Source organism: Chanos chanos, chromosome 16, assembly GCF_902362185.1.
Source record: "Chanos chanos chromosome 16, fChaCha1.1, whole genome shotgun sequence".
NCBI classification, from domain to species: Eukaryota; Metazoa; Chordata; class Actinopteri; order Gonorynchiformes; family Chanidae; genus Chanos; species Chanos chanos.
In genome coordinates, this window is record NC_044510.1 from 10,881,485 (window position 1) to 11,025,033 (window position 143,549).

Consider the following 143,549-nt stretch of genomic DNA (forward strand, 5'->3'; position numbering starts at 1 on the left):
CAAAAAAAGGAAAGACTTGTAAATAAGACCATGGAAGAGGGGACTTAAGGTAAAATACAAACACTGTTTCAAAAAAAAAAAAAGAGAAAAACAAAACAAAAAAAAATCCATAATATTAAAAAAAAAAAAGAAAAAAAAGAAAAGAAAAGAAAACAAACAACAGAATTGTGAACTCTGAAACGTCAAACTGGTCCTCAAACTCTGATACTTCCCGGTGACGTATCCTGGTAAAAACTAGGATCGGATCTCGTCGGTCGGCTTCCCGCCCCGATCCTGGAGGACAGAGCACACAGAACAGTGAGAAAAGCTCGTTCATTTTTTTAATTCTATACTCTGCTGTTTAACGCTGCACGGCATCTGAGCGATATTGACATTTCAACTGAAATCACCCAAAGTCATTAAGTACATTTTCTTTATTCATTTCCAGCCCTCGCAGACGTATAATGAATTCAAAATGTCATTAAACATCCCACAGCTATACTTGATCTGAGGAACATTATAGATACTCATTAGTGCTTCGTATGTACTTTTACTGTTTTGTCTTTTTACACAATTAGAATCCGAAATCTCTCCAGCTGAGTATGTAAAGTGTCAAAACCCAGGTCCAGAGAGGCCACCCTGTTCCTCTAGCGATGTCACAGAAAACCAGACATTTCACGACCTTCGCTGACTGTCAGCTACTGATCACGGCGCAAAGTGAAAATGAACTGGGTAGGAGGAAGTCAGTTACAGTCTTGCAGGGGGGATTAGGAGCACTGTGTATGTGTGTGCGCGTGTGTGTGTGTGTATAAGAACGTTACCTCGGGGGGCGGCGGTTTGACTGTGACGGGCTGTGAGGAGCGGCGGGGGGGTGAAGGCTTTGGCTGAGCCTGCTGCTGCACCGTGTCAAAATACGTCACACCCCCATAAACCTGTGACTGTGCCTAGAGAAGACAGCAAACAAGAGTTTAAACTCACGCGGTCGGAACGCATACGTCCCCCGTCTTCCGGAGAGATCCCGTGACGCACGGGCCAGACACGCGTGCCACCAGCGTTCTGATTACGGAGAACACACACAGAAGATACTCCGTGCGCTTCCAGCTCAGTGAAAATTATACTGGTCACAACTAGGATCAGGCAGGAGACTCAAAACTTACAAAAATGTTTCAAGCCCTAACATGACCAACACTCTTTGACGTATTACAAATGAGAGATAGAGAGAGATAGAGTGAGAGACAGAGAGAGAGAGAGCGACAGATGTAGAGAGATAAAGAGAAAGAATGCAGGGACTCACCTGAGGGTTAGGGTACATCGGGGGCAGTGTTGCTCCGGTAGGGTAGGGGTAATTTGTGTTGCCGAAGGTCATGACCCCGGGCGGGGGGTAGAAAGGTGGGGGCAGGAGCTGCTGCGGTGGAGGCTGACCAGGGGACATGGAGACGGGTGGAGCAGCATAAAGAGCGGGGTTAGGCATGGGTCCTCCTGACTGATGGGGGTGCAAACCTAGAGAGAGAGACAGAGATGATAATATAAAAGTCATATGTGACAACAGAGAACAGAGGGCGTGTATTTCATAGCGACGAATCTGTCAAAGCCTAATTTGAGCGGGAAGAAGACAGAAAGAACAATAAGCATCGTTCTAACTCATAACTTAAACTTCTACGTCGTGATGTCAAACGCGCAGGTAAACACCGTCACACTTGCCTCTGACCGGAACGAAACGCAAGCTCCAAATATACTATGAGAAATGTCCCTTTATGAGAAGACTTTGGAGTTTTTGTTTTTGCCCCCCCTACCCCACCCCCCCCCCCCCCCCCCCGTGCAGGTTTTGAGAAGGGCGAGACTTACCCGGGTGTCCCGGGTGTCCTGGGTGCGGAAGGTGCATTTCGGGTTGGACCAGCATGCCCTGGGGCGGCAGAGGAGCCGGGCTATCACCGGGCGTGTAGATTGGTCCCTGGAAAGACACTGAAACGAAAGATAAAAGACAGACACATTTCATCCATCTGTTTCATTTCAGTTCAATTTAAAAAAAAAAAACTGTCACATCTATTGCAATTAGTATGGTCATAATAGTTTTATAGTTATACGACCTAAATTTAACTAAGTTGAAAAGAGAGAAAATGACATTGCCACAATTTCTTTTTTTTTTTTTTTACAACGGGCAATACACATGTGACAACTTTTTATTTGATAGCTGCACTTTGCTCATCAGCTTGGGTGTGGTTTTTAAACTGTGCACATGCCAGTAAAAACCGTCCTGATTCATTTTTATTTCACTTTACGATACGATTCCTCAGAATGCTGCAGAAAGTTCCACTGAACTGAATGGGCCATCCCAACGTTCAAAGGTGTGATATTGCTTGATAATGACCGTTGAAAAAATTAAATGACCGCTGTCATTGGCCACGGGTTTTGTGCTTCTGATTCACATCATTCATATCATTCGGCAAACAGTCCGTTCACTTATCGTAACGGAAATTTATGGTAACTTGCATCTGACAAGAACGGCCCTCGTTACAGTGGCGATTTGGCGACATCAACTTCAACTTCCCCCAAGATGTGCTATTGATTCTCTCAGACTGCACCATTAATGGAAACTTACATTCAATTTAATATCAACAAACAAAATGCTTAGCCTATTAGCCTGCAACAGAAAGCTGACGAGTCTGCATGTAGCCTAACACGTTGCTACGCAACACCTGCAACTTTACACTTGTATTTGCCGGAGGGACTATTTTTCTGAGCGGAAGCCACGAAACGGCAATAAAATCATTCGAATGAAATACTGCCTGAAGTTTCTTTTATCGTTTTGGTAAGTATAATAAGCGGGGATAATGTGTAGTCCGCCGGTCGTTATCGGAAAAATAAATCCCTTCAGGACGATACAAGACCTTTTCGTCCTGTCTGGATTTATTTTTCCATAATGACCGGCGGACTACACGTTATCGCTTACATAATTAATATCCAGGAGATGGTGCTGATTAAGTAAACCGGGGGTTACCTTGTGAACAATCCCTCTCACAGGCCAAACACAGAAACTTACACTACAGCACCCTCTAAAGTCCATTTGAGGTATTGCACTTACTAGGTTCATAATAGTGGCCCTCCATGACTCCTATGTGCATAGGTGCTGGTTCCGGCACTGGCCTTTGACGCTGAGAAGAGTACCGCTTTGCTCGTCCCCCACCAACACCCTGACACACACAGAGAGAGAGAGAGAGAGAGAGAGAGAGAGAGAGAGAAAGAGAGAGAGAGAGAGAGAGAGAGAGGAAGGACAGAAAAGAGAGAATTGTCACTCACAGAAAAATTGCAGATTTGAAAATGACACAAGCCATGTAGTGAAAACAGCTAACAGATTTATCAAACCTACCATATCCTCCATGTTGCTGTATTGGTGAGGACCACCACCTCCGATGTGCATGGAGCTCGGGATGCCTGACGGAAACACAGAGAGTTCACTTAAAGGACTAGAAAGACTTTAAAGTTTAAAGACAACTCCAACGAGAACTGCTGGACCACTCCTAACAGTGATGTGACAGAGTTTCTCATTGGAGCGGCTGCCTTGGCTAAAGTTAGTCATGTCAGTTTCTGCTGTTGTCATATGAAAAAAAAAAAAGGGTAGTTGCAATTCAGACCAGGGAAGGGAGCAAAAATAAGAAATAAAACAAAAAATAAACTGGCAAAAATACCGAAAGAATGGGCTCACCCCGCATTTCAGCACGTAAATAAGAGGCCGGGCTCTGGGCCCAGTTTTGGCCTGCCAGGCTGAGACGGGCCAAGTCCTGATCCAGTCCTGAGAGGCCGCCTTGCGAGCCAGTGTCGCCCTGGCCCTGCCACGGCTCGTTTTTCACAGCGGTCTGCATCGCCGGGGCCGAGTCCTCGAGAGACGCCTGTTTACCCATGTCCGAGGGGCGGGCGCGAGTCCTGCGGCCCAGCGAGTACGACTTCTTCTCCACCGGACGTTCTTGCGGAGGCGACGCGTCCCTGGCCGTCCCCGTCGCCGCCTCCGCCGAGCGGTCCCCGTCCTGTTGCCGTGGCGACGGGACCGCCTCCCTCTCCGTCTTGTAGTGGTGCCCGGTGTACGTGGTGGTCGACGTGGGGATCTCGCCCTCCTCGTCGTCCTCGTCGCTCCTGACCTCTTCCACCACCACCGGGGGGCTGCGCTCTACGTGTGGCCCCCGGGCCACCCTGAGCCGCGGGCCCCTCTCACCCTCGAGGGATTGCGGCCGGGAGTTTCGGGGTTGAGGGGCCTCTGTGCCAACCTTCACGTGACCTCTACCTTCACCCCTTTGCGGGACTTGAGGGGGTCGGCCGCCCTGGAAGCTACGGGATGGGGGCTGAGACGGGGGTCTGCCGGAGGGGCGGGGGGCCGCGGGGGGAGCGGACGAGGGACCCGAATGCAGGGACACGGACGGGGGGGCGCCGCGGCCGCTGGGAGGGCCTCCTTGCCGGGAGGTTCGAGAAGGCTTCTCGCTGTCTCTCCAACGCTTTGGTTCTTGGTTGGGAGAGTTGTTATGTCTGTAAAGAAAGAAAGAAAGATCTGGAAGTCAGCTCGATCCAGTCATTCAGACACTGGAAAGCATGACAGCCTAGGCTGATAAAGGCAGGGAAGACAGGCACAAAATCCTGAACAAATGAAAACCTAAGAGCTGCCAGCTGGAGAACAAGCAAGTTGTCATAGCAAAAATGTTCATTTTGAATCCAGGTTCAGCATAGAGTTGAACTTTACTGACTAAATTCAATTCCAAATTCAATTTTTAGCACATCAAAAAACAAGCATCAGATGTGTCACCTGTCTGTGATTCCAAACAAAATGCAAATCCATTGTGACTGATTTCCACCAATCAGAATTTGAGTACTGCTTTTTTAAAGAGCCTTCAAGAAAGCCGACTAAATGGTTACATAAATACGTCTAATGGTACATGAAAATAACTACCCCCCCCCCCCATCCCATTGAACAGTTTGCTTTGCCTGTGTTGTGAAGGAGCACTAACCTAGGTTTCCTGTTTCTATAGGGTCGACCTTCGCTGGGTCCGGTTCCATTCCGGATGTCGTAACCGTATATCGCGATCAGCTCCTCGCGTGACTTGGGCGCCTGCTCCTCCTCCCGAAACTTATCATGCTCCCAGCGACCTTCATCTTTCCACAACTTCCTGTGTCTCCCTTTAGGTCTGAAGAAGGACAGAAAAACCACACAAAGGAGAAGCAAGAAAAGACAACAGGTTTCAGAGAAGAGAAAGGAGGAAAAAATAAAACAAAACTTAAAACGAAACGCCCTCATAAATGCTTGTCTCGTTTTCAAAGAATAAAGTTTAGATCGACCAATGCTGACCAACTTGTGGACAATGAATACATACACATTCTAGAAACATCTCTCTTACCTTTCCTCTTCTTGAGCTTGTCCCCTCACATCATGCTCAAAGAACAGCCCTTTGCGGGGAATGTAGGCCGGATTCTTTCGGTCCTCGTCGTCATCAAGCTTCTGGCCCGTTTTGCCGCCCGATTTGTTTTCGGGATCATCTGTGCTCTCCTACGGGCCGTAAAATTAGTCTTTGTCAGGACTCCACAATATGTACCATACTTTTCCCTAGAGTAGGGCTGTGCGATGTGACGATATATTGTGCGAGAACAGAAAAACGTCTATCGTTTTGTTGTGTCGCAAATCACACTCTTTCCGGCAATATATTTCGTCATTTGGACAACATTTTGGATTCTTCCACACAGTATGGATGCAGGAAGGAAATTTGCTTGAGGGGAACTCAAACCAACTTGGAGGAGAGCGAACGTGACACAGAATCGGATAACACCAAACAGGAGAAGGACTCTGACCAGCCAAGACAAAACGAGGAGCTCGTACCTAAAAGAGGGGTGACTTCTGTCGCATGCACATGGTTTGGGTATGTAAAGTCCGACACGGACCAGAAAACCATACTTTGCAAATAATGCTGCAGACCGGTTCCCATAACAGACTCAAACACTACTACTCTCTTTTAACATCTATACCGCAATCATGTCAAACAGTACGGAAAGAGTCTACGGGTGAGGGCCATAAAAGTACAGTCGAGTGCTCAAAACAAACCTCATTTTCTATAAACTATTTATTCATTGCATTTACAAGAAAAATGCGATATCGTGATATGTATCGTTATCTGGATATGAAATGGCCTATATAGGGTTATGAGATTTGAGTCATATCGCACAGTCCTACCCCAGAACACACACACACACACTGCTTTTCAAGGCTCTGATTGGCTCTATAGCTTATCAGTCTAATTACATAGAACTACGCAGTCCAGAAAACAGGGATCTCAAAATCCAGCCTTGGAGGGCCAAGGTCCTGTCTCCCCTCAACCACCTGCATATGGTCTCTGATTGGCTGAAGGCCAAGCATGTAATTAAGAGGTGAAAACAAAAACCAGCAGGAACTTGCACACCCCCCGCCCCCCCCCCCTTTGGATTTCAACACTACTACCAAGTCCTTACCTGTCCATCTCCACTCTGTCTCTCTCCAGCCAGGTTCCCTTTGTCTTCTGACTTCGCTTCCTTCCCGCCCTCCTCCTCTTCCTCCAGGTCCTCCGCTGAGGCGTCCGTTGTCGGTTTGTTCTCAGCTGCAGCTCGAGACGCCTCTTCCTCGCTAAAGCGTTCTCCCTCTTCCTCCTCTTCTTCCTCATCTACTCCCTGGATTGGAGCCATACCAATACGCATAAATAATGGCCATTTAAAATGGTCACATTTAAACTGACTTTATAGGTCACAGTAACGGTCACAGTTAAATTGAACGTTGCAGTTGTTACAGCAAAACCGTAGGCCAAAAGATAAGGACCGCTGGTCTATGAAATTAATGATAATGAACATATTCCCCGAATTTTTAAATGAAAACGCAAACCGAAAAGCCTACACCACAGTGAAATTCAACTCTATATTCAGGACTAAAATGACATATAATAACTCAAGGTCACGCATATTTCAGCATCCCTGGGCCAGACGTGATTGTTTGGATTGGCTGTTGAAGGACGAGAATTTATACGTGGCGTTTTTTTAATCTCACATACGGCTCATCTCTATGCCGTCCACAATTTAAAACAAGCTCTTCCACTGGGACCGAGGGAAATGAATGCACAAAGTGTATCAGAAAGTGGACTACGAGCACAAAACAACCAGTCGATCCTGACAGAGCATTCGACTCCAACACACTATTCATATAAAAAAAAAAGTTATTAAATTGCTGTATTACATATGTCCTCTTTCCAAGCAAACTGTGAGAGACTTCTGTGACAGCAGAACTGAATTCATCCTCCCACATACAAGAAATGGGTTGCTAGGACACCGAATATAAAGGCAAACGCTGGCAGCACAGAGTGAGCAGATTTGACTGAGAGTTGCCAAAATGCTCGTGCTTTGATGCCGCGCAAGTCCTGGAAAGATGAAATTTGAGTGGATTTTGTAAAAAAAAAAAAAAGAAAAAAAAAAGAAGAAATGTTTTATTTCAATGAGAAAAGGGGACATGGTTATTAAGATGTTATTCATTGAACTGATTGCTAAAGAGAAAGGAAATAAATTACTTCTCCCCAATTTCCCATCAAATATTAAAACAGCTTGAGAGAACCCATACATACTGCCTGAGAACACAAAAAAAGGTATTAGTGAGCTGAAAGATATATCTATATGGGAGCTGCCCTTACAGATCCGGGTGTCAGCCGAGCAGAAAACCTATAGACTAAAAGCACAGTCTATATTGCTGTCACATTTTAAGTCGCCGGTTCATTTAAGTCGCCGACATAAAAGAGGATCTGAGCCAATGACAGAAGTATTACTTCATCCACAGTTTACATGACTTCAGAGATGGGACTGTATAGTCTGAGAGAAACGAATGCCAACCAAGTGTTGTCCGCGCTTAGCATCTCTGTGCAAGCCAAAGTTCTACGTAATCGACACAGTTCGACAGCGTTTCGTCACGTGACCTTGTATTACGGCGTTGACATACGACAACCGCCCCCCCCCCCCCCCCCCCGAAAAAGAGGTGAGCTGAAAGCAAATATGAAACGGAACGGAATCGCCCGATGAGCACCGTGGACTCGCTACGACCACAGACAGAACAAGCACAAGTTACAAAATGAGTAAGGTGAGTCAGCACTCTTTGTGAGGAGTCAATAGATTTGCCACAAGCCTCCTCCTCGGTGTTGCCATGGAGACTCACCTCCGAATGTGAACCATTCTCCTCAGGATCAGCACTATCATAGTCTGACAAGACAGCTGCAGAGGGGAAAAAAAATATTTTTTGATGAACTACAAAATACAAACCAGAACAAACCATTTTTATAGGCATTCTCCCACATCAACCCGAGAACATAAGGTTCGTATAGTTTCATCTTTTAGCAGTGTTTGCTCTCACCCTAATCCACACAAACATATGCTAAGTTGGAGCTTGTTCAGCTAAATCAGTTGTACTGTGGCTCCCAAAGAGAGTTTCATATCTTTTCATCATCATAAATGCACAAAGCAACAACTGAAAGTAGTACTCACCTTCTCCTACTCCGTCTTCACTTTCCTGAAATAGCAAGAAGGAAAAAGAATGCAACATATAAGCTCTTAAATACATCAAGTGCCAATCAAGACGTTCGAATATTATGCTTAAGCTTTCTGTATACAGCCTCATGACTCAAACAGGAAGACGTCAAACAGAAGTGAAATAAATGGCACAACTCAGTTACGAGCTGTTCCTCTTTGAAAACAGCAAACAACAGAGTAAGATCACGGCCAAATGACCACCTTAGAGGATTTCTGAGAGGCACAAAACATATAGTGCAGTTCACACCGGGGTTACATGAGTCTACAACTGTTTAGCAAAACATGGCATGAACCAATGAACAATATACATTCAAATAGTTTCCAGCAATTTCTAATCACCATAAGAACTGAAGTAGTTTGAATTAAAGACGACGGAGTTTATATCGCTGTCTTGAACCGAGTGATTTGACAATGAAATGCTAATTAAGTTTAAAATGACAGTAACTGTGGTATTTGCGAGCTCAAAATCACCGTCCGACATCGAGTGCCCGAAATCAAAGCAAGCGACAGGCGACTGGTTGCATCAACAAGGCAGTAAAAGTCCCTATTCTAACACACACACTAGACTGGACTTCAGGCGATACCCAACAGCTGTTCCTATTGAACTGCTAGCTTTTTTGTTCCAAGCTGGACAATTATAAGAATGAATCCTTGCGGAGAGGAGTGGTTTGCGAGTGAACAGATTTCGCGTTAGCCTAAAAGTCCAAATACAACCTCTGAAGAACAACGCGGGTAACATAACAAAGGCGGGTCTTTCGACGCTGACTAACTAAACATTAGCCTCTGACTGGCAAATGGATCACGTCTCGCATCCTGACACTGGCCGAAGCGGTGGCTTGAGAACTCACGTAATGAAGTGCGGCATTGTGATCTCCAAGGCGATGGACACAGCTATGAGGAGCAACATACAAATGCTGTTTAAGTGGCCTTGTGACCTGCAAACACTTTGCTGAACGCTATAACTCAATATTCAGACGATCAGAAAATACCTAATGTTGCTTCCTAGTTATCCAGCTTACAAAACCAAACAAGATTTATTTGCTAACACGATAGCAACAACGAGACACTCACACACTCAGATTCATCGTCGCTTTTGGATCGAACTCGGACCGCTGGCGACTCGACTGGTCCAGGATCCCTTACTCGGGTCTTCCCTCCTGGTGAACCCGATCTCCCGCTTTCGGATCCTGAAGCAGAATCATCGTCCTCCTCGCTGTCCTGAGACGCGCGCCTCCGTCTTCGCCGCCGGTCCGCCATCTTAACACTCAAGGAAGGGAATCCGGAATAATGCAAAGAATTGTGGGTGTTTGGAACATCGTCATTTCCGCCCTCGCTAAGCTGAAAGACGACGAGGTGGGTTGGAAGTAGTGACGTCTTGGCGAGGCAGGGGGCGTCTTGGAACAAAAAGGTGGAGACGTCTGCGTGTGTGCGTGTGCTGCATTAAGCTCTCATGAAACCAACCGTGTTCTCTCATCGCTGCTTGGTGGTGTACATGCTGTTAGAGCATTTAATGACATTTGGTTTTTTTTGTTCCATTTTGAAAGAGACTGATCACTTCTCGTTGTCAAGAAATTACCCCCCCCCCCATACAGGAACTCTGCAATCCAGTTTGGACCAGTATCCAAACCCAAAATAAACGCAACGATCTTAGTCACGGATTATGCTTTTAAGTGTAACAAAATGTTTCTCAACGTTTACATGCGTATATGTAATAGCATCATCGTAAAACACTACACCTAGAACGTCAAGAATGGCCTACTGGTGTTTGACTCATGCTGCCTCAATAGCTTCAAGGTTCCATTGCTATTTGTGTTAGGTAAAATATTGGCACAGGTCCCTACTTCCTGGAGTATTTTGTCCTAGTTGGAATTCAGTTTTCCCCAAACATGAATATTCACTGATACACAAAAGCTTTGCTCATGTATGTTCTAGGCTATGTGATTGGACATATACTGTTCTGGACAGGTTAAATGATAAAGTACCATGTAGTAATGTACTCTATAGGAGGCAACTGTATCTGAAATTCACACATTCAAATAAAACCACAACAGACACACGATCATAGTTAACTTGCTTAATATTTGAAATATTTTCTTTTGTTATCTTCAGAATATTTTACACATATTCTTTAGAGTCAGAACACTATGTTACAACAAATGCTTGATTATAACAGTATTTCACTGTTTCTTTCTTTGTTTATCTTTTAAAAAAAAAACAAAAAAAAAAACATTGATACGTCCCAATGACAATGAAATGAAAACGGAGCAAATACTGCATTATGACATGGTGTGACATGTTCATCCATCGTCGACGGGTTTCAATACGTAGTATTGACGTGAGTTTTGGTCCATATGCCCCACCTTAGTGCTCATCTTTGCTAAAGCGACCAGAACCAGAACCAGAACAGAACAAAGCAACCAGAACAGATCAAATGGTTACATTCTGTGCTGTGGAAAAAGAACCATGAACAACAAGGCATGTTTACTTTTTTTTTTTTTGTTCTTGTTTTTCTTAGCCATTTCAGAATAAGACTGCAGGACACTTTCTTCCAAGTTTGTCAAGCAGAGGTTTATGGGAAGTCCAAAATGGCCAGGCCTGTAACCCGCTTCAAAGACCAAGAAGTGCGATCCATGAAGTCAGATACGCGGTGCAACCACGGACATATGGAACAAATGGGGCAGTGGACCACGGCAGCGTGACGGCTCAACCCCTCCCCCCCCGCGCCGGAGAACGGGCGTGCGGCGCTCCTTCTTACAGCGCCTCCTGTGGACGGACTCACTTGCGGCACGTCCGATGGGGCGTCTTCTTCTTGGACGCTTCCGGCCGACAGCGGCTGCGTTCGTCCAGCCAAGGCAAGTCGAAACTCCTGCGCGACACAGAGCGAGAACGGTACAAGCTCAGCAATTACGAAAGGAAAGAAGATGATATCTTTGGTCACACTAAACTTGAATAGTCCTTTAAAAGAATTTTACACAGAGGTCTGCGAATCAAATGATACTGTACAACAAAACAAGTAATGAGAATAAAGGAGAAAAGGACCATGATAATTAGGAAAGTTTTCCCACTATTAACCATTAGTCCACAATAAACTCAATGTGCTAACCTTGAAATGACCTTCACCTCGACTACGACACAATACCTTAGATGTTCAGAACGTTAAATTTCACTCAATGCATTCCTAAACACAGACAACTCTATCAGGTGTGTATTGTCACATAAATGCATTCTGATACTGTGTTATTGTTGCTGGTATGACAAAGACATCAACATCTCTCATGTGTGGCCTATAAGCATATCCATAAGATTAACAAGCATAAGACTCACTGCTGGGTAAGGTTAGGCAGAGGTCTGCCAAAAGCCACCACCGGCAAGAAGGGAGTAATCATTATAGATTCAACTGTGGAGAGAGCAGAGAGAAAAGGGTCAAACATGAAAAATGACCCCAAGACTGTCCCTCATCATCACTCGGAACCACGCCTGAGTTTGCTGCTGCCGTTGGATGGATCGAGATTGTTCAAAGTTCTACGCTTGAAAAAAAAAAAAAACCCAAGTATGTACTTTTAAGTCCTTGAAATTTGGGCGCTACGTTTTCAGGCTCTGGTTCACTTCCAAAAACAAACAAACAAAAAAAAACAACCCCAAAACAAAAGCGAGCAAACAGAATACAGATTTAGAATTTTACACGAGCAAAGTAAGAGACGCTCACATACCATCCTCAGCCTCCGGGTAGAAGGAGAGCAACTCTGGTTCGCTCTCCTGGACGACTTTCCTCTTGTTCATGCGCTGCTGCAGACGCTGGAACATGCGCTGCTCGCGAATTCGCTGGATATCCCACCTTGTGTGTGTGTGTGTGTGATAGAGAGGGTGTGCAAGAGATTATGGTGAGGAGGAGTGGGATGTACAATATTGAAAGATTATGAATATTTCATGTTTTAAAAACCCAAAGATGAAGGAGTGTGGTGGCGATTGAGCACAAAGGAAGAGAGGGGAGACGGGAACAGGGTGGGAATTTAGAGAGTGAAGAGTGTGGAAAAGGAGATAGACAATGTCTTACTAATACATGCATGCTTAATAATAAATAAATAAAACACCCACACATCTGAAAAATACACAACTATTACCTTTTCCTCCTCTTCTCATCCTGCTCCAGCTTTGAATGCCGCTTCAAAAACACACCATCCTCCAAACTCTGAACAACAGGTTACGTATGTTAGAGCGCTAGTTTGTCATAATATCTGTTCACAGACATACATCACATCATGAACATATAAAACTAAATGCAGAAAGATTTCATAGGGTTGATTATTAACCAGGTCCTAAGTTTTGGGGGGCGGAGTAACTCGCCACGCAGCTCTTACCTCCGGGATGTCGGAAGCCTCCGCCTCTTTCAGGGGCTCTAAGCAGTTCTCTCTCCAGGAAGGGACTACACACATGGATGGAAAGGTACATGTCAATCGCTTAAGAGCCCGCCCCTTTCTGTTTCATTAAGTATCAGCTAAAGAACAGGGTTCTGATCACAGACACATTATTGATAAATTCGGTTGTTTTCCTCTGATGAAGGTAAATCAAGCCACCTTTTCCATTAAAATCTACAGAGGAGGCACACTACTTGACGTTTACCGTCCACTGTGTCCTCGTGCACAGGAGAGCAGTCTCGCCACGGCGACGTGGGGGGCTGATGCCAACAGCACAGGTACATTTCTGTGGTGGCCATGTAAGGCAGCTCCTCTGATTGGACGACAGGGGAACCAGGTGACCTTGAACCTGAGCCCACCGTTTCTTGCGTCTCCTCCTTCAGAGGCGCGCTTTCCCTCTGCGGGAGGGGCTTCTGAGGGCCTCTCCGAGACCGGGCCATTCTGGAGTCCTGGAAAAGGAACCTCCTACACGCAAGAAAAAGAACGCCCAATTTGTTCATTCCGAGAGATAAAAACCCTGGTAAAAATCCCACGCCCTTCCAGTGAATCATATTTACTTCGCGTTTTCATGTTAAACTCGAGCGTTTCTGGGGCCCATTGAACGGAAGAGACAGAGACGTTAAAAAAAAAAAGAAAAGGCAAAACAAAAAAAAACAAACAAAAAAAAAGACATTCACCTTTTCGGGCCTTTTCCGCCCCTTCCGATGTGCGCCGGCCTGGGTGTGTGGCTCCGCCCATCTGGGACACTCTCCCCTTCTGTACACTTCTGTTCAGCCTCCTGCTCCTTCTTGGGAGTCTGATGAGTCGGGCGTGGGTCTCTCCCGTCCTTTTTCACCATCTGCAGCCTTCGTTCCATGCGCTCGATGCGAGCCATCAGCTATGACACAGAAGCATCGTTACAGCACCGCCGGGTTGTGAGCTGACTGCCATCATTTTATACGTCTCTTTGACCGACCGTTCCAACGGTCAGGTCCAGCTAATAAATCTGTAGGGAGTGAAACTGTACACTTGCCTAATCACAACATGGCTCTTGACTTCACAGTCCATCTATAATACCTGAGTCGCAATCAACAGATATAAATCTCAAACTCAGATGTGACAGTATGGGAGGGAAAAACCATCCATTTCAAAACAATGACAGAAAAAACTCATTTGAAACGTACTAAGGATCCTCTGGGGTCTAAAACAGCAAAATTGATCTTAAGCAGCAGGTATCGAGAATTAAGGTAAGATTACCTTACATGTTGCTGCAAGAATCATCACATTACGATAACCTCCACTGTCTATGGGGATAATCTAAGATGACTTGTGTTTGCATGAAAGGAAATGAAGGAATACACTGTAAATTAATTGACAAATGAAATGCTCCATATATACCATCTCCTTCTCAGCTTTGAGGGCTTCGATCTCCTTGCTCTTGTTGTGGAGTTGTTGTTGTTGCTGCTCAATGAGCTCGAGCTGCAGGAGAAGGATTTGCCGGATGCAATTAGTCTGTGTGGCCGCGTGGCCCGGGCCTTTCCGCACGTTCCGGCGTTTTCCGTCGGGGCTGTGCTCCGGCGAGGACACGCCGGTCACCGCAACGCCTGCTGCGCCCGCCTCCCTGGGCTGCTTGTTGCCGTTGGACACTAAAGGGTCCATCTTACCCATGCTGTTGTTAGCCTGTCCAAAAAGTGACTTGCTCTTGACCGGGGTGCTGTCGCCCCCCATCTGTTTGCCCAGCGGGGGCGCTGAGGTTCCAAGGCTCCCCAAATTTTGCTCCTGCCCCACCCCCAATTCTGAGGGTTGGCCAGATTTACGCGCTAAACTCTGATGAGAGGCTGAAGTCTTGGTCTTGCCTTTAAAATGCTGATGACCACCACCACCAGTTTTTTTAATGGAGCCCAGCAGGCTGGGAATACTGCTGATGCCGTATTCACACGATTCCTTTTTCAGGCCGGCGAAGGAATCTGGAGCTCCAACTTGAGCTTTGCCAAGGTCAGCAATACCTGTGTCCAGCTTGTATGCTCCACTTGAGAACACAGTGGATCTCATAGTCATGGCGACCTGGCCCACCTGAACGGCTACTTGCTAACACCCGCTTCTATAGATGAGAGGGGTCAGCAGCAGAGTGAGGTTGACTTTGGATCCACGAAGATCTGTTTCCACGTCCATTTTTTCCCCCTATGAGGAAGATAGTGAAGGTTAAGCAGGGTAACTTGAAGCAAAAAAGGAAACGCATTCTAGTTCAATAAAATTCTAAAATTTGGCTAATTTGCCTGGACAAACGTAACGGAATGTGGAACGGTTCCTCTCTAGCGCCATGTCGCTAAACAGCATGAACAGATTTCAGGAATACATACAGTTACCCAGTTCGTATTGTCATATCATGTACTAAGCCAAAAGATTTCAAATAAATTCTGGTTACTCTAAAATAATGTGTCCAAAATCTCCAAAGAAACATTAGAGGCCGACACCTTCAGCGCCGCTTAAGAAATCCCTTCTTGCTTTATTTGGTTGCACTGCAACACTTCAAAACAAAGCAATTAGCAGCAAGCTGGCTAGGCTAACAAGCTCATTTTTGTGCATATCTGTTTTTGCAGAGGCGGAACAGCGCTTTATCGCATAAAACACGCTGTCTTCAGCTATCACGACTTCTGCACAGACATTCACTTGCAATACTGAGCTTGCATATCCAAAGCTCCGACCAGCAACAAGACACAGCTTAAACCAGCGTCATAGTAGGCAACAGCTAAGCAGCGGTGTCCTCCATTTTAGATCTCCAGCAAAAACAATGACAGTCACTTAAAGCGGCTCCTTCGTCTGCAAAGGAATCACGGTGACGCCATTTTAAACTCACACCGCATACAGCTCAGGGCATTTTAGGGCAGAGACACTGACGTACCGTTCAAAATTGGCAAGACCGGTATAACAAACCGCAATTTGAATTTCCCTGTACCCGCCCGAACTCACCTATAGCCTCCTGATCCCACTTTCAGGTTTTGTTTTAAATAATAAACACTGCGCATGCGTCGCTTACATGTATTTCCGATTTGCCTTGCGTCATTCCCACGCGACACAGTAATGCCCAGGCAAATTATAAAATAATTGCTTTTTATCTTTTATCTGAGCGGTAGTACGAGCCTGCCGATTTAAAATCACATTGTCTTAAATTTAACACATTTATTTTTAGATATGATCTTAAGGTAAATCTATCTGAACCACGATTAACTAGATTTGATAGGCTGCTCTAAAGAGATATTTCAAACCGTACACAGTGACGTCTGCGTCAATTTTCTATGCATAATGATAATACTTTTGTCCAAACGGTCAAAACATACTTGTTCTCTATTGCAAAAGTGCTGCTAAAATACTAACCTGTGAAAAAGAGGACTTTTTGTTGTGGCAGAAATAATCAAATCCAACAAGGAGGTGTTCACTTCTTTTTTCACTAATGTTGATTCACTGATTTTGTAAACAAGCTATATTACAGTCTGACCAGAGTCCGGATAAATTGTGTTGAGGACTATTACCAGTTCAGTTCAAACCTGTCTTGCAGACGTTGACCTAGAGCTGAATTGGAATTACATAACACAGAGATCAGTGAAATTTCAGGACATTCAACTACCAAGATCCAAATATATTTATTACCTTAAATAAAGAGTCATTAATAATATAATAAAAAGAAAACACTCAATATGTTAAATATTTAAATATGTCAATATTTCAGAACTACTTTTAAGCATTTTCATTTAACAATTACAGAAAAGTTGTTCTTCTGCAAAAACTGTAATGACTTATTCAGTGTGAATTTCTTGAGGTTGCTTTTAAAACGGTTCATTTTCAGAGTACTTGAACAGCACGGTTTTTTGTTTTGTTTTGTTTTGTTTTCCAGTTTCCAGTCAAACATTCAAAGCAGCCAAAGCGTACTCAAAGTGTGAGGCGTTGGCTCGCTTCCTAATAAGTGGAACCAAACTGAATGTCCAGGAATTCAATTTAAAATCCAGTAAATCCAATTCAAGTGCATGCTTTTGTCAAATGGGTTTTTTTTTTTTCCAGTTTCTATCATTAACTTGAAACGATTTAATGAGTTGATGAATTCATTCATGAAATGGCCAAAATACTGAAAACTGTGACAATTTTAAAGATCTAGACTGAATAGTCACCGAGCACTTACCACTGACATGCCAGCTGTTGGTAAATGATACACTGGAATCATAAGTGTCACTTCTTGGATTTTGAAAGCCTTTGAAATTTTCACAGCATCGATTTTTTTCAGTCTCGGAAGAATATCAGTATAAACTACAATATTCTAGAAAAAGGAATAGAAAAAGCTATCAAAAAATAAAAAATGGAACTAATATAACCAAAAAGCGAAAGAAACTCTGCTGTTCATGAGTTTGAAAAGTTGCCAATCAGATTATTTAATGTTTTCGTTTTTTTTTTAATTTGTTTGTTTTTACATTGTCGTCAAAATCCATTGTGCTAATATACATTTGGTTCTGTATGGATGAAAGACTTTAGCCCTTACATTTAAATAATTAATACAGTGAAAAAGTGTGTGTGTGTGGGGGTGTGTGTGTGTGGGGGGGGGGGGGGGGGGGGTGTCAGCAAAAACAAGGACACCCCACCATCACCACTAATACATTGACTTGTTGCTTTGCAGACATGAGCAGTAGTATTTCTACCTCAAGTTCTACTCTACTCTTGTTTTTACTCCCCTGCTAATGTGTAACATGTTTATCAAAATATGTGCTGATTTTACAAATTTATGGAGCAATATGGTTAGCCAAATAAAAGGAGAACTACGGATTTACTTTTCTTGCTTTTCTGTCCTTTTTTTTGGTGTGTAAATCTGTGTTGGGATTTTCATGTAAACCTCTCACAGTTAAAGAAATACATCAGCGTTAACATCTGTCCTGCTGACCACTTGACTTTATAAAGCTTCTCTTTATCACACATTGTATTTATCACATCTAGTTAATCACATCTATGAGTAATACGAATATCATGAATAGCATCTGTCTAGGGCAACGATAATGAGGTCTATACCACACAGATATGCTTTGGTATGCATTTTATTATTATTTGTGTTTATGTTCTATTCCCTCGTGTTTCACAGCTTCTCAACGTGTGACTGAACATACTTTATCAAACTTGAATAAAGGTTCATGTTTTTCAATGCAAGTGGTCTTCCCCTCCAGCTATAATTATATGCTGTTTAGTCTTCCTGGGATCCACTGATGTGTTTTCTACAACATTTCTCATTCATAGGTTTGTTGCTGAAATTAGGGCATTAAAGTTATTTTTAGTTGAAAATGATTTAACCTCAAGAGCTGTCACATTCGACAGTGTCTCTATGATCCTCACGGACTGGAAAGACTGTGGTGTGCAGAATCGTCCACTAGGGGCCACACTGTGTCAAATTTAGTTGCCGTTCGTGTTACAACGTGCATGCACGTTATCAGTTGATGATACAGCTAAAACAACTACACCACAACTTTATCAGCACCCCGTGTACGCTGCTGACTGCATTTCCTCCAAACTTCACGCAGTCTGAAAGAGTAAGCCTTCCAAATGTAAACATCCGTCCGATGTTAACGTGGATTTACACTCGTTTGTAAAAAATATAAAATGGACAATTTCACCTCTGTCTCTCACTGCAAGGCTCACTAAAAGAAAAATGTTACTTTTTTTTTTTTACCTTATGGGTCCACTGCATCATTACTGAAGTTGCCGATGGGCATCTAAGATAATGTTTTACTATGCATTTGAACAACTTAAGCTCGTACTTACAAAATGCTCTTGAAAACATTGATAACATACTGGATATCATCAAGTTTAGTGTGCACAAACACGTGGGCTTTCAATTTACACGCAGTGGCCTTGTAATATGTTAATGTTTAAGCGTCCATAAATATATGACCTTGATGCATATTCACCCTGCTTTACTGTTTTAATTGTCCCAAGATAATAAATATGTGGATCTAGCCATATGACTATGGATTTTGTTTATACACAATTTGTAATGTAGGCTATTTTGGAACATCATTAATTGATATGCATAGATATCTGTTTCGATAAGTGGTCACTTGACAACAAACACGCATACCTCTTTAGATGACAATATGTCCGCATTAAAATGAACCGATTTTTTTAAACGGTCGGTATTTGATGGTGTTCTCTACATTGGAAGTTGGGCTACTCGGGAACTGTTTTGTAAGTTGTCTCGCTATTCTATAAACTGGGCACGTCACTATACTCTTGAAAGGTATTTTATCAAAGGGGTTTTCGCCCATCCAATAAACTGCAGTACATGTTTAATAGAGGAAATACTCGTCGCCTGCAAGTCTCAGCACTCACATGTCACTGCCGCTCCTCGATGTGTTTACATTCGAGATTGACCCCGGTTACACGCTGACTTGCTTCTTTCCACGAAAATAGAGCGTCGCATCAACGCCCACTCTAGTGCTCCACATTGAGAGTTGCACTCCTAACAGCGCCCCCTCACGTGGACCGTCCTGGTGACCGAACACATTCGCTGCAGTGCTTCGTGACGACACTCCCATCTCACGCTCCTATACTTGCTGTGCTATCCACAGTGGCGTTGTGCTCACATGGCGCACGGGGACTATGCGACATAAACATAAACGACAAGGAAGAGGACATGTAAAGTACACATGCATCGAGGGCATGAAATTGGTGCTCAAGATAAAGCCTGGTCATGTTTTTCAAGTGAGCGTCGTTATGCGTGTACGTTGTTTGAGCTATTGACCATTCAAATGAACCAGTTGTTCAAACCCCCTGTTTAAAAGTTGTTCAATAATTCTGCACGTATGTACACTTCAGTTAATGTTTGCGTTTCTCGTTATAGTAGGAAATTGGGGATCAATCAGATTTTTCAAAAAGAAAAGATTCCCTCATCCGCTACAGTTAAAATGAAAGTGTAACGGAATATTAAAGTGTGGCGATTACGTGTTGTAAACGTGCCACAGTGCACAGTAGAACGACTTTCACAAAGCCAATGTCGACACACGTTGACAGTGAATTTTTGTACTAAATGCTCACAAGACGATCTCACCAAAGAGATAATCGGTTCAAATCAGCTCCCTTACCAGATCAGTCTATTTGGCTTGAGTGAACAAGAAAGCTGCAGTCGGTCTACTATGTCACGCGGACAGTAGGTTAGGAGGCGGCTTAGCTTGACAATGTGACCTAGATTTATTTTATACTTGAATATTTGTTTAAATTATTATGTTTTGAAAGGCAAAGGAGCAAGTGTTGTGTAAGACGTGTGCGTAAAGCCTCTGGAGAACGCATTCAAAGCGTTAGAAATTAGTCACGGAACTGCTCTGGGTGTGGTTACATAGAAACAAGCGAGCGCTGTGTGATGCGTTTGTTGTGTCTGCCCATTGCTTTCAACCGTTGCACGATAAACGGGTTATATGTATACGAAGCTGGAAACCTTTTGGCCTAGGTTACACCACCTACAGAAAACAACACTGGAAGTAAACAATTATTTTGCAGTCCGCAAATCACCAATCTGTTGCCTCGCTTTCGATGCAAAATTACAGTGTATGTCAAATGATTAACGCATATTTTAGGTCTTGTGGATTGGCAGAACCCTTGAAGTAAGACAATTTTAAGCAGTGTGAAACCACAGATATTCCTTTGGTAATAGCTGGAGCCTTTTTAAAGAGCCCAGTGGAACTTGGTGACAAGGCATGCTTCTGTAACGACTCTTGGGATACCTCACGAGGAATAGCACGGGCGTTGTTGCGCCTGACAACATGGAGAGATCAGCCTACTACATATCGTTTAACAGTATGTCTGTTGTGCTACCGCTGCAAAAGATCCGTGTCTCTGCCCGTTTGAGGTTTCGTCCATCTTCAATTAAATTTTCTGAGCGATCAGACAGTGATAACGTAAAATATACTAATTAATGAAATACTTCTAACTTAAAACCATGTATATGGAATCACGTTCACTTTCATTACAGCACGAAGATACGCACCACAGCAAAACTGTTAATTTCATCAGTTTATTCGCCGTCTCCCAACTAAAAGCTTGTTTGACCGGAGGAGGCGAAAGTTGTGCGTAAAAGATCATTTTATATGCCTACATCAGTCCAGAAGCAACCGTTTACGCCCTGTCTCATTTCAATCTACCCTCAGTTATATGCATTCGTTTGAAAACAGAGAGATGCACGTAGCTTTTATATGTGCGCTCTCACAAAACACCTAGATTTCTGAACGAGAAAGCACTTCGATAGCCTACATCGTAAATCCATTGTATATCGACATGCCTAAACTAGGGTTGTTATATTTTACGCATAAACCAGCCATGCATTATACGCGTGTATCATTTAGCTTGACACGTGCATCATGCCAGCCCAGTGCTTTTAAAGTAAATGATTATTTCTATATACACAGTAGGACGTCTTGGAAGCACGCAGTATCAAAACAGTATACAAAATCTTAGAAACCCGTTTGTGTGTTTAATACCAACGGTGCACGTAGTGCAGGTTATCAGTCACTGTATCACTGTGCGCGCCATAGCAGGTCTAAAAATAGGTACGTAATCTGCATAGGCGAAGTTTGCAACTTTTGCATATGATATTGTATGCACACTGGCGTCCCCTCCACATTCCAGTGGAGACATGGCCAGAATTAAATCATCACCGTCCTCTCGGAGTGATCCTTTCAAGCGCGGGCCTTGTCTCGTGGTGTTGACCAGGTAACGTGATGTTGAAACGTGACGAAAACCTAAGCCTCAGTGTTATCCACAGGAAACGTTTCTATCCTGTGCTCTCGATAACTCCCGTCTTAATGACTCCAGCATAAAGCACCAGGTCCCCAAACGTGTCAGAGTTTAAGAAGATGATTTGATGGCACCGCGCAACAGGTGTCCACTGCCATAATACATCCATGATAAGATTTAATCAAGTGTTGTTCTGGGTCATTTGGGGGGAAATCAAAGTTGTTGCAAACAAATTAGTCACCCAGACACACCTGTTCCCGTCACATAAGGAAGTTACACTGGTCAAAGTTGTCTGCTTAAAAACTATCAGTCCCCAGCAGACGGGATATACTCCTAGCTTAAATCGAAATAAGTGAAAGGTTCGATAGAACACCGCTTTCAGTAACCATGAAAGGAGTGTAAAATTGCATGTTATTATCCCTTGTATGAAACGTGAGACATACGAATTCCTATGGACCTCCGGTTTAAATTCATCGCCGTTTTTCTTACGTCTCTCAGCAGAAATTGCACGGTTTTAGGAACTCGATTTTAACGAGAATTAGCAAGCAGCGATACACTGCTTCTAGTACAACTCGATGGAGGGTGTATTTGGACTTGATGGTGATTTGAAATGGGTCAAATTTGAATGGAGACAGAAAAGACATTTGTCAAAATGTCATGAAAAGACACCACACCAACCCCAGAGTTGCTAATTGTCAAGTTGAGATTAAATTGTCAAGGGAATTAATGGTGAACGCTTAAGCATAAAATTTCAGGAACATGTGAGGCAATGTTTTTAAAGTTAATAGTTTCTGAAGAGAGTTTAGAACTTGGAGAGGCCATCTGTTCTCCCTCAGTCAAAATTAAACAGGTATCAAGTCTACTTTTGGGGAGAAAGGAGACCCCTACTGAGATAAAGATGTCTTGCATTTAGTCACCAAGACCAGACCTGCGGTCAGTTACATACTGTAAATATGGAAAAAGAAGTGAACATTTTCAGGGATTGTCAACTTATCTCCAAAACATGCAGCTGCCTGTGAGATGTTAAAAAAAAATTCCAACAGCAGTTCCACAAGGACATTGCATCTGCTCCAGTTATTTCCTGAATTGCATGACATTAGATTTAGGTATGCAAAATTCAGCGGGAAATCTAATGAAGGACAAGAGGTCCAAAAAAGGTAAAAATTAACATAACACTCTTCGGGTTTCAAAGAAATCAATCCGAGTAAATGGAGGATGAAATTAACTGTCAACACGTTGATTTCCCTCCCGTCTCACACACACACAAAAAAAACATCTTAGAGATTGCAGGCTATTCTAATATGTCCAATTACTAAAAACCATGCAGTGCAGTGAGGAACAATAATGCATTTCTTTATCAGAGTGGGGCATCTATTCAGATACCCATGTTTTTTTTTTTAATCAAAATATTCATATAATCACACATTATCCATTTCAATCACTGCTCAAGTTTGCATCGTGTAATTGTCATTTCAAAGTCAGGTCTTTGGCTACAATATCAATTAGATGTGGAGATCATGACACACATATTGTAAGTGTAGAATTGTTGTTTTTCGTAGAGCAGAACATTTTCAGATGATTTCCTACTGCATCTTCTAGGGCGAGCATTAGCATGCACAAATGTTATGACCTCTTTTTTATATTTAGAACTTTAAAAATTAACGTACACTGCCTGGCCAAAAAAAAAAAAAATCGCACACTCTAATATTTCATCGGATTGCCTTTAGCGTTGATTATGGAGCCCATTCGCCGTGGCATTGTTTTGACGGCCTCATGCAACGTCACAACATTTATTTCCGTCCAGAGTTGCATCAATTCTTGGTTGAGATCTTGCTGACGACGGGAGAGTCGAACCACTCTGTAAAGTCTTCCCCAGCACATCCCAAAGACTCTGAGCGGGGTTAAGGTCAGGACTCTGTGGAGGCCAATGCATGTGTGAAAATGATTTCTCATGCTCCCTAAACCACTCTTTCACAATGTGAGCCCTATGAATCTTGGCATTGTCCTCCTGGAATATGCCCATGCCATCAGAGAAGACAAAATCCATTAATGGGGAAAACCTGGTCATTCAGTACATTCAGGTACTCAGCTGACTTCATTTTATTGCCCCATAACATTGCTCAGCCTAGACCTGACCAACTGAAGCAACCCCAGATCATAACAATGCCTCCATAGGCTCCAAGTCCAAACAGCAACTTAGTTTTTGGCCAGGCAGTGTATCATTTAGCTCTTATTCTTGCCTTAGTCAAACAAGAACAGTGTTGATAAGTATGTAGTACACAGATAACAACGGGATTTATTTTGGCTTGGAAGCGCAATAAGTGACAAAATTGTAAAGACATTTATTTCAATAAACTGATTGTAAATAAACATGTGTTCCTAAAGGCACCATTGCCTGGAGTTTAGGGGAAACCACTGCCCTGAATGAACTTTGTATCTCCAAATGGCTGTTAACAAAACACTAAAAAAAGGCTGTCAGAGTCCTCTCATAGCATCAGTTTGTGGAACCACAAAAAGTCCCATTTTTATCCCAGAAGTTCGAGGATATTGGCCAGTCTGTGAGGACGTGAGCGTTCAACGGCTATGGCCAGAAATGAAGGATACCTTTTGGTCTGATTTTCAGTTGGAATGGATGTGCGCAAAGTCACGTCGCAGAAAAACCACTTATATAGTCATAGCCAAACAGTAATGTGAGTCAAACTTGTTCTTACATTATATTCGTGTATATTCTCTATTTAAATGAGGAGCGATTCTTTCAGGAACAGCTTAATTCATTCAGGCTCTGTCCATCAATACTATACGCCCTCCATATAACGCACTGCTAGCAGTTCTTAGGTTCACGAGCGTAGTTAAAATCCTAACGCGCAGCTGTGTCATTAGTTCCACTTTCAGTTTATGTTCAGTTTTGAGCAGTGAGACTCAAATAAAAAAAGTCCCATTGAAAGGCGCAGCGTATGACAGCCAGCCCCCATCACACCTCTCTCTGAACTTCCAAAGAGCTGCCTGTTGGCAATAAGAAGCAGCGGCAAAAAATGTCACTGTCTTGAACAAAAAATATATTTATTCTACTTTAACACTCGCAACAAAACAATTAATGTGTCGTGTGTCCCAAACAAGTAAGAATTTAAAAATAAGTTGAAATGTGTTTTCGAGAAACTGTGTCACTGGGGCACGAGGCTCTCCCCGGGGTCACATGGACCCGTTTTCAAGCCTCGTGCAGGAGCCAGTGGAATCGCCGCGCCTGCGCCTATGCGTCCTCTGACTGCTCCTAAGGATGAGGCAGTCAAAGCAAAACCGGGCCGATTTGAGAGAGTGGTTCAGAACGACAGCGATAGAGCGAGTGACAGTACAGGCGAATCGGGGTCTTTCAAACTTTCGATTACTCACTGAGAATGATACACATTTTGCAGGGAACTGCACACCAGCTGCACGCAGCAAGTGGCTTCCCTGCGTAGTGTTCATTATCTATCCGTAGAGTAGCCTATTTAATGTGGATTAGCAGAAAGCAATTGAAATAGAATCACTTCCATTTAAAAACGCCATGCGTATAGAATATAATTGATATTCAAGAAACAGGTGCCCAAAGAGGCAAGGAAACCTCCCACAGGTTTTACAAGTGTACTTTTTTTCCTTTGATTTCTGCATGACACTGTTGGAGCTCAAAATGACAACGGCGATGGACACGAACAACAACAATACAGGTAAAATATGCTGGACACTCCTAGAAGTTTGTTTGATAAGCGTGTACGTGTGATTTGGTTTTCTATTTTCACTTGTAGTCTTGTTACTTTGGATACTTCTTCCTGTTAAAATACAACCGGTGTGACACGCTAAACGTTTGTAATGAAATGAATCCGTTGAACTGACTAGACAGGACCCACAAGCGATGCCACACTGTCACCACTGAGGGCAGAAGTTAAATGGTTATTGCTGTACTCGATATCCTACCATTCATAACATTTGGCACCTAGATTATACGGTGATGTGCAGGAACGTTGGACAGGTCACTTACATCACCATACAGTCATACGTTCAGTTTGTCAGACAAGCTTTTATTGGACCAGTTCATTGAATCACGATCTACTATATAGTCTGTGTTAATTAGAAATCGTGATTTTTGTTCTTTAAGGAAATGTTTGCACCTCTCTTATTTGATTAATAATCGAGGTAGTTTGCTCTGTCTTATGCTGGATATACAGCCGGTCGGTGAAAATGAGGCAGTCGTATGAGAAATAGGCCATTTGTTCGCGATTTACCTTCGTTTTTTAATCTCTTTTTTTTAAGCGTTAAAAAAACGTGTTTAGATATTGTCCATGGCTGAGAACATCACGGGTTAAGACACACTGTTCTCATAAAGTTGGGGGAACTAGGTCATGACAGAAAAGTCAGGTGTACGGACATCCCTGTGATGCAGGCAGCGACTCATGTCCTCGCCCAGTTCACATGGACCGCCGAGCGTAGCCATGTGCGTTTTGTTTTCATTCTGCCTCTCCGCCTCCATCCATTGGTAAGCGTCCTCCTCATTACATAATACAGCCTCATACTTCTTCAGAAGTCGCAGTCAATCCATGTGTGACGCAGACTTTCGAGCCATGTGCGCGCAGCGATTGGTTAAAATTACGTCCAAATATTACGAGGCGGGCAAAACATTACGCTAACCAATGTTCCTCTCAAAACTGGGGCATGAAATCGATCCAAGACAATGCAACAGGCTTTCCCTTCCATAAATAAAGTATTTTAAATATTCAGTACTTACAGTTCACAGGCGGTCAATTACCAGTAGAGTGGGTAAAGCGACTATTGCCGACACTGTATTACCTGTATAAAGTGTGTTTAATGTATAACGCTATATACATATAAATAAATACCTCAAGTTCTGTGAACGAACGTAATAGGAACAGCGAGTCATAACGAGACCCCGATTGGGGTCACCATCAGGGGTAGGTCCGTATTTGATGCAAGTAGTATTTGGGACATCTTTCACATAAACAAGAGTTAAAAAACAGATATTTTATTAAGCTACTCCGCTGATTTTAGGGCAAGAGAGAGCGAACTAGCAGTGCCCATGTGTGTACGTGCAGCGACTAGAATGAGTGGGTGTGTTCAGAAGGCGTGTCTAGCGCGACCAGTCTCGTTGAAGAGCCGTATGTCAGCGGCGCACGTGGAATGGGGGCGTGATTCCTGATGATGTACTTGAACCAGCCCACACGAGTCGTTCTTAGCCTAACACGGGTTTCCGAGGAGTGCTGTTTTTTTTTGCATGTAGTTTATGTTGATTGACTGGGGCAGCGTGTATGTTGGTCAAAAACGTGATACAGCAAGCAGACAAAATGCTCTGTGTCGCCTAAGATCCACATTTACTTCTTACAGACATTAAAAATGAAACAATTTTGGGTTGTGTCCTTTGTAAAATGAGAAGGACTTTGTGGTTTACCCATTTTAGTCTTCCCCATTTTAGTTCTCAAGACAGGAAAACCTGAATGCGTCTGGAGAACAGTTAAAGGTCAATAAGATGTAGTCTGCATGGACCACAAGTATCTGCACGTGTTGTTGAGGTTACACCTGACACAGTGACCCTTTGACCTTTTGTGCTTGTACAGTATAGTTATATAATGTCCCCTGGGGATGGCTTGGCTCTGCAATTGGAATGCCCTTAAGAATACCATGGAACAGACAAAAATATCCTATTTGTTCTGTGGAAAAAGTATGGAAAACGTGGTCACAAATTTCCTTAATAAGAAAATACAAACATTTTTTTTCCTACATTTGTTTAAGGAGCAAAGCCAAATGTCTTTTTGTTTTCAAAACATACAAATGAAACTTACATCAAATATATTTATCAGTCGTGAAAATAATCAAGTTGGGGTTAACTCTCATGAGTTAATTAATATTAATATTAAAATCCATGTATAATAACATGGGAAGGTGTAGGTGTAGGTGTTGGTGTTGGTGTTGGGAGGGGGGGGGGGGTATATCAGTGTCAGTGCATATGACGTTTATACAGCAGCTGGACAGATAAACCAGCAGGGTCTGCGGATTTGTACCCAGCCACTCTTGGTGGTGGTAAACCATTGCTCTGTGGCACATTTCTAGGAAAATAACTATTTGTTTAAGCATGCGCAAAAGTTAAATTAAGAAACAGAGAAGTAGTTCAGAGTGGAAAAGAACAAGAACATCCAAACAGAACACATACTATTTAAAAAGGAAGGAATGCAAAAAAAAAAAAGAAGAAAAAAAAAACGTGAGGCAAAATAAGGTCTGACAGGACTAGGCCTCCTTACATGCACAAAGAGACTTGCCATCTATCTGCTGGACAGAAGATACTTCTTCATAGGAGTATATACGCTTCCTATGACAAAATGTAAAACAGTGTATATTAAAACATATATTATTATATGTGTTAGGATTTGTACATAAATAAGAGATGAGGATACGCGTCAGTACTGCATGCTAGAACTCTCATACACTGTTAACAGTCGACATAAGTACAACATGAGTAAAGCATGAGTTACGCTGAGCAGATGTGGCTTGCTCACATGTTACGTCATTCTTCCAAAAAAAAAAAACTGCAAATCAGTAAATAAATAAATATAAAACAACAAAAATCTAGAGCTCTTCTTAGGGGATAGAAATTAAGGTGCAGCTGTTTTAGCTTTTTTGGCCCCTTACAAACCACCAAACATTTTCCTGGACAGTTCTTGGAAGACAGCCCTGTTTTCCAAGTATTCAGATTCCCTGGATTTCCTCCAGCCACGCAGTTGCTATGCTCCTATTCATGTTGTTTAGGCCCCTTGTGTAACTACCTACTGTTATAGCGGGAAAAGTTTAAAGTAGATTCAGCCACTGCCTGTGTTGGGCAGTGTCCAATGCTGGGTGTACTTCCAAGTCTTGCTCATTGGGTAACTTTCCCTCAGTTCTTGGTAGTTTCCTTTGAGTAAAAATGATAGAGGTGAGCACTGACAAATACTTTTAAGGTCTTCCCATATTCCTGTTTAACTAAATAGTTGTGTGTTTGTTTGTTTTTTTTTGTCACCAGGTGGTGTGATCTCATACATTGGATCTTGCAGTGGCTCCCCGAACCGCACAAGCCCTGTGTCCATGTACAGTGAGAATTCCAATAGCAGCCTGCAGTCGCTGACACAGCCATGCTTTGGCTCATCCTTCCCACCGTCTCCCAATGGTTCCACGGACTCGGCGCGTATGTACACCAGCAGCAGCAGCAGCTCCAGCTCCGGGTCTGGAGAAGATGGAAGTTCCTCAAGCTCTGGAGGATCACCGAGAGGTCGCGATGAAGGAAGCAGCTCATGTTCCTCTCCAAACAAATCAGTTGTCAGCCTAACTAGTAAGTACAGTAATAAAACATACAGTAACACTTCTCTGGTTTTGTGCACCTTACGTGTCACGATTTTCCAAGTCTTACACACTGTGATTCCATAACATCCTTTGGTTATGTTTCTGTCCATGTCAGAGCTGAATGGGATGGTGCTGCTATGTAAAGTCTGTGGAGATGTCGCCTCAGGTTTTCACTATGGTGTCCATGCCTGTGAAGGCTGTAAGGTGAGATATGAACACCGCCATATCTGTGGTCAATTTTTTTAAATATTGACCACAAATTATTAACCCCGTGTCATAAGCTCACCTCACAATTTTTCTCTTCATTTTCCGTAGGGATTCTTCCGCCGAAGCATCCAACAGAACATCCAGTACAAAAAGTGCCTGAAGAATGAGACTTGCACCATTATGAGGATCAATCGCAACCGCTGCCAACAGTGCCGCTTCAAGAAGTGTCTGTCTGTGGGCATGTCCCGTGATGGTGAGCATTGAAAAACCCTACCAAAATGCAATACTAGAAATGCCCAGACAAAGCACGTTAGGTTGCAGGAGATTTGAACCTATACTAGCACAATTTGTAATTGCTTCCCCTTGCTTGTTTATTTTCTCAAAACAGCTGTGCGTTTTGGACGGATCCCAAAGCGTGAGAAGCAACGTATGCTGGCTGAAATGCAGAGTGCCATGAACAACATGGTCAACAATCAACTGCAGAGTGAATTCCAGCTAGCTAGCCTAAAATCCACTACCTCATCTTCGACTTCTTCCTCTTCCTCCTCCCCTTGTCCTGGCTTGACGGTGGCCCCTCAGCCTCAGCCTCCTGCTTTGCCCCTTGCCCCATCTCCTTCCCCACCCGCCCCTGCTTCCCCACCAACCCAATCAGTCCAGAGTCCACCTCTGATTGCCAGCTCTCCGCCACTGTGCTCTAGCCCTGGCACAGACCACACCATCACTGCCATAACCCGGGCACACCGTGAAACCTTTGTCTATGCTCATGACAAGCTGGTTCCAGCGTTGCGACCAGACAACGCCGCAGAGCTGGACAACTGGGGGAGCAACCATCGCTCGGCCGGCTACCATCTCAATCACCACAATACCGTCTACCATCATGACAACAACACAGCTCTGCAACGCAACAACTTTGAGTCCTCCCCAGACAACGCTCATAACGTTCCAACCCACGCTACAGCCAGCCAGCACCAACAGGGACTCCCGCATCAGAACAACTGCCCCCGGCTGCACAACAGCAACTTGATTGCTGGCCACCAGGGTCAAGAGATTACCGGTGCCCCTCAAGGTCAAAACTGTCCATGGAAGAGTCGTAAAGACATTTTGCTGGTGAGTCCATATCAATATAACATGTCTTGGTCGGTAATGGTATATTTTCAGTTGGTCTGCAAAACCCAGTCAAAGATTCTGCTCCATCTATTGGTAGTTGTAGGTCTGACTGTTAGATGACCAACTTTCTTTTCTTCCAGGCTTGCCCAATGAACATGTGCCCTCAAGCAGATCCCAACAAGTCACCACAAGAGATCTGGGAAGATTTCTCACTCAGCTTCACACCAGCAGTGCGTGAAGTGGTGGAGTTTGCCAAACACATACCAGGGTTCAGTGCATTATCCCAAAATGACCAAGTCACCTTGCTGAAAGCTGGAACCTTTGAGGTAAATGTTTCCACATTTGAAACGAATATATCTCAGTTTGCTGTACGTAGCATTTGAATTCATTTCAAAACAAGTTTTATCCTAATGACACAGATGCTGTTGTGTTGGTACTGTCCACTCACATTGTATTATCCTACAGGTCCTGATGGTGCGCTTTGCCTCTCTCTTCAATGTGAAGGAACAGACTGTCACCTTCATCTCTGGCACCACATACAGCCTTGAAGCCTTGCGCAGCATGGGCATGGGTGACCTGCTTGGTGCCATGTTTGACTTCAGTGAGAAACTCAGTATGCTTGAACTGTCAGCAGAGGAGCTGGGTCTCTTCACTGCAGTAGTGCTGGTGTCTGCAGGTGAGCATTTCACACCCTAATAAGGAATCCCCTAGTTGCTGCCGGTGGTGGCACGGCAATTTGTTGTTGTTGTTGTTGTTGTTTTTACTTTATCCCGAGTGGTCCTATAGATGTATACTTTGATGTCGGATTTAACTGTGGTCATTTGCTCTAATTGCTTTCCACTTTTGTCCCCATTGTTCCAGATCGCTCTGGAATTGAGAATGTGAATTCGGTGGAGATGCTCCAAGAGAACCTAATAAGGGCCCTGCGCACACTTGTCAGCAAGAGTGCCCCTGGAGATGCCTCCCGTTTCACCAAACTGCTGCTCAAACTGCCAGACCTGCGCACTCTTAACAACATGCACTCCGAGAAGCTGCTCTCATTCCGCATTGACGCGTGAGAGCTCTAGCTAAGCTGCCTAACATAATGAGTGCTGCCTATCTTTGTTATTCTGAAGCTAGAATGGGTTGCGTGGATGACACTGTGTGATTCGAACAAGGGTACCTTCCAAACGACACTCACCAAACATAATGGACATCTGATGCCTGGAAGGTCAAATGACATTAGCAAAAAGACTGGCACTGACCATGCATTTGTAGAGACACAACAGCATCAGATGGAACTGAGGAAGGCAAGAAAAAAAAAAAAAAAAGGCCAGTTATCCACAAGACTATGGGGATTGTTCAGTTGTTGGGGTGGCTAGCGCACTTACCTCTTATCAATTGCCGCTCAAGCTAACAGACCAGGTTCAATAACAAATTCCCAAAGGGGCAGCACACTGTACCTCTCTCCTTGTGCTAAAGGGACACATATACCCAACTGATGTGGGACGAAATACCTCCAATCATTTGGTGGTAAGCCATAGGGCACAGATGCAAACGGCCTCAATCACTGAAAAACATAGAGCAAAGGGGCCATAGGGCAGATCAAGGGGGAAAAGAGGAAGAAAAAAAAAAAGAGGCAGAGTTCAGAGTTCTTTCCAACCCAGTCACATCTGGGTCCCTCCAAGAGGCTGCTATACACACTCAGAGTTCATCTGGTCACTATTTGACAACCGACAAATGCAAATAAACATCACATTTTGTGGGGGTACTCCACATCTGTAAAACAACTTTCTTTGTTAAAAAAAAAAAAGTGTAAATATGCGTAAATCTATAAATACTTGAAATGTTTTAAAAATGTATAATATATCCATTTCTTTTTTTTTTTTGTAAAGATGAATGCTTGATGCAATGCTATATTATGGGCACAAATGTATAGGACGTTCAGATTGAGTGTATACATATAATAGAACAATATCCAGACATGTATTTCAGATGTGTTTTTGCAACATAAAGGCATTTTGCGGAATCTGTGTGTAAAACATTGCCTTATTTAGTAGTCAACATTAAAAAGTTTTACATCTCCCCGGGAGTGAATTTAGGGATGTCACCATTCAAAACATGAAAACGTCCAGCTGGTCACATCGGCCCACGATGATGGCCTTCTTCACCGCGGAGAGAGAAAAAGAAACGCACACACACATATCCCTTTCTCTAGGGTCCCCTGACATCCCAGAATTCCCTTCACAGGTTGACTAATTAAACCCTTCACTGTCATCTCATACAATAACAGAACAGTAAAGAATACCAGCATCTGTGCTTATAAAGAAACACACAAATCAAAAGAAAGACAGAGTGGAAAAGAGGTTCCAACGCAGGAAAACATCAGGTAGCAATGCATAACAAGAAAGGTTCTCTCTGGATCCAGAATGGCAGGTCTGTGGGTGGAAGAGGCCAAGATATGTTTTTCCATGAGCTACTGTATACTGAAGAAGAAACTGGTGGTGGTGGTGCTATTTCAAGGAGCATGCACTCAAATAAAAGTTATTCCTGTGTGATCTTCCAACCCAATATTATGTCAAACACATATTCAAAACATGTTGTCTTTGGTAGATGCCTGGATACACACTAAAATACAATCAATAAACAAAACAACTAAATGAGCTCAGTCTAAGTTTGAAACAAGATGCATTTTAATTCATCTTAATGGGGGTTATTATTTCAGCATCACATACTAGAAATTAATATAAACTAGCACCTGCCAATGAAATCAAACCAAACAGGTATATGGCGTCTCGAGTCATTGGATATTATCTAAACCTGTGTCAAATGTAATTCGGAAGCAAAGATGGTGTGTGATATCAAAACAGATTTTTTTTCTAAATATATGTAAATATAAATATATTACATATACATAAATATATGTGCTGTATATAACAAGCAGATTATGTCTGAAAAATGCATGTGTGCAATGTGAGTGTATTCAATAAAATATTCAAAAGCTGTGGTTTAACATTGTGGATATTAGGGACTGAATGATCAAACGGCAAGAGTTAAAGTGAAATGATACACCACAATACACAGACACACAGACATATATATATATATATATATATATATATATATATATATATATATATATATATATATATATTTTTTTTTTTTTTTTACAGAGAGACTTTTCCAACACAAGTCAACACAGAATGCTAAACATACTGAGGCACCTGGAGGCAGGTGAGCTGAAGCAAATGCACAGAGCATTTCATTAGACTCGATAACAACCCCTTTCCATACACTTCTCATATGTAGCCGCAGATGTGAAATCCGATCTGCAAAGAGGATTATTAAGTCGTGTGAATAGCCCCTCCCTCCATCCTTACCATGCACAGTGAAAGTCGGATGGAGGGACGGAATAACGAGCTCTCCTCACACATGGCCCCTAGAAGTGGGTCAAACTGCCCTCATAACCAACTTTTCACAGCTCCTCCATTGGCCCAGTCAAAAAAGGGCCCCACTTCCCCGTCAGCCAATGAGGAACGCGCATGTGCCAAACAGCGCAGGGAAGGAGTGTGCGACTTGGGGGAGAAACTAGAATCCTTTGGATGTGTCAAGTCACCTTGACCAACAATTGACCATAAGAAAAAAAATAGTAATAATAAAAATTACACTCAAAAAGTTTTGTAACCACAGATTTATAAGGAAAGGCAGCTAAATATACCCCTCCCCCCCCAAAAAAAAGCAAAAAAGGTGTGAAAGTGAAGAAAAACTAGCAATAACATGGCAGAAGAGGAAACGGCAGTATAATCATTGCATGTAAGACATGTTGGATAATGTCGCAATGAATTTCAAATCTAAAAAAAAAAAAATGTAAGAACGAGGGGACCTAACCAACATCTAACCAACAGACTACAATAAAATCTGTTATCTAACCTTATTGCGTCAGCGCCTTTGAAGTCCAAGGCATCGTGAGTGCACGATGTAGCATATGCTGCCACCTAGAGGCCAAAAACCTTAGTACATAAAACAGCAAAGGAAGTCCAAAGTTTTTATCACGCTGCCATTCAAGGCAACAGCTAATTCACAAAGTATTAAATTTATCACAAAATATATTTTATCGTTATACCACTAAACCACTTCAAAAAAAACAAAGCAATCCCCTTTCGAGACTTTATGTTTGATTTTCAGATTCAAATAACACCTAATAACGTCTAAACTTGCAAACAAAACCAATATCAACTGAAAGGTTTTGACTGTCAAAGTATCACCAGGACAAATCCTACTAAGTTTGTCAACAAGGCAGAAATTGCAAAGTCATGTGTTTTATCGGCAGTGTCTGAGATGAAGTGACTGTCACTGTACATTTACAGCGTTGCGTGCAGGGAGAAGCGGAAAGTCCAAAGGATTCTCTAGATGTATCGGTAAATGAAACTCGGGAGACAAAAACAGAGAAGAAGAAAAAAAAAAGTTAGAGAATCCTTCTAATATTCACAAAGAATCTGGTAACAACAGAGACAGGATCTTTGTGAGATTTCAGCGAATTTTTTCTTGTGCAAAGAGAAAGTGAGCCAAAGGAAAATCAGATGTTTAATACAACAACAGAAATTTTTTCCTCCCCCCCCCCCCCCCCCCCCCCCCCAACAACGCAGCAAAATCAGCCTGAGTGCTCTCATGAAAATGATCTGTTCTCTTATATTTACCCCAAAAGCTTGACAACAGAGAGACTGCTCCCTTTGTATATTCAGAGGACACTGAACCGTGCACACCCACAATGAATGTTAGAAAACGCTAACAGCACCGCTGACTTTGTCTGTATCGAAAATGTGTTTGATTTGTAGTTGATTTCTTCCGCAGAAAAAAAAAAAAAAAAGAAAAAGACAATTCCACACCATAAAAGAAAAGACAAGAAAGAACATCTACAAGCAAAACAAAATAAAAATCATTTAATATAAACTTAATACAAGGCATTTACATGGAGTCACTGCATAGACGCTTTTGTCCAAAGCGACTTACAAAAGGAACACAGAAACATTCACAACATAACATACACCAAAAAACACTGAAAACAAACAAAAATGATTCAGTATCATGTCCCAATATAAACATACATGTGTTTGAAAGCTCTTTTGTTATTTCCAAGTTTCAAAACAGAAGTACGCAGGACTGCATTTATCTACCTGAAAATATAAGGTATGTTTAAGACTCCTGGAGACTATCTACACAATTAAAAAGTGAATCACTGTCAAGCCAAATGCTCGTATCCTCTGCTTCATAAGATAAGGGAATGTTTCGGAGCTCAAACTTCAGGGCAAGTGGAGAGGAATTCCAGCCAGTCCGTAAGACGAGGATTCTGCACAGGGGACTGAACAGAGAAACGAATCAGTGTGTGCTGCTATACCACTCATACACAGAACCTTTTTAATCATACAGCTGGATGAAATCATCCTAGGCTGCTTTGCAGGATCTCACCTGAAGGGCGGCGCTCTCGAGCTGAGTGCCATCCTTGCGTATGGACAGCAGCTTGGTTCCTCCTCGGGAGGGGTAACCCTCATCCACGCCAAGGTAACACACGACCGAGGCTGATTTCAGGAAGATCAGCACTCTGTTGGCCGGACGCCAGTCAATGGCAAACCTGAAAGCATCTTCTGTTTCAAACGACCGCGCAATAACCGTACAGAAGGTACTAGAATATTAATGGTCGTTTCACAGATATTAAAACTGCTTTCTAAGGAGGTTTATCAGTACAGTAAATTGTAATATCCAGAAATTATTAGCACTCCCTGTGAGTGAAATACAAGACCCCATTCATTTCTCAGTTCACATGGATGACAATATAGAAATGTAGATCCATTTCCTGAACAGCATAACCTTCTAGGTTAATTTAACTGCTTTACTACAAAGTAATGTTAATCTATAGGCCGCCAGCATTACTGGTTATACTGTAAGGTGACTGACAGAGAACTATTAAAACATACAATTTAAACTTTACTTTACGGATACAGAATATTATTTCATACACCGGAGTCACATTTGGTCAAAGGCTGCCCAAAAAGGTGCGACCAATTTTGCTTTAGTACCTAAAGCTCACCATTTCTTCACAACTGCTGAAGTGAACCTCTTTGGTCATGCCACAGGCTGGACCAGTTGGGGAAGTTAAAAGTCCTGAACTTTGATGTGTGTATAGATTGGTGGACCACGTGGAGTGCGTACACTTACAACGTTTTTATGTAACGTGATAATACGAGGATCACTTACTGCAATGCTTGTCTTTCCCTGCCTGTTCTGCAATGCATTTTATGACAAAACAAACAGCAAATACTTGTTAAATGCGTCTGGAGGAGAGCATGTGTTTGAATGCGGAGACAGCTCGAGTCCTGGGAGACCGCCTGGGCCGGATCGGTTGAGTTTCTGATCTTTACGTTGTGGCGCGCGTGTGTACCTGGAGTGAAGGGACTGGATCTCGGCGAGCATCTCTCCCTGACTCAGGTAACGCTGCATGATCTCCAACAGGGCTGCGCTCAGATGCTGCTGGGGACAAGTCACTGATTCCTCCAGCAGGCCTGCCGTGCCCTGAAACACCTGCAGAGGAGTGACAGAGAGAGAGGGGGGGGGGGGGGGGGGGGGGGGGGGTTGACAGAGAGAGAATGAGAGGGGGAGAGACAGAGTGAGAGAGAGAGAGAGGAAGAGAGAGAGAGGGGGGGGGGGGAGAGAGAGAGAGAGAGAGGGAAAGGGAGAGAGGGAGGGGGGTAGAGAGAGAGAGAGTGAGAGAGGGAAAGGGAGAGAGAGAGGGGGACAGAGAGAGAGAGGGGGAGAGGGATGGAGGGAGGGGGAGGGAGAGAGACACAGTAGGCACTTTCGCACCGGAGGAACTTTTCATAGTTCTTAGAACTGTTGGACAAAGTACCCCCTTTTTGGCGTGTTCGCACCGCAGGAACTTAGAACGATTTTAGTTCTAAGAACGCCGTTTTGAGGGGCTTTTTTAGCCCCTACTCCAGGGTAGGTACTTTTGCAGCGCAATAGGAACCTTGTGACGTAGGTGTACAGCCATTGGTCCAGATGCAGGTATACGATGATTGCAACCGCCATATTTAAAGATCCGTGCAAAATATAAAGTCTTAGAACGTATTTCATTTAGCTTTTGATATTCATGTCTCAAAATGTCTGGAATTGTAGGAGGGGGCACATAGTTTTTATGTTTTATTTTACCGGTATTTTATATCCCCCAACAATGACCATTTTGCAATGTCCAATGTATATTTGTACATTGAAGAGGTAGCGTACACTCCGCTTCGGTAGGTGCTTGTGTGTCCGCTTGTGTGGCTGTGATCCGCATTTTAACCTAAAATAAGAATGTGTTTATCCAGCTTACGATTTTAGGGCTGCGGCGGGGAAAAAAAAACACGATGCCGCGAGCAAGGGTCAGGCACAAGCGCTATGCTAGCACCCGAAAAGTACTACGCCCATCAAGTCATTCACTGCTACTGCAGTGGTAAATGCATAAATGCATTGGGAAATTATTTTCTCCATTGGACTGGGTCTATCGCCATACAGTTTTATTTTCGTTAATGAGAAGGCAGTTATAGGTTATCTAATGTGCAATCAATATTTCTGTCATTCAAATTCAATAAAACTCATTGCGTATACTGTAGTGTAGTTTGTCGATTTCTTTTGCCGCAGTAATGGTTCTTTTTTTCCTTTTGGAGGTATTTAAAAGGTCTTAAAAGTCATTAAATTTGTACTTCAAAATGTGCAGCTATCCTGGTTAGTCGTAAACAACAGCTCTTAGCTGCTATACCGTCGGCCGGCTTACGTCACTTCAGCGTTCCTACTGGCGGTGCGAAAGCAAACAGAAAAAAGGCCCTTGAACGAATGTAGTTCTAGGGGAAGCTCCACAGGGGGTAGTTCCTATCGAATTAGACCCTAGAACTGTTCGGTGCGAAAGCGCCTAGTGACTTCCCTGAATATTCAGTATCTATAATATTGCGGCCGGGACTTTTCGATCATTATCAAATTACTATTGACATTATTATCATTTCATTTAACTTCTGATCTGTGGCAGAGCGGATAGAGACAAACTGGAATGGTGTAATTATCTAATTATATAAATACATATTGTAGCATCCAATAGATCAAAGACCTTAAAATATTCAAACCCTCTCCCAGCATACTACGTCGAGTATTTTGTGTAAGTGAGAGACAGAGAGAGAGAGAGAGAGGAGAACCTGCAGGTGGAAGTTGTCATCGGGCGTGGTTGTGACGGACAGCTGCAAGGGCTTTAGCTCGGTTCCAGAGTGCCAGCAGGAGCGAGGCTGAAGCTCCAGGCGCAGTTCTGACCGGCTCACGGACACCAGCTTATACTGCATGAAGCCTTGAGTGACATTAACACAGTCCTGCAAACTGAGAGACAGGCAGAGAGACAGGGAGACGGAGGGGGGAGAGAGAGAGAGAGAGAGAGAGAGAGAGAGAGAGAGAGAGAGAGAGAGAGAGAGAGAGATGGGGGGGATGAGTGAGAAGGAAAGCAAAGAAAAAAAAAAAAAAAAAAAGGCCTACGCTGCCAAACGTGGGGAGGGAGGGTCTCCTCAAAAAGCCTAAACCTGCTCAAACACGCCGCGCAACGTAAGAGCGCGGAGGCCAGAGCGTCTGGAGCGTCTGGCTGTCAACGTGTCTGTCCGCGGAGTTACCTCAAAAGGACGTACCTGGCTTTGAGCGATGACAAATCGTCAATCTGGGCCAGCTTCTCGTCGGCCTCGGCCCCGAGTCGAGCGATCTGCCCCTCGCACAGGCGTAAAGCGTTCTTCGCCGTTTGCAGGGAATCCTCCAGTTCCAGGCTAACGTGTCTCTGTATAATGTGAGAGAGAAGACAGAGAAAACAGAGAGCGCGACGGGGACAAGCACGGTGAGACCGTAAGACGGCAGTTTCATTATTCCGGGATTTCTTTTTAATCTGGTTCATTTTGAATTTCTCAGTCTCTCTCCTTCGGGTTTCTTTGGCAAGCTGAACACACCGAGAAGAGCTGAGCTGTTTGAACGAGACGCCTCCAAGATTCAGATCAGGCAACATAGAGAGAACGGTATTGTGAAACATCACAACTTCATTACGTGACGTTATGCACAACTGGTTTCAGATCAGTTGATTCCAGTCAGAGTTTAACACAAAACAGTCAATAAAAGGTGAATTGCCAACTCTGAACGAGTAATTATTGGCACAGATGGTATACCTCAGCTCTCTCATTCCTCTTCAAAGCTTTTCTTTCCTTTTCTCTGCATTCTTCCTCCTGGAAACAGGAATACAATCAGTTTCTCAATCTATTATCCAAAAAAAAAAAACCCCAAAAAGTGTGTAATTAGAGTCAGAGGTTTGACTGTGTTACGGCTTCACCAACTTATACATGTTTTATTTAGATGCTACTCGACAAAGGCTTATTAAGCAGGTTGTTTGGCATTGTTATTTCGCAGCGTTTCAAACCCAATGTTTTATTCTGGTTCGTACAAACACTCTCATACAACCTCAATGCTTCCAAAACTATCAAGCTTTGGGGACAAAACATTAAAGAACATGCTCTCAATAAAGGTGAAGAGATACGCAGGAAGTGTGTCCAGCTGTCTTCCCCTGACACTGTGCCGTTCCTGCTTTAAGAGGACGGCAGAAAAGAGATGATTTTTACCTTCCTCTCCAGGGCTGAAAGCAAAGCCTCCAGTTTCTGTCGTTTGTCGTGCAGCTGCTCCGTGCGCTCCATCAGAGACAAAATCTGTCGCTCCACCTCCTGCACGCCCTCCTGGTACGTCGTTTTCAGCGCCTTCCATCGAGCGCGTGCCTCACTGCCTGCGCACACACACACACACACACACACGCACACGCACACGCACACACAGACAGACAGAAAAGGAAATCTGGGGTATGGGAGAGCCACTCTTACTTGAATTCTGCAGAATTAGACATTTTTTCTCCAAGAATTCAGAGAAGAACATCCCCCACATTACAAAACACCAAGATGCGACATAAACATACACAGCATCCAAGTTCAACTGGTAACTTTCCCCATTCATTCAGTTCTTGTGATACTCTACCCAGCACCCATCCACAATTCCTGTTTTCACTCCACAGAGATTCCTTATATCAGTTGACTCTGATATCAGGTGACAGCTGACTCTTAAGTATTTTATCTAAATCTCATGATCTACATCCACCTTACCTGGGTTTTGGGGTACAGGTTCATTTATCAGCTGCGTTGGAGATCCCAGTTCTGTGAGTAGCGTCATCATATCGTCCAGCATGCAAAGTTGCTGGCACATGAGCTTCTGTTTCCGCCTACAGTCCTAAATCGAGAGAGAGAGAGAGAGAGAGAGAGAGAGTGAGAGAGAGAGAATGATACACCAACTTTCTCTCTCTTTCTCACACGCACTAAATCTCGACTTCATAAACCACGAAGACCGGCTCTCATTTAGAGCCATTTAGATTGTGGTTAAGACTGCAAGTATATGTTAAAACGTACCATTAAGTAAGGTGCCATCATCTCGCCTTCCCCACTCTCTTGGAGCTCTGTGGTGCAGCATGGTGACCAGCGAGAAGGGTCACTTCTCTCACGCAACCTGTAATCGGAAAAATCACTAACGGTAATCATCCCCGGAGAACATCTTCGATCTCAGCATTCAACACCGTCTAATGTATGGTGTATATTATCCATATTCTTTAATTGTATGGAAATTCACTTTATATGTGATTTGTCGTATTTAAGGAAACATGTTTCGCAAATTCGAAAGCTAAATCTACATAGCATTATGTCTTTGGTTACTCTGTGTTTATCTTTACGTCGCTATCTAGGTAACTAGTAATTAATGCAACCAGGTTCGTTGGTCGACTCAAAAACAAGCAAAAACAAACTTGTAAGCTATCTTACAACAAGTACTTGTGTTAAAAACCACGTTAACTGACTGTTTCGTTTAAAGTTATTCATATTGGACACTGTAAGTAAACGTTCTATTGCCGCATAAATGCCACGAACACTTACTGTTCAACTATCTCTGTCGCCATTTTCTTTTTGAAACTAGCCCGCACAATCCTCATTGGTTAGAATACAACCAATTAGCAGGAAGCGCATGCATGACATCAGGCCAACCAATATTCTCTGTGGAGTTCAGACAAAAGTGTAGTTTAACCCTCGCGCTGTAATTCTTTCACGCGACTTGTGTGTGCTTGTTCCTAAACTTTTTATTTTCATTGAAACTTCTTTCTAGGTATCTCACTTGTTCTTACTATATTAATTTGCTCTGATTTCATACTCATATGAGTCTCCGAGTAACCGAAAAATAAGAGAATGTATGATAAATATTTATGAATATATTATTTATCATTTCTTATTGAGAGAGAGAAAAAGAAAGTGAGAGAGCGAGACAGATAGATAGATAGATAGATATTATTATTATTATTATTATTATTATTACATGAGAAAAACAATGAATTTATTTGATATTCCAAACAAGTACATTTGTGGAGATGTGAACTAGTTGCAACAGAGATATTTGCAAACTCATAGAAACGTTAAACGTGATTTAATCTGATGGGAGTGCAGCGTGTCACCTGCTAATTATTCTGTTATTTCTCCACCTTGCTCCTGCTTTAACTGACGTGGTACTGTTGTTTTCTGTTCTCTTCTGTTCACATTACAACCAGCTCATATCTAGGTTAAGAACACCCTGCTTTCTCACTCTCTCTTATACACACACACACACAGGCTTATATGTTCAACTGCCTAAATCTTTCTCAGCGTGTCCTGTCCCTTGTCTCCTACACTAAACATATCTCAGTCACCCAGGTTGTACAGTAAACACAGAAATGTGGAGGTGGTGCTCACAGTCATTGTATCTTGGTGTACTTGGTGTTCTATTCTGACCAGAAAGCAAGAACTTTATGTATCTGTCTTATCTGTAATGTAGACTACTTAATCTTCGGACTGCGGGGCTGTTTCTCTGAGAATGTTGATGGTTTTAATCTGTTTCTCACTTGTGCATTGTATTATTTTGTAAATTTTGTGTCAGAGTGTAAGTGTTAAGTGTTGCACTTTATCATCCAGGACTGAATACACATAGCTGATCTCTACCATACAAACATATATAATGTTTGTGTGTGAAAAAAAAATATATATATATATATATACACACGTTTTTAATAACTACAGGTTATTAATTTAGAAGTATATATATTTTTTCCAGATATACAAAAATTGTGGCCATGTAGAAAACAGCTGTTGAAATATACATGCTTTCACAGCTTTAAATGTGATAAATGATATGCACAAATGCGTGTAGCGCATGAATTGATCAAATGTATCTTGCAGTTTTGTTTAACAGTCTCTGCTGTGAAATGTGTGTTTGCATGACCACGTACGTACATCGTCTGATTGTCAACTACATTTACATTTAATGATTCACCTTGGAATGTGAATAAATGCAAAACTGCTACGATTATGTGAAAGAGAAAAACTGAGATGGGACCCAGCGTTTTGGTCGAGTAATTAATTAGTCTTCATCTGGCAGTCGCTACCAAATAAAGCATATTTTCAAACCGCGAGACCCGTAGAAATCAAAACAATAAACGGACACCGGTTACCAGTTTTCTCTTCTTTAATAACACATTCATATCTATGCTCTGTATTGTTTTACAGGGAGTTCAAAACGAGTGTTGATGAAAACTAAAGAAATCAGACAGACAGAAGTTGAAAGTCCAGATAGCATCCATGGCACATGCCAAGTAAGAGGGAGGGAGGGAGGGGGGGGGGCGCTAGATATGACACAATTCCTTTTCCTCCACCCTCCTCCTCTTCCTCCTCCTCAACCGTGCGCCGGCCGGCTAAACGGACCCTTCCTTTTTCCACTGAAATCCTGGATGATAAAAGGAAATAGCTTCGGCATCATGCTTCTCTGAAAAATTCTCAGAGTGTTATGTTGCAATTCACAGAGAGAAAGAGAGAGAGAGAAAGAATTCTAATGCATCCAAACACAAGAAATACAATCCTATGTCATTCCTTAAAAAAAAAAAAAGGGGGTAAAATAAAATAAAATTTAAAAAAAAACAAACAAAAAAAAAACAAAACAAAAAGAGAAGGATGAAGAATTTTGAGATTAAAAAACATAAGTGTCTAATGAAAAAAAATGTAATTGAATAATGAAAAATCAATATTACCATTCATACACCCCCTCCCGTTTGTTATTTGTTTTCTATTTCAAAATCCTTGTAGAGCAATTTCTAAATGACAGAGAGAGAGAGAAAAAAAAAATCATTATCATTATCTTTGGAAGTAAAAGTGTTTTTAAATCATAGACTTTCCACTACAGTATATGGAGATGCTGCTATCCAGCGGTTTAATTCATTGTATTTACTTTCTTTTTCATTTGAGCATTTTCAATTTTTCAACTTTTTTTTTTTTTTATTAAATGTTCTTTTTTTTTTTTTTTTTTTTCCTTTTCCTTTTAGCATTGTCCTATTTTTTATTTATTTATTTTTTTCCTAAGAGGTAGATCAACAACGAAAACAAAAATGACGTGGATACAGGTGTCGTGCCCTTTGATTCAGGAGGTGAAATCAAAGGGGGGGGTTTTCTGTTGAGAAGGGGCAGAAAAGTCAGGGTAACTTTGGAAAGGAGAGAGGATGGGGGGGGTCAAAGAGGTGAAGGCTGCGAGGTAAGGAGGTAGAGCGGCGTGTGTGTGTGTGTGTGTGTGTTTTTTAGGGGAAGAGGAGACGGAGGATAAATGAACAGGCACAGGGCGCGTTTCGTCGAGGTTCTGGTGCATTTCCGCACGTCGAAAATCGTCTTAAGAAAAGAAAGAAACTAAAACAGACCAAACCAAAATGTCTCCACAAGCACTAAAAAAAGGTTTTATTGGGAAGTCTAAAGGTTGAAAAGGGCTCCTAATCTCTGGTGTACAATCTGTTTTGTCTCCTGGTACATAAAAAAAAACAAAAAAAAAAAACAACTCAAATAGGAGAGGGTGAATCTGAAAGAACAGTGTTCACAGACACCGTCTACATGAGGTGTGTGGCTACGGGGGAGCGCTGTGGTCGCCAAAAAATTAGGGCTTTCAGAAACTCTTCTTGTTCCAATTCCTCGACGTTCCCTTAAGATCCACCCCCCCCCCCCTCCCTCCCTCCTCCCGCCCCCTTCATCATGTACCATCCGCGACCCATCAAACAATAACCATGCGTCAGCCCCAACCCAAAGCAAATCTCCTTTTTTTTGCCCCCCCCCCCCACCTTAGCCCAACCCATAACCCTCCACCCACTTTGTATCTAACGGTCACAAACTCTACGGTGGAGAGGTAAATTCAAACCCAAAAAAAAAAAACAAAAAAAAAAATCATAAGAGAAGAGAAATAAATTAAAGTTTTGACAAAAACAGAGGAAGAAAAAAAAATTTTTAATGTGACATGCACTGTCGCTCTTGTCTGGTTGAATAAAACAAACTTATGGCTAAGTCTTGAGGTAGCGTTCCTAGTTATGTGAGGTTTGATACGTCTATGTAGCACCTAAATGTGTCCTTAAGAGTAAAGGCCAGAATCTAGCAGTATGAGATAACAGTGGTGTGCATTTGTAGATGGTCACACCTGACATGGCTGAGGTTGAATCTGTTGTCTATGTGCGAATCTATGCAATACATGGAGTCACCGATGGGTTTTTTTTTTGTTGTTTTTTTTTTTTTGACCCCAACACTACGGAGGGGCTTGCCAGGTGAACAATAAACAGTCAGTGTGACAAACATCAGTCCTTAATTTGACTTGTCACACAATTGCATATGTAAATGACTTTCACTGTTGAGTGAATGAAACTCAACATGAGCAGTTAAGCTACTATGTTCTTTACGTCCTTTTGACAGACGACGCATGTGGGAGGAGTCTTCGTATCTACAGGCTGAGCAGCATGTCACTCAGGGAACAAAAGAGACACTGACTATTCTCTATAATAACACTTTCCGTTACAGATAAGTCCTAATTTGTTGCTTTTGTACATTGTTTTGTGATTAAAAGAAAAGGTTTGGCACAGTTATTACTTGCAAGAATTCACGAATGATTTGTTAGTCGTTATTTAGTAGCTGTTGAAGAGATCTCTGTGCATTTAAAAAAAAAAAAAAAAAACATTATCGAGAAAACAAAACTATAGTCCAAACTAAAGCAATGGAAACAATTTGCAGAAAAAGTAAAAAAAAAAAAAATAATAATAATAATGGAGAAATATAAATCAGCGACGACTGAACCAAATTGAGAAAACAGACACAAGCAAGGCCAGCGTAAGAGAGGGTGAGGTTCTACTCCAAAATTGGAACAACAACAAAAAAAAATGTGTTCCGTACTGTGAGGTACAGACATTTTTTTTTTAAAAAACTGGGGTTTAAAGAAAATAGGGATGAGGAGAGCGTATGAATAACAAAATGGAAGAGAAGTGAAGGGGGGGGCGGGGGGGGGGTTCAACTGTAGTGACTAATAGTATAACCTCACTAAACCAACACGTTTGTTCTTTTAATTGATCAACTTTAAAAAAAAAAAAAAAAGAAAGAAAAGAAAAGAAAAGGGCAACTTCCAGAAAACAAAACTTAAAACATCTCTCCTCACAACCAGTTTTAAACGTCTTCTTATATCAACCGGTCCCAAAAACAAAAAAAAAACCTGGCCCATTTCCTTTTCTGTGTCTCTTTTACACTTCCCCTCTTTTTCCACCTTTTTTTTTTTTTTTTTTTGCATCAAAAGTTCCTGGAGATTCTCAGGCGTTCTTACTTCTTGTTCACGTAATTCTTTAAGTGGATGAAAAAAAAACAGTATGCAACCAGATTTGAATGTCCCAAAGAAAGCTTGCTGTTGTAAAGAAAAACAAAACAAAACAAAATTAAAAAAAAAAAAGAAAGAAAGAAAGAAAGAAAGAGAACTGCTGCAGTCTGAACAAAACAAAACAAATGAAAAAAAAACAAAAAAAACACAAGTGTGTGTGTGTGTCTTTGTGTCTGAGGACATAAGAAAGCAAAGACACAGAAACATTTCCCACTTGAGACAGGGGGGGGTGGAGGACAACTCCTTCGTCTCCGCGGAGACGGTCATCACTATGTGTCAGTAACAGAGCCCACAGTACTTCCAAGCAGAAAACAAGTTACTGTCAACCAACGAAAAGGGGAGGCATAAACAATTAATAGACTTTGACCTGTCTAACGATAACAAGCATTTGAAAAGCCGTTGGCTAAACCCTGTGCAGATGTCTGAACCACAGGTTAAAAGGATGAAATTTGGCAGTGTGAGTTGAAAAGTCGTTCTGTTTATATTCTCTGCATCTATTCCCATCCTTTTTCCATTGTTTTTTTTAGTTTTTTTTCCCAAAGTTATTTTAAAAATACAAAATCTTTTCAATTGCTTTTACATCTTATATACAGGTTAAATCTGTTAATGTCATCTTGTTTAATCGACGCTTTTTTTTTTTGCTCCCGTTTTTCAAAGGTTTTTTTTTTTTTTTTTTTTACTAATAATCTCGGCTGGTTTAAAAAAAGAAAAAAAAAAAAAAAAAGAAAGAGATTCAAACAAACCGAGGCCGTAGGATTCTCTACTTTTTTCTGTTTTTTTTTTTTTCTTTTTAAACACCCAAACCACTTCCCAACAACAAATTATACACTTAACCCCGATTTAAAAAAAAAAAAAAAGAAAAAAAAAAAAAAAGACTAGTCTCACACATACACCAAACAACATTCACTCTTTCACACATGCAAAACACACACTCATTGGACAATGATGAATGTTGAGGTTTGGCCATTGGGAGCCAAAAAAAAAATACACATTCAGTGTCTTGGAATTTGAGGGAAAGTTGAACATCCTTAGGTTTTTTCATCACTCAGTTCTCTTGCAAGGCTTGTAGTACTAAATGACAACAGCCTGCTGGCTAACATGTAAACAAGAAATCACAAACAGTGCACGTTATGGCACCGAGTTGGCACGGCAACACCTCGAACAGTGCATAAAGGCCAGTGTCAAATCATGGGACCAGAAAATGGTAACAAGGTGAAGCAGGTTAAGCGTCACTCAAATGAACTGACTGCCTGCTTTCCATGGTCGGTAGGTATGATAGCTGAGAACTTGTATGACAAACTTATAAAGTCATAAATATATCATTCTGACCTAATCAGAACTTCCTCATAAAACTGCAAATTGACAGTGACCATTACACACTGTGACCAGTGTCACATACTCAACCACTTCCCATTGTCCGCTAATTTCAGAGTTAGCTCACAGGACCCGTAAACAAGACTCAAAAGGCTGCCTCAGTAATTGCCTTGTCAAAAAAAAAAAGTCATCAAATTTAACTCAGCAAGCACCAAAACATGCGTGGGTCTTGACTCTGGGTCCTTGTGAAGTAAAAAAAAGAAAAAAAAAAAAAGAAAAAGAAAAAAACACTCCCATGTCAACTTCACACAAGCATACAAAAGGGAAAAAAAAAATCACGCACACACATGCACACAAAAAAACCCCAAAAAAACAGAAAATACTAAAGCAACCAGACAAGACCTAAAAAAAAAAAATACTTTTTCTTAAAAAAATAAAATATTCAGAACTATCAGCTCTTATATAAAACACCAGCAAGCGCCAAAAAAAGGAAAAAAAAAAAAGAAAAAAAAAGAAAAGAAAAAAAGTAGTAAGGAATACTGAGGTAACAATACCCTGAGGTAGGTTTTTCTTTTTTTTTCCTTAATTTCATTTTTATCTATTCTGCTCTAGAAACAGTAAGGAGAACCCAGGCTTCTGGGAACCTCACTGGCAGACATTGAGAGGAGTGAGAGAGAGGGGGTACCAAGAAACCATTTTGCTCTCACCTGTTCTTGACCTCTAATCTTAAGGCAAAGTGGGGATCTGCATCAAATTTTCCAACAAGAGGAACATTTCAAACCCTGACCAAACTCAACCCGTTTCCAAACCTGGTTTTCAGACACGCCCTTTTGATCCTGGTTTTCCGTCTAGTGGCCTACAAAAAAATTATACTTAGCCAAACCAGGTTTCTAAGGGCCTAGTAATAACCAGGGTTTAAGGAATGGTAGGACCGGTCTTATCAATTTACAGTAAATCAATGGTTAGAATATACAGAGGATGTTCAGGGCCCTCTTGCAAGTAATTTTGACAAATCCTGTTCTCAATCTTTCAGTGCCTTTTAACACATTCCCAGAGAGGCCGGGTTAACTCACATATCATATATATATAATATATATAAAATATGCCATTTGGGCGTGGGCCATTCACCAGCGAGAATCGCTGGTACGGTTTTCGGAACGTTGGTAATTCCATGTGTCGGAGCTAGACCACTGCAATAAAACTGCAAGGTCAGCCAAAGGCTCACACACTTACTGAACTCTCACTGCCCAGACCGTCAGCAGGACCGAGGTCAAACGAGATAAGGCAAGTTAAAAGTCTCAAAAACAAACAAACAAACAAACAAACAAACTAACAAACAAAACGAGACAGGCTCTCTGACTAACCCCATCAGGCTAACCTCAAGACTGCCGACGGCGGAGTGCAGTATATCAATACATATTCATGAAGATTATATTTACAACCTCATTTTTTTTTCTTCTTTGTTTTTGTTTTTTTTTTTTCTTTTCTTTTCTTCTTCACCCCCAGCAGTTTTCTGTGAAGGAATTCAAGAGCAGTGTTAACAACTGCGGCCCCTCCCCCTCGTCTCTCACGGGCTGACCCGAGTCACGAGGTCTGTGACTCCGCCTACCCTATGGTTTCTCAGCCCCTCTCCCCCGTCTCGGATCTCACTGCATTTCATTTAATAATACCTCTGAATAAACTTTTCTATACATATATCTCTATCTTTTTAAAAAAAAAAAAAAAAAACCACCCTTAAAATATTGGAGTGACTGGTGATAGCTCAGGAACCAAAGAGGCTTAGGACCGACTAAGGACTTCTGGTAAAGTGCAGTTCTGTGCACTCCTAAAGGCATGACCACATCCTCTATTCAAAAAGCATCCCACAAACACCCAAAGAGCTCTTTTACGACCGGCGCTCTTTGTAAGGGGGCATCGCTCACTCCGGGGGCCCAGCCCTATGTCTCAGGTACCCTAACCACCCTCAGTCACTCTACCTGGCCTGGCATCTGGTCTCTGTTTTTTTTTTAAGATCTCTCCTGTTCCTATATCTATTTTTTTTTAAGCTTTCGTCCTCTCTCAGGCATTTCGTTTTTTTTTTTTTGTTTTGTTTCTTTTTTAAACATCTCTCAATTTTGACGCTCGTTTCTCCCTGTCTACCGCTGGGTCCGTGTGTCGCTCTCTCAATCAGTCCATTCGTTCGTCCTCCTGTTCGTCCATCCGTCCGTCCGTCCGTCCGTCTGTCCATTAAAGGCCCTGGCCCCTCACTTCCTCCTGGTTTGGGGGTCCTGTGCCAGTCCATGTTGGGGCCCCAGCTCAGACATGGTATGTGCATGTGGTCCTGGAGTGCCCCCCATCCCACCTTTCTGTTGCTGTTTGACTTGTGTCAGAATGTCCCTAATCTTTCTCTGTGCCAGCTTTAGAGAGGGAGAGAGAGAGAGACAGACACACACACAAAACAAGAAAGAGTCAGTACAGCGGCTCATACCTGAAGGAGCGGTTTGTGAATTCCATGTATTAATGGAAGGACAAACATGGATGAACAATAATCCTTTAGTAGTGAGATTAACCAAGAGATAACAAATATGTTGAGAACGTATACACATATAGGGGTGGGGGATATGACAATATTATGCTGTGAACAGTTTTAATTTTCTCCACGATATGCTTTTTGGAGATATTGAGAGTATCGGGAGACAGAGCTGTTGTACACTGTATTATTATTAGGAGAGTAGCACTGACATCCTTCCCATGTTGCTCCTAAACACAAATACTTACACTGTAATTCTTCGTAATGCTCAGGATGACTGCAGAGAACATTAACTTTAATTTCATGATAAACATCGTGCATCGTGATACTGAATAAAAATATCATGATACGATATTTTGGCTGTATCGCCCACCCCTCAGTGTGTGCGTGTGTGTGCGTGTGTGTGTTCTAAGCGAGACTAACCTGACTTGCGTAGAAGTGGCCGATGATTTTGACGATGACCTGGTCCTGCTCATCCGGGGTCTGCTCGCGAGGGACCACGACTTCAGCCGCTGTCAGATTCTGCAGCTCGTTTACCTGTGACAGACAGTCGGAGCGGTTAGCAGTACCTACAAAACCGACCATGACAATCTACCAAAAAAGCACTGTTGTCACTTACACTTCATGTTCAAGGCTCGACAACTTATATTCTAACTGCTGATTCAACGAAAGCAGATTCTCGGCGGTGTTCGTTTTGACCCAAAGCATCTCGACTCACCGTTTTTCCGCCTTTACCGATGACTCTGCCTGCAGCGGCTGCAGCCACTTTGATGTGTGTTTCCAGCTTTACTTCCTCTTTAGGACCAAAGAAGTTCTCCTCCTTCAGTTTACCATAGATTCTCCCTTGAGCCTGCACAGTGTTCCATTGATTGAGGGTTGAGATGCATCGTAATTGGGAGATTAGAAGACAGAAGGGAAAACAGTCAGGGTAAAAAGCTCAGTCAAGACTCGAAAGCAAGATGAGAACCCGGAGAAACTGGAGCCCATTTGCATTAATTACTACGAAAGAAGAAAACACACGAGTGATGTCAGAAGAACGACATACCTTGAACTGCGCCTCGGGGGGTCCAGTGACAATGACCATGCGCATCTTCGAGTCGGGAGACTCAGCTGGCGCGATCTGAAACGACGGAGCGATCAAGTTTAAATTAGAGCCAATTAAGAGCAGATTACTCAGTCCTTCTGGATAACCCAGGTCAATCTTTCAAGCGTGAGGTAACATTTTTTAATAGAAATAAGCCGGTGCTATCATGTGCTCTCACATTCTGCTTTGTCTTTGCCACGTACGATTCATAAAGAACAGCGCTCTCATAAATATAATTTTTGCGCTGATTAAGAATGTAACAGTCCCTCTCGGGTCAACATGTAAATGGTTCAGTTTCTGGAGTTGTGATGTGGTTGTAACTTCTACAATGCATTTTTAAGAGATTTGGTCAAATCAATCAGGCCTACAATGAAAAGTTAGACTTGCGAACATGCCCAGTAAGGTCGTAATAGGCATTTAAAGCGGGAAAAATCTGTGAATTAAAACACTCTTCTCCTCATTTTCCAACCAACTATACTTGACTGAATTTTAAGTTATTTTCTTACAACCCATATCGCCCTGTTCACTAAAGTAACATGGGAACGGAGTATCTCCTCAAAACCGTGCGAGAAATTCCGTCTTTAGCCTTGCGTTTGTGTTTACGCGAGCACGAGGACGCCCCTCACCTTGATGGAGGCGCCGGCAAAGCGACTTAGCTGTTTGATATGCTGGCCCTTTTTGCCGATGATGGCCCCTACGGCCTGGGCGGGGATGTACACGTGGACAGTCTCCTGCTCAGGAGCCTGGAGAAAGAAGCAATTTTAAATCATCTCTCGCAATGCAACCATAAATCTCCCCTCGCTCCGTTTCGGGGCAGCCGCAGCTAAATAAGCATACGTTTTAGACGTGATTTATCGAAGCCTCTCGGGCCCTCGGACGCCCGTAGCTAGTACAGCTGCTGGATCGAGGCCAGCGATTGATCAAGACGTTTCTTTCTCTGCAAATCAATTGTTATATTACTGACCCCCCCCAACTTTGTTTTTTGGCTGGGGCAAAGAATGAACCTCAAAGCTGCTAAAGAAGGATAAAGATAGACAAAACAAAACTCATAGCCTCTGTCATGAAGTCACGCACAATTAACCATATTTTGAGGGAAGTCCAGAAACGTAAAATTAATTCGAATTGTTCTAGGCGACTAATGAGTCATTACCAATGATTTTGTCCTTGTTCATGTTAAATGTCAAGCTACAAGGCCAAAGCTAATTTAGCAAATATATTACCCACATCCTACTAATCAGCCAGAAACACTTACCCCAAATGTCCCATAGGGGGCAACACCTCCAGGGTTGCCAGGAGGTGGAGGGGGCATAGAAGAGGACGGAGGAAACAGTCCAAGTGCTCCTAAGTTAAGTCCAGGTATCAGATGAGTCTGTTGCTGAATGGAGAGAATGCAGTGGAAAGATTTATCAAATGAGAGAGGTCACAAGGTGAAAGGGCTTTATGATATAGGTCACGCCACCAAAGATAACCAAAGTAATGGTTTGTTGGGGGTTTTGGCGCACTTACCTCAGCAGTGCTGCATTATATTTATGGGCTGTAGCACCAATGCTATCTAAATCATGTTCTTTTCATGTTCATTAGTGTTACACAGGCTTGGACAATGCAAATATCGTGTGGATAAAATGGGGGGGGGGGGGGGGGGGGGGGCTGGACGTGCTCCAAAACTTTTCATGTTGGCCTGGATTTTTTATTTTATGCTTTTGTTTTACAGATTTCAAAGCGTTCTGAGAACTGCACTCTATTGTGTTTTCAAAAGACACTTGGACAAAATATTTCAGAGACAATATGTAAGAAACAAAAAAAAACTCACTTTTTTCTATAACTGCATTTTCTATTACAGTAAATTCATGGATTTAATTCATAACACATCAACATACGAAATGAATTTACCAACGCGCACACAAACACAAACACACACACACACAAAAACAAAAGCTAAGAGAAAACTCACATTCATTGCAGCAATGTCATTGTCATAGGCTTCCCGCACTTTCTTCATGATTTCCTGTTCAGCCAGACAGCAGGCCTCAATGGAACCCTTAACTGTAATGGTCCTCTCTGGATTGTACAGAGTCAGGTCCTGCAGTCTGCACAGGAAGGAAGGGAGGACGAGCAGAAGCGGGAAAAGAAACAAGAAAGGGGTCGAGGGAAATTCCATTTCGATATTTCCGGGATTTAGTTGTAAAAGTCTCACTTCAAAATAACAAGCTCAAAATCGCGTCCGAACCCCTCATATTCCGCAAGAGCCGTAATGAGTTCAGGCCCAAAACGACCCTTTTTTAACAAAGTTATTCCGACCACTAATTACCCGTCATCCGGCGGGAGTTCACGTGTGGCCGAGGAGTTCATCTGGGGTAACCCCAACAACACACAATGGACAACTTCTAATCATCTGAATCTTAATTGAAATTATGCTGTTCCATTGCTAATACTTTCGAAACAGGATTGTAAAATACGTTCCAGAACGGCGCGATAGCTTTCAGCCGTCGCGAGCGTGTGTGCGTGTACGTCTGTGTGTTTGGGGTGTGCGCCTGGCTTACGGTGAGATGGTGATCTTGGTATCCGTGTCCTGCTCCACTTTCTTGAGGTTGCGGCCCTCCTTGCCAATCAGTCGTCCAACAAAGTTGTTGTGGGCAAGAATTTTCAGAGGCACCTCGTCAGCACTGGCATAGAAAGAGAGAGAGAGAGTGAGAGAAGTTCAAAAGCATTTCAACATCAAAGGCTGGTCCGGTATCAGTTTTAATCTGCAGCTTAAGATAATAAAAATGACAGGTGAAAGCTAAGCCTAGACCGAGATCAGCTGTGCAGTCATTCGGTTCTACTTCATAGCCTGGGTCCCTAGCGTCTCTATAAATATCGGATCATTCTCCGTCACGCTGGCCGTTGCGCATGTTGGAACTGGACATTTTTAAAGGCAATGAAATGCCAAGAAAAAAAAGCAAAGAAAAAGCAAGGCAGGTCACACACTGCCATCTTCACTCGCGTTACGCTATTTGACCGGTCCTGCCCCGCGTTCATTAAACTCCCAGCCGTGGGTTTTCTGCACTCACGTCTTGGTATCCTTGGCCTCCTGGTGCATGATATCCAGGATCATGCGGCAGGCAGCTGAACAGCCCTCCGGCGTGGAGTGGATGCTGATTGGCTTTTCGGCTGCGCCGGCGTTCTCTTTACGGTGCACATCAATCCTGCAAGTGGGAGGAAAAGCAAAAAAAACAAAAAAAACAAAACAAAACAAAAGGGAAAGACTGCGTGTGAAACATGGAGTCAGAACTGCGCACGTCTTGATTGCGTGTTTGTTCTGTCAGTCATTCAGTGCGTACTCATCCCCTCACAAAAAAAAAGACATAAAATGTTCACAATATTCATATTCGGTCTCTACACAAAGCAAAACTTCACTATGTGCCGTTAACACGGTTGGAAAAACGTATGAAACCAAGCAGGGAAGGGTCCTGAGGAGCGCTGACACTCACTTGCTCTGAGTCTGTTTCGTGATGTTACGGATGGTGGCTCCCTCCTTGCCGATGATGGCTCCCACGTACTGGGTAGGCACCAAGAGCCTGAGGGGGATGTCGGCGTGCTGCTGCTTGGTGGGGAGTCCCGAGCTGGGGTAGCCCTGACGGGGACTGCCGCGGGAACCGTAACCTGGGCGACGGCCGTTGTCTGGGCCTCGCTGCGAGTCAACATCGGATGTCTCATCGGGGATGTAGGAGACACGCAGGGCGTTGTTCTCAAACTGGTAACCATTCAGCTTCTGGATAGCTCTGAGGGCGAACGTGAACAACCAATCAAAAACGGGAGGCACTACATGTGAACAGACTGCATCTGACTCATTGAGATACACAATTCTTCTAACTGAGAAATTGTAATTTTGACATGACAGAAACTGAAATCAACAATGAACAGTACAAAACATTTAGTGCTTACAGAAGCAGCAGGTAAGAAAACGCAGTCACTCCCTACATATTTTTCAATATAAGATGCTCTAACTATTTACAACACTGCACCTGAAAATGATTAGGACCATTTCTGAAATGAAAGAAAACTGAAATACATGACAATATGAATTTTTCCTCAACAATATTAGTTACCAATAATATTAACAAAGCTACTCTCAGACCGCTGCTTCTGACAAACAAACGAGCCATAAAATACATGATATGACACTGTATACAGTTTGTTATAACCAAAAGAAAAAAGTGTGACCATAAATAGAGATTTCATCTCTTCACAAAAGAGTTTCGACTGCAGTACAGGCATTTGACCACTAGGTGTCAGCTTGACTATGCATAAAATGAAGGAGCGATGCAAATTCGAGCATTGCTTTAAATTGAATCTACCGTCACTGGCAGTGGGACCAGAGAGGGTGCGATCTTAATAAGAGGCCTGACACAAACGTGTGGTGAGTTACAGTTCTGGACAGAGGCGCTTACTGTCTTGCTTGCTCCCGCGTCGCATACGTCACGTTCACCACTGCGGTCTCACTCTCTGTGTTGACTGTGCGAAAGGACGAGAAAGTGTGAGCAACTGACGCAAGTGTTTTTTGGGGGGTTTTTTTTGCACGTGGTGGAAACTAAAACCCCTTCGGATATCAATCTGAGAAATCAGTGCTAATAACTCAGTGCTATAAAAAAAAGCACGCGCACACACACACACACACACACACACACACACAGCGTTTTTAAACGTCCTGAACAATGAGCCACACCACGGATTAACCGCTGATTCTCTGAGTTAGTTTTACGTTGCAAGTTTAAAACATTAAGTTTTAAATACACATGAAATGCATGTCTAAAGATACGTTTGTGCCATATCTTTCATACACATATAAATCCACAGGATTAAACACAATACAGGTAAGGATGAACTAGTGACAGAAAGATTTTAGGTGGAAAATATGCTGTCCATGGACTATTTGTAATGTCTCACCCCCACCCACCCCCAATATTGAATAAACTCAACTTTGTTTTTTGATCCGTGTCTGACTAAGTGTCCCATCAGGTAAAGGAGACACTGAACATTATCATTATTATCAACGTACAACACTTCTTCATAAAGCTCTTTTCATGAAAATGATATTTTTATGAGGACTTAATTAGTGTTGGATGATGAGAATAATCAACCAATGATCCAATGATCATTAAGAGATGAAAAGCGTTTTGCATTTGTGCAAAAGCTCCATAGACTCTTCACTGATTAACAGAATCCATCCTTTCGGGTCCGCTTACTTAGCAACTGCTGTGGGGTTTTTTGACGCGTGGGTTCATGGACGCGCCTTGCAAACGACAGCTGGAAACGTGAGAAATGACATCAAAACTACTCGGCTGAGTTTCTAAACCCCCTTCAGATTCCGGTCAAAGTATGTTTCATTTACCTTGTTCACAGTTCTCCACGGTTCCGTACTGGGCAAGCAGACCGTCGAGGACCTGACGGGGGGGGGGGGGGGGGGAGGGGGCGAGACAGAAAAAAAAAATAAAAGGATTCACACGACGGACCGTGACCCTCAAGAGCCCTCGAGCGTTCGATTATTTCCCATCGAAGCACCTGAGACCTCAACAAAAAAAACGAGAGCTGAAGGGTCACTACCGCCCTCATATGGACAGCAGAGGAAGAGCAGTAAGCACTCCGGGCATAGCCAATGGCGACAGGGCAAGAGGGGAAAGCCCAGCCTTGGGGGAGAGCCGTAGCCAATGACCACGCAGCTGTCAGAGTCAGCATGCTCGGTGCCACGCCCAACACATGCCCTCATTCATGCCAACTTCGCAGAAACGCCCTGTGATCCCCATTCACTTTATAAAGGTTTGAAACACACGGATCTTCTTGCAAGAATTTTTAATTCATCCAATACATTTATTCACACAGTTCTTATTCTGTTTGTTCCAAAAGAATTACCATCTGTAACTGAAGTTTCATGATTTACAAGCGAATTTTTTTTTCCCCCCCCCCAGAAAGCTAAAAAATGAGTTGTTCAAAATTTTGTACAAATCTTAAGTTGTTTCCAGTAAAGAAAGAAAGAAAGAAAAACAGGAAAAAGAAAAAAAACATACACAGAAACAGAGACAGGCAGCAACAGAAAGATCTAATCAAGTAAAGGGGGAAAATATGATTCATCTTTAAGATAATTTATTGCACTGTTACTGGAGAGCTTTCAGCAGCAGCAGATCATCGAATGAAGCATTTTTAAAACGAACTTCTATGATAATACACCGGAAAGATCTAACGCACTGCCTAAACTCAAGTCAATTTGTTAATCTATCTTTGCTGTGTAGATCAGAGTAAAACTGAGGCAGTTATGTTGTATCTAACGCATTCTGAGAGAGCATTTGAGTGAGTAATACATTTTTCTTGATCATGTTTTGAGAGAAATTCAGAAATACATAAAAAAAAAAAAAGATGAATCAACTTACCTCCCATTGTAGGTGCGGTGGAATGTTTCTAATTTGTAGCTTCCTGGTCCTGCACAGAGAGGGAAAAGAGAGATTTTGAAATGAATCAATTTTACACATGTAAAATAAGAAAATGTGAAACAAAACCTTAGAGGAGTCCAAGTACATAACCATGAACACACACACACACACACACACACACACACGCGTAGCAAGTCTGATACCCATCAGTAAAATGCACAAAGCACAATACATTAAAACAGCCGCTTTATTTTTTCCAGGGTCACATTTATAGTTCTTATATATCGAAGAATTTTGAAAAAATGGTCCTTTATTTTACTAATACACAAACACTTAAAAAAAAAAAAAGAAAAGTGAAATTCTTAAGTTAGATATTTCGTTCAACATCACAAACAAACTTAGCAGTTTCCCTAATTTCATTTAAGTAGCAGGCTAACCATTTTAAACGAAAAATAGCTCAACTTAATAAAGAGATCCTACACTGAAAAAGGGAAGAGAGCTACCTAAAGCGTTTTGAAACAAAGAGAGTACTTGGCTCTTCAGCCACTCTGAAGTTTAAGAATAGGCAGCAAATGCATATTGTAAAAGTGGAATTTGCGGAAAAGGTAAACCCTGATTTTGTACGTGGTACGAAACCTTGCTAATAGGCTAAAGTTCAAAGTGAAAGAGCGCAGTAATGCTGAGAGGAAAAAAACAGTTCCCAACATACATTTGCTCTGTAATGAATAATGAACAGAAACTTCGATTAAAATTTACACCGCAGCCTACGCACTGAAACCGAAGAGAAGCAGAGGTCACTTTGAAACGCGAGTTAAATTCAAAGTCCGCCCTAAAAACAGAGCTGAAACATGGAAGAAGAGCGGCAGACTCTGACCGGCCTAAAACCCTACAAAGTTGGAGGTTCTACGCCGAAACGTTTGGTTCTATGTTTGACCGTTATGGGGACTTCAGTGAAACGCTGAGAAGCAGCGGACCGCTCCATCAGCGACTGCCTGTGTAGGTCCTGCTGCCTGTTGCTAGCATGAATGCAGTGGGAGGGGCAATGGATATTCAATGGGTACATTGAAACCGGACACTGAAGACCGCTGTAGCACACTGCCAGCTGCTCTGGAACCTTCCCAACACATGGGCATAGCGAGAGAGAGTGAGGGGGAGAGAGAGAGAGAGAGAGAGAGAGAGACAGACAGACAGACAGACATATATAGAGAGAGAGACAGCTATGGAGTGGGTGGAAAGAGGAGGAAAGTCCAGTGGAAAAATGGAGAGCCATGGACTACAAGGTCCGTAACCGAACAGAACTGCAAGAACGTCGCAAGAACATTGCAATTTACCAATAGGTGCCATGACAATAGCGTGCTGATGGAATACTGGTTCTTTAAAGGTATGATCATGGAAAGATGAGAATGAATGGAGCAATGCTCCATACCATGCTGCCAGTGCACACTTGGAGCTCTAGGGGGAGCACTTGAGATTTGCTGGTGCAGAAAAGGGTCGTGTGCAAAAAAAAAAAAAAAAAGAAGGGAAAAAAAAAAATAAAAAAAAACAAGGAAGGAAGCAGGCACCAGGGGTCACGAGGGAGGGGCCCCAACTCGCTTGGCGAGGCTTGGGCTCTGTTGTCTGGGAAAGGGTTAAAAGCAGAATCCCCTTGCAACCTTTGAACCCCGGCGGGTCACAACCATTGGTCGAAGACCAAAGAGAATGGGCGATCCCCACCCACTGTCTTTCTTGTTGTCTGTATGCTAATGGTAAAGACAGAGCCAATCAAGATCCCGACGGCCCCCTCGGTTGGCATTTCTCACCAAGGAGATTAGCTCCATGAGAGTAGCTCGGTCAAAACTTACCATATCAATGCGTCGTACTTCAAAAAAAAAAAAAAAAAAAAGGGGTTTGCCCACAGTAGCAATCTGGGATCAGGTAGCACTCATCCTGACCTTATTGTTCTCCTTTTAAATCATAAAAACCTCCCCTGACCATAGATCAGCATTTCTACCAACATGTTGGAGATCAATTCCACTGGCCTTTTAACGGCTTCCCAGATAACCATGAATGGCTCAACCACGTCAGTGGGAAAACAATTTTACATCCCAGTACTTCACGGATTTAGGAGTGAGGCATGAAGGTGAACTTTGAATAACATCAGGAATAAGAGTTGGATGTGAAATCGGTGTGAAATGTCTCAACCAGCCAACATCTACTTTAACAAGACCATCTCCGGGTTGCTGAAGCCCTAAAACCCATTCGTTAAACCTCTTTCATTGATCAGTCTCTCCAGGCTTCTTCCACCCAGCCCCCCCCCCCCCAAACTCCACAATATACCACATACACAACTAACTCATTGGGGAATTTTTGTTGTTTTGTTTTACCCCCCACAACCACCAAACATCAAACCACCCCCACCCTGAAAGAACCCAAACGACCCCTCTACATCACGGCCCGCCAACCCGCCGGGACTCTCACTGGTCGGCACTGAGGCGGTGGTGGGTGGAGTGGAAGATGGATTGGAAAGGGGAGGACAGCGGAGGTGAAGTCCTTTTGTCACTGTTTTTATTGTCAATACAAAGTGGGCCCGACCACCATGCCAAAGTTGGAATTTCAAAGCACAAATCGTACGCTTCTTTTCGCGTTGGCCAACAAACAAAAAATATATATATATATATATATATATATATTTTGGAAACGCAGCAACTCAGAGGAACAACAGGTTAAGAGGGAAAAGGAAAAGGAAAGAACTTGCCGATCATTTCTGCACCTTTGAAATCCGGCAAAAAAAAAAAGAAGAAAAAAGGACCAGAATATGGGTAATTGATCATAAATGCCTTTGTTTTTTAGATATGAGTTTATGGCATGGCGGGAGGGAGGGAAAAACCAATGAAAGAAAGAGTCGTGAAAAAAAGAGAGAAGAGAAGAGAAGAGAAGAGAAGCAAATGGAGAAACAAGAGCAGATAAGCACTTCACCCGGGAAAGGTCAAAGGTGAAAATCTTTTAGGCAAGCCAGCAGAGGGGTATGCAGTCTTGGGGTTGGGCGTGTGTGTGTGTGTGTGTGTGTGTGTAGGGGGAGGGACATCAGTGAATGCTATTGTCTGAGGGGGATGGAGTAAGGTCAGTTAGTGCATTTGAAAAGTTTATCCTTTCACGAACAGAGTGGCCATTGCCTTAAGGGACGGGGGGGGGGGGGGGTACTGGGCAAAAGTACTGAGGGGCTTTTTACCAAAAAGAGCGGAAAATACTAAATACATTCCCAACATTAGGTCTGCTAACATGTGTCTTTCCTACAACGCCGCTGTGGCACCAAAAAGAAAAAAAAGAAAAAAGCATCTATAATTAGGATTGACTTTCAACAAATCATCTTGGATCTTATCTGCTTCAAGCGTTTACCCACATAGCATAAATGAACAGACCTCTCCCTTAAACTCAAAGAACACGCAGTTCCTTTGCCAAAGTACACATACACACGTAGAGTGACTTTTTGCACACTTCACATATAGACGCGACAGATGTTATCTTCACCTCACATGCAAAATTACATGCAAACACACATGCAAGCGCACACACGCGCGCATACACACACATACACACACGCACGCATACACACACATACACACACACACGCACGCACACACACAAGCAGGTGCATTTCTCAAGAAGTAGTTGTTTGGTCACCACCCCCGCTCCCTGATCTTTACAAAGAGAGAGCAAGCTCTAGAGCGCCCCCTACAGGCTTTTAAATGATGTACGACAGGCCGTTCTCAGCAGGGCGCGAGGACTCTGCCGGCCTCCCACAGGTATCAGAGACAATGAGCTACATTCCACTGTTCATAATTATAAACACCATTTCAAACGTCACACAGTATGAAACACACACACACCCTTTCATTCATGTTTTGATGCCTCTGCTATTAAAGCATGCACACACACACACACACACACACATTTTGATGTCTATGCCATTAACACACACACACACACACTATATGCAATATATTTACAAGTATTCAAAATATTTCCAGTAAAATGGAAAGGACATACATCCTGTTTTGTAAATACGCTAAAGAGGATTTGTTGATGCTACAGAGGTTTAAGATACTTATTTGAAGCAAGGCCAGACATCCACAAATATACACATTGTGTACTACAAAAACAAAACATATTCACCGAGAACATCAAGAATGTGAGACAATGTTCAGTGTGTAACACACAAATAAATCCTTGTATAACTGTCAAAATTCAAAACATGCTTCTATGTCTTTCTGTGAAATCACAAAACCGCCATGACTTTCAGTGATGAGATTTGTATCAGTGAGTCTGATGAAAATCATTCAAGAGTTGCAAATTAATCTCTCCCTCTCTTTCTCTCTCTCTCTCTTTTTTTTTTTTTTTTACTGTAAGTAATACTCAGTTTGGTCAAGGCTTTGCAGAGATTTATCGGAAATGGGTAGAAACTAAGTTATTAGTTTACAATGCATAAATGTCTTGCGGGCCAAAATGACGAGATTTGGTAATAGGGCATATGGGTAAACGTAATCAATTTCAAAGCATTCTTCTACAGTATTTTTAGAGACATTAGGTGCCAAAGAACAAATTCTCTCTGACAACAGGGGTAAAAGATAAACATACATAAAAGACCTGCATGTTAATTATTCTTTTTTTCAGATGAAAACAGCCATTAACTGAATCACATTTGTTTCTGCAAATAATTCAGACGCCTTAATAAAATGTATGTAATAAACTGAAGTTACCACAGGTCTACTGGAATGTATTCTTGACCGTGCAAAAATAAGCAGTCTAAAACAAACTCCCAAAAAAAACTCAACCCCAACAATAAGAAAAAAACAAACAAAAAAAACCCACAGCCAGAAGAATGGTCACCCGTGGAAACCCTCAGGATGTGACACAGACGGTCCTGACACTCACCAACTAGGTCTAAATGGTAGAACTAACTACTGGTCTTCCCCTCTGCCCCCCCCCTCCCCCCCCCCCCCCCCCCCCCCCCCCCCCCCCCCCCCCCCCCCCCCACACACACACACACACACACACACACACATCTGAGTAATTCTAAGATCATACACTCCTTATCGCTCCGTTTCTTACATTTTCGAAAGAAGAAAAAAATAAAAAATCCAAAACATTTTAACAGATCAGTGATCAGAAGAAGTGGGTGTCATTGGGCTACCGTGCTTTCAGTTGACGGTTGTCGGATAAAAACGTCTTGGACTTTCGTGGGAGTACTAGTCTAGTCTCGGATCCTCAACCACTTACGAAACGCGGGCAATTACGAATGCAGCGGAAGCTACAGAACACCGTATACAACCCAATTAACCAAGTGAGGCCCAAAAGCAAGGGTTAAGAGGTCAAACAGGAAATGAAACACACAGGAAGTCCTGGTCGTGCATCGCCATTTACCCTCACTTTTCTTTTTTTTTATCCTCCCTTCCCCCCATATGAAGAGCAACTTCCTGTCTCTTTTTTTTTTTTTTTGCTTGTTCGCCTTCCAGCCAATCAGCAACTGAGTTGAATGGGCGAGGGTGGGGGTGGAAAAAAAAAATGTGGAGAACAAGAAGAGGGAGGGAGGGAGGGAGGGAGGGAAAAAAAGAGAGAGAAAACAATAGGCTTCCAAGACAGCAAAGAGCTCCCTCACTCAGCGCTCTAGCTGCCCCTCCCCCCAAACACACACACCCCAACTCCCAGCTAACTTCCTCTCAATGCCTGAGGTTCTTCAGAGAGAGAGAGCGAGATAGAGAGAGAGAGCACGAGAGAGAGAGAGAGAGAGAGAGAGAGAAGAAAGAAACTTTCAAATAGGTGCTTCCCATTCTGTGTGCAGAACCCTAGTTCAACAGAACCTGCCGATCAAGAGATTCTATCATGACCTCAGCTATTGAGCCTTAATGTGGACAACACCCGTCAACATGGCGGCAAAGTGTGAATAAGCCTAACAGGGTTGAGGAAGGAGAAACTGGCCTCAAATCAGAGAAAAAGAGGGGGAAAAAAACAAAAAAAAAAAACAGAACAATTGCAAACATTTCTTCTCTCAACGTTCTGACCACCTTCTTTTTTTCTTTGTTTTCTTTCAACTTAAACAATAAAGAAATCATGCCAATCAGTGTTACAGCTGTATATGATGGACATCTTAAGTTCCTTTTTGTTGTGCGCATGTTTGTGTGGAAAGAGATGATTTGGGTCAGTCCCGTCTTCAAAAACGTCACGTTTCTCCAAAAGCAAGCGGGCGATAAGTTCCTAAATCTACAGAAGCGTATTAAATGGAAATGAACAAACTCATAAAGATCGCAACATCTTTCAAAATTCTGAAGGACACAAAAATATTCAGGAAGCACTGAATTTGAAGCTAGAGAGGCTATCATATAAAATATATAATTTTTTATACCAGTCCCGAAAAAAAACCAAACAAACCTTAAATTGCATTCAAATGAAACCTGTGGATAAAAATAATTAGCAATCAAGGCTTTAAAGGTCAACGTATAGTGACCCTCTGGCTGCATTACATAGGTTTAAATGTTCCAGAACATTCTAAAAAGAGCTAGCCCTGGCTATCTTAATCAAACTCAATTTAGTAATACATGATTCTGACCAAAAATGTAAAGTTACAACAGATTTTCTTCATCAGTCCTGTTGGTCGTTCTTTATAACGCAGTCCGAAACTGTACGACTTTAAAATATTTGGTTGGAATAAGAGTGACAGAAAGCTACATGTTAAAAATGTATGAACTGCAACTGGGTCCAAAACAATCCCCCAAAAACAAAGAACACCAAAAATCAGACACAAAAAAAAAGCTTTTCAGCTCATTTATCACTGCATTTTCAAAAATACGTTATTTTTAACCTGACATTTATAATAATGTTTTAACTGGACATTTAAGCAAAACATAAGCCTCAAATAATATTTTTTAGGCTGCTCATACATACTTCGATCAACAACAACAACAATAATAACGATAATAATAATAACGAGAATAATAATAATACCACCTAAATGATCTAGTATTTGTTAAAATCTAATCTAACTTTAATCCAGCTGTTGCTAACAAAGCATGAAGTTAGTCTTTTTAAAAACTGTGAGGGTCAGCTCGATCACTGCAACCCTGGGTCCACTGCAGAGACAGGCATGGGCAGTGGAGGGTGGAGCTTTCAGAAAACAAACAGTTGAACAGATTTAAGCTGATTAAGTCTTGAAGGAGAAGGGCATGCTTACATGAAGGTTCAAGTGAATCTAAACACAGTCCTCAAAAACCTAGGTTAAGCAAACTGATAAATCACCATTGAGGGGGGGGGGGGGGGGGCAGTTGCATTTTGCACTGAGAAAACGTTATACAGTTACCGTAACACGTGACGTTGATTCTAGATGTTAAAACAGAGCAGGAAAACTGTAACTAATCGATCAAAAACACAAAAACAAAAAGTGACTGGAGAAAGACACTTTTACCAGTGCCCCCCCCCCCCTTTTCATGTCTTGTTTTCTCTTCTTTGGAATATGTGATAGGGAAACTCCCTCCCTCCCACCCTTCTGCACTCCCAGCTATACCATGAGGTCAGAGGTCATTCCACAAGCTTGAGTTATCAGGAGAGACTGAGGCAACATTAACCCTTAACGTCTCGGAGAAGTGTCCAGCGGTGGCACTGTTGAAAGTCGGCCAAAAATGAACGAAAAATCCTGAAACGATAACATATAATGAAATATTTCATGGAATAAAAAAAAAAAAAAAACTACTCCAGACTTCTGTTCCATTATTCCAAACATCACTCGATGTTAGGTTTTAACGTGACGCCCTGAAAAACCAAACATGTCTGTATATTTGAACGTCCTTTTCTTAAATTACAACCATACAGAGAGAAACGTATTTAACAGTAAGAGAGGGGATTTTATATGCAAAAGAGAATGTTACAAATCCAGACGCAAACACGCTGGTGGCATGAAAGTATCCTTCGGTTGCTTAATGTAAAAACAAACTTCTTGCTCTTTTTTTTTAGTGTTCACAAATGTTGTTACTCACAGAGCAATGCAGGGGAGAAGTCAGTTTGGACATAAAGCTTGGACATTACTGGAACATAAATAAGCAAAATTACCCAACCCTACACAGTGAAAAATGAATTAGGAGAGAAATACTGAAGAGGCTTTGCACTTAGGTACAAATGGTGCTAACTGGTTCGAGAGGCAGTAATTTTTCAGACTGCAAAAACCTACACCATTGTGGTATCGTGGTACTCGTACATCAACTCGTAAGGGTAAGTATTTATTTAGCCTTAAGCTGCGTTTTAACCTAACTGGACGCGAAATTTTACGAGCGACGCGAACGCGTGAAAAGTCAACGTCGGGGGTGGGGGGGGGGGGGGGGGTGGGGGGATGGGCAGAGTTAATAGCGGCGAAACTGAGAAATGGGCGAAACGAGAGTTCGCTTGAGTTAAAAAAAAAAAAATGTTCAAATCGAAAATTTCACCTGGCGAAAGCCAATCACCTTCAAGTAGGGCTAGAGGCCACGTCCCCTTCCCAGATATCTCCTCAGTCAAGATGGAGAACAAGCTGATCGCATGTAATTTGACCAGTGTAGTAAAAAATGCTTGCTACGAAATTTGGTCGCTCAGTTTTCAAGCAAGCAAGCAATCAAACCCGTGTGAGGAAAGAGGTTAAAGTGCAGCTTTACCCGCAACAGCAATTAAAAAAAAAAAAAAAACACAAAAAGTAGTCTCAAAGATTCTCTGACCAGGAGTGTGAGATTTTGTGATCTAAAAACTGATCACAATTAACAATTTTGGAGCTATCCAGTGAAGTTCAAAAACAAGAAGATACCAGGGAAAACATGATGGTAATTCTCATTGGAGAGGGGACAAAAAAAAAAATAAACAGAATTGTTCTTCATATTTTCACATTTCCAACTTGTTTGAAGCACGCAAAGTCACAGATTGCAAGGATGACTGTAAAAACACCACAAACTGGCCCCCAAAACACAAAACCCCCCCTCATCTCGACCCATTCTTATTCATTATGAGGATGGCAGGTCACAGCTGAGAGAAGAAAAAAAAAAAAGAGCCAGTATGTGTATGTTGATAAATTGACCTGGGCTAAAAAGTTAGATCTGCATTGCTTGCACGAGCCGAAAGTGCTACAGAAACATGAGGCTAAATATTTAATGGGAACTATCTAGGCACCAGCAAGCATAAAATCAAAATAAATATTTTATAGTCAGTACAAAAGTGCAAAGGCAGTTTGAGATGGTAACACTTTCTTAACTGCGATTCCCTTGGTGGAAACCAATCGTGCCTTGTTTTTCGATACCGCACGAACTTGTCAATGGATGACCTACAGAACTTAATGCTTTTAATAGCCACACAGAGAGAGAGAGAGAGAGAGGGAGAAATATATGAACGTTGGAGAGAGAGAGAGAGGGAGAGAGAGGGGAGGGGATGGGGGGAGCTGGGAGAAATCTTTTTATCGAGGCTCTGGATAACAACCGTGTGACATTCTCGACACATGCAAAGTCATGAATCTCTGCTTTAGAGGTACTTATCAAAATGTTACCACAATGAGCCAAACATTTCAAAGAGTGAGAAGCAGACATCAAAAATAATAATAAATAAAAAAAACCACCACATACTTGCATCCGGGGGGTTTAGCCAGATAAACAGATGAGAACAATTCACAATTACTATCCACCAATTACAAAGCATGTAAGTGACTATTCTGACAGTCAGCCCAAATGAAAGGCTCCTTTACTCCCAGATGTTATGATTTAAAACAAAGCAAGCAAATGAATTCTTGATATAGGTTCATTCTGAGATTACCAGGAAAAAAAAAAGAAAAAAAAAAGTCCTGAAATACCTGAGCAAGACTAAATCACGTTCACCATCATTTGGTTTCAGCAGGTGTTAAATTCCTCTGTGCTCATCTCGCTTGACTAAAGCATACAGCTGAGACAAAGCATGAGAGCGACATTTTACTCGCTTTGGTACATACCAGATGACTTTACTTTAAAACATGCGACAAGGTCACGTGGTTGTACTCGTCAGGCGGAAAAGTGCACAAGGAGAAGGCGACGTTTATGCGTCGTCTCTGATGCAATGTGATGCAGTAAATAGCTCTGCAAAAGCTAAAGAAGTCAACGAACAAACAAAATCAATTCACCGCCGCAAAGTCAATTTATTTTGAGTTTCTCTGATCAGCTGAAGGGAAAAAAAAAAAAGAAGACAGAGAGCAAAGCCTTTAGCTTGAAGACATTTGAGAAAAATATCTGAACCATATGACAGAATAGTGGACAGTCCATCTGAAGTTCAGTTCACCTGCCATAGTTGTGGCGCTAAAATTAGACATTTCTACATACAAGAAAGCCATGTCTGTGGCGGACGTCCCCCTCCAGTGTTATGATGGAAACTCCCCCCCTCGCTCTCATTTTTGTCTTTTTTTTCTTCTTTTTTTTTTTTTTTGGTCTTGGGAGCTGTGGAATTTGGCATGAGACAGAGACGGCGAGCCAGAGAGAGAGAGAGAGAGAGAGAGAGAGAGCGAGAGAGAGAGAGGGAGGGAGAGAGAGAGAGAGAGAGAGAGAGAGAGAGAGAGAGAGAGAGAGAGGGAGGGAGAGAGAGAGAGAGATTCCCCCCTCCCCGATTCGGACGCAAAGATTTCCCAACCTTGCAGCTCGACCCCTGACCCCTTGGTGGATTGTGAATGCTCTAGTTAAGGAGTTGAAAAAGAGCCAGAGGGCAGGCAAGGGCAGGGGTTTAGGATAGCAAACAATTGAACTTTTCAAAGGGGCCGCAACTTAAACTGAGGTAAGGTCGCCATGTTTGGGATGGGGGTTGGGCACAGAGGAACATAAAATTGGCTGCAAGTATGTTGCACACACCAGGCAAACTGCTCATGCTCTGTGTTCACAGACAATGCTTCCACTTCCATATGTTGTATAACACTACATAACACACTTTTGGGGGGTGTGGTTTGCTGCAAACGGCTCCACCAAAAAAAAAAGGGCAACCAAAAAACTTTAGACATCGATTATCTACAACATTGCGACAGAATAACCTATTTCACGGTCGTGTGAAACGGGGCTGAATGAGCAATCTTCTCATGAACTGCAAAGACGAATATGAACCATAACGGTCCTATGTAACGTCGAGGCTGTCGTATAGGTTCACCTTTCCTGGATGCGCCTTCTTTTACTTGCGGAAAAATATGCTGAGTGGAATGCGAGGCTCTATTCTGCGTGGACTATTTTTGTCACGCCTGTTTTGCGCAAGCGCACATGGGTCCTCTCCGAATTTTCGTCTGCTTTTCGCAGGGTGGGTCTATTTGGTGGGTGGTAGGGTAGGCCTATCGTGAACAACAACTCTGGAATCCATTTAGTGGTATAGAAGGGATGTGCCCTCTGTCTGGGTCAAAGTTCATACTCTGCGCCACTATGATCCGCTCAGGAACGAGAAGATGGAGGCCAAGTAAGTCTCCATTTTGTGAGTCACGTCTAAAGCACAGGACTGTGGCGAGACACTAAAACAAGTCATGAGGCCCAAATGCACAACACAGAGCAAACTAAATCCTGATTTTAGGGCATGAATAAAGCTGATAAAATTTAAAGCATACTTGGAAAGCATACTTCGTTTCCAGAGTTTGGCGTGAACAATACAAATGTGTCAAGCGATAAGCTGTTGCGGCGCCTAAATAACTGAAATGTACACCAACATTTCGAATTAATTCCAAATTTGCTGATCACACATCATTCTAAACTAAATATATACAAACCACTTTCTTTTCTCATTTATTCCCGTATTCACCTTAATATTACTTCAGTGTCAAAAGTTTTCATAATCAATATCCTTCTCGTCATTTAAAGCGCCATCGGAATACAGAGACAGAAAAATTACTTTCGACTACAACACACACGCACATTTTCGGTTCATGCGTGTCTTTATATACCGTTCTGCTTCTGTAACCTACCTGTATGAATCGGCGAAAGTCTCATGCCACGGTTGATGGGTTACATTAAAATTCGTTATCTTAAATCAGCAAGAGCTGTTCTTTTCTCTCTCTCTCTCTCTCTCTCTTTTTTTACTTTAATGGCTTTCTTTCATTATTTCTTCAATATTGGTCCCAATTTGTGAATGTCAATTTACAGCCCAGGTGAGTCGTTTAGAAACTCGTAAGATTAATTTAGGACAACGCATGTACAATGATTTTATAATTAAATATATTTATTGATTGCGTGTTTTCAAATACTAAAACGTGTCACGCTGCTGTCTTCCGTCCATAAATCCTTTGGTCGTTTAAAATTCAGCAATACGATTTAATGAAGATCGTATCATTCGTTTTCTTATTTGAAGATTACCCCTTCACTATATTATTTCTAATCAAATTCATAACGTGGATCAGTATGGGGGTCTATATATTGGTTTTGGTTAAATTCCACATAAGGAAACACTTCAAGCAGACTACTATTTCTGAAAGAAAACAGTCTGGAAACCTGTGTAAATTCATATGCAGTAGTTATTTCAATACAATGCAGTCCACAGTAAGGAAAAACACTTTATTTCTGCAGACTACTATTTCTGAAAGACAACGGTCTGGAAACCTGTGCAAATTCACATTCAATAGTCATTTTAATACAATGAAGCGCACAGATCATTTCTATCGTAGACGAGCATGGTGATGTTGAGAAATTTTTGGTTTATGAAGGGATCATTAGAAAATAGTGTATAATGCTAGCTATAAATGCTTAAACGGCTTCTTTTTCCAGCCGAAAGAAAGTCTTCTTTCAATAGTTGCGATGGTCTTACTACCATGGCACTAATTAAATATTGGTCTTTACATATACGGCACCACCAGTTTATCCATAAATTTGTTCGATTCCTAGTTTCAATTTCATGTGAATGGCAAAGAACACAAAGATATGGGGGGATTTTGGCTTTAACACATACATGGGCCCTGTACCACTGTTCTCAGTAGCCAGCAAAGCCGGATTTTCTAGTTCAGTGCGAGTGACATGGCTATGAGTAAGTCTCAGCCATGTGAGCACGCGTATAGGCCGCCATCTTTCTTTGACAACGCCCAATTACCACAATGAATCAGTCACACGTAGCGCAGAATGTACTGGAAACTATGCAACGTATAGGGGGCTGATGAGGAGCCATTTTCGTTCGTATAGAGCAAACTGACCCATTTCATCGTGCATTAAGACCACATTCTAATCTCTATAACTATTATTTCCCAAAGTAATCAATCATAGGAGTACTATGTCCTTTTATTGCCTTGTATAATCTTTAACATAACCCAGTGGCATTATATTCGGTGACGCGCACATTATTTTGATGTATTCGATCTATAAGATGTGAATTTAAATAACAGTTAACGCTAATCACAACTTATAGTGAACATAGTGTTTAAAACATTCGATAAACTTTATCCCGTCTCCTCCATCAAGCCATAATGGCAGTATGGGAGAGACATGAGCTGGCAAAATGCAGAAGAATGTTCAGAGAGAGCGATGGGAGAATATTCTCGAGGTACATAACGTGTTTTTTTTCCGCAACACTCCCCTCTGCTCTGCTGCGCTCTATCTAGCCTCGTCCAGGCAGCGAGAGGGGAGACCTGCCTTCATTCATAAAGTCAGTAAACTACTCGAGAGTACTACAGCATCGTGAAAGAGGCGGTGCGCACAGTGGCTGCACCGCCCACCCCCTCTGCATCTCTGAGGTGGGCGGTACAGCAAGAAGAAGAGCTACGCAACCACACAGGGATGAAGGATAAGACCAAAACCGAGTTAACTCGAAATTACCAAAGAAACCCAGCAGTTATTGTTCTGGAATTCAGAACAGATTTCTGGCCACCTCGACATCTATCTGATTACATGGTTTACGGTTTGTGTCTTCATTAAACGATTTCGATAAGACATTTCGATTAAAGCACCACTGCCTCGCCTGCCCTAGGGAAGTCAAGGACTGCCATCGTTCGTGGTAGAAAATAATCATGATATCGCAACGTTTTACTTAAAGAAACGTGTGCAAAATTTGCTTGATCACCTTTGCCTTAGACTCTTAATAATTTGTGAGCCTTTAGACAAGACTGTGCAAATGAGCATCAACAAATCTAATTTAACGAACGCTGGATGCCGTTTCATAATGCTAACCATAGCGCTCTATTCTGTGCACATGAAAGTCTGTAATAATATGTCACACTGAAGTATCGTCTTAAACTGGGACCATTTGCAAACCTGTCTTGTCCTCGCTATAGTCTACCACTCTAGAGGAAGCCAATGCACAATCCTGATGTCACACCCTCCCTCAAGTGAACGAAGAAAACTCTGCTGCATGATTCTCTCGACTACTTCCTTAAGATCAGCGACTAAAACATTACACGTTTCAAAAATGCCTTGTGTTTCCGAAGTCAACATAAACAAACGTTACCTTTGTGCCCTATGACTCGAAAATGAACACTAAAAAATACACTGCTGTTCTTTGAGAATCATAGCAGGTCTAATGTTTAATCACCCGTAGGAATGATACTACGATTTTGAAAATGAACATTCACTTTTGCAACTTTGAAGGAAGGCTCAATGTGTAGCAAAGGTCGAACGGCAAATGGAACTGATATCAACGTATCTTTGTCAAGATGTAGATCCAGATTGTATATGTTCGAGGAAAAAAACACACACACACAAAGCAACTTCGATTTCTCTCAGGTAAAGCCCTCTAAAAAAATGTGATTCTGTTGATTAAGCAAGCCTCCCAAAGCTACAGAGTACTGTTGAGCATTTCTTATTAGGTTCATTTTTTAACCAGATAGAAAGAGCAACAATTTCATAATACTCAATATAGCTGCCTTCATTTTCAGTAACTGTGGAGTTCTGTAATTACTTTTCAGTTCAATGTTTACACCAGAACAAAAGAAGGAAAACGTTTCTAGTGGCTTATGATCCTTGTTCTCAAAACTGAAACAACTACATAATGCTCAAAGCAATACAGTTTCACTAAATGACATTTTCTCTTTAATGAAACACATATACACAGTTTATTAATGTACAACAAACAACATCAAAAATAATTCAGTGTCTTCAAATTCAATTGACACAGCGTGCCAACAGACAATTAACAATGCACATCTGAGGCATAACTATGTAGGGTTTTCTAAGCTAAAACATACCGAAGGTAAATAAAACGTATTTAAGAAGAAATCAAAGTTAAATCTATTGAACAATTTTTAAGTAATAAAGAGTTTTAAAGACTTGTTCATTCCTAACATTTGCTTTATTTATTTTGTTTTGTACTACTTTTAAAAAGGTTCTGCGGACTGAACTACTGACAAATCTTAAAGATTTTAAAAAGTATATTTTTAATTTTGCCTAAAATTTCTATTAGTTATTCTGTCTTTCATGTTTGAAACGTTAACATTAAAAGAAGAGCAAGGCTGCACAACCTACAACCAGCTACAGGATCACAGTAAAGTTTTACAGTCTATCCTGATAATGCCAGAAAGCACACATGGATAAAAGACAAATATATGGGTCATTTGAGTGTAAAAGAAAACAACTTAATAAAAATGACTTACCTAAGTACCAAAAAAAAAAAAGTTTTCAGCAAAAAAAAAAAAAAAACAACTTTTAGGACCTATAGTTCCCATTTTCTGCTGAAATCAAACTGAAAAAGTCACTTTACTCAACTGATTATTCATTTTTGATCTTACACAATCTTATAACCCCAAATGATTGATCTGTTGTCAATCCAATGCTTTTAAGCAATTCTATGCTATTGTTGTTGCTTTTTTTTTTTTAACATCTATGGATGATTTTGAGTGATTGAAAAAAAAAAAATCAATGACCAGAAGTCTAACATTGTACCATCGATGTTTTGAAGCATAAAAAGTTCTGACGTTCTCACAAAAATCAAGGAATTAAGGGGAAAAAGGGTAAATGACAGAATATTTTAAGAGATGGCATTGCTTCATTTACAAAAGTGATTTTTTTTTTTTTTTTTTTATTTAAAGTACTTTACAGAAGTATTTTTGTATGGATACATCTTATGTTTGCTTTGGGAAGATCTCAAGCATTTCAACATCTGAAAAAGACCTTCAGTTCACTCTACACTACCGAGGAACGCCATTGGAAAATGGTATCAAGCCATATAGCCTTCCAGTGCAAGGGGGAGGGGAAAAAAAAAAAAAAAAAACAGGGAGTTTCTTCCTCCCAGGGTGTGACGTCAGTCCCTGACTTTGTTTTGAATCAATGAACCCCGGGGACCTATAGAACGTCCAGAATGTAGGGCTCCAACAACGCTATGTGCAGCTGATGGCTAGAAACTGCCCTATACCACTGCTCCCTCCTCCTTTTCACTCCTCTGTTTTTCCCCCTCCTCTCTCTCTCTCTTTTTCATATCTGCCTGCTCGTAAGACTCATCATTCCTTCAGAGACCACGTTCATGACAGATAATAGCCGTTATCAATAAAATTATTACGACACATAAGTAACAATAAATTCTAAGGAAAATAAGGATTGAGCCAGATCACGAGTGAATACTGACAAACAGCAGAGGCCGCGTGCAAATCTGAAATTCAAATCTGTGAAACAGTATTTAGGTATCTTTAGGTATCTGCCACCCTTAAAACGACGCTGCTCACAGCCAGTCCGGAAAGATGTTTTAACAAATGACATTCAGTATTGGAATTGCCATTTTGTGATTAACTGGTACTTTAATAAATCAGCGAAGGGTCATTAACTCTTGCCCAATTTAAAAATAAATTTAAAAAAAACAAAACAAAACAAAAAAAAAAAAACAGAAACAATAAATATGTAACGCAAAACACTTAGCTTTGACCGGTGCGTAACATTCCAGGCGAGAGTAATGTCAGAGTGAAGAAGTGCATGTGATAATGTCATGGCTTACATAATCTTGCATTGTCAAATGTACACAAATCTTTTACTGTCAAGATATGAAGAACCTGTTTTGCCCCCCCAAAAAATTTAAAAAAATCCAATCATACTTTGTTTTGTGAGGGGTTTTTTTTTTGTTTTTTTTTAAACTAGCTCACGTAGAGGAAAATGTACATTGTCATGTCCAAATATAACCTTCAGTCCTCCACAAATTGATTTGGTCAATGGCTTGATCCCAGAAAATGGCGCATGCACACGTACACATACACATACATACACACGCCAAGTCACATGCATATGTACGCCAATCCCATGCGTGATATGGCTCCTCCGTTTAAGAGCGTGATGAAGAACCAGAACAGAGAGGTATGACTCCATGTGGGTTAAGGGGTAGGAAAGGGGGTGGGGGGGCTTTCAAACAGGGGGTGGAGGTTTGCCAGCCCCTCCCCCCTCCAGCTATATACTATGTCTGTGTGTGTCTGTCTCTCTCTCTCTCTCTTGCTTTCTCTCTCTGAGCATGTGTGTATGTGGTGGGGGATAGCATGACCATACCAGCACATGCCTGTTTGGTGGACATGTGACTTAGAGGCTCCATTTTATGTGATTGGGAGAGAGAGGGAGGGAGGGAGCGAGCGAGCGAGAGGGAGGGGTGGAATGGGGGTGGGGGTGTAGGGGGGGGGGTGGGGTTAAAGTATAACATGGAGGAGAGGAAGGTCTTCGCCGAGCACTATTCGGGTTACATGGCCTCATAAGAGGGAAGTGGCAGCATATACTTCAACACACAACTGCCATCATTTAGATTCTTAAGATACAGTCTCAAGTCATTCACAGTCATTGTAAGCATTGAATTCTTAGATCCACGCAATTAAATGTTTTAGCAAAGAAGAGAGAGAGAGAGAGAGAGAAAAAAAAAAAAAAGACACTTAGCACACCATGTTCCACAACAATGAATGCACATGACATTGCAAACTTTGAAGGCTAGAAAATATAGATTAAAAAAAATAATACATTACAGACTGAAGCACGATAAACGCAATCAAGCAAATGAACAGTGTTCACACTTCACCTCTGTGATACTGTAGCCAAAATCCATGACTGAACCCATACAGAATCACATGTCTCTCTATCTAAGGTCAGATCTATTAACTCCAAAAGCAGAAGACACAGCAGACAAAGTGCATCAACAGAAACAGAAGATTCATCATAAATAAAGTGCAATACAGTGTAATCTAAATGAAGAATATATATATATATATTTAAAAAAAATGTATATTACATTTAGGTAAGTATGAAGAGTAAAAAAAAAAAATGCTATTTGTAGGGGGGGAGGGCTGGTAAACTGTGGTCCTCAACTGGTGTCAATCAACTAAAATTATTTTAAGAAAACCAACTCTTGTTGTCAAACCACACATTGTAATATTTCAACAGCTGTAACACTTTAACATAATTCTGCTTGGTGTGATTTATTGAGGAAATTGCTAATGTTGCAATAAATCCAGTTGTTTTGGGGGGGGTTTTTATGCACGGAGATATATAAGATATATCATTGGTATGTTCTCAGTAGTTCGGAAAACTGTTTTTATGAGGAGTGTACTACTTAAAATATGGTTTATACCACATTTTTACTTTTCCAATCAATTATTTTGGAATGCGAGATAAAATTAGCAAGTTTCTTATTTAAAAAAAAACAAACAAACTCTGAAACTGGTATGGTTATTTAAGCAAAGTGTTTGGAATTAACACAAGGTTTTAACTTGTTCTCTTTTATTTATTTTTTTTATTTGAGGATTTGTTACGTATTCATTAAGTTTATAGAAATTAGCTCCAGAACTAACAAACTTAGTTCAGTAACTCATTCTAAGTTGTGAACAGAGCCTTTCCATCGACTAACTTCTTTAACAGAATCAAATAATGTGAGCAGTTGTCAGACTTACTAAACCCATTAGAGTGTTTTGAAATTCTTACAGTTTAAAACAGTGCGCCAGTTTTATTTATGCAATATTTGTTTAAACAAAAGTCACATCAACGAAGCAGCTTTTACATTACCCCTACTTAAAACTGCTTCATATGAACACTGGCACGCAATATGCTATCAGTTTGCAGGATTTACATATAGACTACAAATCCCTGCTTTAGCTGAAGGAAGTCCAAATAACTAGTCAGTACTGAGAAGCACCGTTCAACAATTTCTTAAGTTTGTTAAACTATGTAAAATCTCCTATTTTCTGTGACAAATTTCACGTGTCAAGACAACAAAGTATGGTTAAACATGTAAACTCAACCCCATCCAGGGTAAGTGACTCATTTCATTTACATTTACATTTAACATACCATTAAACCAAAAAATAAATAAATAGTAGCGACCTGTCATGCATGGAACCTAATGATGCAGGTTACAGATTAACAGAGGGGGGCAAAAGTGTGCACAGCAAAACATGTGCCTAGAAAAATGATTATTTTAGTGTTCTAACCTGTTCCTCCTGCACTGAACTACTGGAGGCAAGTGAACATGAAGTTATACTTAACAACTGAACTAAGAGCATCAGACTGATCAATAATTACCTCTTCACCAACCGACATAAATTAAACTTTTACATGCAAGTCTTGCTAGAGCACCACACTTCTAAATACAATGAATTAAATGTGCTGAAAACCAAGCCTCTTTTAAGAAAAGAAAAAAAATCGAGTAAGTCATTATCAGGGATCAATTTCATGTTTAAATCTTTTCTCAGAGGGGGGTGTATCAGAAGAGGCTACTTCCAAGACAAAAAAGGGGTCCTTGGGTCTCCCTGGACCAGTTAAACTGTGAAATCCTGAGAACTTTGGCATTTAGTGAAAGGGCTTGCTATGAAACAATTATTTACACTGCATGAAAGCGGCAGATGAGCCAACCCAAGGCGCACAGAAGTACAACACACACACACACAAAAAAAAACTGAAGAACAATATTTCACTGATGGTGCTTTGGATTGGAGTATAAAAATTAGCATGTGGCTATCAGAGCATTGCGCAGGAATAAGCTATACATTTGCAGTTCTGGTGGTTAAAAGGAGAAGCAACCATTTAAAAAACAAATCAGCAATTTTCAACCAGGAAGTCTTGACTGAAAACTCAGGGGATTGAAACATATTGGCTTTTTTTTAAAAAAAAAAACTCTGCTTAGATAACATCTGAACAGTAAACGGTCGCGATAAAATATTGCGCACTTTGGCTAAAATAACAGCAAAAAAGGGGAAAAAAAAAAAAAGAGACACACATCTAAACTATACATCCAGCACAAAGTTGGCAACTTCCTGTCACCAACCCCAACACTAGACTCCAGGCACACCGTGTACCTCCTTCAGCTTTCGTCTCATTTGAAAAATGTATGAAAAATGTAAAGAATGTAGGTTCAAGGGGCCACCTCCCAGCTTTCTGAGCAACCCCAACCCCCCCACCACCTCCCCTCCCCCCTTCTCCCTCCTTCGAAATGTTTATGGTGGCCTTTGCCTGAGCCATACCTCCAATAAGACCAGTTCACCATACGTACAAAGAGTTACGGGGAGGAAGGGGGGTGGGGTGGGGTGGGGTGGGAGAGGCCCATTAATCAGAGAAGCAAAACACTTCTTCCACCCCCCACCCTATGTCCACCACCCCAACCCCCCCCCCCCCCCCCCCCGTCCAACAGGGGAGAGAGAACAGTCTAAATCTACACTGTCCAAACAGCAACATACGCCATTCACATTAAGTTCATTCATTTTGTCTTTAGGCTACCTGTTCAACCAGGAAGAGGCATTGACAAGGCCAGTCAACGACCCTAAAAAAAAAAAAAAAAAAAATCACCCCTTTTTTTTTTTTTCCCCTCCTCTCTGTCCTCCTTGTTAAACGTAACCATTTCCAAGCAAATACACGGATATTGTCTTCATCTGAATGACTTAACATGAAAAATCTCTCGATCTTTCAATCAGAGCCTACTAAAAAAAAAAAAAAAAAAAGACTGTGTACATCTTAGCATTTTTCCCCACATCGAGTAATTTAAATGTGGATAAAACAACATGATTGACCAACGACATAAAGCCACGCAGGAGGTATTACCGAGCGGAAAAAGTTTCCGCCCCTGCACCTTTCCAACCTTCTTAAATTTGTTTGCACAAATGTCACCTCTGGACACATGTGAGCCTCAGGGTGCTTTGCAAAGTTGACGCTTCCCCTCCATTAGTGGGTGGAGCGTGGATGCTTCAAAATGGACTCCCACTCCGCTTAGCTTGTGATTTCAAACCGTCCGCCTCAAACTGCCGTCTCTCGTCAATTCTAGAACAGTTCACCAGCGTTAGCAGGGCCAGATGACGCAGCCACGAATTTAATTTGATGGAAATTGAAATATTCATATGCATGTACATGGTGGGGTGGGGGTGGGGGGTAGGGGGCGTTGGTGTATAACTGTGTTTGTCCAGGTGGAGGAAGACTGTTTCCTTCTCTGTTTTCACACTGGCTTCTAGTCAAGGAAACATTTGTAAGTGTGAGAACCAGTAAGCTCACTGGCACTAAGATCTCAGGAGATCCTATTCCACCCACTCTGAGGGAGAATCTCTTTTTAAGATTCAGCTGAGAGCACACACACACACACACACACACACACACACACACCATATCACCACCACCCTCCTTTTTTTTTCCATCCTTTTTTTTTCTACCCACCACTGCCTTCTCTCAGGTCAATGCTTCACCAGATTCCATTAGACATAATACAAATCCCACTGTTTTTTGTTGGGGGGGGGGGCTTCTTTTTTCTTTTTTTTCCCCCCATAGAACAGAGCTAGCGGTTTACGTGCCCTTGTGGACGGGCTTGGCGGTGGTCGGGGCAATCCAAGACTGCAAGCTCAGAGCCGTGAGGCAAGCAGAGGTAGAGGGAGTCAGCCCCTTTAAAAAAAAAGCAGGACAGATGGTTTAAAACAGAGAAGGGTGGGGGTGGTGGTGTGGGGAACATTGGCAAAGGGTTAAAAAAAAGGGAGGGGGGGGGGGCAGGGGGGTCTTAAAGAGACAGAGCACATTCTTCACCCGCCGTTTATTTCTTCTCCTCGCTTGCTCACCGTGGACGTGAACGTCTATAGAAGATACTGTTCTTTCTTTACAATTTTTTTTCCCCTTCTGTCTCTTCCTCGCTACGACCCTCTTAACTCCCCCCAAAAGCTACAGACCTGACACTTGGATATTCTACCACCATGATGGCAGCCAAGGGAAGCCCACAAGGAAGTGTTGCCGAGCGACGCCTCTCGTCCCCGCCCATCTCTTTCGAAAACCCTGCACAAGCAGTCGAGCCCTCGGAGAGGGAGGCTCGTCATACGACCAAACGAAACGGAGCATGCACGCGCAAGCGTCACTTTCCATACAGTGCGAGCCTGGCAGCATACGGTATCGGATCATAAAGGTTACGGACTAGCAGGATAAGCATCACGTTATGCGCGGGTTTCGGACCGCCGCAAGCCCGTTTGTAAAAAAAAAAGAAGCGATTTTTTTTTTTTTTTTTTTGGCATGGCAGCATTGTCAGAGCGCCTCTACGAAACGGCATACAGGTGCTCCAGCCTTCTGATTGGTCGCACCCCCCTCTCCATGCCATCCCTCCCCCTACCTATAGTACTACAACTGGGAGTGGAGAGAGAGAGAGAGAGAGAGGGAGAGGGAGAGAGAGAGAGAGGGAGAGAAGGAGAGAGGGGGGGAAAGTGCGAGCAAGTGTTTGCAGCTTCAGAACAACCAACAAACACCATGGCAGTACCCACATCTATTTATACAACAGAACAGTTTTATCAAATTCGCAACCAGTCATTTTCCTCAATCACACGTTCATGTTCATCAAACCGACTACAACCAGTGGAGATCTTACTTCTCACAGTAAAGTTATTTAAAAACAAAAACACAAAAAACATTCTAACCTGACACTGAAGTGCTTTAGCCAAAAGAACATAATTAGGTATACCACTTATCTCTATGGGGGTACCAAAAAAAAAAAAAAAAAGTAAATAAATCACCAAAATCCAATCCAAGACAGTCTGCATTTTTTTTAAAATCACATCCTCTTACACACTGATCATTTGAATCTCTGCCACTCAGTAGATACAGGATATTTTCTTTGAACCTTTGAAGGGGTTTCCTGCCAAACAAATCAAAATGACAAATATCTGAATGATGATGATTGTTAATGATCTTTCGTTCTACCAGAGCTGGACCTCTGTGTAAGCCCCCCCCCCCCCCCACCTCCTTCTCCAAATGTACAAGCTAGTCATAATGGACAGTTAAGGAGGAAAGTGGTCATAATTACACAACAGTTTTACAAAACAAACAATTACAGTAATGAATGTAATCAGGGACAAGGGGGGGTACAGCTTGGTTTTCGCCAAGAGGTATGGAAACCCGTCCACTCGACACCCAACTAAATCGTCTTTGGGAGATTCTGCGCTGTCCTGATGTCCCGACACAATGCAAGCGCCTTAAGCAGCCAAACAAACAACAAGCATGTCCACAGAGCAGTAAACTGTTGTCACATGTGTTACATTTGTGTTTAGGTGCTGTTGGGAGTTGATTAGTCTGGGAAGGGAATGAGTGGATGGGTGGGGGGTAGGGGAAGTGGATGGGTGATTATTGTTGCTGTTTGACACCTGGTGGATTTTAACAGAGGTGTAGAAACTTCCTTTTGTTCGATGAATTTCTCTCAAATACTCTACACTTCAAGAAAAAGAGTTAGAAAGAGACTGACCCAACAGGGAAGCGCAGTCAGTCTACTCCTACATAACAATCACGCCTCATCAAGCCTGAAGTGCATGCAAGATATATGTGGGCGTAGGTTTACCCAAATACACTAAACATACACATTTCATACAATCCACTTAAATATACAACAGCAAGATGCTCTTGTCTACCATTAAAATCTCCCCTTTTCGATAGGCTACTACACATACTTGTTTCACTTTCATTTCAACTACATTGTGTCAAGCTCTGGTTGATAGTGCATGAGAACCATTTTAAGTCACATAAATAAAATAATATTTTAAGTCTGGCAAAATACATGCCCTGAGAGGTTATGTATACGGAGGATCAGGGTGAGAACACACAATTGGGGTCCAAACAACAATTAAATACTTTTCCTCTAGAACTGCCCCATCCCGTTCCCTCCCTTTCCCTTAAAATACTACTGACTCTCAATCATTAACGTATTAACAGGCACTAAAAAAAAAAAATCATTAAAAACTTTAAAGTTTACCAAGTTTCTTTTACACACAGAGACTGCTGCTGCTGTTTTACCACAGAAAACTGAAAACTATATGGTATGGAAAAAAAAAGCCATACTCCATAGTCAAATGTACACGAGTTATTGCTAGGTATTTTTTTTAACACTGATATAAATGCTCACCCAAAATAAATAAAACAATGGTATGTGTTTCTTACAGCCCTACCATAAAAGTTTCAGTTAATTAACATTTTGAACACATTATCCCCAATGCAAACTGCCTTAAATGTTAGTTCAACGGGAAATTTAAAAGTAAATAAATAAATACACCACGAACTACACGAAAAGTACACTCCTTTGGCAGAAATTGGTTACATTTCGTTCATGCAGATGGATTTTCATGACAACATGTAAAGATGATTACGGAGAAAATAAATGTGCGGTGTTAAACGTGTAAAATGTGACTGAGAGTGACTACATGGAATGTTACAGCGAGAAGCACACGTCTTTGACTTCTGTGGCTTGATTTCACTTAGTACGTTCGACACAGAACTACAAAATACGCCATTTTCTGTAACTGGTGACGTTGGACTTTTTTCCTTGCAATAAGGGCGACCACGTGTCGTATTTTCTTATGAACTAGGCCTTGCTTCATGACACAACTGCTATGATTGTAGCTGGGATATAAATAAAATAATTAATATTCAGAAACAATACTGATCTACGTTATTAGAGGACAAATGTTTCTGACTTATAGTTTCAGGGCCTAGGTTGTAAAAAAAAAAAAAAAAAAAGAGCGAATTGAATGTTCAAAGAATCAAGGGTTAAAAAAAAACGTCTGCTCATTTGATAAAACAGAAATATGTTATATGTTTATTAACAGACAAATCCACTTGGCACTCTCGTTATCAAGGTCAGCGCCAGTCATGTTTTGCGCTTCGCCACAAAGAACCACCCTTACCCGAATGAAACAGTGGCAAAAACCAACATGATACAAATTACATCCCATGCATGAATTTAACTCCAACATTCGCTAAATTGGCTAAAAAGAATTTGTAAATCAACTTTTGTGACTTTTTTCGCAATATACCCATGCTCCCTGTTTCCCGTTTGTAGACTACTAAAAATGGGTATGACGAAGTTATGGCTATGAGGTACTGATTTAAATATGTAAAATTAACATTGGAATTAAATAATGGCCTGTGCTAATTGCCACTTTCATAATAGCCCGCGCAGATTAAGAAAGGTGGGTAGGTGGGGCGATTGTAAAGGTAGCACTGAAATATATATTTATTTAATTTGAATATTCCGGTATCGACACGAATCAGTTACACCACTTTTCAATGCACACACCTTCAGTCAGTGTGTTAACGTTACGTCTTTATCCAGAAACGTTTAAGGACAGACAGGCCCTAAATATTTACCAAACTCATCTCCATTATTCCGTCGCCTGACAGGCTACGTTGTTGGCTACTGTAAACCTATGATATACACAAAAGATCCAAATACTACGACCATCTCTTGAATATTTACGATAATAACACTGAAGTTACTTGTGAATTTGCGATAACTTTATCCTCTGACATTTTCTTGAATGCAAGTAAATTTCAACGCTAGTACAACTCCAAAACCTAGGCCTTTTGTGCCATTTACATTTAGCAAACACATAGCGTCATAAAACATACTTTTTCAGCATACAGTGCATACATTTATGACTACATTTGTAGTCAACAGCTTACTACCAAACAGTATCTGAAAATATCGGTACAGAAAGCTGAAAATTACAACCAGTTCCATTAACAAGCACCAGGGCCTACATAAAGACGAGGCCTTGACTGCGTGTGAGGAGCATGTGCCGAAGTAGTGATGACGTTGCAACCAACATTCTTCTAACCATGACAAATAAGTGTGAATAAGACCATAATAATACACGAGATAAACCAAAGCACGGGCTTCTTCGACATACCATCATAGGTATAGCACAGACAGCTATAATCAAACTATACTTGACAAGCATCACTCCATTCTTATTCAAGATTTCACACAACAAAGGCATCAAAGATCATATCAGCATGACGAGAAATAACAATTGTTAAATGCAATTTAATCAGATACGATATATAGCCAACTATTCGATATCCAGCGACAAGTTACAAAACACAGCCTGCTTCACTCAGTCATACGTCCATTTTGATATTCAGCAATTAAACTACTATTCCAAGAAAAAGTCAAATACCTTTGCTTCTTGGGCACAGAATGTTCGACCTCAATTCGTTTGCCGTGGAGTTCCACTTTACCTGGGAAAAAACAGAAATGTTTTTGCAAAAAATTAGGGCACGTAGTCCATTCATTTGCAATGTGCCTAAAATGTGCTTTACGTTGGGCCTCATGAGAAACACAAACATTTGTTTCTTTAAAGCAATAGTTTTGAACATTGTTAGGGGCATGTTATATTTCTGCTCAACTGAATTGTGTAAAATCTGACCAGTAAAAAGAAAAAAAAAATCGGGCAATGATCAGCCCTCTATCTTGGGGGTTAGAGAAGGCAGTGGGGATAACAGAAGTTGGAAGTTTAAGAAGTTAAACACTAACAAACTGCAAAAAGTCATCATACAATTAGCATTCATGTGCCCTTACAAATGTAACACTTATTGCAGTTTCAGGGTTCACCGAGCAGATAGGCTACACCACATTTCTCATAAAGACAAGTCACTTTATGAAGTGCTTATCCTACGTAAAACTAAAAAGACTTTGTGAAAGCGTAAATCAACATACAATGATAAACCGTTTAGATTCTGAGTTCTCGCTGTGTTCTACTTCAAGTGGAACACACGAACAGAATGGCGACCTTCGAGCTATATAGAGCACACATCACATGCAACATATGTAGAGAATCGTGGAGTACAACAAGAGCGCATATCCACATAGTGCACACATTTAAAAATGTCACATTTGAGAATAAATTGTATCAACACATAAATCAAAACAAACGAGAGTCTGATTCTTATTGGCGTTCGCAAAATATACATGAAACGCGTTTTATCTTAGCTATAGTGGCCTAATAGCCAAAAGGGGGAGGGGTGTGATTTGATTCTATAGCTGAACCGAGTATAGTGAACCTAGACATGAAAGGCTTCGAGGTGGCATCAGTACTCTAAGTACAATGCGGTGGACATGAGGCCGTATTTGCAATAATTTAGCGGTTTGTACGAGCTCCAACAGTACGTAACATATGCAGGTCTTTCAGAAAGAAGCTCTTGTCAAACATTGTTTCCTATTAGAAAGTCTTGATTCATTTGTAACCATTCATGTAGCTTATACTCAATTTACACAACCCCCCTCCTGTTTAAAAGTTAAGTATCTTTCACTACGTAAAACTCGATCTGTAACCAGAATTAACGTCAATAGGTTATGGAAATATTTAATCTTGTAGTTCCCCCACACTCCATCATCTTTTGAAAATGGAATTTGAAGTCAGGACGCGAGGGTGCCAGGGGACAACACCACAGTCATTCACTTGATTATCAAGTGGCACCTCCGCTGTAAGAAACTAAAGGTACACGGTTACGAAGAGCTCATTACTTACCAGAAAATGTTTCAATTGCTTTCATAGCCCACTGGTCGTCCGGGCAATCAACAAACGCGTAGCCAGTTTTCATGAGAAACTGCCCAGAGTACGGAATCTTGTAGTCATCAAAGGTTTTAACCAAGTCCTCTGCAGTCACGTTTTCGTTCAGATTTCCAATATACAGCTTGTTCATGGTGAAAAATTATGCTGCTCCGAAAGAAATGAAAAAATCAAAGCAACAAAACTTTTGTCAAAAAGCACAAAAATATAGAACGGGGTTAAGACAACTGAAGGCTAAAAAGCACTTGTAGATGTCAATAGGTTGTAGACTAAATAAAAACGGAAGAAATTAAATTTCAAAGTGATATCCAAAATGAAAGAGGAAAAAGTTAGACAAAATTGTAATGCTGTAGCCTGATGAAGTTCAGTGGAGAAGTGGAGAAACCTTGTCTGAAGCAACCTTCGCGAAGTCCTCGCACAGTGTAGAAAACGGTATCAGTTTGAATTAATTTGATGGTGGTTATGGTGGAATAGTGGTAGAAGTATGGCGGGATCGGGAGAATTTTTTTCCTCTCTCTGCCCCTCAACCTCGAGCTGTACCCTGCACTGTCACAAATCCTTCTGCTGGCGATGGCACCGCCTCTAAACCGACTCGAATTTACTAATTTTTTGTTTGCAAAGAGGAAACCACGTGGTCACGGAGTAGCAAGAGAAAGGGCCGGCCCTCCTAGATATGTAGCACAGCAGCGGATGGGTGTGATAGGGAAGCGAATCTCCCTGTGCAATGCGCTTTATCGTATCATGAGCGTACGGGTTATATGCATACGTAGCCCACACATGCGCGAGTCAGGCTGTGAGTGGTGTAGAACCTTGTCAGCGAGATAAAAAATTTCGTAACATATGAGAAATCAGGATACATCTTAGTGTTTGCATTGCTGAATTACATTAAGACGTGAACATGTAGCCTACTGGGCAATATTGGTCATAAGGGAAAGCGTGCTGAAATATTCTGTGCCTTTATACGTCTCAAAAACTGTAAGTTGCCTATGCCTACCAGTGAGGCCGACTAGGCGTACTGTTCTCTCCACCCCCTTCGAATTCACCTATGAATATGCATTATGGTAAGGATTTTGAGAGGGTTGCGTAAATGACCTCACTTTCAAACAGCCCGAGTGTTCCCTAGCTACGGAAAGAGACAATGAGACGTATTTATGAGGCCCATGGTATTACGGCAATGGTCATCACAGACATCCGCCATACAAGCAGACAAGGAAATATTAGGCCAAGTTAGGTTGCGTATACTATCGAAGATCATTGTTTAACAGTACTGTGAAATTCCTGACTTACAGATCCGGCCTTTGGACCGTCCTGAAACGTAGTCTTTCTTTCGTGATTGTCTGGTAACTCTCATAAGTCTGATGTACAGTGACACAACTGTAACACTCAGACCCCTGAGTGATTCGTGGGTCTTACTAAAGCAGCGACGACGGTGGGGGAGGGTATAAGCGAAACTAACAAGCCTAGTTTCTTCCTTCTTTATTCTGCAGTTTTATGAGGCGTTCTTCTAAAGCCTTCTACTTTGCTGTGTGGTGCCAACAGAGGGTAGCCTCAGCCATTCACTCACCATCTGACAACTGGCTTTCAAAATGGTGGACTTGCAAACACTAGGCCCTAAAATGCAATATGGAGCATTCTGTTTACTACCAGGAAGTGAGTGATTGAGATGTTGAACATGCTCTTTAAAATGAGAGAGAGATTCTTGAGTGGATCTCATATCGTTTTTTGTTTTTAATAACTGTACTCGCTGTGATATGTAATATATTACAACAAACAACGTAATTCCTGCAAACAATCTGGAACCCAACTTTAAGTAACCAAAACTACGCGGTGTTTGTAAATGTAGGCTACACTGCCTACGTGGCGGTATTACAGCTTTCAATTGTTTCACACAAAATGGCCTCCACAGAGAAACCAGGCAGTATTTGACATAACAGATTTGTCCCACAGAGAGGCGTTCAATTGACATACCCGTAATCTATACTGTTTAACAATAGTTGGACATTTCATGTCACTTTTTTTAGTACGGTTGACCCTTTGTCCTATTGGAGCGTAACAGTATAGCAACAGTTAAATAAATTGAACCTCACTTAGACCCGATCAAAGTGATGGTCCAAATAAATTGCGCTATTGTATTCATACTTGCATTGACTTGTTGAATGATTTACTGTGGATATGTGTCATCCTGGAACGTACTTAGTCTGTCCGCTTATTAGCTGTAGTTCTTAAAACAGAACATTTATCACGGGTAGTAATTTAATCTCATTACTTCATGGCATACGTTCTATTTTCGCTATACGTTTAATCTAAAATCACTTTCAGGCAAAGATTGTCTGCAGGAGGTACAAGTGACTCTTCCCAAAGGTTTTAAAATAATCTTATTGTGGGTTATGTTGAATACACAATATGTAAAAGTGGAATGGCGGATTATAGACTACCGGACCAGCAAAACTTCATTGCATTTAGCAATACAGCCAATCAATATCACGTCACAGCTGTACAGCTTTAGCGTATTTATGTTTTTTTTTGGTTTGTTTTTTTCTTGTTTTCCCCAGTGTTTCTTAACGGGACACGAGAAAGAAACTCCTCTGCATTTATGGGGCCCAGTGATTTTACGGTTGTCTACCATTACCAATCGAATATTGGTTGTGTACAGACTGCAATTAACAACATCGTACCAGGCTTTGAATGGTGCAAAGTCATATCACAAGATCACGTAGGCTACATATGGTAAAACTGCACATAGAGTGGTCGAGCACATGGACGAAACCCAACAAGCTGTTTAAATATTGAATAACAATTGCAACTGATATCACTTAGTTCTTTAAATGTCCGTAGGGCCCATACAGTTGGACTGTCCGAAACCCCGAGGCATGGCATTTCGAAGAGCGACCAATGCCTTTGATGACTCGTTTTATTTACTGTCAAAAGCACCATGATGCACTTTGTCGATGACATTGCGTACCCTTCCTGTGAGATTTCCGTTAATCTCAGAAGGATGCTGACTGATGCATGTTGTTCGTATATTCTGTCCCTACACGCTGTGTATTTATACGAGCAAATGACTGTCTGTATCATTTACCACTCAACAAGTGGCTCTGGTTTGATTTTTTTTTTTTTATCAAAGATTAATGTGAGTCAAAGTAAAGTATATATACCTACTGACATATTAACAAGTATATGGATTACAAGTGTTTCCTTAGTTTTGCTCTTGAGAAAGTAAGAGTCTAAATCAGTAGAAAATATTTTGGGAGGAAAAAAAACTCTACTGATGAGTGAAATTCTTTGCTTTCTCACTCTATGTGGTCCTGAGAAGGCAAAGGCATGTTCAAATAGCCCCCCAAATGTGCACAGCCAGGGTGCTTAGCACCAGGATTGTAGCTGGCCACACACTGTGGAGGGGGGGGGGGGGGTTGGGAATGGCAGGAGCTGAGGGATAGGGAGTCTGTTTTTACTGGGTGAGAGAAGGACACATAACAGAGACTTTTCCAGAATAAGCTGGAATTTGTTGGCAAGGGGGTTGGGGAGCGGGGGTGGGGTGTGGTGGGGGTTGGGGGGGATGGGGGCTACCAACCAAAAAGCAAACTTTGTAATTTACTCTTGTACCTACGGTACAGTGCTACACTTCATGAGCCCCTGAATAATAATAATAATAAAACAACAACAACAACAACAACAAAAAAACCCCAGTGCTGGATACTGCTAGTCCAAGCAGTATCTCATTGTTCAGTACTAGAGGGGTTTAGAGGAATGTTCCATTGCAATGGGTTACCATGAACAGCACTGGTTTCTTTTAAATATATCAACAAACCTGTTGCCCCAATATGCAGCCTCACATGCATCATACGATTGGGAGACAACCCTGAGAGTAATTTACACTTAGGCAGATGAAAGCATCTTTGCATTGGTATGTGTACATTGCTAATTCGTTAACACAGTTATTTGTGCAAGAAGTATGGACAGCCATCACAAACCAGTTGGCTTGTCTGCTGGTACGGGTTTAAAGACATGCGCTAATGTCTCACACATATATTATGATTCTTATGTTTCAGTCGACAGTGAAAGTGACTTGTGCTTGGTCAAGTTGAATATGCACCACACATATTGTAAGGCAAACAGCCCATTTAATCGTTTATAAAAACATGTAACTTTTACGGCACGTGTGTGAGTAGTCGTAGTTAGCACTGAAATTGAACGTGCAGATGAGCCAAATTATCACCCATTAGGAGCAAAACTGCAGATGGACGAGATTCCTGTTAACTGAAGCAAGAGAGCTTGCATTAATGAAAAGATTCTCTTCTGTATGTCAGAAACTCCATGTGATCATTCTTTTTCTTTTAAATGACTTTAGTTATTGTTTGCTTTGGTATATAGACATGATGGTTTCTGAATATGCATCAGAACCAACACTGGTGGCATAACCTTTTTATTTATTTATTTTTTTCCATTTTTTTTTTTTTTAATTTTTTTTTTAGGATTTTATTTACTGATTTGTTTATTTGTAAGACCTGGCTAAGCAACTCCAGGAGTTTAATCAACTGTTGCATGCGTACAAGTTTTGGTTTATGTACCTGCTTTATTAACAGAAAATTAACTTCAGTGAACTTCAGTTGTGCAGTGAAACAGACAGGACAAAGACAATGAATGTTTGAAATATAGCTCATGGTCTGAACAGACCCCATCAACCTCTTATAAAACATCAGTTATACCCCATATGAGCAAAGTTTAAACGCATTACCTTGTTATTTCACAGGAAACAGTCATATGCCTTTTATGTACCTGCATGCTATCTGTGATCAAGTTTTGATCCACATGAAATGTCATAAATAATAATAATAATAAAAAAAGAAAAAAACATAATATGTCACTTTTAGTGAAAAGGTGAGGTATGGTTCCTAGCCTGTGAAAAGTTGCATGTATCCTTACTAATGTATTCTAAATTAATTGTGTGATTAAAAGTGTTGCCATGTGAGTTGCCATTTACACATAGGGTTTGTTATGCCCGTGCTGTATATTCAGTGACACATTTGTAGTAAGCTTAAAGGCAAAGAGCTTTCTTCTTCCTGTATTCATTTGCAATCAAAATGGCAAATTTGCATGTGGATGAATGAACTATATGTGTTCAAATATGCCATCATTTCTCTCCCTTATATTCTGTCAATGTGCGTATGTTTTCCTAATTCGTCCTACACCTGTTGCCTTTAAATTAGTTTGGTTAGGTTAAGCTTACTTTATTGTTGCACAGGAAGGGAAATTAATTTTTTTTTCCTCTGATCTTCCATATACGGTTTAAATCGGACTTAAACGTGAATTTACTGAGTTTAAATGAGTTCAATCAGTTGTCATTAATCAATAACAAAGGAAAAAAAAAAAACAAGAACTGTGTGATGAGGTCGTTACGAGATGCATATTTGTTTCATGAATGACGAAAGTATGGTTTCAATGCCTATTAGAGCAAAAACAAGATTGCTCAGATAAAAATTAAAACAGCAAAACTTTGCATTGCTAAATTATAAAAATACCCTGATGTACATTTTTGTCCTTCCTGTGGTGTACCAACAGTCATACAAGAACCTTGATGAATTCTTTGGTTTAATTAAAAAGAAAAAAAAAATAGCTGATGCAGATGGAACATTTTTCATATTATATTTGTATTTATCAGCACACCCTATTCACTGCTGTTTACTTTATCTGATATGATTTATTTTATTTTATTACCATTGTCTTCAGTGTTCCACCAAGAATACTGACTAAAAATCACACCATGTACTTACTGGCTGTTGTCTAATGTATGATCTAGGTATAAAACAATGCTGAATCTGTCTGTCATTGCCTTGAAGTACTGCAGTTATACCTTAGATATTAGGAATGAAACTCCTTAGTGCTGTCCTTCTGTTAACCTTTGTTTCAACTTGTTTAGAACAGTTGAGTTGTTTAGACACAGGATGACTGACAGCTTCTTGATTTCCCACAATGCTGTGCAAGTGCTACGAGCCACAATGTGCTGTCTTTGCAGAAATATTATATAATCTGTACTTGAGGAGACCTCCTACCTCCCTCTCTGTCCCCTACACCTAATCCAGATTATTTAGTCATCTATAGAGACCCTAGAGAATAAATGAATCTTAAATAGCATTGTATGTTGAGCTGCTATATCTGAAAATCTCCACATTATTTGCTTTAGAGATGCTGATTTCATTAAGGTGGAACTGACAAGCATTCATTATAAGATATTTCTGAGAGTTTACTCAGAGTTAAATGTGCTAAGGTGCAAAGTATTTAATCAAGACCATAGGTCATGTGACCAGATGATAATATCACAAAGAACATTAGAATAACCTCACAAGAGATTTGCAATTCTTTATTAACACTAGAAGAATCCTAGTGCTAGCCTCATATCAGGAAGAAACTGCAAAAAAAAAAAAAAGGTAATTTAAAAACAAAAATTGGTGAGAACACACACACATATATTTCACATGAATATTTAGTTATTAAAGTTTAAAGCAATTGTCAGTTTAGATTAAAGTTTAGAGTTTTATATTAAATAGTTAAATAGTTACTGAAAGTGGTAAAACATTCAGTTCACTAAGTTTTTATTGCTGTTTCAAATTGGTTTCTGTCTTTTGTCTTAATGTCTACTGTATAATGTATTAGAAAGTCCATGTTTTATCCTAATAAATCATTTCAGCTGTGGGGAATAATTGAACATTGTTAATTCTTACACATCAAAAGCATGTTTGTTTAGGTGAGATATGAAAAACTGTAGCATGTTCACCATTTTATCCCTGTAACTGGTTATGCTCATACCAAAAAACCTGTACTGAACATTCTCTCTTAGCACAAGTGAGGATAGGTCAATCACCAACCAGCCTATTTACGACCAGAGAGGGGAGGAACATAAGAGTATTGATCGAAATATTTGAATGAAAGAAAGAACACGTTACAGAACAAATGCATAAAAATCTGACCAGAAACTTTTACCTATTTTGGTTAAGTGTCCTTCATTGAAATATGTTTGTGTAAAATGGAAGTTCTAACGGCGTTATTCGTCTTGTAAACTGAGAATGTTACAAAGAAATTCAAAGACGATATCGACCGACTTACACTACATTTTCGTTTTGTCTTCAAAATGGAGAGAGAGAGGGAGAGAGAGAGAGAGGGAGAGAGAGAGAAAGAGAGAGAAAGAGGGGGAGGGTGCGGGATAACCTCCAATCAGAAGAACGCAAAGCACTATGTAAATGACGCGCGCTACACACCCCAACACACGTAGTAATTATTGTCATTTTTTCGTTTTTCAGTTAACTCTGAATCTAGTTAAAGGAACTCAACAGATATATCTTTGTATTAGATGGTTTTGCCCAAATCTGTCCCAATATTCTCCTCTTCAGCGGTCAAATTCTTACATGTGGTTTGGAGAAGGCATTGGTTTAAAGCGAACATTTTTTCACCGCAGTTCCACATGGGTGACCACCAATTTATTTACGCGTTTTTAAATATGAAGTCATGTTGTGTAATTTAGAGCGTTAATGTGCTCGGTAATTGGTTTGACGCACGGTTTCTACTCAAGTTACACTATCAGTGTGCCCTCAGTGTATATATTCACTTATTAGCACCACTTTAATTCTTAAATTAACCATTTTCACTGTCTTTACAACTGGATACCTGAAACGTTTTCCTCTCTCAAGGCAATAGCCTATACTGCACGAGGTTGCTTCCACCATGCGGACATTTTGAGATAATGCATTCTCTAAGGGCTCGAACCCACATAAAGCTGAATTTCATGTGTAAAAAAAGCATATTGACAACAATGTATTTTAAGTCAAATGTCCACACATTTTCTGTTCAAACGTGTGTCTGTGAATTCATGTGCATTACCTGTGAGTCTAATCTACAGGTTGATTACTCTCAGAGCACCTTCATAGTGCTGTTGGATACAAATGTCTTTTTTGTTGCATTGATAAACAACCCTTAAGCCGGTTCAAAGAATTTCTAGTGTGAGTCGTATGATGTATTGTCATGTAAAATTTCCGAAACTGAGTGTCTTAGTTCGGGAGACACCAAAGGCTTTACTTTCGAACAATTTTCTCACGTGATACGATGATAAAAATCTTTCAGAAACACTGGACTGTGATTAGTATAAAGAATGCTACAGCCGACGCTGAATATTTGCCCATACATACACACAAATATTCTCTTAACAATGCTTTATAGAGAACACTCATTCACTTTTTTATTTTAATCGACTTTAACGCTGAACACGACTTTCAAATCATACTCTGTTTTACCACCGAAATATATATCTTTTAAGTTTGTCCCGGTTTCTACGTTTTGATCTTGATCGAATTAATCGAATTCGTTCTTCGTTTCGGTCCTAGAGCAGGTCAGAAAGTTGCTTTGCAAAAGCTCCCTGAATTTTTTATCCTTCCTTACATACAGCACCTGAATTCGATTTTAAATACAATATGCGATTGAAATGTCTTCGGTTACATTGTCTGTACGTCTAATATTAATTAAATCTTGACGTTTTCTTTGACTGCTCATCGGAATAAGTGTTAAATTGTGCAGAGGCAACAATTTAGTAACATATGCACGTGACTATTTTACAAGTGTGATAGCAATGGAATACATGCTAACCATTTCAACCACCGTTATTTTGTAAATTATTATTTTGAACGCGAACAGTTTGTGACTTCCTTATAAGAACTTACTATAACATTTCTGAACGATTTGTTGAAACAAACAGAGCCCTTGCGAAGCAATCAAAACAACCAAACCAATCACCGTTATAGTGAGAAAAAACAAGGGGATTTTATTAGCATGATGAACGACAGGCGTATACTTCTGAGTTTGGATTTCAGCAAACATAAGTGGCACGTTAAAAATCACAGCTGGATATTGCAATTATTACGTTTTTTCACCTGTTACTTGTACATGGTCCCATTTGAAAAACACAACTTGTGTGTTGTGGTAGGCTATGTCTTTCTCTTCAATGTTGATTTGTGCACAGTTTAATTATCAGTTTATAATTGATCAGAAATCGTTTAACCGAAACTTTGTAGAAACGTTTCGAAGTGCCCAAACACGATGAAACTATTTAAACGGATTCAATCCGAAGCAAAAGTGATCGGATGATCGAATTCGTGTTAATTTACATTCCTAAATCCTGTCTATATATGACAAACTACAGAAGTGACGTCACTCGACGGTGACTCCCGTCGTCCATGATGTCAAGAGATCTATATAACCAATCATGCGGTCACAACGTTTCACGTCAGATCGTTTATACACTGTCTTTAATTTATCTGATGTCAATAGAAATGCTAAAATGGCTCTTTATACAGGAGTTCCAAGTGTTTCCCACATTGTAACATTTTTACCAAAGTAACCTTTTAGAGCATTAGGTTAAATGAGCTGTGAAGAGTAGCTTTGTTTTTGGAATGCTTTTCTCCTTTTGGACTCATTAGGCACTGAGAGTGATTTCAGTCTCCTTTACTTTCATCTGATATGGCCATCACATAATTAAAAAAGAAAAAACAAAAACACTACCCAAAGTTATACTCTCTTCTTCGGCTGAATTACAGGATTGCACTGAAATCCAGGACTGCAAGGAAGGGGTTACTCCAATATAACACAGGCGGATAGAAGATAAAAGCTATAGTGGATTAGACATACTCTTTCTTTAATTTAGTATGATCAAGGTACATTTCACAGAAAATTCCTTTTAAAATCATCTTGTTAAACTTAAACGTTTGGTGACTGCATGAAAACACATCAGTATCTTGAGTTGCTGATAAAAATCCACAAGGAATAACTTGTTTTAGAGAACATAAGTTAGTCTGAATTTGAGACTAGCAGAGATGAGAAGAGTTCATTCATTTCCACTTTTAAAGGGGTTAATAGCTTCTCATATAATCCCAGGGAGTCAGAAAGATAACATATGGCAAATCCATTCATTAGGGAAGCCACCTCATCCTAAATTAGTCCTAAATAAGCTCCACTACACAGGAGCCTTGAAACCCCTTCTGTTAACAGTTTGGATTGTAAATGAAACTTTAATGATTGTGGTTTGAGGTAGTCCCGTGCCCACAGTGAAGCTAGACGTAACCATAAAAAGCTTTATATAAACCGTATAAAGTTATTTATTTAACCACATAAAGTTATCTAATGGGCCACAAAACTCTTCCCCTTTCACTTTTTTGATTTCACATGTGCAATGACTTTTATTCTGCAATCTCTGAGTTGATTTCTTTTCGTGTTGACGTTCAGAGGAAGAAGAAGAAGAAGAAGAAGGAAAAAAAAAAAAAGTATTGTGGGAAGAAAGCTGCTGATTGCGACTTATTTCATGGAACGATTTTTGACATCTTTCAGTTGTAGCATTCAAAGTTGTCACCATTAGTCTCTCATATGATCCCAATCGCTCACTCAGACTGAATCCTCACAGCCACAACACGACGTAAGAGGGCTTTGATAACGTTTCAAAATAAAACTCAAACGGCTGAGGTTACGACAGGACAAACCAGTGTGGCATATTAATCCTTTGTGGCTGACCCACTGTAAATGTGTACAGTAGTTACAGAATATTGTCACGTTTTGGTAGCTTACTCTGTCTGTAGAAATACTGCTCCTCTTTCGGATGTACACAAACCATTTGTACTTGTGCTCTGATGTCACATACAACTGCAGTTAGTTAATCAAAAGATTCATCTTTACATTTAGAATGATTGCAATCTATATTGTCAAACAAGATTTTTAAGTGAGACGCTTAGATATGAGGTTACTTACCTGTTTGATAGCGGCTAAGCCCTCAAAAACTATCCAGCATGTTTTCCAGAACTTTTAACTGTCCAGAACTTTAAATAAATTTGGTGTGTTGCTGCCCCCTGCTGGTTCCTGTACTCATAAAGCCAATTATACTCTACATCAGAGGTGCCCATAATCCTGTCTTGGAGGGCCAAGGTCCTGCTGCTCTTCTTTGAAACTAACTACACATGGTCTGTCGTTTTTTCCAGCTAAAAATCAGCCTCTAATTAAGAGGTAAGAACGAAAAGCAGCAGAACTGGATTTGGGCACCTCTGCTCTACATGATGGTGTTAATGATGACCAGGTGTGGAGGGTTTTCTCTCTCTCTCTCTCTCTCTCTCTGAATCAAAACCCCTGTCACATTCAAGGCTAAGCTCTTCTTCCATGCATGTTCACGAAATCAGAAAGAACTTAATATCATTCACGTCACCTCCCCCCCCCAAAAAAAACTGCTTCTCGGTCATTTTGTTCCATGAAGAAGCAGAAGGAAAAGAATAAACTTTTTTTTTTAAACCAAAACAGATGCCTGTTTCAAGAAGGGAGAGACACAGACTAAATGAATGCGATAGCCTGATCATTTACGGCTACAGCTGGCACTGCTGATGTAAAAACAACCCCGCTCTCTCAGAGCCTTCGTGAATGAAACGTTTTGAACGAACTTCCGTTTCGGACCTTGACGTGGTCCAAGCCGCTGAAGCGGCCCCTAGATCAAAATCTCTCACTACTCCGATGTGAGAAATGAAAGATGAGGTGCACTAAAATTTAGCAAATCATAATCACAATCATATATAACAGCTTTCTAAATGATTGCAGAAATTCATTCTCTCTGAGGAAAAAGGAACTTCCCTTATTCATCACGGAGGGTTCACACGTGAATCACTTTTTCACCTAATGTAATACAAGACAAATGTGGAAAACCTTTTGTATGAAGGTAGCTGAGATATTTTAGTTAATGAAAGGCTGCTTTTGGTGTAAAAATAGAGGAGTCTTTTGAGACAAGTGAGGGATATAGACTTTGGACTCCCGCTTATCGATTAGAAGGCTTTTACCACCTTGTAAAAGTAAAATGTGTTTTTTCACAACGATAGCTTGGCAAAGAGTACCGACCCCCCCCCCCCCCACACACACACACACACACACGCGCACGCGCTGTTTTAACCGTTAAAAGACACTTCCACCTGTCAAAGACTTCAGTGTCTTCACAGAGGTCCTCAGGGGGACTTGTCTCCCAATTGTCTATTAACAAAGACAATGCTTAACAGGACTCTTAACCAGATCTGACAAAACAAATGACCTATTTCATCTCCACCTTGCATGGGGAGCATCTATGACGGATCCTTTATATCGATATACCAATTTTTTAATTCCTGATAACTTAAAAATGAGTCCTCAATGTATCTCTCATTATGGATTCAGAGACACTGATGACTGCATTTGGCTGTTCTATTTTCAGAATGACAATCAGAACAGGCACCGAGAGGAAAGGTTCCATTCCTAGTGTTCCAGAAACAGTTGGTTTCATAGACATTCTACATTAACGGTAGGATCTTACTCTACATACGCTGAGAGTTACCTCAGGTTTAATTTGATCTCTGTACCTGCTTTCATAAAAGACATGAACACAGTCGAAATATTCATTGACGTGGTGTAATAGTCTGACAAGTCAATGATGCTAAACTGATACAAGAGACTGAAAACGACTCAAAAAAAAGAATTTCACCAAATGAGGGACAAACATTGAGTTGATACAGAGCAAAAAAAACGTTTGATGTCAGAATAGATCTATTTTTTTTTTTTTTTGTGTCCTTACAGATCCAATGGATTGGTATACGTATTGTTATATTTAGACAGTTTGTTTTCACGTTGCAAAGAGAGCATATTTACATCACAACAGGATCAAAATACAACCAGCAACTTTTTTCCTCTCTGACAATACCCCCCCCGCCCCCCCAAACCACAGACACATGAATTTCAAGACTTTTTTTTTTTTTCTGAACATTGAAGAAAGAAATACAATAAAAAAAAAAGAAACAAAAAACAAAAAAAACGCAAAGACAAACGTCCATTCGGAAAACCAACAGTGTTGCGCTGGTCGTAAACGAATGCTCTTAGCGCTACTATCTTGTCTTACATGAGATGGGTAAAAAAAAAACAAAAACAAAAACAAAAAAAACCTGCTTTGTGACATTTTGCACGCGTGTGCAAAAGTCACAAAGCCGTCCACAGACACGACGCGGGCTGAGACGTCCGGGAAAGAAACTTTGCCGTTTCTTAAGCAAAGACGATTTCGAGACAACGGAGGCTCCCCCCAGAGCTTCGTGCGTGCGCTCGTCGCGCCTCCACGCGGGCCGACGGACGCCGGAGCCGCGTGTCCTTAAGGTAACTCGCCGCGTCACGTGCTGTCTTTCCTGTGCTGAGACATCTTGTCAAGTCAGAAGATGACCTGGGTGCATTTGTCCTGTACATCAAAAGGAGCAACCAAAGTTTCAGAGAGTCAAACTCATCCATGCATTTAATGAACAGAAGCCTTCGAAGTTGAAGCCAGACTCTGAAGTCATGAACTCAATAAACCAGTGTAGGCGAAACACCCCCCCCCCCCTCCAGAAAACTGCCATTTGATTTCTTATATCCAACGCACTTGGTCGTTAATATGACTACTGGGAACTCGTGGGGGCAGCAGAAAAATCTTTAGTTTAAATCTAAATCTTGCTTCAGTGTTCCCTCGTCTCACGCCATTAAAATGGGGAGAAGGAGAAAAAAAAAAAAAGCCTTATCCTGACCAATCCCGATCCAGATCCTGAGAGAGCAGTTGAACGTTTTGAGGCAAATTGTGTGCCAAACAAAAGATCATGATCTTCTATTGTGTGTGTGTTCATTTTTATTGTGAGCTCATGTTCATTAATATCCAGTAAAGACCTAATGCGTGTGTCCTGAGGGTACGACATTAATATACCCATTTCACTAAAAGAGAAGAAAAGCAAACCAGATCGTTCTCTTTGTGTGTGTGTGTGTGTGTGTGTGTGTGTTTTTTTTTTTCTCAGACTTGGCAGAAGAACAGGACTGGGGTCATACACCCTGGCGTAGCTGGATGCACTGTCGCCAGTGTTGCGGACAACTTTGTGACGGGGCGATCTGGGGGTTTCATTAAAAGACACGGGCGCAGCCTTTTAGGTGCTCCGTCACTGGACAACAGGGGTCAGGACTAGAGAAAAAAAAAACCCACTGTAAGAACTAATCCCAACTAAATTCGGACAAGCCTAATTCAGAACTCTTGCAGGCTAACCTTCCCCGGCCTTTCCTGTAGGTCATTTTCTACTAAACGCTAAACAGTACAAACGGTCTTAAAAGATTCTCATTTAACCGACAGATTCAACGATTAGCACAGACCATACACAAGACGAAGACCTGTAGTCTCCTTTGCACGAAACAAACGGGAAAGACCAGAGACAACTCCTAAGCTCGTTTAGATTGATTTGATTGGTCAGTGAGCAGGGTTACTGATGTTCACCTTTGACGCGAGGACGTCAGATGCCGAATTGAAAGCTTTTCAAAATCTGTCGAAACTTAAAATAAAACTTCTCTATTCACAATATATATGAGTATATACAATTTTCATACCTGGATGCCATTTGCTTTGATCGTGTAATGCAATTCATTATGAATTCAAGTTGTAATTATGACTCCATTCATAATTTTTATGCTATACATATATATATCTCTTAAAGTTAATCAAGTGGATTTATTAATGTTTCGGTTATTGTCAAGACATTAAATTTGTCAAAATAATGCACACACACAAATCTGTGTGTGGATACCCTATAGTTATGGACCGGGGTCATAAGTTGTGTGTGATGCAGGTTATTGCCTTTGCTGTAGATGCATTCACATGAACTGAAAGGCAAATGTCAAGTCAAATTTACAAAAGAATCCTTGTGCATGTCTACATACACATCTTCAGATCTGTCCTCCAATTTACACCAAATTCACTCATATATATATATATATAACTGTGGGGGGTGGGGCTGGTGGGCGGGAGCAGGGTGAAAACAAAGGCGCTCATTGGCTGAGAGTTGGGCCGGGGAGGTAAACAAACAGGAAGCAGTTGAAAGTGACAAGGGCTGTTAGCGAACCCCCACCCCCAACCACGGTTGCTTTAAGAACATACCCAAGAACTCTGCTCAGTGTGCCCTTCCCCTGCACTGCGCTTATACGGAAGCGTCCAGAGCCCATAGAAAAAGAAACAGAAATAGTTGGTGACGGGGTGGGGGGCCCCGGCCCCGGCCCCGGCCCTGGCCCCGGCCCTGGCCCCGGTGACAGTCGGCTAAGGCTGGGAACTGCCCTGGCTGTCCGGGTCCGTTCCAGAGGAGCTGGTGTCAGAGTCCGAGTCGCCGTCGTTGTCCTCGGGTGGGCATTTTTCCCGCAATCGCCTCTGGGTGGCGCCGAGACGCGCCAGCAGGCCCTGGTAGTCGAATCGGCCCCTCTTTTCCCCGAACGGATCCTAGACACAGACAAGCGACCATTGTTAATACAGCAACAAATAACTGACTGACATCCTGACTCAAAAGCAAGCTTATGCTTCCCCTATGCATATTAGGACTTCCCCCCTATTTTAATTGGTTGTACACGCCATCTCCTCCGACGCCTTCTCTCTTTTTTGTGTTGCAGTAATTTCAGTAAAAGTAACCGTTGTTCAACATTTATCAGCTCTAACTCCAACACGATCCGCTCAGCTTCAGTCGCCTTTGAAAATATTCGGCAAAACGGCGAACTGAGCGCTCGTTGTTCTGAGAGCTCCGTTTGTTTGTCCGCCAAACTTTAGAAACTAGTCCTTCTTTTGAACGCAAAACTTGTTTTACAGATATTGCTGTGCAAGGACTTAATTCTGACTTTTTATTTAACATTATTCCATCGTTTGTAATGCAGAAAGAAATCAACAAAGTGGCACAGAAATCCCGCCGCAAACCAGCGTTTTGGTGATGTAATTACAGAGCAACGCAGACACACCAACGCAGAAGTATAAATGCTCACAACAGCGTAGGCCACTCGCTTAGGCTTCGGCGTAGAGCCTACACGGAAGTCTAAAATCAGCCTTAAGGCTCTGAACTCCACACTGCTGTAGAGGTGGAGTAACACAGTAGGCTGTTCCCTCTCCTCCAGGACTGGAGCCTTGGAGAAAAAAAAAAAAAAAAAAAAAAAAAACACACCTCCAGCATGGCCCTCGTGGATGAACGAAAGTCAAAAGAAAAGCTCTCCTTACACCGAGCGAGAACGACCCAATGAAAAGCTCCTACAAGCAAAACGATGCAAGCACTAACCCAAATGTAAAATAGCAAAACAATTCCAAAAATCTCTTTGCGAAAGCAGATTTACAGTCTTCTGTTTGCTGGAAAAGAAGAAACTAGATATGTATCTGGCTGTAATCTAGTTGTTCCTGGGAGAGAGGATATTTTACATATGGGCAGAATTCAGACATAAGACAACGACCGTTTCAGTGCATTTCAGAAGTTGACAATGTTACTGAAGACCGGGGAAGAACTGAACTGAAGCGAATTCCTTAGGGAATTTACACCATGTGTTCCGACTGCCAACTACTCCATTCCTCATCCCATAATCTGTCGCAATATGCGATGGCCGAGCCAGCCAATCAGAGAGAGAGAATCTCTTCCCAAAGGAGAGCCTACCTTTAACAAGCTCTCCTACATCTAAATATAGACCTACCATTCTCTAACTAATATCTAAATAATGAATGATAAAACCTTTGTATAAAACAGAGCCACGGTGCGTGAAGAGTTTTGGCGATTTCTACATTCATGCTCCTCTTCCTTTGCCTCTTCAACATCCCTCAGTGTCTGAGTCTTAACACTTCTGCTATCTCCTTCCTAAGTCACGGCGATGCTCCCGGCGCGATTTAAAACATGCCAAGCACATTGGAGGCGTGGCACGTTTCCTTTGTATCACGTAACATGTATGAACCGTCTTTATTTCCATAGTGCTCCTGAGGGAGAGGCATGATGTGTTTTAATAGGCCAGGTCTCATGTCCTCTTCTTTTTGCCAGGTTTTGCGTTTGTTTCATTCCGCGAAGTTCAAGTCAAACTTCCGGCTCATCCTTTCGTTTACGTGAACTAACCTCAACTCGTTCTTGACTCCGCCCACTATGATCAAAACACGGCAATTAGCGCTAATGTACCTTAGCATTTAAGCCTCGAAAGTTCGCTACCGTGTCCCGCTGGTGTATTCCTCCAAAGACTGGCAAGAAAACTTAATATTTATTTTAAAAAAATGGCCATAAAAAGGCTATAAAAAAAGAAAAGCAAAAAAAGCAAAAGCACGTCACTGAGTGCTGAATAAAACAAAACAAAAAACACAAAACTGGTTATAGCACAAACAAGTCACTATGCTCAGTTTTTACCAAAAGTGTTTAGAAATGTTCAGTAGTTAATGGTCCTGATTCGTTCAAACACCGTTACAAAAGTTGCCCGTGTGTCATCAGAGACACGGCGCTAATGGCTGTGTCTGTTCAAATAACTACTGTATAACTAAACCCACTCCCGCTCTCCAGTTTATTGTGAATGCTGGGCTGAGTCATAGGTTAGTAAACAATCTTTCTCGTTGCGCTTACTGGCATGGAGACCGTGAGTAGTGACCTATGTGCGCAATGTCTCCATGAGACAGATCAAGATGGAAAGAGCTGAATACAATTCTGTATTGCGCTTGAAATGTTTTCTCTGTGAGAAATATTTGACTGTCACCGAGTTTACTCTGTGTCCTTACGGCAACGCTTCCCCAAATTTGGCGACGTTTCGAGTTTGGTTTGTAAACAATGCCACGTGCTTTGTGAACAGGCTGACATTATGAAACAATGGAATGTAACATTACAAGAATTTTGATGAACTAAAAATGCATAATGCGGAACCTCCTTGTTGACAGACAACACATGTTTTGTTTGTTTGGTGGTGGTGGTGGGGGGGGGGGGTGTGATTTGTGATAATGCCGTGTTGCTGAGTCTAACTTTAAAGACGGTGATTATTAATCAAGATCATTCTGCTTTGGTTCAGAGACTCGTCTATGTTTTTGGGTAATTCTCTAAAAAGGAATCAGTTATAATTCTCCTTATTTCACACGTTTAAATCATACGTTTGCGCCAGTAACCTTTCCTCGCATGAGGATGTTAATAGAAGGACACGTATGCAAAAAATTGCACACAAAAAAACCCCCCAGAAAACAAAAAACAGGGAGGGTATAAATTCAGTTACCTGCATGTTTTGTCCTTGAAGATGAAGTCGTTCTTTGCAGACTCCTTCATAGAAGTCATAGTATTCCAAAAATGATTTTTCCATAACGCTCCTGCGAGATGATAAAAACAAAACAAAACAAAAAAAACAAACAGAAAAAACATATGTTCAAGTCCGTTTAGTTGCCTGGCGACAGTAGCCATGTTAACAAACACAAGCCAGCACCACAGGGCACAGATGAACGTGGTGTGTAACAGTCAGCTACTCTGTTTGTGCTGTGCTCTCCTGCCATTTGCATACAGTGTGTGATTATAAAGTGAGACCAACCGCTTCCTTCTCTTCACAGCCTGAACTGAAGATACCATCTCTAATGTCTAGACCTAGTAACAGCTCAAAACCCATAAGTCATATTTTTTTTTTTTTTTACTAAAGCAAAATGCAGGTTAGACGCATTATCCGCCCACAGAGTTAAATGGTCATTATTTTGGAGTATGGGTCTTGCTTGACGGATTTTCAGGACATGAGTTGAAAAAAAACAAAACAAAACAAAAAAATCGTGTATGAGTAAATCAATGTAAAGATGATTCGAGGGCCCTTCCATTATGAGTGTGCAAAACTGAAGCCCTCGAGTCCGGGGGGGGGGGGCGGTGTCGATCTGACATTTGCGAGGCGAAACTGAGAGATCTGATGGCCAGACCAGAGCGTCTCTGTAACAAGACCAGTTATGGGCACGTTGCTGCTTCAAACGATTCACATCCAAATTCTTCAAAAGTGCACTTTGCTACGTAATATAACGCGCTTCTTAAAACTGATGTGACCAGGATGAACTCTGAACCTCTGAAATACCAGAGCCGACAGTACAGTAAACGCTTAAACATCATTTTAGGCTCACAGGATGTGAATATATATGCAAAAAAAAAACCAACTAAAAAAAAAAAAAAACACCTTACCACAGTGCCTCCGGACAGGGGACCTTGCCCTCCAACATGTCACACACGGCCACCCGCATGGTTTCATGACGAATGCACTCGTTGTAGTTTTTGCTGTCCCCCGGGTGTCTCTCCTAGCAAACAAACAACCAGGTGCTTAAAAGGTCAAGTATGAGAGAAACGCTGCAGCTTCAGTGGAAGGGGGTCACATACTTGAAACAGTGAGTCAGCATTAGCGTAAAAAGGACTGTCATACTTTGACTCCAGTGATAGAGTTTCCAACAGTGACTCAACCAATGTTTTTTTTTGTTTTTTTTTTTAATTAGGCTGGTAATTCCCCTGAAGTAACCAACAGGCTTCCTGGGAATAGTTGTTATCTCAGTTTACGCAGAGTGGTAACGTACTTGCTCAAAGCCTGGTTCGTTGTGATAGGGGTTTTCCGTCATTAGGGACTGGATGGAAATCAGGACAGAGGAGATGCTTTGAGCTGGGCTCCATGCTGGTCCGGTCCAGGTGCTAACGCAAAAATCAACGGGGGAGAGAGAGAGAAAGAGAGAGAAGAGGGTCCATTTTCATTTATTTGTTTAACAGACCCTTTCACCCAAAGCAATTTCCAATGCAAGGCACAACACAAACCAAACACATGGCAAAACCAAACGTTAAGGAGCTGTTTGTCGCATCGCCGTCACAGCTAAGTTCAGTGTTAGGCCAGATACAAATGCAAGAATACAGACGGTAAGCTGACTTGAAATGTTGGTTTGTGAGTCAACAGGTCCCGTGGAAGAAAACTGGCTCCCCGCACACAAAGTACCTTTTAAAAACGGTCTTCGGTCACTCAGACCACTTCAGTAAAAACGCTTTGGCTTCTCTAGAATATGTTCTCTCCCATTCAACCTCAAGCAGTTTTAGAAATAGAATATAGCCCTGGCACTAAGCTTGTGGTTTGAACAAAGCCTTGCAGAGGTGTGATTTTGGCAGTCGGCCTTTACAGTAATACTACAGCTAAAAACAACGCAGTGAATATTCTCACTGTTGGATTTTTACTCTTTCTTGACTTCACCTCATTGTTTTTCATCCAAATTTAGAATATTCTGGAGCACGCAAGTCCTCTTGCACAACAGACGCTAAAATCCAGGTTATTAAGGCGAGATCACGCTCTCTCTAAAAGGACCGATGCCAGAGAATGCTTTTCTTTTTTTCTTTTTTTTTTTCCATAATTGCAATGAGTTGTGATGTATCCTAACACGATAATACGTGTTGGAATGAGAGGCTTATTTTTTAATCCACAACTATATTTTCGTCCGGGTGGCAATGACAGCTATGAGGAGTAAGAGGAAAACAAACCCTTGTTGACACATTCATCCATGAGACCATGGGAAATTACATTAGCTAAGTACACGGCCTCAAATCTGACCACTAAGTTCATTGATTTAATTCGGTCGTTTATCAATGTTCAGGTCTGTAAGCTTTTTACTGATAAAATTCAGATATTTTAACTTTGGCGCAAACTGCTGCCATCCGTGAATCAGGGGTAAAATTCAGGGGTAACGGGTGATGTTGCCAACTTTACTGGCAAAGTAGTCAGGCGGTCAATTGAAATGTTGCTGTTTTATAAAGACAAAGGAAAGAGGCATTTTATAAATCTGATCACTCTAGAACTACTTGCTTATGAGCTGAAATCATGTTTTAGCCGTGTGTGTGTGTGTGTGTGTGTGTGTGTGTGTGTAATCATGGCATACCACAGGTAAGGCTTAAACCTCCCGTGAATAGCGCTGGGCATATGATCAAAAAAGAAGGGAAAAAAACAAAAAAACATAAACAGACCTACCACCACGATATAACATAATGTTTTGTAATCACTGCTTTTCCTCTGAGCCAGTATAGGAACTGACTGATGTGGGGGGGGGGGGGATTGGGAAATGGGAAAATTATGTCCATGAGTGGGAGTAAATCACAGAGACCGCTAATCATTTCCTTGCCTTCATTTTCGGTATGTTCCACACAAGCCATAAGGCACTTGAGACCATGGGGTATTAGGAATATGTGTTTCTGGAGGGAACTGGCGTTAAACCTCTCGGCTGAGCGCCCCAGGAAACCCATCCCAGAACCTCTGAGCCTTTTCTAAAAACAAGTCCGCGCGCTGACATAGTTGAAAACGTATTTTCCCCCTGTATCGTTAGGTAACGACTTCTACCGGAAACAACCCAAAGACAACACTTACCCAAGAATGCTAAGGCACACTTTGCCGTTGCGGTAGAAGTTGGGGTTGAAGCGAACCGTGTTGTGTCCGGTGGTGATGAGCTTGACGCGCGGTGGGTGGATGGGATAGTCCGGAGGGCAGCGGAACAGGAATAAGAAGAAGCCGCCCTCGTAAGGCGTGTCGAAGGGCCCTGTGATGAGGGCGTGGATCTGAAGAGGAGGACGAAGAGGAGGGGGGTGGGGGGGGGGGGGGGAGATGTATCAGGACCGAAAAATATCCCCGCCCTTCAAAAATGTTCTCAGAATGACCCCCGTGGGTTAAAACAGTCTGTTCTCATCATAATTGTTTTTTAAAGCTACATGCAATATGAATTCTGATGCTTTAACGTTGTCATAACAATCCTTCCCATCAGGGAACAACTGACACTAAGCAGATTCTTGTAATGTGGACCTTTTTTTTATTTTGTTTGACTTAACTGTTTCATCCTTTAGGCTTATGTAAAACAAAACTGATAAAAATCGTTAGCTGTCACAACACCGATGCAAATGACTTTGTCGTCTCTCTTGTGTGCTCTTTCCTCTATTCTGTATTTTCTGATTTTTGTTTCCATTGTATCCTTCATCCGCTGCGTTTCCATTGTATCCTTCATCTCCCCCCACCCCCCCCCCCCCCCCCCCCCCCCCCCCAAAAAAATTGGTTCCGTAATTGTAATCCCACACATAGAGTGGTTTCCCTTGATGACCTAAACTTCCATAAATAGCTGGAATGTAACCATGCAACAGTGCTAGCATTACGAGAAGTAAATTGGAATGTGTCAAGTGGCACAATTTGTCCAATCTGGGGCACTATTCAAGAAAAAAATGCTTTGTCATTTAGCCTGTTTTTGTCCTGTCAGCATGTTTTCTCCCCAGTCTGTCTTGGGAGGCGCTTCGGCGGCTCTTTTGGGACCAGGCTATTCCTGTTTCGGTGACTCCCTAGTGATTTCTGAACACAGTGTCTATTCTGTATAAACTCAACTGTTCCTTTAGCTTCGGGGACGGTCGGCGAAGCTGCTCGCTCTAACGCTGCGTTCAAACAATTTTCCCGCAAAATATCAATCAGTCCTGAGAGAGCCAACCTCATCCCTCTCTCTTCCTCCACCTCTCCCTGAAGGCTGACGTAAGTATTTCCACTGTAACCGTCTCAAACGGTTATGTGTGGCTAAGCTTGCCTTTACAAAAAAAAAAAAAAACTCTCAGTTGTTCTACACTTCTGCTGTAATTACAAATTAGACCGGTTGACAAGGTTTTCCGTTTTTAGTCAACATGTTAGCTTGTCATGTGTTGTCAGTGATACACAGATACAGTGTTTTATTTGAGTGAATATCTATCATTCATTCATTCATTCATTCGTTCAATCTCTTTTCAATACTTTTCAGATAACAGAAACGTTCGTCTAATCTATGGCCTCACTTTGTTTAACTTGTACTGTACTACCCCAATAAACTTGACACTCTTCTGTTTGTGTATCACTGACTTACCAATACTAAATATTAAATATTAAATCGTTTCCTTGGATACTGAAGACAGTGACACCAATTTAGTCGCAAAATCTATATTACCTTAATATACATAGAACCTATTAACATACTGTTTATTCTTTATTAAGGAGGATAATGAATTTGGGACATTTGGAACATTTCTAGGCCTATCTTCTAGAGCAAAACCATTACGAAGATTGTTTAAAATAACTATAACTGCTCTCTGACGAATCATTTAAATACATTTTTTTTATTATAAAACCTGATTGAGTCATTTTAAGTGACACTCCCTAGCAGCTACTTAAATTGTAATTTAACTGTCACTCTCAAAATCATTGTTTAATCATTTTATAGTTATTCTGAATACATGCTTAAAAACTTGTCAGAGTCCATTCTGTTTATATGCTCTAATATGAAAGCTGGTTAGAGACCATTTCATGACCGCATATTAACCTCCCTAAATCACAGTACTGAGAAAAACATTCACCTACAGTTAGAAAGCTTTAGAGTGAAATAATCCAAAGACCTAAGCTATGTACATTTTGTCCTTCACTAATCAAACAAAAAAAATACATATATTTTGAGACAGACAAGTCAACTGATCAGTTAGATTGACTTTTGTAGCCAAAAAAACCCCCCAAAACAAAACACTTTAAGAAGACCTGTCTGGGAGGTGTTTCCCTATTTAGTGTTTCCCTGCGCTTGCTAGTTCATTACATGAAGTAGTCTTAACTTATTGTAAGTAAACTCTGACAATGTATAATGTGAAATGCACACAGTATGAAACTGACTGAAGCTGGATTTACAGAAAACATGTTGCTGTCAGTGAGTCATTAGTGTCTTTATGTGGGTTTACCTTAGTCATATCATGAGGGTCGGGAACCACAAACATACCGGGAGGCGGCTCCTTATAGATAGACATTATGTCCCTATAGGGCAAAAAGGGAAAGAGGTTGATGATTGTTAAACACCAAAATTCTAACGTGTCGCAAAGCTAACAACAGGCAAATTCGCTAACAATATATCAAGAAAGCATTTCTCATCAACCACACAGAAGGGATCCTCTTAGAGCTTGGTTTTATGACATTATGCTAAGGTCTTTCACAGTCTACGTAACATGCAAAATGGGTTTAGGTGATACAAATACTGATAATGTCGCACGCTGTCTCACTGAGACAGCAGCACTGACACTCCGTCGTCTCGGTGTCTCACTATAAACCAGGGCGGCAAACTGACAAAACTTTCACCTTCCCTTTTCAGTCATTGATATTTCATCAGGGTTATGACAACATAAAACTAGGGAAATTTTCGGTGGGACGTCATACGAGAATAAATTCTCAAAACTCACGAACTGCTTGGGTAAGGAGATGGAAACTAGCCAATCTACATGCTAGGGGCATTAGAGGGTGAAAATTCCAGCTAACTCACGGCTTTCTTGGGTTTTACTAATGCTGATATTCACCTGGCTTCGGTGGGAAACTCAGATGTGACTTTACGTGTGTCCATTAGTTAAGAGATTGATCTCGTTTGATAGCATCATCACCCACATCTACGCGACGTGAATGTAGACAAACCTTGTGCGCCACATTTTGTTTTCCAAAGGAACTAGTTACGTCATTCGCCCCTCTTCTAAATAATTCACTGTCTTCAAAGAGAAAGAAAAACTATACCAGGAACTAAAGCTAACTCAGCCTTGGATCGCAAATCCCCACGCAAACTTGAACCACGGCAACCCGTTCCATATGTTTCAAGTATATTTAGCATGGCAGCTATCGGACTAGCTGCGATTCTCAAGTAAGTTATTCCTCACTATCGATGTCGCAACAACTACGTACATATTGCGTGTTATCTAAGTTACATTAGCAAAACAGAGCGTCAAACAAGTTACCTTTTTATTCGGAGAATACATTGCTGTGACGGCTTTTCGTTGTCCCAGTCAGTACTTAATGTGGGGTCCCAAGATGTGGCATGTATCTGGGACAGAAGGCCCGCTCCGGCCAGGTTCGGAGCTCCAGTGGTAACCCCCAAACTGATGCTGGGCGGCAAAGAGGGAGCCCCGGTCGCAGGTGCCGAAATGGAGGAGTTCACCGCTGTGCCAAGAACTCCAAACCCGCTTTCTACGGTTGAAGTGATAGTGTCAGCAATGCTAGGAACCATTACGGCTAGGCCGGTCTCTGCGGCCGCTGCGGGAGACGGTGAGGCCGGGTTAGCACCGCTTGTCGAGTGCCCCGGCAAAGAATTCCCTAAAGTCGATAACAACTGACCTCCATTTCCCTGACTTGTCCCGACGATGGACCCAATGGCACCGTTGGATTCTTCCCCAACGCTGTCCGCCATTGTCGTTTGGATTGGAAGTGTTGTTATTGAGTTGTCAGCGCAATTGTAGTTTCTTTTCGAGTTCGTCTTCACTCGATGAGCATACAGGAAAGGGAGGCGAAGAAAAACGAGGAAAAATATTCTCTACGGCATATTATCAAACCATCTCGGTCTCTTCCTCGCCCTGTAAAAACAGATAAGCTCGTTACAAGATAACTTTTAAATTAGAAATCACTAACCTGTTTAGTACGTTAATTCAGCAAAACAGGACCGAAAAGTAAACCACGGAGCTACAAACACACCTTTAATTCCTCTTTTACTTCTATGTTCTTCATTGCCGTTAGTGGACCATCATTAGTTGCATTACCGCCACCAACTGGACTGGAGTCTCAAGCATCTTTTACTTCTTCGTGTGAGCAGCGCTGTGTAGGTTTAGCATATTTATACGAAACCTTCCGGTGATTTCCTTTCTCTTTTTTGATGCAAAAAGGACGCTCTACTGCCTCCTCTAGGCAAACGTCCACTGTATATGTAATGTAACACGTGCAGTTCGTCTCTTGGCTGCAAAGTTAAACTTACTTGTTCGACACTGTAGCACGATGGAGTGGTTAGACTTTCTTTCTTATATAACTGTCGCTTCCATGTTATGGGACACTCCAAAAACATTTCTCAGCTGGCTAGATACTTGAACCCAATGTTATAATGTCATGACTCTCAACTACTCAGGAACTTTCCCACTGAACAAAACTGATTTTTATTCTGAGAACTGAGAAATCCTGCTTCACGAAATATCTGCTCCGGAAAGAAATATTGGAGTTACCCTAACACTGACTGTGCAATCAGAAAGACATTTTAGTTTTCACTTTTATATCACCATTTGCACTGGTTAATATCACATCCACCACATCAATCCAGAAAATCAACCACATAAGTGATGTTAGTTATGGGCTGTTATTGGAGAATATACTCATCTCACACACCAACCTCATACACTCACATGATGCTCTGTGTTTTGATACATTTTGTTAAGTTTGCATATATAAAAAGACGACATGCTGTAAAAATGGTCTATCAGAGGGTTTCCAGCATAAACATGGACAAGGAATGGGGGTTTATTCCTGCAAATTTTCAACATGTATTTGGCATTTAAATTTGGTCACTGGAAACGTTTATTTGAATGTTGCCACTTGTTCTCAGTCACATTACTGCATGTTTTCTTTCCTCTTGTATGATGCAGAAAAGTTGAAGATTTAAGTGAAAAAAACCTTTTGCTTATGATGAGGATTGGACTGCAGCAGGTCTCCAATTGATAGAGGGGTACCTGGAGTTTGACATCCGCCAAAAATTGTTTACAGCTTACAGTTGTTTACACAAAGATGGCCAAAAGACAATTTATCAAGAGCGGTGTCGTTTTGGGTGGATCATGTACCACACAGAATAAAGTAGAGTGACTCAGACACTTTACCGTTATTATGCTAAAGGATCAATACTGATTTGGGGATTTTTCATGTTTTCAGTGTTTGCTGACTGAATCTTCAATCAGCTAACAGTAGGAAAAATAAGATTTTTTTTTTTTTGGTATCTTATACCTTCACTCTGACAAGGGCTTGTTTCAAGATGCCCTATGTATGAACAATCTGAGAACTACAGTTTTTTTTTTTTAATAGAGAACCAAACAAATCTAACTGCTTCTTCTCTGGGAACACAGGTCATGCCTGTGTTTACATCCTAGTGGCTCAAAAAAGTGGAATTAAACATGCTTCTCTATCAGTTACATTAAAAGGCAACTGGACAAATTGGCTCATACCCTGGGTCAGTCAAAATGAAGTCTATCCTTTGGCAACAGAGGGTAAAAAAAAAAAATCAGCAAGCAGTCACAAACTATACCCACATTTGACTGCAGCTAGCTATTTAATGGTGTCTAAGCCTTTTATGTTAACCTTAAACCTGCTTTGACGTCTGGTTTGAATGAATCCTTACTGACCTAAAAAAAAAAACAAAAACAAACAAACTGTAATACCCTGTCCAATCAAAGCAGAGCAGTCCGTTCTGTGTGGACACAGACAGGCGCCCCATATCAGTAAACCTGCCTAGAAATGACCAATATTTCAAAATCCTTGTCTTTAACTGCAAAAGGCCTCACAAAGTTTGTGATGGTTAATCCCTGACTTCAGAAACATCTTCCTCTACAACAGGAAGACTAAAAAAAACAACAACAACCAAACAAAAAAAGGCACAGTATTAAAGTTATCCCAACCATTTATTCAGACAGACTGTCTAAACCGAAGTGAGATTTTACATAAAACTTCTGAAAAACATTTACATAGTGGAACATAAAAAGGTAGGATTTGTATTCGTTTTTGATGGAATGCCGTTGCCACGGTCTTGTGAGCTGCGCGACGGAGATACAGTCGCTGGGCAGAGGGAGCTCTTGAACTGGGGGCAGAAAAAAAAAAAAAAAGAAAGAAAAAAAAAAGAAAAAAAAAAAAGGGTGGAGGGGCAAGGTGTCCAGGTTACATGGCAAACAGGATAAGGAAAGCCACCATCAGACAGAAGAGCCCCATAGCCTCAGATAAGGCAAAGCCCAGGATAGCGTAGGAGAAGAGCTGCTGCTTCAGGGAGGGGTTCCTGAGAGAGAGAGAGAGAGAGAGAACATTTGACTGTTTGACAGTAATGACTCTGTCAATACACGGCGACTAAGGTGCTTTCATTTGCAGTTGTACGTCTGATGATCAATCGTAGATATAAATACACATTTTTTTAAACCGATAAAGATGCCCGTCATAAGATTGTCGCAGATTTTTTTTTTTTTCTGCCGGATCGCGCGTACCTGGCATAGCCAATGATGAGGCTGCCGAAGACGGTTCCGATTCCGGCTCCTGATCCGGCCACTCCCACTGTGGCGGCACCGGCACCGATGAACTTGGCTGCGGTGTCGATGTCTCTGGACACAGCGCTGGTCTGGAAGGCCCGTGCTACGGTCAGTGCGGAGGCTTCGCTAACGGGCAAAAGGGCCTGGAGTGGTAGAAGGTACAAGATTCAGTGACATTTACGGATAAATTCATAACGATTCCTAACTGCTCTACCAAACAAACCATGAACACCGCATACAGATTTTAGAGTATTGATCTATGCATCATATTTTAGGATACAAATCTGATGCACCAATACTGCCTTCCGAGTGCATGGCACCAAGTTGCTATTCAGAGAAAACTAAAACACTTATGGTACATGCTACATATATATCTGTTCTGTGCCTCTGAGAAGATTTTTGAACAGCTGAAGTTTAGACATTTCTGACAGCACAAGGAGTGTTTAAGAAGGTGGATTCACCTGTTCAGGTCTGGCTTCAGGCCGGTTGAAGATGGACGCGGACACAGGCCGGGCCAGGACTCTGGATCCTCCACGTAGCTGTGACATTTTAAGACAAAGACATTACCTTAGACAAGACAAAACCTTAGAACCAGATAATCTAACTTGTATTTTCACTCCTGGATATGAACAACGTGTGGTGATCATTACAGTATTATTACAGCTACATTGGGATGTAACATCATATTATCAGATAATAGGCAAAAAAAGGTAGACAAATCATTCAAGGCAATTGCCACCACACACACTATAAACATGGGACAACAGAGATTCCTCAGAACCCCCCCCCCCCCCCAACAAACAAACAAAACAAAAACAGAGACCTAACTGCAAGTGTCATGCATAACTTTTTAACTGAAAGAGCCGAGGCCCAGTTTTGAACATTAATAATTGTAATATTGGTGCCTGTCAAGTGTATGGAGCATACATACCACAGCAGGAGAGGTGACAAACTTAGCACAGGCATACATGTCTGAAGCCTGGGGAAGAGGAGAAAGAGGTTGAACAGGTTACATAAAAGCCAGCATGCTGATAAATACTGTATCCATGAGTTAGGGGAGGGCGGGGGCAGCTTTGATATTGGCTGGATAAAACTGGGGTGAGAGGGCAACTGAACACACAAAACAAGGATAAACTTTGGGGAGCACAGGTGAGGTGTCCGCAACATTATATCATCAATAAAATTAAACGCAATACAGAAGGGAGGTTTCCATTGATATCCATGAATAACCTTGAGGGTTTCAGTCAAAGCCAATACCAAGGCGCTACATGCTACACAGTGGCGAAATGGGTGACACTGTGTTGGTCAATCAATGTCAGCTACCATTTTCGGGGTCCAAAACCTGATTTCAATGAAAGAGGTCATCTCATTGGTTTTAGGCATCCAGTAACTCACCCTCTGAAGTGCAATGCTAAGTATTATCCCAAGAGACAAACAGTATGCTACCACTCAAATGACCCTTATTTTAAGTTTAGACAAAGGAGTCGTCCACACGTAATTTGCGATTATAATAGTTCCACCAATAAATTAGAGTGTAGACATAGGTCCAGGAACTGTGGCTGCTTCACATGAAAAAGGAATGGTCAACAAAACACACGTGCATATCAACATCGACAAAATAAACAGCCACTTACTGATTTCAGTAAAATCACGCGCATCTGACTGAAATTATTTTAAGAGTTGATGACTGCTCTAACTTAACAACAAAGTCTAGTCTATAGGAACTTAACAAGACGGTGACTGGTGACAGGAACTGGGCATTCCGTCGGGTCTGCAAGACGGTAGAGGAACTCGCCCCGTTAGGTGTTTTTCAGAAGGTCTTCAGAACTAAGCGAGAGAGTCGTGAACTGCGTTTCCAATGTGTCCGAGGCATAAAAAAACTCTTTCAGGAAACAAGCAACTAGGGTTACTAATGTCCTAGTGCGCACGGTAACGTACCGTTATAAAAACTTTGGGACGAGTGTTTCTCCTCTGTCACGTCGCCATTTGCACAACCTTTTAAACAGGTGACAAGTACACCACGAAACCTTGCTAAGACCAAAACGACAAAGAGGTGAAGTTCTGCATATTGCAAATTACGAATGGAAGCTGAAAAGGAATAACGTATAAACCAAAGCAGTGCAATGAAATAACATTAAAACCGTTGCATATCTACGGCACCAATGAAACACCTCCGGGACCGCTAGTGAAGGTCATCTATACGTTGATATTTGCCCTAGAGCGACATACAACCAGATGTTGAAAAATAAAATCTTCTATTCAATATAGCGATATAAAGGGATACAATTAGTTGTTGCTGCATGTCCTTGACAATGCACATATTCACTTGTCTGCAACTGGCTGCTGGAGCGTCCGTGTTCGCTAGGCCCTGACTTAAACCCATGTCAGACATTTTGCAAAGTGTCAAACCGGGCAGTCGCAGGCTGTCTCCTAAATCAAGAGTTTAATTCGGTCCAGCATGCTACATCTATTCATAAACTGTGCATGTCCCATTCATTTGTGACAAAGGGTTAAGTGAATGTCCTAGGACATTGACGGAGCCTCAATAATTCATTCATTTAAAAGTGCCTTTGGTAGCTAGTTAGCTTGTCGGCCACTGAATGGCCGCTGAGAGTGCACGAAGCGCGATAGCTGACATTCCAGTCTTCGGCTTTCCTGGAGATTAGCAATGTTCATCTATGTCAGGATGAAGACGCAAGCTTTAGTCATAATAATACATAGAACCACAACGAATGAGTATGAGCCAGACTCACCTTCTAATTAAACACACAGGCCCAGCGAATATTGTACAGGGTGCAACGGCAGTCAGTGAGTACACCGTGTAAAACTGTCACCTTGTCATTTATAAGTTTAGAAATTACGTCCTAAATCACGATTGGCTGGACTGGCAAGATCTCGTGTTTTTATTGGCTTCTCACAATGTCAAAAAAATAACTGAGCCCATGAGAAACGGTTTGAAAAAAGTTTATAGATTTTGATTGGATTAAGAGGTTATCAGAGGCGGGATTTTCTAAAATCCAAATTTCTACTGGATAATATTACCGGGAATCTTCGGATGAACCGTGCAAACTGTTTCCAGTGTCCCCTTACCCCATTGGAGGTTGTGATGGAAGTCCCTCCTATTCTCCATAGATTTTGGAAATAAGGCAAAGGCTGTACTAGACTAAAAGTAATTTTCGATAAGAAGGCCACATAGTTAAATATTCAGAGGAAGCACCTGCACAACGATAGTTGCTTAACTGTCTGAGAGAGTTGTCAATGCTTAAACTACGGCTTTGTCGCTGTTTGCTCTAGTTTCACCTTCAAGGCGCGCTAGTGGTAGATTCAGTAAGATCAAGCTTGCAACAGAAGTACGCATATAGTTCGCTCTAATTCTATTTTTTCCGCTCTAATTCTATGCTGCTAGCAAGCTTTTTGTCCCACTCGCCCCCGTTTTGTGTCAGTTCGGCTGCGATTGGTCAGTCACTATTTAATCAGAAAAAAAAGTTTGCCTCGTGTCATAAATCACGAATCTAGGTACCCGTATAGATATGAGTTCTTATTATTATCAACAGCAGTTGTTTTGGGACTGCCTTTCGACAGGTTAACATCTGTCACCTCCGTGACTGTAGGACGCAAGACGTAGAGAAAGACGCAGGAATACCTCCTTCGTTTGGATGTCCTAACCACACTTGAGGGTATTCAGCAGTGGCTTAGAGATTGGCCACTTAACTGGAGGGCTAATCAAATTGTACCAGTTACATGGCAGAATTTAAAAACCGGATCCCTTCAATGATTGTGTAGTGTAGGCGGCTGTGATGTTCATAATGAGACATAATTTATGGGGTCATCTTACCCTCAGCTTGTGTCTATAGCAGCGCTGCAATTAGTCAAGTCTAATTTCTATTATCAATGGGTTCATGTTGAAAAACCATTTTGTGGGTAACCATAGACCACAACAATACCACAATGGGTTTTAAAATGTACCAAGAGGTTAATGGTAGTCTCATACTGTATATGCTTTATGATCATCGTAATGCTTACACAGTGCACCAAGTCGATTTATCCCATATGGATAAATGTAAGGAAGATTACAGATTCCACCATAAAAGAAAACCACGAGGTAGTGTTTGGAGCAACAAAAATACCAGCGGTGCTACCATGATGAACATTACTCTCCAGCTCAAGCAAGGGAGCAGAAGTAAGCATAGTCAGCAGGTAGTTCCATGTAAAACCTGGAGTCGTACTACCGCCTCATTATGTAAGCCATCAGTTACCTTGCGTATAAGACTTGAATGTTTGTTTTTGTCCTGTGGTCAGAAGCACAAATCCCCATTTGCTAGCTTTTCCTCCGACAAAACAAAACAACAACAACAACAAAAAAACCCTTTTCCTCCAACTGTACACAGTGTCAAAGACGACAGGACCCACAAGAGAGTGGAAGAGGAGAAAAAAAAAAGAAACTTCAAAAAAAAAGTGTGGTTATTCACTATCCTCAGCGTTGGGTGTTTTGAAATATGACCACCAACTAGAACATGGACAGAGCTGCGTCTTTGCATCAACTGATCAATATGTATCTCCTGATTAATCTTATCAAAGGTACATGTATTCTGTACCAATTTTATCTCAGCACTCAGTCTCTAAATTCCTCCTGAAATATGCTTGTGAATCCCTGAAGATGTTTTTTTTTTCCATTCTTTTTTTTTTTTTTTTTTTTTTGTACATGTCTCTTTTCTGTTGTCTGCAACTTTAAGCTTTGGATATGGGTCAAGTTTGTGTGACGAAAAACGAAATTTGTCCTCCACTGATAAAAAAAAAAAAAAATTAGGGCCATGCATATCCGTCTCAAGCGGAGCAGAGACATTTGTGTCGGGCACTCATCTGTCAACAGGGTCTGACATTATCGTCATGTTCTCCAGATACTGAGTCACAGTAGTGAGGGGATTGTTCTTTTCGGGATAATTACTACCCAGTTAAATAAGGGCGGGTTATTTTTGAAGGGCTTTACATTTTACTTATGGCAGCAAAGTGGAGAGGTCAGCCCTTCCGATAACTGTGCAGCATTATATTTAAATAGTAATTTCGGTCAGAACTGGACTTAGTCCCTATGTGAGCAACAGGCACACGCTATTTAAAATGCGGATACACAGCTATATTTTGCAAAATCATGATGAGATGCTCAATATCCTTGCCAAGAATAACGTCTCCTTTATTCAGTCTGGGGTTTTTTTTTTCAGCTTTTGTAATGCCATGCATCTGGAGGAGTAACTAAGGTTGAATGTAACTTTAACTAGGGGGAATGAATGACTGGTTGTGAATTTGGTCGTTAAAAGGCCAGAAAATCATTTAATTTTCAACATAATATAGAATGTTAGTTCAGCTAAGTGGTGAAAAAAGTATAGTGGACACATTATTATTGACTTAATATATTACAATACATTTGTTGATTTGATGTTTCTCTGTAAATGATCTAATCTTTTTCTGGTTCAAAACATCACAGCAAATTTGAAATCCATGTTTGAAGAATGGTATGTCCGAATGAAGGAATGAGAGAGTTTTAACAAGCCGGCACAAACCATTGTCAAGGCTTTTGAAAGGTTAAAGACAACTCTGCAAAGCTTGCATCGGTAATGCATATGTTAGACCTTCATTATTTTGCTTCTATGAATCAAAAAATCAAATCAAAGACATGTATACATGAAGTGCACTGGAGAAAGTAGGGCCACAGAGGCCCCTGAGCAGGTAAACAAAGGGACAGGGCTGTTCTCTTATAGCTTATACTGGGACTCATTGAATCGAATGGGATAATAAACATTACAGACAAGCACAGAAGTGTGTAGCGTGATCACTACCACGAGGTGGGGTTGGTACAACATGCATATTGTAGTGGAGTACACTTTGCTTGAGAATAATAAGAATCTTGACAATTTTTGTTTAACATTTGTTTTTTGGGAGGGTTTTTTGGATGGAGATGGGTTTGGTGGGGAGCACTTATATTCCGCTTAGCTTTTGGCGATGCGTTAAATTCTTGTTAAATTCTTCCATTTACATAATGCTATTTATGTAGTTTGGTGTGTGTGTGTGCTTTAATTTTTAACCCTGGTTCCCACTCGGGCTCAGCAGTTGGCAGTAATAGGCCAACAGGGCACAGTCTGTTTACCAACTGGTTGTACTTTCCTGAACTGTCTATTCTGGACAGAAGTAAAACTGACAGACACCACAATCATCAAAAGCGTTTTTACAGCCCTCATCTGAATCTTTCCTCTTTAAAAATGTTACTCAACAAATACTGTACGCAAGAGGCTTTACGTTCATGATTGTTAACAGTATAACAATGCCAGACTCTAAGCAGCAAACACAGTGAAATCAATAAATGAATGAAATGAATAAAGAAAAAAATATATAGACACAAGGGATGAATTTTCAGAGAAAGTTTTCATTAAATCACGCGATTTTAAGGGATTCCTACTGTACATTCGCTACAAAGAGTTGAAAATCTGAAACACTTGGTTCTAGTTTTCAGGACTTGTATTAGGTGCGACGATTAAACAATACAACTCTTTCACTGTACAGCGTTTTATGACGAAGAGCTTAAAGTGTTTATTCTCAAAACAAATTAAATTTAACCAACCAGTTACCGTACTCTGAGTAATATCATATCACACATTAGTCATTCATACTGTCTCTCAGAGAATAGAGTGAAAATTTCCAGGTCCAGTCACTAGAGGTCATCTGAAAACGTATATTTTGACATGCGCACCAAACCACCGTATACTTCTAAAAATTCAGCAAAGCAGTCGCCAAGTGCGTTACCACCGTATATAGTCGAATGTACTTTGCGCTGGAATTGTTTTCTGTTCGATCCATCCATTGTGTTGCTTCCATGTTTATTTTCTGACTGATACAGCTAGCATGCAGTTTAGAGCACTGACTTGCCAATAATTAGAAGGTGTCGGAGGTAATAAACACGTTGGTTCTAGTTAATGCAAAGATCACTATAGGAACTTCCCTTGCTGACAAGAAAGTTTAAAGAATTGTGACATGGTTTAATAAAATCTTCTCACTATTACTAAGTTATACCGTAGCCTATCTGTGCATGTCTCTCGAAACGAACGCGCATCGAAAAACGCACGTTTACTCACCCTGGTGTGAAATACAGCTTACCTGAATAGCTGCAAGGGCCTGCATGCCTTCGGCCAGGGGTGAATTTGACATCTCTGTCTTTCTTTGACCAAGGTTGTCAGGCTTCTCCTTCTCACTCTGTCAGTATGTCTATATCATTTTAACTGCCTGTCCCAACAAGGCCCTCTCTAGGTTATGGGCAAAATAAATCTTTCCCAAATATTCCTTTGCCATTCCTCTTTTCAATTTTTTTCCCCTGACTCACTTTACCGTTTCTGACTTGCTCACTCACACGCCTGAACAATATTTTGCCGTCATTGTAGCCAGTTTATGCGACTAGATGAATCTGATAGGTAAGAAAATCTAATATGACATTTTCACATCCTTTAAACCAAATGTGTATAAAATGCTAATTACAGTGTTACAGGTGAAGGTGTTAAATGTGGTGTAAATGTATTACGGACTTAGGGTATTTTTATTATAGGTCCCTAAACCACAGGTTATTTTATGTGTTAAATGAACGTCACTTAGGTTAAACTTCGCCGTCGGAAATTTGAAATATGATTATTACTTAAATGTAGTAACACGATAAAATATATATATATATGACGTCAGACGCGGAATGTCTTATGGTTATTGGAAAACGGGACACAGCATAATTTAGACCATCAGTTAAAAAAAGAAAAGAAAAGAAAAAGGACAAAAGTCAGCTTAGTCTCATCCATCACTGTGCGGGTGTTGCTGGCCGTTCCTTCACGATCGACTACTTTTTATTACTTGTTTTCGTTTCCCCCTCGAATTGTACTTGCCTCTTATTTTGGATGTGGATTACAGACAATATGTTGGGTCGTTAGTCATAAGAAGCGATCTAGAAATTTTAATGAACTACAAAAAAGAAAAAAAAGTCATCATTGAAGGATGAATAACTGATCAGGGTCAAAGGTGCAAAATATGTGTTGTCTCTTAACTCCTGTAGCCATAGTACAAAAGATAGGAATGGCTAAAAGAAACTTTACCCGACTCAAAATAATGAACTTTGTGAAAATGAACGTTTTTTTTTTAAATTTGGAGTATGCTAAAGAACAGCTCCATTTTAGCCATCAAGTGTCAGTCAACGTTCAGCTGTTCCGTCGCTGCAGGGGGTAGATTTGATACATTTTATAGATGACAGCGATAATAAATTATGAGCCCTTTACAAGCGAGAGAGGCCGCGGCTCTGCGAGAGGAAAACACCAAGAAATTTAGGTGCGTCCTAATTAAAAAAAAAAAAATCGAAATGTTGTGCACGGCATATCTATCGTATACCTGTTTAAGTCCGTGAATCAATCGTATGTGTTTGTATATGACTGTATTGCAAACCGATTGTAATGATGTACAATCTAGTCTCCGAGGTGTTCTCTAGACTCAGTAGAGACGCTAACTCTGTCTAATGGAGAGTGACACGTCTTTTCAAACAGAATTAAACAGTATTAAAACGCATTGTTCCTTACCCAGGTTTTAACAGGAGTTAAGAATTATTACAATTCGTTTGATAATTTCTAATATAAGTGGCTATAATGCACATTCTCATGCTAAGTTCTCATGCTTGTGTTTTGAAAACACCAATTTTTAACAGGCAGGGTATTCATATACTACAAGCTATAGACCACGAATATTTTCTCTTCGGCGCTCCATATTTTAGTAAGCATATAGAGTACACAAGTTGCTAATGCATTACACACGTAACGGCTGGAAGTAACCTGATTTGATAAAAGGGGAAGGACAGTAAGAACAGTTCATACCTCAAATACCTGTAGGGGGAGCCCGCGTTCTGAAGGTCGATCAATTTATATAATCTCATTCCTTACTTGGTATACACCATTCCACCCCCACCCCTAACACATTCAAAGTAATTACAGTCCAAAGCGCGCTCCCTCCCCCCAAACACCGCCACCACCGTGTGATAATAAATTTATGAGTTGGTATCATGTGGCAGTTGCAGTCTATGGAGAGATTTTATGGGTTGGCAGCTCTTGTCAACCCCAACACCACTAATTCCTGACTCTGGAGAAGTAAAAAAAAAAATATATATATATATATATATATATTCAAATACAAAAAATAAAAATCCCGAACTAGAGGGTACACAGTTTCCATCTTAGTGAGTGAATCCTCAGAATTACTGTGTGCATTAAGTGAGTAAGTGAGTGAAAACAGCACATATTCTCAATGTATTTTTGCAAAAAATAAGTGATAGAGAAATATATTTGATACATATTAGGAGTTAAATATTGTTGAGGTTAGAGAGTTTTTTATGCTCTCTCTCTCTCTCTCTTTCTCACTTTGTGTGTGTGTGTGTGTGTGTGCGCGCATGTGTGTGTGTGTGTGTGCACATGCATTGTTTCTATGGTGAGACTGGGCTGTTATGTGTGTCTGACAGATGATCCTTAAACTGGTCAGAATTCCAGTAAGCCAGTTAGCCAGGAGGGTCCAGGGTGTCAGGTTCCCCATCAGCCCACCTTGGTTGTGACACATGTTGGTTCGCTGAATTTGGGAGAGAAGATTGAGACCTGGCTGGACCCCACAGTCATGAGTGGATCAGCACGTTGAATCAAGTTGCATGACTGACATACCAGACAGCTAACAACATCAGGCTGCATGTGTGGAGAGAGACACAGAAACAGGAGGAGGGGACATGCTAACAGCTCTCTCTCTCTCTCTCTCTCTCTCTCTCTCTCTCTCTTTCTCTCTCTTTCTCTCTCTCCTGAGTGTCTGTGTTTGTGTGTATGTATCGCTCACTCTCTCTCAATATTACAACACTTTCCTGTCAACGCAGTGACAAAATATTCACGTTGTAAGGGAAAAATAGAAAATTGACATTCTTTGGCCTTAAATGATGTTGAATACCTAATTATTTAGTGTGGAATTTACACAATAATATTGTAATTAAGTTGAATGGATGTTACAAGTAGATATTCACTGTTAGGCATTGTCTGATTCATTTCACCAGTTCATTTAATTAATTTACCAGTTACATGGCCAAATTTAAAGTTTTGCTATGGCACAAATTGTATAAATATTAAGGAAGAGGTTTATAAAATATTTACAGAAGTTAGAAGTTAGGCTGACACTGTGTTTTGATCCGCTTCCAAAGACAGCAGAGGGGATCTTTTAATGGTTGAAACATCAATAATGAAGTTATCCTTCAAAAGTATTGTTATAGGTAATTAAAGAAAGTAATATTTACAATAGTAATGTCAAAAAAATGAATGAGCTGAGTGTTAAACTTGTTAAAATTCTTAGAAGTCTGTCTTTTCCATTGTTACAATTGCCATGTAGAAACACATTGTTCAAAAAGAAATATTTTACCTCAGAAGAGGTCTCACAGATATTCTCAGACCTGGTAATACCTCTGAATAAACTGGAGATAAAAAAAAAAAAAAACTTTCCACAGTTTAAAGTATTGTATTGTGCTCATCCACAACTTCCTAGACGCATTCTTATTTTTTTTTACAATTTTCAGTCATCACTATGCGAGGTGAGGCATACCTCTCAGATTAATGAGGAGAAATGGTTGATGACCTTCACAGTTTAGGAGGCGATTAAGAAAAACAACATGAAATAAAGATGTCACTTTCCAACTTTAAAGAGATAATATTAATCTTTAAAACAGTCAAACTGTGTAAGACCTGCCTGGCAGAGGAGACATTCATACTGAAACACATTTTGACCTCAAGCAGTTCATGTTTTCCTGTTTGGGGGACGTACAGCCCCAAAACCTACAGTTAAACACCACCTGCATGGCAAAAGAGACTTTGGAGTAGTTCCAAGAGAAAATTTGGTAAGGGCAATCAATAAAAATGATGCTTGGGGTTTGCTAACTGCTGTTGCCTCTTTGACTGTAATCAACAGAAGACGAAAAACTGAGCTTTTTAATCAAGTACACAAAGCTTTTCTCAAATTGTTTTACGGATAATTACCTGCTTTAGCATGGAGCAGGTCTGTGCGTGTATGCTTGTAGCGGTTTACACTGAAAAATCACATGACTAGCACAGTTTCGTACAATACCCGAAACGTCAAATGTCTTAGCACTGTACGACGTGAATTATGCCCTCAAGAGCCCCGCTTCTAGCTGTCTGACACACGTTGCATCTTGAGTTGTCTTATGCATTGACTGGCTTCGCTCAGTCTTTGCGCTGGTTTAACGCCGATTAAGCTGTAATCGACCGACAATAGCAGCCATCGCTCACTGTGAGTATGTGACGGTTAAATAATGACTGCTCCACGCGCAATAGCGGTTGTGTGCTTTATCTTATCCCCGTCTAAGCTTTGGTGTTATACCAAAAGCTATGCTTTGCTGTGTTGGAACATTTGTTCTGATCCTCAAAACAATGTTATAACGAAAGAAAAAAAAACAAAAAAAAAACGACAGTGTCCAGCAACACCAAAACATTTGGGAGGTGAGAAGCTCTCACCACGGGGTCAAAGGGCACTTTTTTCATCACGTCCCACCTGGCATTCGGACGGCCCAGATGGCCAAGATGATAGCGAGTGGTAGGTGGGGCTCAGAGACTTAGAACCTGCAGGGGTGTATCAACCACATAAGCAGGAGGTGAATTTTCACTGACCAAGTAACTGTTGGATAGTGTGCTGAATTTCATATTTTCCCCTTTTTAGTCTGTGGATAGTGGCCCCAAAACCAAATATGGCATGACTTTTGATAAAATATAAGTAATTTTAACAACAAAAGTCTCATAAACGTATTATTTTATACTAGAAATATTAGGTTGGAGTCTATAGTTCAGTATTAAAGGGTTAACCCAAGTGTTGTCAGCTATCACTTTGTTACTTGACTAGTTTCAGAAATGCCAACTGTGATGTAAAAATGTACCTTTGCTATGATAAACAATTCTATAATTAAGAATACATTTCACATCAAGCTAAAGGTGCAAGACACAATGTGTTCAGCTTTAGCACAATGTGCTTGAATTAGAAAATTTAGTTTCCCTCTGCAGTCCATGACTTTAATGCATTCCATTCATTAATTGATTAGTTCAAGTTACAGAGAACATTTGGATATTTTAAGGAAAGAGAATCGATTATTCACTCTACTTTGTCACAGACAAAATGTTTTAAGACTTAGACAAAGTACTACACATTAAAGAAAATGCAGATCTTGGGTTTCTTCAGCAAAGCTTCTGAAAGTTTGTTTTAAACTAATGTAAAATATAAAGCATGACATGTGTAATAGCTATAATTTAAAATGCCACTGCCTATGTGACTTGTTTAAGATAAAAAATCCACAATACAGTAAATATGGAGTGATTGGTTTCGGTATTTTTCACACAATATCTCACACAGAATTTCATAATTTGAGTGTTCAACAGCTGATAAACCTGAGAAGTCAAGAAAGCCGACGTGACACATCTGAAAAATAGAGAAGTGACTTTTAAAGTTAAGAGCTATCTAACAATAAATTTGTCTGGGTTTTTTTTTCTCCATACGAGTAGTTAATTTTAGGTGCCCAATCTCTCAGGATAATTTAGAATTCTGCCCCTTCAATTTTCTTCCATCTTGCACTCTTCTGCCTGAAACAGTGTGTAAAAATATGCTTTATTATAAATATGATCTTTATGATTCCCCCTTGCACAAAACCACACTGCTGAAATTTCCTATGCAATCCATTCATTTAGTGTTTTCCTCTCCCCATGTATCCTTAAATCTATTGTTAAACCAATCTCTTCTTTCTGTTTGCAGAAATAATTCTCTACTGTAATATCTCTGGTGGGTCGGTCTCTGGTTTCTTTAATGAACTCAAGCAGCCGGGATCTGAACCCCTGTCTCTCTCTCTCCTCTGCTTTGAAACTCCTTTTCTTGTTTTGCTTGTGTCCTTTTTCTGTTTTCATCTAATAATTCATCTAATAAACTGTACCATTACTCCAAACATACTGATGACAGAGGCTTTGATCACTTACTATTAGCACTGACGGTTGGTAATGAACAACATTTTTTTTTCCTTTTCCAATTCTAGAAATATTGGAAAGAAAAAACATTCAAGACGACCATCACTGATCAACGTCAGTCAACTCTGGTCATAGATAACTGAGTTGACCGGTGATGGAGCCTCATTTTAGCGCATAATTTCAACAGTAAGCCTTGTTGTGGTCACCCCATAGACTTTTATGAACGGTGATCATGTTATAGCACATTTATCCCGTAAGGTAAATGAATCATCGATACATAGATGACAGCGTTGACAGGCAATTCATCTAGAATGTAGAATGAGAAAACAGTAAATCTAGAATGTAGAAATCTAGAGACAGTAATATTCATGAAATATTGAAGAGGAGAAGAAGCTCATCACAATGTCATGGAAATGTCTAACAGTTAAGGAAATGACACCGCGTGATGTTGACATGACTTTTGAGTGAATCATTGCTTATTTGGAGAGGTTTTTCAAGGAGTAACCATGCTGAACGATTTTTGTTTGGACAAGCGTAAACTGAGCATAAGTTAAATAATCTTCATACATCCAGTACAACAGTGATTTTAGGAGTAGTAGTTTCTACAAAATATATAACATGTTGAATTCTCGTAACAGCTGAAAAAATTCTATACTTGATTTGATGCAAGTATTTTACATCTGATTTGATGTAGATATTTATGCAAAAAATAAAACAAAAAATGACAACAATAATAAAGCAGAAAGACCTGAAATGTATTCCTAATTATACAGCTTTATAAGATGCTTCTGTAAAGCTGGTAAGCTACTCATAAGCACTCATAAGTCCAAAGGGCTAACTTCAGAAAATGGGACCCTCCCCGCCGTAAAAGAGTGTGAACACCTCGACCAAATTCGGAAATAAAGGCGGGAACGACCAAACTGCCCATCTATAACTGGAGGAAAATTAAAAAGCGACGTATTAAATGGATACTGAATGCTTCTGTCACGCTCACGTCATTTATTTCATACTCGTGGACGACCATCCAGGAGGTCCATCGTCCTATCTTTCTGTAAAGATGGCCTTTTACATCGGCCTGTAGAAATTGGTTTCAGTTGTCTGTGTCAAAGGGTCTTTGGGGAGAAGGCTGAAGTCGCCAGTAAATTGTATACAGGGGGCCTTGAAAGACACATAGGCGGTGGGGGTGGGGTTGACGAGATGGGGTGGGGGGGTGAGGGGGTGGGGGGTGGGGTGGGGGGAGTTACTCTGTCTTACAGGCTAGCTCTACAAGGACTGAATCCAACACCACATTGCTCCCTCCTTTCAAAATCCTACCCCCGCAAAGCCACCCTCACGCCATCGACAATACAGCCTGACTGTAGCGAGTGTAAAATCAATACCCGCGGCTTATATTCTCAGCCCAGAGTCAGCAGACAAGAGCAAGTGGTCTAATTGATTGGTATGGCCCTTAGGGCAATCCAGCCAATATATGATATTATTGCAGCTCGGTAATGCTGATTGTGAATGTGCGGAGTGTGGAGATCTGATCCTATATAGCGTGACCAGTTCAGGTACTGAGCATGAGTGTCTTGGACTGGGCTGCCAATACTTACAGTGGGGAGATTATCACAACTGAACAAGGGACTAGAAAGGAATCATCAGCTTTTTCAATTGATATTTTCCCCCCCTAGAAGACGTCTCCTTAATACGTTTACTTAACTGTAATGTTTTGCTTTAACGCAGCGTGGCTGCAGTGAGGACTCTTTGTCTGGGAATAATATTTTCAGCGCTGATGTCTGTTTGCAGTCCGATTTCTTTATTAAGAGCGTTCCCTCCACACTCACACAGTATCTCATTATCTCTGTCTCCCATTTTGAACTCGGTAACAAAAATCACCAGCCTACTAACCAACCCGGTGACTTATGGGTATGATGGAGAGAGATTAATTATGCTTGTTTATAATACATTTATAAACAATAATGTAATGTACTGACACGTATTGGGTTAGTCGCACTGAGCATTGCACTGATTTCTGTTTCTTCGTAGTTGAAAAGGGAAGATAACTTGGCGAAATCACGGCTTGAGCTGTTTTCATTACAGACCACGGGAATGGGGGTGGGTTGCACATGTCATTCTCCTGATGAACGACAAGGGAGACACTAACCAGCTTTGAGCTGTGAGGACGGGGAGCTCTGTGTGTGTGTGTGTGTGTGTGTTTGTGTGTGGGTGTGGGTTGGCTGGTTGGGTTGGGGGGGTGGGGGGGTGACACTGCTGCTCTTTTGGGCTCAGGAAATAGGTACTTCCCAGGGCTCACACGCTGACCAGCTGCTCAGTTCTTGGCTGCAGTATGTAGGCAGAAAGGGAGAGAGAGACAGAGAGAGACAAATGCACACACGCACACACACACACACACACACACACTCATGGAGAGACAGAGAGAGAGAGAGAGAGAGTGAGAAATGCACATGCACACACACGCACACATGGACACTTGTATGTGCACACACACACACACACACACACACACACACACACTCACAGACAGAGAGAGAGGGAGAGGGAGTGGGAGAGCGAGAGAGAGAGAGAGTGAGAGTGAGAGAAAGAGAATAAAATATATTTGAAAATGAAAAAACTCAGAAACATACTTATTTATTTACATGTGTAGAAACCTTTTTCTGTTGATGATGACTCCATACACATGTATATTCATCTTGGAGACCATTCAATACTCAGAGAATGTTAGGATGGCTGAAGCTAATATTACATGATATTAGCTTCCGTAATGCATAAACACTCTATAAATAAAAATATCCCAAATCTAAAAAATGTCATTCTCCATTACAAAGACTCCAGCCTTTCAAATCCAGCTTTAACTTCACTCGTGCTGCACACGGTTTGCTCTACTTATCCCGCATGTGCTGCAAGTCTCCATTTTAAAGGACCATTGAAGGAACTCATTGCAAATAAATTCTTTCCCCCATAGTCTCAGCCATCACCATCATGCATGTAGTCACAAAGCATGACTTGAATGAGTTGTTCTATACATAATGCATAACGTGCTCTCGTTCAAGGCCTTTAAGACAACAACGGGTCATGAATCATATTACTGTCCGGCTCAACAGACAAATAGCTTCCAACACCTCTTTAACAATCATCTCTTCTTCCTGCATCCATAATAGAAAGGTAATACAAAGCAAGAGGCAAGCAATCAATGGCAAGAAACAAATGACACCCCCCTTTCGCCTCGCTATCGTGTCCTCCCCCCACCTCCCGGCCCCTGTATTGTCAGTTAGAGAGGACCCTCCGAGAGAGAGAGAGAGAGAGAGAGAGAGAGAAAGAGAGAGAGAGACTGCTGGGTTTTTTTTTGGTTGTTTTAATAGGACAGAAAGGATGTGGGGACATGTGGCTGCTCAGGGCATTATTACACTCTGGGGTTTCTGTAGCCCTGCCTGCGCCGGCCCGAACCCGAAGGTCGGCAAAGATGGATGGTTCGACCCGAGCAGCAATTAATAATGTTTTTACAAGACCGATGGAGGTGTACGGGATCGCCGGACAGATCGGCCGGCGTATTGAAATGTGCAGGGGAATTGACTGCCCCATTGGATTTTTCTGTGGAAATCATTTGGATTAATTGAAAGCAGGGTGGGGTGGGGTGGGGGGGGGGCCAGTGAGGGTGGGGGTGGGCAAGGGGTGGTGCCATGAAAAGGGGGGGGAAGGGAGACTTGATTTATAGGCCCGGCGTAGAGGAGAGAGAGAGAAAATGGCTGACTTACAGTTAGAGACAAGAAGGGCATGTCCCAAGTCAGGGGATTATTCAAATATACAGATGACCCTCCTGGTTGGTATTGACAGGTGTGCCTATCTGGGCCCTTCCCGGGAAAATAAAACGTGCTCTGCCAAAAATAAGCGGTCCAAGTACTAATTGCCACGAAAGCAATCTGTGGACAGACCGTAACCTGGTTAGCACCTGTGCCTTCCCCACTACGACAACTGATCTTGATTCTTTAATGGTACTGGTGCCTAACCCTTTGACTTATGAGCTTTATATCAAAGTCAACCCTTAACCTGCGGTGAGGGTTCCAATTGTGACATTCCAAAGATATTGCTCAACACTGCCCCCCAAAGCTGTGTGAGGCTAAAGACAGTTAAATACACACTCTGTAATTTTCAAAGGGTAGATTTGCCGCTCTGTGTTGAGAGTGGTGAGAAATGGTGCTGACATGTTCAATCCACGAGATGCTTTTACTTTGAAAAACATACTGATACTTAATGCTTTTGCTTAAAATATGAAGAAAAACCAAAACAAGGATTTCAATTCCCAGCTTTTTATATATTACCACTCATGAAGTGCACTGTTACATAGCAGTGATATTTTTATATTTACATGTTTGGACTGTTAAGTCAAGAATCAGTGGACGTGTATAGTGAATTATATTCTTCCCTTACATGCATCTTTAAAAGGATACCAGTAGGATCTTATTACCTGATATTATCGCGGAGTAAAGGGTTTGTTTGTTACCTGATCTCGGTTTTGCTGTCGCAGCCTACATCACTGTCAAGTCTGGCTGGCTCTTGCTGTACTGTAGTGATGTGTATGAATGGCATCATAGAATTTGCAACAAACTGTGTTTGATTGCACTCGCTAATTGAATCAACTCAGGGAAGAACTCTGAGGATGGTCAAGGAGGAGATAAGTTCTACAGTTTTTAACTCTATACTTTTTTTTATTGACCTAAATGAATGTGATCTGTGGAAACTACACCGAACCTTTGACACAGTCAGTTTCTGCAGTGGAAAGAGATTCTACCCGCTTTGTGACTGTACCAACTAAGGATTGTATTTCATGTATAGCATTTGTGTTTCTTGTTTTTTGTTTGCATCTTCAAGTGTCAAATGTAATTCTTGTTTTTTGTCACTTGTAACTTAACATAACTTGACTAATTTACATCACATAGTGTCATTGTTAAGACCTTTACACCAAGCCTCCAAAGCACACCAACATGTTTTAGGATATTTCTAACTTCTGTGAATCCCTGTATAGATTGCCTGTCTGAAGACTTCAAATTACTTTCTGACAATTTACTTACTAACATACCGATTTGTTGATGCTGTAAATCAGATTATTTCACAATTGACACGTTTATGGTACGTGAAAACATTTACTACTGGAGTCAGCATGAGTCAAACTTAGTACATTTGATACGGTAGAATTTCTGTCTGTAATTAGAGAAGTGGGGTAACCAAAGATATTCTACTTGTAACAAGTCTCAAATGTTGCCTGCCCTTATGTCCTAAGGGAATTCTATGCATCCATGGTTACCACGACTACTAGGTCTGATGAACGGAAAATATAAGCGCCCAGAAATTTAAACCAATCAGAGCACGTTATAGTCATTCAACATATCAAGGAGGAAGGCGTATGTTTCATCATGAGCAACCTCTTGTAAAGGTAATAATACACCACTTCACAAATGAATTAAATAGTTTAGCCTTAGTAAACAATAAGCTCCTAACGAACATAAAAGCTGCAACCTCCATCATGAGCGTAATTTATTGTAGGCGTGACCATTTAAACTAAGGGCTTGAAACTCAAAAAGTTGGTTCGCTAGCTAGCTGGTTGCTAGCAGGTGACTGAGTTAGCTAATTACCAGCTAGTAACAGTACTTGTTAATGACAGTCGGATGTTTTAGGTTGTGATGCTGCTTACACCACAAATATTTACTAAAATATTACTACCGATGCGAATTTGGATAGTACGCTGCTTTTAACTCAATCTTTTTTTTTTTTTTTTTATCTCAGTCAAGTTTGATAAATCGGAGAGAGCAAGGGGATGACAGCTGATTGACAGCTGCCGTAACTCCAGTTTGGAGACTGTATAGACAGGTGATTAGGTTTGTTTTGCGTGTCTATAAATGCATAAAGTATTTTCCATTTAAATGTACCGGAATCTTTAATCATATCAGAGTGTCGTCGCTATGTATAAAAATGGAAAACATGTCTTCTTATTATTTCTGTTTTGTTTGTTTGTTTGTTTGTTTTTGGCGTTTGCTTTGCTTTGTAAAGAAGGTCTCTTGGTCTTGTCGCTGATGTGTCAGATAGGTGGAGCGTCTGTTTGAAATATGATGTTCGTTAAGAATTTATTGAGGAACAGTAATAGTTAATGAAACTCGCGCAGAACGTCCTTAATAAACGATTTTAAAGGATGATCGAAACTTCGTCAATAAAACATTATTGCAACCCAGCCTGTGCACAGTCTGATTAATCTTCATTTCTGTTATAAGAAGGAGAGATCCATTCTATATAACCGGAAAAACTGTGAGGAAATACTGAAATGTTCAATGAAGAAAAGATAGATACTCCAGACCATAGTCCTGTTAACGAAATAAATAATTCTAAACTCACCAAAGGCATTGTGTTTGTTAAGAAATGGTCACCATTTGGACATTAAGAATCTGTTGTAATAGAGTGTAGAATATACATAGCACATATGCAATTATTTATGAATTTGTAAATAGTTTTGCTGAAATATTGGTTTTCTTTCAGTATTCCTGTCTTCAGACCTGGACTACTCTAAATATTTTGAATTATAACTGTATTCTTCAAATCTGTTTGACCACCTTAACATACTACAGTTGCTGTAATAACCAGTAATCCCACATTTAACTGAATCAGTGGACAGCGCTGTGTTTATCATGAAGCAGAGAATACTGGTCATTATTTAATGTCTAAGGGGGATGGCCAGGTTGCCTTGTTCTTTCGCCGGTGCTTTAAGACAATTAAAAAAATAATTGTTTTGCTGAGAGGTTTTCTGCGTTTTGAAGAAATCTCATTTTACCTGATCTCTGAAATCGTTTGTTAACCTTAGTGATCTTGGTACTGTTATTCAGTAATCCCAACTGTCTATCAAAATAGTTTATCCATGATTCAGTAGGTCAGCATATGAGTTGACTGAGGGAAAAGAACTTTTGTGCTTACGCTTTGAACAAAGCCTGTTCAGTCGATATTGTATTTGTATTTGTATCATTTAGGACAGGAAGTGACACATCTCCGATTTGGGTCATGTGTTTCCTCTTGTCTGTTTATTTCTTCCTTTAGGATGAGGCCCCCTGAGGATGCCCCTGAAGAGCAGTCATCTTTACCAGAGGGTAACAGTACCGGAGCCAACCCCTCCATATCACCGCTCACTGGAAACCCCAAGAGGAAGAAGAGGAAGAGGAGGTACTGCATGTGTTTATCCTTGGTGCTGTTGAAGACACACACGCACACGCACACGCACACACACACACACACACACGCGCGCACCAGAACTGTCTCATTCCCCCGCCCAGTTTTACCCATCAGTTCAACTGAAATTCTGATGCAAATCAGTCACTCTCTTTTTGAATGACTTCTGAGTCTGCTGGTTTGAGAAATGCAGAGCGGTTGGTGGTTAAGCTGTTTCAGGAGCTCCAGGAATGAGGATGGAAGGGGGGGGGGGGGGGGTGTTGGGGCGCAAACTGGCAGGCAGATATGAGTTATGGGCAGTTGTCTGTCTGTAAAGACAGTGGGTGACGCTGGAGCAAGCAGGAGCATAGCTCTCCAGTTACAGTACCTGTCCATAAAAAGCACCCGTCCTCCCCCTCCCCTTCTGATTCTGCCCCCCCATCGCTCTCACACACTCTCACACACACACACACACACACACACACACACACACACACACACACACACACACTCTCACACACACACACACACACACAAAGTCCACGCTATGCGTGCTTGAGCCGCCCGGAGGATGAAAGCAGTGTCTGGGGGCCTCAGCCCACACAAACAAGGGGCGAAAAGAGTTGTCTTTATGAGCCCACTTCTGATGTCTGCTCCTGCTTAAGGGGTCTCACATCCAAATAAGAGGGGGCTTAGGCTGGGTGGTATGCGGGAATCCGTACGAAGAGGAGTCGCCCCTCAGGGAGAAGAAGACTCTCGACTCGCCTCAAAACCAACTTAAAATGTAGCCCGCGTTTTCGGTTTTCAGCGTTGACCCCCTTAAAAGACAACAACACATTGTTAAACAACAACATTCTATTGATTATTATATAAATTTTCATCCAATTATTAATCATGTATTATTATTATTATTATTATTATTATTATTATTATAAATAAAATGATCTCTATATTAAAGCTGTGTTATAAGCGATAATTAGAAGGCATGTAATTGAATCAATGCTCGATAAGATAAGTTACACACTACGCAGTGTTCTTTTGGTGTCGTGTGAGGCTTGCTTCCTGGCTTTTGTTGCACTAACCACATTGCATGCCCCTGTTAAAATATCTTGCATACCCCATGACATTCAGGGGCTGATGAAGGACTCAGAGACAGCTGAGTTAAAGCCCAGATCCTTGTGTAGTTCCAACCGAGGACAGTTTATTGCGGATTTCTTTACTGCGCAGTGTGGTGCACACCTTTTTCCTTTTTTTTTCCTTTTTTTTTTTTTACAGCGCGACGAGGAGGCTTAACAGTTCGGGAACGAGTAATAAGCGCCATGTGAGCGATGCACCTCCCTCGAAATGAGCTCCCTCAGAGGCTGTTTACAAGACCTGGATCTTTTTTAAGAGTCTCTTCCCCAACTGCGGAAAGTCAAATTACCCTCTGCTTAATTATTGTCAGGGTGTATGATTTTTACAGGTTCGGTGCCTGTTTTGAGAGCGTTTTTTTTTTTTTGCATTATTTTAGAATCCACAAATATATCACGTGTATTAATTCACCGCTTTATATATGTTTATGTTTTTTTTTGGGGGGGGGGGGGGGAGGGGGGGTAATATCATAATGCACACACTTGTGATGAATTTCATCAGTCTTTCTTACACTCACTCGCTGATGGATTTATGAATCAATTAATTCACTTATTAAACAAGTGACTCATTTGGTCTTTTATGTAGTAATTTATTAATTCAATAATGTCCTCACCGGTCCCCGTAAATTTGCATTTTGTATAATGGATAGCTATTGTTTTGAGACTGACTGCCAGTCTTGTCCTGTCGTGAAAATGGCAGAACTTGCAGATGTACGGTCGCACCTTCACCTTACCCAGACACAGACGTACGGTTTGCCTGGTCTTTGCTTTGTTTGATGAGAGAGGCTGATCCTGGGTCAGCGTTGAGGATTTGTTGAGAGTGCCGGGTGTGATTTTTGATTGGAGGAACACGTGTTGGCCAGAAGGTGGCGTCGGAGATACAGGAGGAAACCCCAGGGGCACTTATCGCGAGCTTGGGCTTGTGAGCGCTTTGGGATTTCTGTGCTTTAGAGAGTGAGCTCTGGTCTCCGGCCGCAATCAGAGTGTTTCATGCAGTCGCATCAGAATTTTAACTGAACTGAAATTTCCAGATAAACTGAGTCTGGTTCCAGATGAAATAACTCCCTTTTTAAATTTGTAAGCTTTTTATATTCTGATATTTTCAACCTATTTCAGTCTTACAAAGAGACCAATGTGGCACACTGCAAAGACACACTGTATAAAGCAGGGGCCCAGGTTTGTTGTGAATGCTATCATAAATGCCTTTTGTATAAGTATTCCACCAAGTACCACAAATATCCCATGTGAATGAATAAAGAAGATTTGAGTACACTTTAGTCAGACCTCTTCTGAAGGTGTCCCTGCTTCATTAGATTGGATGTAATGAAGACTAGGGGTTGCATTTAGAGGTCATTTGAAAGGAATTAAAATATTCCATCGTTATATAAGCGCTGTAAAAACCTCTTTTTTTTTGTATGGCATCAGGATTCTCGAAAAGGTCTATTTATGGGACGAATGAGTCAGATCAATTGCACGGGGCGGGTTTATAAATACAAACATGTGTTGGTTTGGTGTTACTATTTAGAATAAGGAATAAGTTTTATTATCTCTAAGTCGAACTCAAGACTTTCCATGCAACGTTTTCATGTTCGTGGCAACTGAAACGAAAGACGGAAAGTGCCGAGCGGTAAGGAGCCAAGCTGTGTTGTTGAGTCGAAAGAATTTGTCTCTGTCTCTCTGTCTTTTCAGATGTTTGACGATCAACCTCACCAACTGCAAATTTGAGAGTGGTGAGTGCAATTCATCACTTGTGATATTTGTTTGTTATATGAACTAGTAACGATAACCCCACTTTGATCATTTTGTGTTATAACTGTTGCTTTTAAATAATTTTTTTTGATGAGTCTGTGCCACTGTGTTTCCAGTATCTTTACACGGTAACGATCATTAAAAACCCCGTTTCATTTGATCGAAATACTTTCCATGGTGTTCACAGATATGATTCATATAGTCATATAAAGTTCCTACTGTCCTTCGCCAGCTTAAGAAATTTGGACATGGGTACAGATCTGAAATGGTATTAGAAAAGGCCTGCGTATAATTTTGGCGTTTTGATGACTCATCGATAAAACGGACTCATTTGAAATGACCAGTGTTCTAAAGGGAAAGGCCGCCAGCGCATACCACTGCCTGCCAATAGTAATGTGCTCCAATATTATTTGAGATTTATTTGAAAACTGAGCGTGGGAGAAGTTGGAGAACACTCTTAGTTTCCCTTTTATTAATGTTGTGCTGTATAAAACGTAATCAGACAGGAAACTGGCTGACGCTTTATCTTCTCTGCTGTGTCATTTTTTCTGTGAGAGAGGCTGCACTCGCCACCATCGAAAATGTGTGTGTGTGTGTGTGTGTGTGTGTGTGTGTGCAAGAGGTGCTGCGTTCAAATTACAAATGTTCTTATATATTTAAATGATGATTATCGTATGTGCTGAAACGATATTTAAGAAATAACGAATTGTAGTATGTATTTATAAGTGTGAATCATTCCGATAAAATGATGAAAATCCAATTTAAAAACAAATTTGATTTGATGTAAATAAACATGAACATCAGCGCACCACCAGAGCAGAGAGAGAGAGAGAGAGAGAGACAGCGAGAGAGAGAGACAGCGAGAGAGAGAGAGAGAGAGAGAGAGAGAAAAAGTGCACAGAAACAGCCAACAGACCTTAGGATCAGGGTGGGCCCGGCATCCACACAGGCACGTAAAAGTTTGGTATTTCTCTTTGGCAGGCAGCGTATGCATGCTGCTTTGGACTCAGACTGTAGAATTGTTTAACACTCTGTATTTCGGCTCGTTCAACGCTCCATTCCTCGTCCTGGTAACACAGAGAAACACTCTGCTTATCGTATTGAGAGACTACATAACAGAATTATGTTGCGCGTACCGCCAGGTAACACGACAAATTGGCAATGTGGAGAAGCACGTATTCCATTAGTTTACAAAGTGTGTGACCTCAGAATTACATATGTGGGATCCCAAACGATTATGGCAGACTAGTAAACATGCAAAAATAACTCTTCAGATACCCGGACTCAGTAAAAGGACCTCAAACATTAAAGTGCACAAATGTCATCGCGTAGCACCGAAGCTTAACTGATAACAGTAAATTACTTAGTTAAATTTGGAAAAACACCTGGAACAGTAAAACTCACAATACATAGGCCTATACGTAAGTTTATACTCCCTGAAATATTTTTTGTCATGCTGGGGGGAAACTTTCATGACTTTCATGAATTTCAGTGTTTGTCTAGACATCATATCATACTTTGCAATTTTAGGGTGCAGATGGTTTTATTGCACGAACAATTATGTAGTGTTTCAACCGGAAATTAGGCAATAACCGATCAGATAAACCCCTAATCCACTTTGTACAATTGGTGTCCATAAACATTCCTCAAGGAACACGACAGACAACAACTGTCACGTCAAGGGACAGGTTTTTGGACTAAAATTAGGTCAAGGATGCCGGGCCTTCGCATGGCCTTCAAAAGGACACTGGCTTTATGGTCCTTTAGTCACTTCACTGTATCTTTGACTGGATGTCAGTCTTTGTTTCAGACAAGTCTTACACAATCCTGTGGGCTTTTCCCCTATGGCTCTTCCATTCTTTCTTTTTTTTTTTTTACCAGATTGGTTTCCCTTTCTATCCAGAGACACACACTCAGTCCCCAGCTGATGGGAAACATTCCCACAAAATGATCCACATGTTCTTTTGTACACCCTTCTTTCTTTCCATCCAAAAATAGAGGTGCTCGATCGATACGTATTGGAAGCTAGAGTTGTTTGGAGAGTGTTTGGTATATTGTCGCATGAACAGCTTTTTAGTCTTCGGTTTTGGCCATAAAAGCCAGTAGCCCTTCAAAAGCTCTCTGTGGCCTCTTGGAAATCTCTGTGATCAGTCATCCAGTTCAGAGGTTACCATCCGCTTATCATGCAAACTGCGCTTTAATGGATATTTAAAACAGTTTAGCTGCTGTTATACCAGTCGTCTGACCAATGCCTTTTTCCTGGAGTTCTTTGAAAGTTTCTCGTTGCTCATGGTTGAATCTTAACTTTGAAGGGCGCTACTCAGAAGGGCATTCCTCGGAAGAACTCACTTAAAATATCGAATTTACACCGAAATCATGTGAACGTGTATGATTAATCACAGGTAGGGCTTTATTGTGACAATGTGTGTTTTTTAAAAATTTTTTAAGGTGAGTGGATACGTATCCAAGTTTTTCAGTTTTTTAGTTTTGAGTTCGAAATTTGCATCGAAGTTACGGAGTTAGGTAACTAGATGAATGAAAAAGTAAAAAAACATGTTTTTTTCACCCTAAATGAGCAAAAACGTACAAAGTTTGGAAGCAAGTGCAGATGTTCTACAGACACTGATAGATGTTGTTTGGTACTAGTCCGTCATCTCTGAACTTGGCCTTTGATGCCTGAGCCTTTGTGATGTCTTTGGCACCATGTCAGCCCCAAAACAATCTCTCTTTTTCCTGCCAGGGAAAGCAAACACAGCCTGTAGGGTGCAGTGACCTCCACCTACGAAGTGTTCTCACCACATTAAGATTGGTCAAATGATGATACAGTGGTTGACAGATGATAACGTGGATGATAAAGTGGTTAAGGTGAAAACTTTAAGCTGCGATGACAGCGTTTCGAAGCAAACGAGGAGGCGTGATAAGTCCCGACCACGTTTGTTTCAGTTCGGCGTGCGGCGTGCAGGTACGGCCTGAAGGAGGTGTTGGACGGCGAGGACTGGACTTTATACTGGACGGACCTCTCGGTTTCGCTGGACCGAATTATGGACATGAAGTCATATCAGGTAATGTTCCTCACGTATATCTGCCACTGAACTACACCAGCTAATACCAGTACTGTCAGTATTAACTCTAATACTGGAGTTTTTAAGCTTTACACCAAAGATGAACTATGTGCAGTTACCAAAACGATTAAGCTCTGGGCTATATTTGCTTTTTTTTGTGAATAAAAATTCTAAGTGATATGTTTATATTGCTGTACCTGAGCTCCATTGTGAAATCTTTTTTTATGCGCTATATATACATATATATATATCAGCAGCAATATGCTTCAAGGAAATTTATGGAGTGCACATTTTGCCCTCTTCAACAGAAGATTAATCATTTTCCCGGCATGAGTGAGATCTGTAGGAAAGACATGTTGGCACGGAACATGAATCGCATGTACAAGCTTTTCCCCAAAGAGTACAACATCTTTCCCAGAACCTGGTGTCTACCGGCTGAGTGAGTGTGTCTTCTCTCCAACGTCCTGCTATACAGACCAATGTTGACAGACAAAAAGCAAATCCAAACATCTCACAAAATCCTGTATGATGTTTATGCACTGTTAGCTTTAGTGCCAGTCCTTTGACTTGTAGTATCAGACAGAATCCTTCATTTAGCTTGAATATTAAATCGATATTAATGTTAATGAATATAAACGAGTTTTGACAGATTTTGCCGGGCAGATTTGGTGTTTACGGGTAAACATCGCTTTACGAAACAGCATATCACCTATCCACTCTACCTTGTATTGGATTTTTTTTTTTTTTTTTTTGGGACTACCCACAAGTCTTTGTGCGTAAAGGCACCTGTGAACCCGCAGCCTTGTCGTCCCACAGCTACAGTGACTTCCACAGCTACGCCAGAGCCAGGAAGCACAAGACCTACATCTGCAAACCGGAAACGGGCTGTCAGGGACGCGGGATCTTCCTCACCAAGTCCAGAAAGGACGTCTTGCCCGGCCAACACACCATCTGCCAAGTCTACATCTCCCGGGTGAGAGGAAAGCAAAAATCGCGCAGCCCGACTTTCGTACCAGAATTTAAAATTTTTCTATCTTAAGAATTTGCTGATTTAAAAAATGCTGTATTTGTTTATTTTTTTTCTCAATCCTTTAGGAAGTGTTTTTATATCACATGCATCCACGCCATTGTGTTCTGGCCGTCCATCCTCGTTCTCAACGAGAGAAACTTGACAAACACTCTCTCACATTAGCTTTTTAATTTTTCTGCTTGATTATGTTTAATATCGAGATTATTTTATAGTAGCTGTCAGTCAAAACGATCACGTTCGGTACCGGTGGCGAGGAAGTAGTGTTGGAAGATGGGATCTTTAACAGATGCCGCTTCTCCTGTTATTCGATTCTCCGTAGCCGTTTCTCATCGATGGGTTCAAGTTCGATTTGCGCATTTACGTGCTGGTGACTTCCTGTGACCCGCTGCGTGTCTTCCTGTATGAAGAGGGCCTGGCTCGGTTCTGCACCACCCACTACAGCTCCCCCACCCGCAAAAATGTGGTAAGAGTGAGGTATCGGGGGGTGGCCTAAGATTTTTGGAGAAAAGAGTACTTTCATTAAAAGTAATTAAACAGGAACAGAAAAGAACTTACTCTGAAGTTTGTGGGGTTAATTGTGTTGACTTACTTTTTTATGAAAAGGAATGCAAGTAAACATGGTAGCCAAATGAGTTGCTAGGTAACCCTCTGAGGACTCGTTTGCTGGGTTGGTGGAAGGCCATTTCTGCTCGTTCTGATAAGAAAATGCAATTTTTTTTCCAATGTGATTTTTAGTCAAACATTTCTCATTTTCCCCCCCTCAACATTTGATTTATTTAATGGAGGCTCTGTCTCTTCTCACAGGTTATCCATCCGTTCGAAAACCCGCCTTGTTTCGCGTCTCTTTCGATATGACACACGCGTTTATTACACGGTCGAAGATACTCTCTCAGTCAATAAAAAAAAAGAGTTTTAACTCGCTATCTGTTTGATTTATGACACAGCAAACAGGCCTGCTTAAGTAACTGAAGTGGAGACAGAGTCTGATAGCGGCGTGTGTAAACTCCGCCAGGTCGGTCCCAGCCAGGAGACGCAGGCCGTAGAGAGAGTGTGTGTGAGCCGCGGCGTTGACTCACGCCGCCCAGTAAAGTCGGCTTTTTAAAGCGCCTCCTCGCTCTTGTGTCGTGACTTGTGCGCAGGTACGCGACGTGTGTGCTCACTGGTGGATTTTATGCGCTGGTAATCGCAGTGAAATAACTCACGCTTTTGCCAAAAGCGGACTTCATCCCCGAAAGTTTCCGGCTTCACGAAAGCCTTTATTGGACAAATACATAAATATTTAAAGTGTAACATTTTTTTGGACTGGTTTAAGTGGGTCTGAGAAGAGCGCGAGGCCGGAATATGAAATTGGTCAAGAGAATAACTATGTGTTGACTATTTGTTTGGATCGGTTTAAAATAATCTTGCGTGTAGTAATCCCTGACTGAGATTTCATATTTCAGTGAAGTTATTTAAATTACCAGTACTTCATTACAGAGGGATGACCATCGTAGGTCAAAGATAGAAACCTCACAACTGTTTCAGTTATTGAATATAGTACTGTTTAACTTTTTATGTGCTGTAAACGGGCTTTGAAATGAGGAAAGCCAAATAGAAGAGGGTCAGATTTCAAAACATACTCTGTCTGCCTCCATACTATCTACATTTAACAGTATTTAAGTAGCTTCAGTTGATAGCAGCCAAGGTTGTGGTTTTTACAGCTGTCATAAAGTGACCTCCTAGCAACAACATAGATACATCATAAGCACCCATAACTTCTGTCTCTGTTTCTCTCGCTCCCCCCACCCCCCCACCCCCCTCTGTCTTTTCTCGTACGCAGAAGGATGTCTGCATGCACCTGACGAACTACGCCATCAACAAACACAGCAAGAACTTTGTACGTGATGACAACACAGGCAGCAAAAGGTGCTTTCTCTCTCTCTATCCATCTCTCTGTCGCTCTCTCTCTCTCTCTCCCTCTCACTAAAGTTGAAATTAAGTGTAGAAAGCTGTAGTTTAATGGTATATATACTCTCTCTCTCTCTCTTTCTTTCTCTCTCTGGTATCTTTCCTTTGCTCAGATCAGTGACTTTTGTTTTTCCTGTGAGTATGGGAAAGGCCACAGTAGCACAGCCTTGTTGGCTTCTTGTCTGGCAACTGCGATGTAAATTCAGTTGCCACTTGGGCTTCTTATTGGCCGGGCCAGTCACATGCTCCATCTCGAAATGCTGGATGCATTGGAGCTGGGGCAGTTTATGTCAGACCCTTGGATCAAATTTCAAAAAGATAAAAAAAAAAGACAAAAAAGCAGACATAACTCCTGTCAGACAAAGCATTGTTTTAAATCACATCGTTTTTTGACTGACTTCCTTACCTGCAACCCATATCTTTTCCTTATTGTTTTCTCTATACACCCCGACTGTTCCTGAGTCAGATTTAATGGCTTTTTTTTTTTTAATCATAAGACCAATTCTAGAGAAAGCTGATCCACGCGCTGCACGGCTGGCTCTCGTGTCTCTCCACAGAAAACTGTCGACCCTGAACAGGCTGCTGGAGGACATGAGCTGCGACACGAAGAAACTGTGGGCGGACATAGAGGACGTCGTTATCAAGGTGCTCGTCTCGGCGCTGCCTGTGCTCCGGCACAACTACCACACCTGTTTCCCCTGGCACGCCAACGCCGCCTCCAGCGCCTGCTTCGAGCTCCTCGGCTTCGACGTCCTGCTCGACCATCGTCTCAAACCCTGGCTCCTGGAGGTCCGTTTCGCCCTCCCTCTCGCGCGTTAGCTCGTGTGAAATCGTTCAACCGCTTGCCAGTCTGTCCTGCCGCGGGAAGACGGCCTCGCGGTAGTCGCGTGTTTTTTTTTTTTTGGCCAGAATTCAGATACGGCTTAAGCTGGCGTTTGCTGTGTCTGTTTTCTCTTATGACAAACTGACTTGGTTTAACCATGCGCTGTTTCAAAGAAAATTAGAACATATCTACCGTGACTTAAATTAACTGGACAACAGAAAAACTTAAAAGTCGTTTTTCTCTGCTTCACTGCATGTTGCTTTTGTAGGGCAGTTTAATGTACCAGACTGTTTTTGAGTCATGGGAATAAATAGGGAGCTGGTTTGTTTTTATGTTTTTAATGGTCTTGCATGGGTTTGTGGTTTTCCTGCTGTGGCTGTAGTTTCGAGTACTGTCTGTAAGTATGTACTCTGTCTAATATTCTTGTAATGCTAGAAAAGATATATGTGTATTGGTCTTTACTATGTGATTGTAATACTCCTTCATGATCTGTCCATCTCCTTTAACTGCAAATTGGATAACCGTAATTTAGATAAGTGCATCTTTTTTTTTTCAGCGCCAATCAATGTCTAGTGG

At 41.3% G+C, this 143,549-nt stretch overlaps 7 protein-coding genes across 8 annotated transcripts in view; 2 read left to right on the forward strand and 5 right to left on the reverse strand.

Moving 5' to 3' along the window:
* Window positions 1-213: 213 nt before the first annotated feature.
* Window positions 214-9,801, reverse strand: casc3 (casc3 exon junction complex subunit). The gene is made up of 13 exons (XM_030793697.1): window positions 9,616-9,801; window positions 8,500-8,524; window positions 8,174-8,229; window positions 6,460-6,654; window positions 5,358-5,506; window positions 4,971-5,147; window positions 3,683-4,494; window positions 3,347-3,411; window positions 3,062-3,170; window positions 1,825-1,941; window positions 1,274-1,479; window positions 801-923; window positions 214-273 (listed from the first exon to the last, which is right to left on the reverse strand). Exons 1-13 carry the CDS (start codon window positions 9,799-9,801, stop codon window positions 235-237), a joined length of 2,259 nt encoding a protein of 752 aa, XP_030649557.1. The 3' UTR covers window positions 214-234.
* A 1,003-nt stretch (window positions 9,802-10,804) lies between these two features.
* On the reverse strand, window positions 10,805-15,117 carry msl1a (MSL complex subunit 1a). The gene is made up of 8 exons (XM_030793691.1): window positions 14,337-15,117; window positions 13,637-13,836; window positions 13,165-13,424; window positions 12,903-12,967; window positions 12,666-12,733; window positions 12,255-12,379; window positions 11,869-11,941; window positions 10,805-11,410 (listed from the first exon to the last, which is right to left on the reverse strand). Exons 1-8 carry the CDS (start codon window positions 14,994-14,996, stop codon window positions 11,320-11,322), a joined length of 1,542 nt encoding a protein of 513 aa, XP_030649551.1. The 5' UTR covers window positions 14,997-15,117; the 3' UTR covers window positions 10,805-11,319.
* A 9,870-nt stretch (window positions 15,118-24,987) lies between these two features.
* nr1d1 (nuclear receptor subfamily 1, group d, member 1) lies at window positions 24,988-32,370 on the forward strand. The gene is made up of 8 exons (XM_030793455.1): window positions 24,988-25,396; window positions 28,732-29,037; window positions 29,164-29,252; window positions 29,364-29,508; window positions 29,644-30,362; window positions 30,503-30,688; window positions 30,828-31,038; window positions 31,224-32,370. Exons 1-8 carry the CDS (start codon window positions 25,339-25,341, stop codon window positions 31,418-31,420), a joined length of 1,911 nt encoding a protein of 636 aa, XP_030649315.1. The 5' UTR covers window positions 24,988-25,338; the 3' UTR covers window positions 31,421-32,370.
* A 17,303-nt stretch (window positions 32,371-49,673) lies between these two features.
* igf2bp1 (insulin-like growth factor 2 mRNA binding protein 1) lies at window positions 49,674-85,274 on the reverse strand. The gene is made up of 15 exons (XM_030793663.1): window positions 85,100-85,274; window positions 83,750-83,810; window positions 57,463-57,511; window positions 56,430-56,481; window positions 55,489-55,552; window positions 54,529-54,819; window positions 54,109-54,243; window positions 53,599-53,721; window positions 53,010-53,145; window positions 52,311-52,433; window positions 51,685-51,801; window positions 51,020-51,094; window positions 50,693-50,824; window positions 50,398-50,511; window positions 49,674-49,861 (listed from the first exon to the last, which is right to left on the reverse strand). The coding sequence occupies exons 1-15, from the start codon at window positions 85,272-85,274 to the stop codon at window positions 49,709-49,711; spliced, it is 1,800 nt and encodes a 599-aa protein (XP_030649523.1). The 3' UTR covers window positions 49,674-49,708.
* A 14,962-nt stretch (window positions 85,275-100,236) lies between these two features.
* Window positions 100,237-110,332, reverse strand: ube2z (ubiquitin-conjugating enzyme E2Z). 2 transcript variants are annotated; one of them, XM_030793779.1, is made up of 8 exons: window positions 110,084-110,332; window positions 109,708-109,936; window positions 108,676-108,748; window positions 106,322-106,509; window positions 104,505-104,616; window positions 104,122-104,234; window positions 103,193-103,283; window positions 100,237-100,436 (listed from the first exon to the last, which is right to left on the reverse strand). In XM_030793779.1, the coding sequence occupies exons 1-8, from the start codon at window positions 110,154-110,156 to the stop codon at window positions 100,260-100,262; spliced, it is 1,056 nt and encodes a 351-aa protein (XP_030649639.1). In that variant the 5' UTR covers window positions 110,157-110,332; the 3' UTR covers window positions 100,237-100,259. The 2 variants fall into 2 exon arrangements, with proteins under 2 accessions (XP_030649639.1, XP_030649638.1); XM_030793778.1 differs by having other exon boundaries at window positions 109,708-110,332.
* Window positions 110,333-112,376: 2,044 nt separating this feature from the next.
* On the reverse strand, window positions 112,377-115,840 carry atp5mc1 (ATP synthase membrane subunit c locus 1). Its single transcript, XM_030793381.1, has 5 exons — window positions 115,761-115,840; window positions 113,939-113,986; window positions 113,469-113,546; window positions 112,966-113,150; window positions 112,377-112,763 (listed from the first exon to the last, which is right to left on the reverse strand). Exons 2-5 carry the CDS (start codon window positions 113,975-113,977, stop codon window positions 112,649-112,651), a joined length of 417 nt encoding a protein of 138 aa, XP_030649241.1. The 5' UTR covers window positions 113,978-113,986; window positions 115,761-115,840; the 3' UTR covers window positions 112,377-112,648.
* A 17,363-nt stretch (window positions 115,841-133,203) lies between these two features.
* LOC115829188 (tubulin polyglutamylase ttll6-like) overlaps window positions 133,204-143,549 on the forward strand; it is an 11,878-nt gene continuing 1,532 nt past the window's right edge. Inside the window, exons 1-8 of the mRNA XM_030793250.1 lie at window positions 133,204-133,247; window positions 136,052-136,092; window positions 139,055-139,173; window positions 139,482-139,612; window positions 139,990-140,146; window positions 140,523-140,666; window positions 142,023-142,108; window positions 142,708-142,939. Of these exons, the coding sequence (XP_030649110.1) occupies window positions 139,153-139,173; window positions 139,482-139,612; window positions 139,990-140,146; window positions 140,523-140,666; window positions 142,023-142,108; window positions 142,708-142,939 (771 nt within the window). The 5' untranslated portion in view covers window positions 133,204-133,247; window positions 136,052-136,092; window positions 139,055-139,152. The remainder of the gene's footprint in view (window positions 133,248-136,051; window positions 136,093-139,054; window positions 139,174-139,481; window positions 139,613-139,989; window positions 140,147-140,522; window positions 140,667-142,022; window positions 142,109-142,707; window positions 142,940-143,549) is intronic.

What these genes read in the sequence shown, in the direction of transcription:
- casc3 (XM_030793697.1), bottom strand. Translation starts at nt 9,801, where the DNA reads ATGGCGGACCGGCGGCGAAGACGGAGGCGCGCGTCTCAGGACAGCGAG. An exon ending in AGAATGGTTCACATTCGGAG is followed by an intron (nt 6,655 to 8,173) that starts GTGAGTCTCCAT and finishes GCTCCAATCCAG; the next exon opens with GGAGTAGATGAGGAAGAAGA. An exon ending in ACAGCAACATGGAGGATATG is followed by an intron (nt 3,171 to 3,346) that starts GTAGGTTTGATA and finishes TGTGTGTGTCAG; the next exon opens with GGTGTTGGTGGGGGACGAGC.
- msl1a (XM_030793691.1), bottom strand. Translation starts at nt 14,996, where the DNA reads ATGACTATGAGATCCACTGTGTTCTCAAGTGGAGCATACAAGCTGGAC. An exon ending in GGCGGAAAAGGCCCGAAAAG is followed by an intron (nt 13,425 to 13,636) that starts GTGAATGTCTTT and finishes TCTTGCGTGTAG; the next exon opens with GAGGTTCCTTTTCCAGGACT. An exon ending in GCACGAGGACACAGTGGACG is followed by an intron (nt 12,968 to 13,164) that starts GTAAACGTCAAG and finishes CCATGTGTGTAG; the next exon opens with TCCCTTCCTGGAGAGAGAAC.
- nr1d1 (XM_030793455.1), top strand. Translation starts at nt 25,339, where the DNA reads ATGACACTGTTGGAGCTCAAAATGACAACGGCGATGGACACGAACAAC. An exon ending in CACGAACAACAACAATACAG is followed by an intron (nt 25,397 to 28,731) that starts GTAAAATATGCT and finishes TTTTGTCACCAG; the next exon opens with GTGGTGTGATCTCATACATT. An exon ending in TGAAAGCTGGAACCTTTGAG is followed by an intron (nt 30,689 to 30,827) that starts GTAAATGTTTCC and finishes ATTATCCTACAG; the next exon opens with GTCCTGATGGTGCGCTTTGC.
- igf2bp1 (XM_030793663.1), bottom strand. Translation starts at nt 85,274, where the DNA reads ATGAACAAGCTGTATATTGGAAATCTGAACGAAAACGTGACTGCAGAG. An exon ending in ACCAAGATCACCATCTCACC is followed by an intron (nt 53,146 to 53,598) that starts GTAAGCCAGGCG and finishes CTTCCTGTGCAG; the next exon opens with ACTGCAGGACCTGACTCTGT. An exon ending in CCCCCGAGGCGCAGTTCAAG is followed by an intron (nt 50,825 to 51,019) that starts GTATGTCGTTCT and finishes AACACTGTGCAG; the next exon opens with GCTCAAGGGAGAATCTATGG.
- ube2z (XM_030793778.1), bottom strand. Translation starts at nt 110,156, where the DNA reads ATGGCGGACAGCGTTGGGGAAGAATCCAACGGTGCCATTGGGTCCATC. An exon ending in ACCCTCATGATATGACTAAG is followed by an intron (nt 106,510 to 108,675) that starts GTAAACCCACAT and finishes CCTCCTCTTCAG; the next exon opens with ATCCACGCCCTCATCACAGG. An exon ending in TTCAAGGACAAAACATGCAG is followed by an intron (nt 100,437 to 103,192) that starts GTAACTGAATTT and finishes GTCTGTGTCTAG; the next exon opens with GATCCGTTCGGGGAAAAGAG.
- atp5mc1 (XM_030793381.1), bottom strand. Translation starts at nt 113,977, where the DNA reads ATGTATGCCTGTGCTAAGTTTGTCACCTCTCCTGCTGTG. An exon ending in TTGTCACCTCTCCTGCTGTG is followed by an intron (nt 113,547 to 113,938) that starts GTATGTATGCTC and finishes AAAATGTCACAG; the next exon opens with CTACGTGGAGGATCCAGAGT. An exon ending in CTGAAGCCAGACCTGAACAG is followed by an intron (nt 113,151 to 113,468) that starts GTGAATCCACCT and finishes CTACCACTCCAG; the next exon opens with GCCCTTTTGCCCGTTAGCGA.